The sequence below is a fragment of the Peromyscus leucopus genome, chromosome 12, assembly GCF_004664715.2.
Source record: "Peromyscus leucopus breed LL Stock chromosome 12, UCI_PerLeu_2.1, whole genome shotgun sequence".
NCBI lineage: Eukaryota > Metazoa > Chordata > Mammalia > Rodentia > Cricetidae > Peromyscus > Peromyscus leucopus.
Genome location: NC_051073.1, coordinates 75,531,263 through 75,675,441, shown reverse-complemented (window position 1 = coordinate 75,675,441; position 144,179 = coordinate 75,531,263). Strand labels below are relative to the sequence as shown.

Sequence of the window (144,179 nt, the reverse complement as noted above, 5' to 3'; positions counted from 1 at the left end):
GGAAACGTTCTGGGTTAGTTAACCCAGACTCCCAGAAACAACTCTTATATGTTTTCTCTTATATGTGGTTGTTAGCTTTTAAGCTTTCAGTGTGTATGCTACAATCTGAAGACCCACAGAGGATAGGTATTACCGTAGTTAGGTTACCACTGCTGTGGTGAAACACCATGACCAGAACCAACCTGGGGAGGAAAGGGTTTGCATGTCCTGAATCACATACACTGAGGAAAGCCAAGGCAGAACCTCAAACCAGTCAGGAACCTAGAAGCTGATGCAGAAGCCATGGAGGGGTAGGGCTTACTGGCTTGCTCCTCATGGCTTGCTCGGCCTGCTTTCTGATAGAACCCAGGACCACCAGCCCAGGGCCTCTCTCATCAATCAGTAATTAAGAAAATGCCCTACAAGCCTGCCTGCCTACGGCCCAATCTCAAGCATTTGTTTTCCAGTTGAGGTTCCCTCCTCTTAGATGATGTTAGCTTGAGTCAAGTTGACATAAAACTTGCTTGGACAGGCACTAGTAAAGGACAGGGTTAAAGAAGAGGACCTCCTGAGGAAGGGGAAATAGAGTGCAGTGATGGTGGAAACTGGAATAGGAGGATTAAATATGCAAGGTAATGGAAGAGCAGGGTACAGGAAGAAACATGGGGAGGGACAACTAACTAAAGTCCTTTTGAAAAACCACGTGGAAACCTACTACTGTACAACCTTCTTAAGGCATATACAGACATAACAGACATTTAAATGGAGTCGCCTTAGAGTCTTCATTTTCAAGTTCAGATGAAGAAATGGTTCAGGGTAGAGTGCACACTGATCTGGGATACGAGCTGGAGCTACAGGCAGTGGCTTACAACAAACTGCCTATAACTCATGTGCCAGGGAACCCCAACACCCCTGGCTTCTGTGGACATCCACACTCTCTCTCAAATAAAGTAAGTCTTTAAAAAAATTAAAAAGTTCTAGTGATTTCAGAAGCTGTTGGGGAGAATTTGTAAACATGCAGGTGGAGCACCCCAAAAGTTACTACTAAAAGAGAAAAACCTTTCTGGAAAAATTGCATGTTTTATGGATTTTCTTAATATTCTCTAAGTCTTTGATGTTTTTCATTTGTAATTACCCTGGTGATGGCTCCCTGCCCCCAATATAGGAGTTATAGAAGGCTAAAGCAAGGGTCAGAATGCCAGTTCCGGTTTCAGTTGCTGAGCGATCTCTGCAGAGTGTGTTAGTCGGCTCCGTGACAAACAGTGTGCCAGAGACAGGCCATTTATAGGGAGCACACCGTTTTTATAGGGAGCACATGGTTTTATAGGGAGCACACAGTGGAGTAAGTTTTTCACCTTGTCGCCAGATGCAACAAGATAGAAAAGCCAGAGTTCTGAGGAATCTGTCTGTCTACACTCAAGTTCTAGGGTTGTAGACAGGTATGCCTTCATTATGGGCTGTTTTGTGGCTGCTAGGACCCAAACTCAGGGCTTCACGCTTGGGCAGGAAGCACTCTACCCACTGAGTTATCTCTGTGGCCCCTCAAGCCACATTTTTTTTTCAAACCACCTTTTAACAGGGTCTCCTTTAAGAGTTGAGAAGCCTGGTGCAAAAGTACCGACGAAGGTCCCCATGCCCTGTTAAATAACATACTCAGTGTATTTTGTTTTATATTTTCATAGTTATTTGCATATTTGAGCATCTTCCAGTTTTCCTACTTTGACTACTATAACCTATAACAGAATTGAACACGTATAAAGTCATGGTTTGGGGCCAGAAAGATGGTTCAGTGAGCAGGGCTCTTGCAGCCAAGGGTAACAATGTGGTGGAGTGAGAGAACTGACTCCTGCAAGATGTCCTCTGACCTCCACACTTGCGTGTGGCATGTGTGCCACACCTCAAATAAATGAATGTTATATTAGTTAAAAAAGATCATTTTTATAGAACTGGGAATCATAAACTATTGACAATAACTAAATTGAACATCCACATTGTAGTTCTGTTGCTGGGTCAGTTATACTTGAGTGGATAATACGTATAGACGTACGCCAAGAAATACTTTTTCTTCCCTTCATGTTAGCAGAAAATCACTATATAGTTATAATTGAAAGTTCAACATAATGTGATCTCTGGTGATAGCAGTGATCTAAAGTAGCTATGATTTAAGTGGAATGGAGTGTGTTTAAATGAGGTCAAAATCTGAGTATATTTGCATTATGAATCTGAAGATAAATAAAAGGAAGATGATTGATACCTGGTATTACTGGACATAATACTTAATTATGTAGGAACATATAGGGTTTATACTGTATAAGAAGCATTTGACAAACTGATTAATTTGTCTTTTCTCTTGTCTAAGTGCTTCCAGTGATCAATTCCTTCCTGCTCTCCGAAGCTGGACGAGCTCCTGATGTCAATCATGGTGCAGACTGTAAACCATCATAGAATCCCGACAACTGCCTCGTCCTTCTATGCCATCTTAAAAGATCCACGGGGAGTCTTCTCCTAGGCCTGATGAACATAAAGAGTAAATGTGAAGGGCTACCACATGCTGCACTGCCAGGGCTGTGCTCTGGACCCAGGCGCTGGGGCTCCTGGGGATTTCATGTATATGATAAGGAAATCTGTGAAAGGCTCGAAAGTACAGAGCTTAAGACAGAGTATCACAAGGAACCTCTGTGGGAGGGTGGAAGTGTTTCAGTCTTGATGCGTATCATATCATGATCATGTCAGTTTATATGTTTGTTCAGATTTAATAACTGTACACTTGATATTTGTGTGTTCTGCTTATATTCAGCAAAATTTTGTTAGTATAAAAATAAAGTCTACAGAGAACACTTTTAATTATGTAAACTAAGGGTGTTTTGTATTTCTATTAGTGTGTGTGTGTGTATGTGTGTATGTGTGTGTGTGTGTGTGTGTGTGTGTGTGTGTGTGTGTATAATGTATACAGATGCACTCATCCATGTGGGCATATATGGAGGGTAGAGGTTGATATCAAGATGTCTTTTTTCTTAATCACTATTTGTTCTATAATACCACATATCACTCTCACCTCAGCCCCACAATTCAGCTCAGTAGTTGAGGAGGGCTGGAGAGGTGGCTACAGGTCCTTTTCCCTGATCACAGAAAAACAGAAATGGTCAAGGACAACCCAGGTCTGAGTCACCAAAGCAATTCTGTGTCTAGTCACAGTGATTAATCTGGGGATGACCACTTGGGGCAATGAAAGTTAGGAACAGGGTTTTATTGAGACTGTTAGAAAACTAGACTTGCTATTTTTTCTGCTGGGAATTCTAGCTGCAAAGGTGATGCCCAAGTCCAAGCTGCCATGGGCCACAGTGCACATGAAGCCATCACAGATACAGAGTCACAACAAAGACAGATTGACTCCTAAGGACACTAGTCCAGAGACCTTTAAGGCTGTTCTGTATAGTCTTCCATTTCTGTACCAATATTATCCCAGTTGTACTTAAGCCAAGTTGATTAAGGTTGAATCAGACTATAAATTCTCAGTGGAGGGACTCCAGGCTGATCAAATTGTCTAGGCAGCTCTCACTTTAAATTCAGTAAAAATACAGTCACTCTATTTCATTTACCAGCTGGGTTATTATGTTGTAAACCTAAAACTAGAATGCCTTATGTGAAATTTTTGCGTGAAAACTTATCATTGCAACTGAGGGAACACAAGCTTACCCCCTTCTAAACTGAGACAACAGAGGCAAACCAGGAAGATGAGCAGACCACAAAGGCTACCGCAGAGACAATCTGAGCTCCAATCAACTCCTCTCAAACACTGTGAAGCTGGATTTACGCTTTAGCACTGAACTTGCCAGAGTCTAAACTGCTGATGCAAGCAAAACTGTACACTGAGAACGTGATGTTGAGAGGTAACAGTGAGCCTGCCTGCTCAGACATTTCTACAAACAGCAGGGATCTCTGTCTCAGACTGCAACTGACTCTTAAGTATCATTCTCCATTCCACTGCAACTTGGGTTGCAAGTATCATGGGAGCAATGATGCCACCAATGCCACAAACACAGCATGGATAAAGAGCAGAGGATGAAAATGAATAAGCCAGTGTTGGGAACACACATTTTCAAGACCCACCCCTGAGCTTCAATGTTTTCAATATTCAGTATCTTTTTATTTGATATTTATATTTGATGTATAGTACAAGTTGGGATACTTTATTATTATAAAATTTCTGTCTCCCCAGCTACAGTGTGAATTCCTTCAGGCACAGGACCTTATCTTCCTATACATACAATAGATCTGACATAAAATAGATGAAAATATCTGGTAGAAGAGAGAGAGACAGAGACAGAGACTGTGGTGGTATGGTGTTCCCCAAAATATTGTGCAAGCTAATAAACTTATCTGGGGTCAGAGAAGAGAACAGCCACAATATTAAACATAGAGGATAGGCAGTGGTAGCACACGCCTTTAATCCTAGCATTCCAGAGGCAGAAATCCCTCTGGATCTCTGTGAGTTCAAGGCCACATTGGATACAGCCAAGCATGGTGACTCATGCCTTTAATCTCAGAAAGTGAGCCTTTAATCCCAGGGAGTGATGGCAGGAAGCAGAAAGGTATATAAGGCGTGAGGACTAGAAACTAGAAGCTTTTGGCATGGTTAACCTTTTAGGCTTTTGAGCAACAGTTCAGCTGAGAGCCATTTGGATGAGGACACAGGATCACCTGAGGAACTGTCATCGTGAGGAAGCTGTGGCTTGTTCTGTTTCTCAGATCATTCAGTGTTCACCCCAATACCTGGCTCAGGTTTGATTTTATTAATAAAACTCTTTAAGATTCATGTTACAAGAGACAGAGACAGAGACAGACAAAGAGGGAGGAAGGGAGGGAGAGGGAGGGAGAGGGAGAGGGAGAGGGAGGGAGGGATGGAGGGAGGGAAGGAGGGAGGGAGAGAGAAAGAGAGAAGATTTTTAGAAGGAAAATTCTGATGACATTACCTAAATACTCAAAGACATCAATTCTTGTAAACTAGCCAAGCTGGACAACGCTTAGCATCCAAGATCAGATGATATAGGACACATCTAGGTAAGTATTTTAATGTGAGAAATGATGCCTTACCTATGGTGATATTTTATTTTATTTGTACTGAAATGTGATTTTATTTGTATGTTAATAAATAAAGTTGCCTGGGGGTCAGAGCTAATAACAAGCCATAGCAGAAACTGGGCGGTGGTGGTGCATGCCTTTAATCCCAGCTCTTGGGAGGCAGAGCTAGGCAGATCTCTGTGTGTTCAAGGATACAGCCAGCATTGGAGACACATGCCTTTAATCTCAATACCAACCATAGAAGACCTGGAGGTCTGTACAGACAGGCAGTGACGAGGCGGTCATGTGGTTGGGTTTATAACCAATGAGAAGGCAGGATAGAAAGTCTATAAAAAAGACAAACAGACAGGAAGTAGCTCTCTTGCTGAGGAGGACAGAAGTGGCAGTGAAGGTTTTTAGCTCTTAGCTATTGCTCTGACCTCGTGGGCTTTCATCTTTGCATTGGCTCTGTGTTTCTTATTTAGTAAGATGGTTACACCTACACTTACCTGTGGATAAGGCTTCCTCCCAAACATCTCCCTCACCAGGCTGATGAATATTCCGGGATGTTTGGGGAAGTAAAGAGATCTCTTCAGGTGATGCTAATCTCATGCCCATGTCCATGTGATTGCTCTGGAATTGGTACCGAGGGATGAAGCAGATTTTGCCTTGTCTGAAAATGTCCTTGATGATCTCTTCCATGTCAATTTCATCTTGCATGCTCAAAAAGATGGAAATTCTTTTGGAATTCTGATACTGACTGTGGGCAATCACCTAAGTGGAAAATGATGGCAATTATAATTTTTAAGACTATAGTTTTTATAAACTAGTAACTTCTCTTACTAATTTCTCTCTTTTGTCGCAGCCTTTTCTAAGTAAAAGTGGTACAGTGAGTTAATGCTATGTCTTGATACCTGACTTTTATTTCCATACTCAAGATTTGCATATTCAATTATCCCTTTATCTCTCTGGTAGGCCTGTTGTGTGTGTGGAAACTCATTAAGAAGACATGAAGTGGAAAAGCTGTCTATCTTCAGAGTTCTAGATGTGATCCCAGTTTCCAGTACATGTCAGAGACTTATTAGAGGATTTTGGTTTATTTTCTCTTTGAAAGTTGGATCTCACCAATTTTCCAGTCCTTGGATTGTTTGGTATTTCTCCCAGCAATTTTAGCTCTTTAGGCCCAACCAAGACCTAACCTTCCTGACTTCTGCATAACCTTTACTACATTTAGAATGATACACAACTCAGCGCTTCAGTCTGTAGGAGGTAAGTCATTAGTCAATCACTGCTTATGTGTCCTAAACCATTCCACAAGCTCCCACAGAGAACATGCCCTATAACAGTCTCTACCAATGCTATTCCATTCAACTGGGTGCTCAGAAAGTTCATTAAAATGGGGCCAAGGGGCTCCTCATTTAAGAATCCTTATTTAGTAGAATCACTCATCAGGCAAAGAGAGCTAAGTTTTGCTCAAAACCCTAGGAACTTACCAGACTCAGAAGTTGGCCCTTAACTCCCTTTTTTCTCTATTCCTTTTCTGTTCTTTCCTGTCCTCCAAGCTAAGAGAAGGATAATGCAAACACAGCTTACAAATATGACTGGCAGAAAGATCAGTAAAGAAAGCCAAGTTACATGTAATACTGTAAGAACAAAATGAGAACAAAATGCCTCCATCTTAGAAATAAGGCCTAAGCTTTTTCCATTTTAGGTATAGGCCTTGAGTTACTGGAACCAGTCAACCCAGATACCAGAAATTAGAAAGTGCAAAAGTACAGAGTCACAAGGTATTCATTCGGTGATGACTGTTGAACCAAGGAATGTTCCAACCCTGGTTTCCAGGGTAACTGACCACAGAAATGCCCCCACCTGAGGGCAGCCAATGAGAAATGGTGATGGGCAAAAACCCCCTTAGAAGTAAGAGTAAACCATGATTTCTAGAAAGTCCCTAGAAGCGAGCCAATCAGAATTGTGCCCTTACTAGCACCCCTAAACGATGTAACCTTGTGGTTTTTGCCTTTAAAAACTGAGCTTGCAGAAAGGTGGGCACTTCCTTCAGCCTCCACTGCATTGGATGTATTGGACAAGGTCCCTGCCTAGGCTTGTATTGCTTTTGGATATCCCGAATTAAACTTTGCTTTTGCATTCCGGCATACTGGTTTTTGGTGGTCTCTCTGGGGGTCGCGATCTGGTCACAATAATACAAAGGGAAGAGAGAAGTGAAGCAAAGCATACCAAACCAGGGCTGAGGAAGAAAGTCAACCCCCGGTTTCTGAAAAGCTGTAAAGCTGCTGAAAGGCTCGGCATAAGTGAAGAAAATGGAAAGGGGGAACCCAGATTTGGAGGAGGCCCAAGGCTTTGACACCACTTACTATATGAGAAAGTACTTTTCTCAATCTCTTTAAAGTAGAGGATAGAAACCCAAGAGCAGAATAGGCAGTAAGGCACACAGCTACAGTTCTGTGTGAGACTATGCACATGCATTTGCCTTCCTGCTTCAAGCCCACTTACATGCTATTTGTTAAGAAGGGAGGAAATAAGGAAATCCGTCATAACAATAAAGACAACAAAGCAGAAATTTGACTGATTCCTGTAAGACAGAGGGAGAACGAGACAGCATTTACAGACAAAGCAGCACTAAAACATGGACACAGGAGGTAGGCAGAATCCATTCTTCCTTGACAATTCCGACCAGTGTCTACAAAAATGGGGCTTCCTGTAGCTAACACACTTTCATTCATAAGTATACACAGACAAAAAGGGTCAGGAGTTTCATTCAGTGGTAGAAGGGCTTTGCTACCATGCACAAGGTTCCCAGTTGATGCCCAGTACCCCCAAAGGACATAAATGTGCATAGCCAATAAATGATTTTCAAAAATTTTGAAAAGTCAAAGTACAAAATAGAAAGATTTCTAAAATGAAAAATGGAAGGAAAAAAATGATTCAGTGTTAAACAGATAATTTAAAAAAAATGAAGATTATTTTTAATTTCTAGTTTTCTCAGACAAGCTGAAAACAATAACTGAATCTATAAAACATCAATAGGTTGCTATGGAAAGGAAGCAGTAAGAAATAATTATTGGAAATTAAAACCACGATTAACAAAATGAAAACAATCTAGGAAGAAATCCTGCGTGGGGAGACAAATTAGGAAAAAAATAAGAAAAAAAAAATGTTAAGAGACACAGAAGATCAATCTAAACTTTTTACTATCTAATTAACAAGAATTCCTAAAAGATCCAGAGGAAAACTAGCTATCAAGATGTGGTGGTTTGAATGAGAATGGACACCATAGGCTCACCATTTGAATGTGTTCTCAGTTCATGAACTATTTAGAAGGATTAGTACCTCTTGTGGAAGGTGTGTCACTCAGGGAGGGCTGTAGAGGGCACAAAATCCTTGTGCTCACAGATAAGCACTAGGGAAACCAGGAACGTTAAACACTAAGGCTTTTCTTTTCAAAGGAAGAGATGTATCATCTCTTTTCTGTCCATAAGATTGGGAATGAATTTGGTCAATAGCCTGGTGACCTCTGAACTATCTCTATGGCCAGACCACACATGGTTCTCCCATATTCTTATGTTTTTCTCAGTCATCCTTCCCAGACCCTTATCTTGAGCATTGTTTCTCAGCCAGTAGAGCCCATCTTTATGGGAGATGTCACACGTACTTTACAAATGAGAGCAGAGGTGGTTAATAACCTTTGCACTGTCTGTATGACCAACACCACACCAGCTCTTCCCCCAGACCTTTAACATGCCACATGTAGTCAATCTATACAATCCATCTTAATGAGAGAGGACACATGTACCTTGGAAAGAGTTTCAATGTAACTGTGATACCTCAGTAAAACCCCCCACTCTATCCCTTACAAACAAAGAGAAGCTTAAACCAGGATTCCTAAGTGTAGATAAGAACTTAGACCCCTTTTCCCCAGGTGGCTGTATCTGCTACAGGGACTTTGGAAAACAGTCAGGATATTCGACCAAAAGACTAAAAAGGGAGGTGGGTTAAAATAAATTATATGGTCTGTGCCTTTAAGAACTAGCCTCACAAAGAAAGGGGAGCACTCCCTCCTTCCAACCTCCCTGTTGTGAGTGAGAGATTTGGAAGAGCCTCCCTGGAGACTTGTAAACTTAGAAAACACCTTTCTTTTGCATTCTGTACCTAAAGACTTCAGTGGCGGCTTTGGGGACTGTGATCTGGGCCAGGCCAGTTTCAAGTCCCCAGAAATGATGGTGCCAGCTCCAGGAACAAAAGAACAGAGTCAGGATGTCTGATGGTAACCAATTAACCACGAGATGCCCCTCTCCAGAGATAACAAGACCAGACCCCAGAGATGAGTTGTAAAACTCCTGACAGGGCAAACAGATAAGATAAAATAAGATAAAGTCCAGGCCTGGGAAAAACTTGACCAATCAAGGATGGACCCATACTAACCCCCTCCCCTCTAAGAAATTTTATGGGTTTTGCCTATAAAAACTAACTTCCCCCAAGAGAGAAGCACTCCTCCCTGCCTCACTGTATTGGGTGTAGGAATGAGTCCCTGTCTAGACTTGTATCTGCAGAATAAACCTTGCTGTTGCATTCTGGACATCCAAGGTCTTCGGTGGTCTCTTTGGGGGGTCACAATCTGGGCATAACAGTAACCATGTCTTAAACTTTGTTGTACACACAGGACTGAATTAATTATCACCAGAAAACTTTTTCTCAAAATGTGCTGTGCTTAAATATGCCTAACATAAACTGTCCTTTGTTAGCCTCTAGAAGTTTGAACCAACAACAGCCACTGAGTTGTGTTGAGGAAGGCTTACTTCTTGCTTCACACTGATGATACCCTTCTGGCCTCTGTGATCACAGAGATCACTGGAGTGGGTTTTGAGGTTTCAAAATCCCACAGCCCATGACATCCAGCCTCTCTCATTCTCTCTCTCTCTCTCTCTCTCTCTCTCTCTCTCTCTCTCTCTCTCTCTCTGTCTCTCTCCCTCCCTTCCTCTCTCCCTCCCTCCCCTACTCCATTTTGTGGATAAGATGTAAGCTCTCAGTTATTTCTCCAGTACCATGCCTGCCAGCCTGCTTGCCTCCATGCTTCCCACCATGATTACAGGATAGTCCTCTGAAACTATGAGCAAGCCCCAAATTAAATGCTTCTTTTTATAAGTCGCCTTGGTTATGGTGTCTCTTCACAGCAACAGAACAGTAACTAAGCCACGAGATATAATACATAAATCAAAAACATCAGTCTCTAGATTGGAAGTCATAGATCTTGAACAGAATGAGGAAAAAAAATAATCAAAAACTTGAAATCAATTTAGCAGTCAAATGGGAGTTGCTGGGTCTAGAGAGATGGTTCAGCAGTTTAAGAGCACTTAATGCTCTTGCAGACAACCTGGATTCAAATTATAGCAGCTACACTGGGTGGTGGTGGCGCATGCCTTTAATCATAGTACTCTGGAGGCAGAGGGTGGCTGATCTCTGTGAGTTCGAGGCCAGCCTGGTCTACAAAGGGATTTCAGGACAGCCAGGACTACACAGAGAAACCCTGTCTTGAAAAACCAAAACCAAAACCAAACAACAACAACAACAAAACAAAACAAAAAACAAACACCAAAAAAAAACCCCAAAACAAACCAAAAACAAATTACAGCACCTACATGGGGGCATAAAGACATCCTTAACTATTTTTCCAGGGGATCTGGCACCCACTTCTGATCTCCAAAGGCACCAGGTACACTTGCGAGTGTACACACACACACACACAATGCACTTACACACATGCAGGCAAAACATTCATACATATGAACTAAAAATAAATAAAGGTTGTCAATCACATTGGTATTTTCTTTAAAAATAATTTAAGGATGTAATCTAAAAAAGTTGAGAAGAAAAAATACATAAGAAAGAAGGCAACGAGTTCCAGATACAACCCTAACTCAGAAGCAGAAACCGGACTGTGCGGATGCAGTTGCCTCACAACGTGAAAATTAATCTGCCCTTAGATGAACACAGATTATTACAACGACACAATTTAAAACTAGAAAAACAGACCCAAATTCAGTGTTCTAAGTATGGAGAAATAAAATGTAGCACATTTTTGAACAGCTGTACCACTGAGCCTTATCTGCAGCCCTCCAATTTTTCATTCACCTGCTTCCTCGGCTAGATCTTCTGATCCATCAGGGGCAAGATGATCTTTTTCATCTCTGTAACCCAATACACAGCAAAACGGTTTGCTACTAGGTGATAAACACATGTGAATGAATTAAATTTAAACCGGGAGGTGAGGGCGTGGATCGACACTCTCTGCATCTTCTTAAGCTCACAGCAAGGCCTTTCCTCACAATAACAAAATAACTCCAAACATGCCCTGGTCCAACCTCCCTTAGAAGCTCCGGGGCTATCCACAGGCTCCGCCCCCTGCCCTAGGAGGCCAGACAGGCGCCAGGAGCATAAGTGCGCCTGCGCAGACGCGCGAGACGAGCTCAAGCTTCCAGGCGTTTAAGTCCGTTCTTGCACCTTCTGAGTGAGGAGTGGGACTAACGCAGCCAGCCGCTCCTCTGCACTTCCGCCTGCAAAAGCTGCTTCTGCTCCGCCCGCAGGCTCCGGACTCTGGGAGCTGCTTACAGCGGTCACGTGGCGATCACCGCCCAGGCCACGCCCATCACCTTCTGCCGAGGGGGAAGGGGAAGGGGCATGGCCTCTGTAGACTGGCCGAGGTGCTTTGGCCTCTTAGGCTTCTGAGCCTGCCCCGTGTCTGGTGGCAGCGAAGGGCAACTTGCTGGGGCGTCTATGGCCTTTCCTGCATGGTAGCTGGGGGGACTGTGCACCAAGCCCAGGACATTTACCCTCCCTCACAGCCTACAGAGGTAGCCATGCTTCTGCAGAAGGTCCAGCAAAGGACTATACTTGCGGACTCGGTACTCATCTAATTACCTTAATGTTGTGCAGTGCGGGGCTGAAGAGGCATCAGAAGAAGGGCAGAGCGAGCCAGATGCGCGTTCCTCATCGCCAGTGGACACTTGGCTCCTCCTGGCCAAAGGACAGAACATTCTGCTTTACCACCAAGTGCCTGTTTCAGCCAGTTGGCTCATTACTGATAGACTTGGGGGCTGCTGTTACAGCAAGTGGCAGGCCCTTTCTGGAGATGGATGTCCCGTCTCTGGGAAACTCAGGACTCAGACACGCTGTTCATTATAGTCTAAGAGTTTTGCTGCTGTCGGAACCTGCTGTTCAGAGACAGATAATGCCTTTCTCTAGCAGATGTTTGACTGAGTGGAGAGAGGAGATAATAGTAAGTGGATGTGAGGAGGAGGGCTGACTCGGATTTATACCACCATCACTTTTAAAGAGTTAATTTTTCAGAGCTGGGAAAATGGTTTAGTTGGTAAAATGCTTGCCACACAGGCATGAGGAGCCGAGTTCAGATCTCCAGCACCCATATAAAAAGGTATATAGTTCATTTCTGTCAGATCTAAGTGCCTGAAGACAAAGCAAGGTGGAAGAGGGAGAACAGAGAAGAAGAGAATTCTTACCATGGACCGTAAAACAAGCAGTGAATTCACTAACATCTGTGGTCTCATCTTTACGCTTAGAGACCTAACAATTCAGGTCAGTGGTGCTGCATAATATCCATTTACCAATACTTGAACATGAGTGTGGTCTATGTATCAGCGTCCCCTGAAAGCATGCCAAGTATGGAGAATCCTGTGCCATTCCCAGGCCTAGCCAGTTCAAATGGTCCTCAGGTGGTCTCTGTCTATATTAATGTTTGAGAATCACTACCATAAATCAATGTATGCAGCAATTATTAATCTGCAGAGGAAATTTAAAACTTATCGTGCACGTGGTCCTAGGTTTTATCACTAACACCACACACACACGAAAATAAGTTGTACGTGAATTGCTGCTGTTGAATTTTGGAGGCAGGCTTTTTCTAGATATCCATGGCTATTTTATGTGGCTTCATATTATGGGCACATTCCTTCAGCAATAAACACGTAGTCTGTCAGTATAACCGAGGAGTAAGCCTAGCATACACAAGGCTCTTGGTTTGATTGCCAGTGCAGCAAAAATAATGATAACTTTATCCAATTTGGCATGGGAGAAAACATTTTTTTTTAACTTAATCCCAATCTTTGACAAAAATACTTTAGTTCTACATGTACATTTTCATCAAGGATATACGTGCACCAGTAAATACATGCAACCTTAGGTGTAAAGCTCTTTGGGGTTATGAATCTTCAGAGGGTTCTATGTTCTCTCACAGGTAAGGCTTCATGACAGAATCACTGATATCTCCATTTCCCCAATGTTTTCAACCATCTGGAGCTATTATTTTCAGCAGAAATCAAAATCATAGGAAGACTCAATAACAAAATGGTGTCAGACACTAAGGAAAGATGTTGTAGTTGACACTGTGGAGTAGCTGAAACAAAAGAAGAGATCAAGTGTTCATATAGAAAACAGGTTGTTAAAGGTCTTACAGGCTAGTGTCTGAACCTTGAAGGTTCTAGGCTATTCTGAGCTACATAGGTTCATAGGAAGACCCTGACACAAAAGGAAACCAAACCAAAGAACTCTCACACAGGATATCTTGAATTGGTGGCACACACCTCTAATCTCAGCATTCAGAAGACTGAGGCAGGAGGATTTCGGTACCAGGATCATCCTAAGCTACACAACAGAGACTGTGTCTTAAAACAAACACAGTTTCATGGTTTGAATGTGAAATTCCTCCACCCACAGCCTCATGTGTCTGAACACTTAGTCCCTATCTGGTGGCACTATTTTGGAGTGCTTTGGAACATTTCTAATAAGTGGATCACTGTGGGCAGCAAAGGTCACAGGTTATATCTTGTTCTGATTCGATGATTCGCCTCAATAGGATTTTAAGTAATTTCCCACCTGGTCTTCTTGTTTATTCCTTTTCCCTTCTCCAGTTTAAAGGTGGTAAAAAAAAAAAAAAAAGAAAGTCCATGCTGTTTAGGAAGCACCATTGTTAGAGTGCTTGCCTTGTATGCACAGAGCCTGGTGGTGATAATGTAGCTGTAATCCTAACCCTCAGCTGTGGAAACAGAAGGATCAGGTGTTAAGGTCCATACTGACTTGGCCCAATATCTCCTTTCCCTCAGTTAGGAATCACACTGCAGAGGTAGTGCTGATAACTGAGATCTGTGGTGATATTTTATTTGTGCTGAAATGTGATTTTATTTGTATGTTAATAAATAAAGTTGCCTGGAGATCAGAGGTAAAAGCAAGCCATTAAGCATAAGTCCAGTGGTGGTAGCACACATCCTTAATCTGATCACATGGCAGGCAGAGTCTCTGTGTGGTCAAGGACACAGCCAATCGTGATGACATGAGCCTTTAATTCCAGTACCAACCATAGAGACCTAGAGGTCTGTGTAGACAGGCAGTGACGAGGAAGTCATGTGGTTGCGTTTAGAGCCAATGAGAAGGCAGAACAGAAAGGTAATAAAAAGACAAGTCAGAAAGGAAGAAACTCTCTTCTCTGGGAAGCAACGAGGTGAGAGGTAAGATAAGGTCGCCATGACTCTCTGATCTCTTTAGCTATTTACCTCTGTATTTGGTTCTATGTTTCTTATTTACTAAGACTGTTTAGAATTTTGTCTACAGAGATCCCTTGTAAAGATGTGCCTGGCCTTGGAAAAAGGGGCTCTGTCTTTATTGACTCTATTAATAGTCTGAATGGAAATGTAATGCAAGTGATCTAGATCAAAATAGAGGATTTCTATTTAAAAATGACTTGATATTCATTCACTTAACTGTTTTTCTTCAAACCACTCCAGTTTCCTGCTGTAGGAGCAGAAAGAGAAGTGATCCCTTCCTGACTGCTAGAAAGGCAGACTGATCATATATAGTCTGACTATTGATAATGACTTGATGTGGGGGAAGTGAATTCTACCTTTTGTATCTTGCCTAGGGAGAAAATGGGGGCGGGGAAGGGGGGCGGTGGCAGGGGAAGAAGTCAAGAGAAGGTCGGGGAGAAAAGTGATTTGAGTCCTTCCTTTTAGGGTATCATTTCTGACCCCAGCACTGCACATCTGACTGTCCTACCCATGAAGCCCAAATGTACAGGTTGAGGGGAGAGCATCAGTGAGAAACTGTAAGCAGCCGGGGACTCTGAGAAGTAGAAAGTGTGGACTCAGGAAAGAGTCAGGGGGCAGATTTTAGCCCCCATATGGTTTAGCCTAGTAACACAGAATGCCGTTGAATAATAGGCACACCCTTATGGAAGAGTCTCTACCTCCAGGTCATCATCAGCCTTTACTTCAGTACCTGTCCCTGTGTAAAGTATTGTTGGAGTTCCAGGCAGACTTGAAAACTTAAAACATGAAACACATCCAGGAACAAATATCAGTCATTTATTCCTTCAAGAGGGAACAAAACATCCGCAACTCCGGGAAGTCAAGTCCTGCTGTCTGAGTTGTTTGCAAATGGACATACTAAGTGCTGGTCACCATTGTCACAGGAGCCCTTAGGGGTCTCTCCCGTCAGTAGTGCTGCTTGAGGAGAAAAGAGCATTTCCCAGATCTGCCCTGTCATTTCCAGGAAAGTCAGCCAGCTAGGTTTGGGTTCAAACTTCTTCATGAAGCCATCTTCCTGTGAGAAGAAAGTGCAGACTGAAGACTCAGTGAGATAATCCTCTCTATTCTCTCACCACGAGTAGTCATTTCATTCTCCCCATTGTTCTCTACTCCAAAGCCAAATCCCTTTAGAATATAGCCACCCAATAGAAATACAGCTGAGCTACATATGTTAGCTTCAAGGGATTTTGTAGCCATATATATATTTAAATGTATCACATTACTTTATTCATTAGTAGAACAAAATCATAAAGATATGATCCATTCTGTATTTCATTAATTCATTGCCAGTATTCTGATCTGCATGGAGAATTTAATTTTTGAAGATTAGTAATTGAAGAAATAGACTAAAGAGTAGGTGAAATTAAGACTTTTAAAATGTCTTGCTAAGTAACAGATACTTATTTTAAGAGCCAGTGAGTTCTTTTGAGAATGCTATCTTCCCTGTTTGGAGGTGTTGTCTAGTTCCTGTATCTGCACATGGCCAAGAGAACTCTGTCTTCTCTTCCTCCCATTTCAAATGCCCTGATTCTATCCTAAGGTTAACCTACGACCTCATTCCAACATAATTATTGCCAAGCAGCCACTTTTCCTATTGCTAGCACATTGAGGGTTAGTGTTACACCTGATCATTAGTGAAGGATATAAACTCTCAGTATATAAAAGAAAATGTTTTAGGCAGTGACAAAACACCATTCAGTTCAACATAATAGCCACAGATTCCCCTGTTCTCCCCCTCTCGCCCCCCTCTCCCCCCAGTCCACCCCCCATTCCCACCTCCTCCAGATCAAGGTCTCCCCCGAGGACCGGGATCGACCTGGTAGACTCAGTCCAGGCAGGTCCATTCCCCCCCTCCCAGACCGAGCTGAGTGTCCCTGCATAAGTCCCAGGATTCAAACAGTCAACTCATGCAACGAGCCCAGGACCCAGCACCAATGCACAGCTGCCTCCCAAACAGATCAAGCCAAATGACTGTCTCACCCATTCAGGGGGCCTGATCCAGTTGGGGGCCCCTCAGCCTTTGGTTCATAGATCCTGTGCTTCCATTCATTTGGTTATTTGTCCCTGTGCTTTATCCAACCTTGGCTTCAACAATTATCTCTCATATAAACCCTCTTCTTTCTCACTAATTAGACTCCCAGTGCTCCACCAGGGGCCCAGCCGTGGATGTCTGCATCCAGATTCCTCAGTCCTTGGATGGGGTTTATGGCACAACTATCAGGGTGTCTGGCCATCCCATCATCAGAGTAGGTCAGTTCCTGCCGTCTCTCGACCATTGCCAGCAGTCTTTTGCGGGGGTATCTTTGTGGATCTCCGTGGGCCTCCCTTGCTCTCTGCTTCCTCCCCTTCTCATGTGGTCTTCATTTACCATGGTCTCCTATTCCTTGTTCTCCTTCTCTTTTCTTGATCCAGCTAGGATCTCCCGCTCTCTTTCCCTCGACCATCACCCTTCATTGTTCCCACTCATGACCAGGCTGTTCATGTAGATTTCATCCATTTCTCCGTGTCTTTTTTTGGGGTCCCGTTTTCCAGGTAGCCTCACTGGTGATGTGAGTAGCAGTCCAGCCATCCTTGTTCCACATCTAGCATCTTCCTATGAGTGAGTACATACCATATTTGTCTTTCTGAGTCTGGGTTACCTCACTCAGGATGATTTTTTCTAGATCTATCCATTTGCCTGCAAACCGTATGATGTCATTGTTTTTCTCTGCTGAGTAGTATTCCATTGTGTATATGTGCCACAATTTATTTATCCATTCTTCAGTTGAAAGGCATCTAGGTTGTTTCCAGGTTTTCGCTATTACAAACAATGCTGATATGAACATAGCTGAGCAAGTGCTCTTGTGGTATGATTGAGCATTTCTTGGGTATATGCCCAGGAGTGGTATAGCTGGATCTTGAGGGAGATTGATTCCCAATTTTCTAAGAAAGCGCCATATTGATTTCCAAAGTGGTTGTACAAGCTTGCATTCCCACCAGCAGTGGAGGAGAGTTCCCCTAGTTCCACATCCTCTCCAGCATAAAGTGTCTTCAGTGTTTTTGATCTTAGCCACTCTGACAGGCGTAAGGTGGCATCTCAGAGTTGTTTTGATTTGCATTTCCCTGATGATTTGGGATGTTGAGCAATTCCTTAAATGTCTTTCAGCCATTTGGGTTTCCTCTGTTGAGAATTCTCTGTTTAATTCTAAAGCCCATTTCTCAATTGGACTGTTGGTCGATTTGATGTCTAATTTATTGAGTTCCTTATATATTCTGGATATCAGTCCTCTGTCACATGTGGGGTTGGTGAAGATCTTTTCCCATTCTGTAGGCTGTCGCTTTGCCTTGTTGACCGTATCCTTTGCTCTACAAAAGCTTCTCAGTTTCAAGGGGTCCCATTGATTGATTGTTTGTCTCAGTGTCTGCACTACTGGTGTTATATTTAGGAAGTGATCTCCTATGCCAATGCGTTCAAGACTATTTCCTACTTTCTCTTCTAGCAGGTTCAGAGTAGCTGGATTTATGTTGAGGTCTTTGATCCACTTGGACTTAAGTTTTGTGCACGGTGACAGATATGGATCTATTTGCAGCCTTCTACATGTTGATATCCAGTTATGCCAGCACCATTTGTTGAAGATGCTTTCTTTTTTCCATTGTACACTTTTGGCTTCTTTGTCAAAAATTATATGTTCATAGGTGTGTGAGTTAATGTCAGGGTCTTCAATTCGATTCCATTGGTCCACATGTCAGTTTTTATGCCAATACCAAGCTGTTTTTATTACTGTAGCTCTATAGTAGAGCTTGAAGTCAGGGATTGTGATGCCTCCAGAAGTTGTTTTATTGTACAGGTTTCTTTTAGCTATCCTGGGTTTTTTGTTTTTCCATATGAAGTTGAGTATTATTCTTTCCAGGTCTGTGAAGAATTGTGTTGGTATTTTGATGGGGATTGCATTGAATCTGTAAATTGCTTTTGGTAAGATTGCCATTTTTACTATGTTAACCCTGCCTATCCATGAGCATGGGAGATCTTTCCATTTTCTGACATCTTCTTCAATTTCTTTTTTCAGGAACTTAAAGTTCTTGTCATATAGGTCCTTCACTTGCTTGGTTAGTGTTACCCCAAGGTATTTTATGTCATTTTTGGCTATTGTAAAGGGTGTTGTATCTCTAATTGCCTTCTCAGCTTCTTTGTCCATTGTATATAGGAGGGCTACTGATTTTTTTGAGTTGATCTTGTATCCTGCTATGTTGCTGAAGGTGTTTATAAGCTTTATCAATTCCTGGGTAGAATCTTTGGGGTCACTCAAGTATACTATCATGTCATCTGCAAATAGGGAAAGCTTGACTTCTTCCTTTCCAATTTGAATCCCCTTAATCTCCTTATGTTGTCTTATTGCTCTGGCTAGAACTTCAAGTACTATATTGAATAAGTATGGGGAGAGTGGACAACCTTGCTTCGTTCCTGATTTTAGTGGAATTGCTTTGAGTTTCTCTCCATTTAATTTGATGTTGGCTGTTGGTTTGCTATATATTGCCTTTATTATGTTTAGGTATGTTCCCTGTATTCCTGATCGCTCCAAGACTTTTATCATGAAGGGGTGTTGGATTTTGTCAAATGCCTTTTCTGCATCTAGTGAGATGATCATGTGGTTTTTTTCTTTCAGTTTGTTTATATGGTGTATTACATTGATGGACTTTTGTATGTTGAACCACCCTTGCATCCCTGGGATGAAGCCTACTTGATCATGGTGGATAATTGTTCTGATGTGTTCTTGGAGTCTGTTTGCCAGTATTTTATTGAGTATTTTTGCATCAATGTTCATGAGGGAGATCGGTCTGTAGTTCTCTTTCTTTGTTGCATCCTTGTTTGGTTTAGGAATCAGGGTAATTGTAGCCTCATAGAAGGAGTTTGGTAATGTTCCTTCTGTTTCTATTATGTGGAACAATTTAGAGAGTATTGGTATTAACTCTTCTTTGAAGATCTAGATCTCTAGAATACTGGTGAGGAGCCTTCAACTTCTGGGCCTCAGATTGCTCCAGACATAGACTAGACTTGACCACTCTCTAGAATGGTGGTGAGGAGCCTTCAACTTCTGGGCCTCAGATTGCTCCCATCAATCGACAAGGACCTCATGGAACAACCTCAAAGAAACAGAATTGAGACCAAACTTTGACCAGAAACTTGCTGAATTACACACAATTCTCACCCCTCCCACAACCTTTTCCTCTACTTAAAACCAAAACTCAGCATCTGAGGCAAGAGGCTGGGACCTAGCCAACTCTGGCATCCCACCTCCCACCACATCGAATTGTGTGGAGAGCCTGCTTGCTTCTGAGGTGAGGAGCTGGCACTAGCTGACCCCGGCACCCTACTCCTCTCTTCATGGCAGAACAGTATGCACATGCTTGTGTGTTTGGAGGAGACACTTCTACAGAACCTGACACCACCCCTAAAACCTATGAAGAATGTCTCATTATGAGGTCGGAGACTATGTGCCCCCTAAATGACATGGAATTACCTCAGCTACTCTACCACAAATCAGCCACCTTCCCCAATCCCTAAGCATCACCTGTCCAATCCAAAACCAGATAAAACAGATTACAAGCAAGTATAGATTCAAACACCCACTCAGAAACAAGTAGGACAGAAACTTATACCAAAGGACTCAACCAATGAACTAACTCCAAGTGAGTAGGTCCTTCTCCAAAAACAAAAGCAATGTATCTTCTCTAAAAATCACCAGTCCTGAGGACTGGAGAAGTTTCTCAATGGGTAGAGCATTTGCTGCTCTCACAGAGGACCTGGTACATAGCAGCTCACAAACACCTGTAACTCTAGTTCCAGAGGATCTGATGACCCCGTCTGTGTGCCACAGGTACCACACATTTATACTGTAAATGTTCATGCATTGAAGCACTCACACATAACATAAAACATATAAATCTTTAAGAAAAAATTATCAGTCTCCTAGTAATGGTAATAATGGTTATATATTAATTGGGGTTCTCTAGAGGAACAGAACTGATAGAATGAATCTGTATTATTGAAAAGGGGTTATTAGAGTGGTGCATTAGCTGTGGTCTGGCTAGTCCAACGATGCTTACCTCATGATGGAAAGGCCAAGAATCTGACAGTTGTTCAGTCCACCAGGCTGGATGTCCCAGCTGGTCTTCAGTTTACATTGGAATCCTGAAGAAGTAGGTTTTAACACCAATGAAGGGATGCCTCAGCATCAGGACAGATGAACTTGTCAGCAAGATTCAGGGCAAACAGGCAACAAGAAAAAGCTTCCTTCTCTCATGTTCTTTTATATAGGCTACCACTAGAAGATGTGGCCCACATCTAGGGTGGGGTCTTCCAACTTCAAATAATTCAACCAAGAAAAGCCCCTCATGAGCATGCCCAGATACTTGGGTTTTTAGTTGATGTTTTAGTTTTTAGATGTGGTCAAGCTGACAACCAGGATTATCCAGCACAATTTACATGACATTCCAGAGGAGTAATCCCAAAGAACAATTATAAATGTGTTCAAAGAATTGGAAGAGAGCATGAATAAACTACTGAGCAAATTTTAACAGGACAGAAAAAAAAAAAAAAAAACTCTGGAATGACTTTTAAGAGATCATCAACAAATAAATGACCAAAATAAGGAAGTCAATTTAGGATACAAAAAAGAAAAAGAATTCAATAAAAATACAGAAATACTGAAAAAAAAAAACAAAAAACAAAAACTGAAATGATACTGGAAAGGGTTGGCTCCCAACTCCCATGACCAAGTTCTCAGCACAAAGGAGATTTATTTGCCCCAGAGGGGCAAATGGTGGGGAATAGGAGATAAAGACAGGGACAGAGGAGAAGGGAGAAGGGGAAGGGAGCAAGGGGGCAGGGGAGAGATGTTTGCCCCAGGGACAAAGGACTGCCTCTGGATAGAGAGGAGACGGATGTGGCCTGTAGGAAAATGGCAGTTTATAAAGATACAATGGGAAACCCGTGTTAGAATAAGGTGTTTAATTTTGACTGGGCATGTTAATTAGGTGAGTCAAAGGGCTGAACTTCAATACTTTGATAACTGGACCTTAATAGTCTCTGGAGGAGGAAGTGGCCAAATAAGGGAGTAGACCTTGGTGGCTAGCTTTAGGAATGCAATCTAATGGTTTAGCAAGGCAGAGGGAATGGGAGAAGGGTAAGGCCTGCCAGAGCCATGTTTGCCACGCTCAGGTAGGCTAGAGTCCCTTCAATACTGGAAGTAAAAATTTCAATAAATCAAATAAAAGACAGTACGAAGCCTCACCAAGAGAATGGATCATATGGAGGACAGAATATCATAGCTTGAAGACAAGCTAGAAGAATTCAGTCATTCGGTAAAAACCATGCTTGAAATTTTTTATTCAAGTATGAACAGGACATGTGAGCTCTTGGGAATGTCATAAAGAGACAAAAATCTAGGAATTATAGTCATAGAAGAAGATTCTCATACTAAAGGTATAGGAAACATTTTTCAATAAAAATCATGGAAGGAAATTCCCTAAATCTAGGGGAAGAGGTGCTTATCAAAGTCAAAGCGGAAGACAGAACGCCAAATAGACAAGCCCAGGAAAGAACTCTCTGAGTTTTCTAATAGTTAAAAATCTAAACCTATAGAGCAAAGAAAGCACATTAAAAGACAGAGAATAGGACCGATTTACCTTTCAATAATAACTCTGAATGTTAATAGCCTCAGTTCTCCAATAAAAACCATAAACTAGAGCTAGAGACATGGCTCAGTGGTTAAGAGTATGTACTGCTCTTACAGAGGACTCAAGTTCAGTTCCCAGCACCCAAGTCAACTGGCTCACAATTGCCTGTAACTCTAGCACCAGAGGGATCCAACACCCTCTTCTGGCCTATATGGGCACCTGCACTTATGCGCACATACTACCATACATATATGCACATATACAAACAATTAAAATAAAGAAATAAAAACCTGTAGGCTCTCAGAATGGTTTAGAAAACATGCTCTTTCTTTTTGCCATCTCCAAGAAGTACATTCCACCCAAAAGAAAGGCACCACCTTGCATGAAAGGATGGAAACAGGTCCAAGCAAATGGAACCATGGATGCCATAATATCTGACAAGATAGATTCCAATCAAAACTAGGCAGAAGAGATAAAGAAGACCACTTTATACTGATTGTGGAAACAGTCCATTAAGAAGACAACACAATTCTAAACATATATACCCAGAACACAGATGCATTCAGTTTCATAAAGCAAGTACTATAAGATATGAAGTCACATATTAATTCCAAAACAATGATAGTTTGTGAGTTCAGCTTCTCATTCCCATGAATAGATAGGTCATTAACCAACAAAAAAACAAAACAAAAACCAAGTGAGATATAAAGACTTACGACTGGGTGTCATGGTTCATGGTGCATGCCTTTAATCCCTGCACTTGGGAGGTAAAGGCAATGGAATCTCTGTGCATCTAAAGGCCAGCCTGTTCTATGTGGTGAGTTCCAGGACAGCCAGGACTGTACATCAAAAAAAAAAAAAAAAGACTTAGATAATAAAATTGGAGCAGTAATAAAAACTCTCCCAACTAAAATAAGCCCAGGTCCAGATGGACTCACTGCATAATCCTACCAGATCTTAAAAGAGGGACTAAAACCAACGTTTCTAAAATTCTTCTATAAAACAGGAAAGGAAGGCTGCTTCCAAGCTCTTTGTATGGAGCCAGTATTACACTGATCACAAACACAGATATAAAAGTTCAGGTTTTTATTGCTGCGAAGAGACATCATGACCATGGCAACTCTTATAAAGAACACATTTAATTGGGGTGGTGGGTGGCTCATTTACAGTTTCAGAGTTTCAGTCCATTATTATCATGATGGGGAGCATGGTGGCATGCAGGCGGACATGGTGCTAGAGCTGAGAGTTCTACATCTTTCAGGCAACAGGAAGTTGACTGACTGTCGCACTGAGGGAAGCTTGAGCAAAAGAGACCTCAAAGCCCGCCCCCACAGGACACACTTCCTCTTACAAGGCTATACCCACTCCAACAAAGTACTCCTAATGGTACTACTCCCTATGGGATTATGGGGGCCAGTTACGTTCAAGCTACACAAGAAAAGATATCCACAGACCAAGCTCCACAATGAACACAGATGCAAACTGAATTCAAGAACACATGAAAAAGAGCATCCACCATGATCAAATTAGCGTCATTCAGAGACGCCTAATGGTTCAACCTATGAAAATCAGTAAAGGCAATGGATGACATAGTCTCAAGGACAGAATTCACATGATCATCTGAATAGATGCGCAAAAGTCCTTTGACAAAAACCCATCATCCTTTCATGGCAAAACACCTGAATAGAGCAGAAATGGAGGAAACATACTAAAGCTTTTATATGACAAACCTATAGCCAAAATCATGCCATGGGAAAACACATAGCATTCCCACTACGATCAGAGGCAAGACAAGGGTGCCCTGTCTTTCCACTCCTATTTAATGCAGTGTTTGAAGTCTTAGCTAGCACAATAAGACAAGAAAAGGAATTGAAAGATTATGAATAGGAAAATAAAAAGTAAAAGTATCATTATTTGCACATGAGAAACCAGAAAGACTTCACCACTACAAAGCTCTTAGTGTTAAAAAACACTTTCAGCAAAGTGACATGATAACAAATTTAGCATGCCCATGAGAGACTGAGAAAAAAATCAGGGAAATAATCCCATTGAAAATGACCTTTGAAAAAATGACATATTCTGGAAAAAATCTAGCCAAGGACGAATCTGAAGTGAGTATAAGATCCACACATGTTTAGGGGCTCTGCTCAATAAAAGGAGCAGAGGAGAACCAGCCACAAAACTTGTGCTTTCCCACAGGTTTTGCTTGTTTCTGTTAAGAGACAAGGTCTTGTTATCTGGAGCACTCAGGTTGATCTTGCATAGTTTACTCTCATGCCTTAGTATCCCAGGTGCTGAGATTACAGGCATAGGCCACTGCACTCCGTCTTCCCCAGATGTCAGAAATGGCCTGTTCAGTGTCACACCCTAAATTTTAAGATTTGCTAGCTTCATAGAAACGATTCAGAAAATGACCATCCTTTATTAATGAGTTAGGATGCACCAGAGCCATTTTACATACATCTCCCTGCAAATGAGCATGGTATGCTGCCCTCTTTTCACAAACCCTCTGGCATCAAGCATCCATTGCTGAGCTCACATCACACATGCAGAACGGGGATTTAAGCCCTTTTGACCAACCAGAAAAACTACTGCAAACCTAGGAACAGGTTACTATAGCAACTAGGTAAGTCCTTGTGGGTACTAAATACTTATCTAGTCCCCCAATTAACATGACTTGCATATTCCAATTACATAGTATCAATGCTATAGGATGAATAGTCATTGAATATTTAACAGCTTTAATCATCATGTGCTTTTTCAGTCATTGCATACTAAAGGCATGACCCCCTGCAGACCTATTCTGTGTTTAAAAGGGCACATAGAAATGCAAAGTGTTGGACACCACCTGAATTAATGGTGAGCTGGGATAGCTCCCATGTTGGCCTGTCCTGGTTGACCTCTTTTCCTAGGGCTCCAAATTCTCAAATAGTGGTCTTTAAAATGGAAAAAAAATAGGATAATCCATTGGAGATAAAGGAAAAATACTGAAACTCTATTTATATTCTTTTTATCTTTACCTTCGTAACAACCAAGAATGTGAACATCATCCCAGATAGGGCACCAAGGACAGACCAAATAAATGATCCTAGGAGCTGGAGCAATAGCTCTGTGGTAAAGAGCACTTGTTGCTTTTGCAGAAGACCTGGGTTCAATTCCCAGCACCCACATGGCAGCTCACAACCATCTGTAACTCCAGTTTCAGGAGATCTAACACTCCTTTCTGACCTCCATGGACACTAAGCATGCACATAGTGAACCTATATGTAGAAAAAAATATTCATACACATAAAAAGAAAAGAATTGATTTCACCAAAATCCAACTTAGAGAACCAATGAACGTATTGGGATTACATACAGGAGTATGAGTGAAGGATTACTTACAGAAACACAGATGACTCAAAGGTAGCTGAATCACTAAAGAGCCCACCCCAGCCTGGGTGATGACAAATGAAAACTGTATCCCTGGAGCTCCCAGATCACCTCCAATGAATTTCAGGAAGCTCCACAGGTCAGAGTCTCTTCTCCCCAGCAGGTGTTTTTGCTTCTATAACCTTGAGGGTTGAAACTTTGTGACTCTTCTAAGTTTCAGGAACTCCATGAAACTTGTGAGTTGTATATTTCCTTTGTCTTGCCACTTTTGTTTACTTAATGAGTCTTGATGATCCTCCCTCTAGGATGGAATGTTTCAATGATTCTTTGGATGGGGTTGTTTGGTTTTGAGTCACTATGTTGTCCAAACTAGCTGGGAACTCACAGAGATCCACCTGCCTCTGCCTCCTGAGTTTTTGGTTTAAAGGCTTATGCCACCACAGTGGGCTCTGGAACTTCCTGATTTTTAAGGAGCCTTCCTCTATGACAGAATGTTTTAATTTGTTGAAATGGCTACCACAGCACACATGCATGATTTACAAATAAGTACACATTCATAGCATGGCAGTTAAAGCAATACTCTGTATCGGATTGCCTGGGTGAGAATCTTGAGTTTGCCTGTGGAAAAGTGTCATCCTTGTGCTTCAGTTTCATCATCAAAATGGAGACAATAGCACTTGGACCCAGGGTTATTATGAGAAGTGAGTTAGTACACACAGATTATTTAGAATAATGCAGTAATGAGGATAATGTGAACTTGTCCTATGACAAAATCAATCATTATAGATGTGGTGAATTATGTCAAGAGTGCTCTTCTCCCCATTTCTCTTACAAAAGTATGCAATTTTTTGTTGTTGTTTTTCAAGACAGAGTTTCTCTGTGTGGCCCTGGCTGTCCTGGAACTCACTCTGTAGACCAGGCTGGCCTTGAACTCACAGAAATCCGCTTGCCTTTGCCTCCCAAGTGCTGGAATTAAAGGCGTGCAACCACCACCACCCAACCGGAAGTGTGCAATGTTTAAAGTTTGGCCGTTACTCTCATAACTATTCCTCTACTTCTCCAATACTGTTCCTCTAAGACCCTTCCTCAAGCTCCCTCCTTGCCCAAGCCAGTGCCAGTCTTGGAACTGAGCGGACATAGCCAGGTGGTGTCACTTCGCAGGACGTGAAAGGCACACTAACACTTGAGGTTCTTATTCTTGGCGCGGCCCTCTTTTCTCTGATGTGCTACACAGAGGTTCCACACAACTGGGCTAAGACGGCCCAAACAAGGCTCCTCTCAGACCCACTGCCTGCTCCCTCCGCCGATAAAGAAAGGGTTCTCTGTGTTGTGGCAACCTCGCCTGTCAGCTGCTCGACAAACAGCTGTTAATGTTTTGCTCAAAGCTCCAGCCACCCCATGTCCAGGCAAGGCACGGAGTAGTGGGAACGTTAGATGTAGATGAAGGGAGAAAGGGTGGATTGGGCTTCACAAGCTGCCCGCTTTCCCTCCCTCTGACGCTGTTAGTCTTAAGGTCTCCCGGCGGCCCCTCTGGTGCTGTTTGGGTGGGTCTCACAGTGACGCTGCCAGCAGCCCCACTGCGGTCAACTCGGATGTCCGCTCTTCCGCTTCTGTATCATTTTACCATCCTCATCCCTCATAGATCGTTGGGAAGACCCGTCCACCACCCCAGTTCTGCTCTCTCGCCTCTTTGGGGTGCCTCCTCGTTCTCTCAGATGCTTTCTGACACATGCAAATAGATGCAGGCAATAAAGAGGGCGATTACATAATGGTGTCTCCCCTATTTTCTCATCCCAACTCTGGGAGAAAGTAGCCATGATTAAAAGGTGGAATGAAAAATCAGCATGCAGAAGGGAAGGAAACTGGAGCTTAATCTAGAAAATAAATTGCAATGGCCGTTTCTCAGCAGGATCCCACCAGTACTCCAATAAAGCAGGAGTTCACTGAAACCTCAAATTTCAGTGAAAGCCTCAATTGTGTAGCAAGCTACAAAATCCAATCACCTATATCACCACATTTTTCCCTTTGAAATTAACGGCTCTTAAGATTAAGTGAATTAATTTTTATCAAGGCTGAAATTGTTACATTGCTCTAATGTGGGCATTATATACGAAAACAATCCTGAGTTGATTGTCTATTAGAAAAATCATCACTATAGAAAGAACCAGAAATGCCACTGTTAGTCATTTGTAAATTCTTGACCAGATTTTAAAACCATTTTTTTCACAGCTCATATAAGAATAATTAATGGAGTTTCACACAAATCAAAATGGTATTATTATGCTCTCTCTCTTGCTCATTCTCTTTCCAGTGTGTGTGTGTGTGTGTGTGTGTGTGTGTGTGTGTGTGTGTGCGCGTGTGTGTGCGCGCACGCATTGGAATTAAATCAAGGGCCTGGCAGATACTCAGCACGTGTCTGGGCTATCATCCTAGGCCTGCTCTGTTCTTTCATGGTTGAACAAGAGCCCCAGGAAAATTACAGAGATTTCACATATTTCCCCTTGTGTTTAAATATTCTTTGTTTTTGTTTTTCTCCACATTTCTTTTATTGGCTTTGTTGAGAATTTCATACATAAGTACTATATTCACATTGTGTCTACCCTTGGGTTGAACACTCTTTTGTATGTTTTATGTTAGATACTTAACATTTTACAATATAATTGCTCGGTCCCCCTTCCATAGCCTCTCTCCAATCCTCTATTCCTTCCTCTCACTTTCAAATTCATGGCCTCTGTGATGGGAAACATTATGCTTAGAGGAAAATTTATTGTGCTATACTTGTAAAAACAAAACTGTTTTTATCTCGTAGAAGCCTCGAGGAAGTTATCCTTACTTTGAAAGTACCCTGTCAGCTGACCGGAGATGGACCACTTCCCGGTGCAGGTGGGCTATTCTTTTTAAAAAAAAAAAAAAAAAATTGCTGATAGCTGCAAAATATTTCACTGCCTCAGCTATTCCTACAAGATAATGGGTCACAAGATTAGACAAGCTGACTGTGAGTCCTACTTTTGCTTGGGTGCCTGAGGTACCTGCTGGATGTCTTTCAAAGTCAAGACTTGCTGGAACCTAGACAGGGTGTGAGATAATTTGGCTCCCCCAAATTATACGTTTATGGATTTTGCCTTTAGAATCCTTTAGCTCACAATAGCCAGGGTCTTATCTAGAGAACTCTCTCTGGCTTGGTCCTGGACAGTCTCTTTTTAATAATAAGCCTCTAATTGACTAAAACTAAGACTTGAGTCAGACTGGTGAATCTCTAATCAACCTCAGCCCACAACACCCTCTTATTCTTACTTTATTATTATCACAAGAATATGTGTGAATAAATGTATAGATCAAACCTACTGAGTCCATTTAGTGTTGCGTATGTTGTGGGATATTTGTACACTGTATCAAGAATATATTGCTGTGGTTGGTTTAATAAAGAGCTAAATGGCCAATAGCTAGGCAGGAGGTATAGGCAGGATTTCTGGGGATAGCAGGAAGAATAGAGGGGCAGGAGAAGCCAGGAGACATGGAGAGGAAACAGGAGATGCTAGATGGAAGAGAGGTAATGCCACGTGATAGAATATAGATTAATATAAATGGGTTAATTTAAGTTATTAAGAGCTAGTTAGGAACAAGCCTAAGTTATCGGCTGAGTTTTCATAATTAATAAGTCTCTGTCTCATTATTTGGGAGCTGGCCGCTACACTTGTATGTATGTACATTTTTAGGGCTGACCACTTGAGACTGAATAACAACTTAGGGTGCTCATGCCTGGGGAAGTCTAACTCCCCTTTTCTTGGCAGTCTCTGACTTCCTGTAGCTTTTCACTGAGGGGTGGAGCCCCATGGTAGGGCCCCACCCACCCCGGCAAGTCAGTTGGTGTTGTCATTGCTCAGGTTTTGCTTATGCAGCCATACTGTTTAGATTTCATGGGTAGAGATTCCCTGTCATAGTTAGATGACTCAGTCTTGCAGCAGACCTCTGGGTCCTCTGGCTGTTACAGTCTTTCCAACTCCCCTTCCACCATGCTCCCCAAGTCTTAGGTGCAAGGGTTCTGTTATAAATATGCAGCAATGCACCTCAGCTGCGGTAATGAACCTCAGCTGCAATAATGCACCTCAGCTGCAATAATGCACCTCACAGTCAGTTGTTCTCTGCAGTTTGACTAGTTGGGGCATTCTATAGGGCAGCGGTTCTCAATCTTCCTAATGCGGCGACCCTTTAATTACAAAATTGTTTCTGTTACTTCTTCATAACTGTAATCAGAATGTAAATATCTGTGCTTTCTGCTGGTCTTAGATGACCTCTGTTAAAAGGTTGTTTGACCCCCAAAGGGGTCCTGACCCACAGGTTGAGAACCACTGCTGTAGTGTTTTCCATCAGCTACAAAAAAGAAGCTTCCTTGATAAAGGATGCCATCTACACTTATCTGCCACACAGGTCTTTTTTCAGTCTGAGAAGGGGTATCAGAAGCTGGCTGGGTATATCCCTATAATCTCATAAATTGGAAGGCTGAGGCAGGGGGATCATGAATTTGAGTCTAGTTTGTGCTTCATAAGAAGACCACCTCTCAGGCTAGAGAGATGGCTCAGTGGTTAAGAGCAAGTAAATAAGACTGCTCTTCCAGAGGTCCTGAGTTCAATTCCCAGCAACCACATGGTGGCTCACAACCACCTGTAATGAGATCTGGTGCCCTCTTCTGGCCTGCAGAGACACATGCAGACAGAACACTGTATACATAATAAATAAATAAATCTTTAAAAAAAAAAAAAAAAGAAGAAGAAGACCACCTCTCAATTTTTAAAATCTCTATGGGGAACAAGGGATGGGGAGATGGCCAGTTAGCTTTCCTGAATTGATGAGCTCCAGTTTCAGTGAGAAACAATCTCAAAAACAAACAAACAAACAAACAAACAAATAAGATGTTGAGTGTTAACCCCTGGCCTGTGTGTGCATGCACACAGACATACATGCACACACTTTAAGAGGTATCAGATATATAATGATAGTTGAAATTCTATTACTAATATCCACCTAGTCATTCTGCCTATTACTTAAGAAAGTAACCCAACTTTTGCCCCCTCCCAAGTCTCAAGAGCTCTATAAAAGTCTGACTAAATTTATAAAACATATTCGTTTAGAAAAACACTACTGAACAGGTGAGTTATACTCTATTGATTAAAAATGAAATCTCAACTTGCACTGTTTATGGAAACTGCTCAACAGCGCTATCTAGTGGACAGCAAAAACTCTCGCTCTTGTAGGAAGCAGTTTCTGTCTACCACCACACTTACTAAGTTCAATTTCCCAGCTATTCATCATGAGATGCTGCAGATGCTCAGGCAGCAGTGTGAATGAAGAATCCTGAAAAGAAGCTGTGTCTTTCTCTGAACATAAACTCCTGAGAGGAATTTCTGTGTCTGCAGAGACCAATGGACCGATTGGGATCTCAGCACTGTGGAGAGACTGGCATTTTGTAGGTTCAGAGGCGAATTACTTTATCTTGGGCTGCTTTCAGCTTCTGGAACAGCCATGCCTTGCCCCACTCTATATGAACTAACACTTCATGATAATAAATAAACAGCTCGTCAAAGTTATTAACTGAGCAGAACACTAGCTTCTGCCAATCCAAGAGCTAAGATTGATGTTATCAGGTAGAATCTTGGGCTATAGAATAGCTCCTGCATCTTGCTGTACCCACCTCTGCGTACCCACCAATGTATTTTTTTTTTTTTGGAAGAGAAGGGTTTATTTCAGCATCACTGATGGAGGTCAGGGCAGGAACCTGGAGGGAGGAACTCACGCAGAGGCCTTGCTCTCCACCAATGTATTTTAAAGTTGCCTTGGTGTATGATTTTCTTTGTTTTATAAAACTGTTAAAAAACAAAACAGTGAAACAGCTTCCACATTGGAACATGGAATTTGGATAACCTAAATCTGTTTTTCTGGGCCATGGTCACTCATAATGGCTCCAGCATAAACTATCTCTTATTCCCGTTAAAGTGGGGGCTATGGCTTTTGTGTGGACACTAGAAATTTAGTAAAGGCCTGGACTAGTCTCCAATATGACAAACATAAGGTGTTTTGGAATAATGAACCTAAAATGAGACATTAAACCAGAATTATCATTTCCTCAACCAAAATATTGAACATCTCCTATATCCAGACATTGCTCTGTGTTCTAGACACAACAGCAGGAGAGACAACCCAAGTGCCTACTTTCAAAGAACTTGGGGCTGGGCAGATGGCACTGGCTGCTCTTCCAGAGTACCAGGGTTCGATTCCCAGCATTCACACGGTGGCTTACATCTCTCTACAACTCCAGTCCCCGGGGGTCCCCTACCCTTTTCTGGCCTCCAGAAATTTGTATAGATGTATATTGTAGGAAAAACACCCATACACATTAAAACATAAAAATAAAGGATAAAAATCTTAATTTATAATCCGAAAGAAAACACAGAGGATAAGCAAATAACAAATGTGTCCAGAGTCAGACAGCAGCCATGCTGTGAAAACTGCAGTGTGGGGGTGCAGTGTGGGGGTGCAGGGGTGGGGTGCAGGGATGGGTGTGCAGAGGTGGGGTGCAGGGATGGGGGTGCAGGGGTGGGGGTGGATGGGGGGCTGGGGGAGATGTAGCCAAGGCAATCACTGATGTTCTATGCGGGTGAGTTAGAGAAGGCTGTTCCAACAGGAGAGATTGAAGTAGAAGGAACAAGAGGAGGAATTTGTGCAGTAGCTGAGGGGATGGGTACACAGAATAGGACCTGCAAAGGTCCTGAGGTGAAAGCTTCTTTGGCATGAACTGAGAACATCAAAAAAGTTAGTTTGCTGTGGCAGAATGAGCCAGGCCGAGAAGCTGGAGATGAGGTCAGAGGAGCCATGGGCTGAATCGTGTGGGGCCTCTCGGCATTATAAACACACCGGTGCCTTGCTGCTGTTGTTTGTTTCGATCTGGGGGATGGGTTTGAATAGGAGCCCTCTGGCCGCTGTGCGGCACAGCTCTTGCATTGTGCGGCTGCAGCTCCTGGACATTGATGTCTGATGGTGGATGTCTCTGGTAAGGGCATCAAGGACACCAGCTGAGATGGAGGAGATGAGGTGACAAACTTTGGGAGAACAGCAGGCACAGGACAGTCATCTGGAAGGAAGGGAAAGTGTAAAGGATGGCTTCCAGGAGGTGGGTGGGCAGTCCATCCTTCGTGGCCATCTCCCTCTCTGAGTTCCAGGACAAACACCACTCATTGCACACGGCACATGCTACGTTCTCTGCCTTCTTGTCTGTTTTTGGGTGTCTAACGCCCGCTTTCCCCTTTCGGATTATATGGATAGAGTACCTGTGTCTAAAGAGGTCTAGAGACAACTTCCATGCAATAAAGAATAACTTCTTTAAACAGCTTTCTGTTACACTAGCAAGTGCCTGAGTCAACCAACTGAATAAGAGAGAAGGTTCACTTTGTCTCAGTTTTGGGGGTAGATTTCAGCCTATAGCAAGTAGCCCCACTGCTTTTGCGTCCATGGGAAGGTAACACACCATGATATGTGATGAAGCAACGCTGTTCAACTCATGGACAGGTTGGAGGGGACAGAGGGAGTACAGCAGATTTGAGGACTGTCCCAACATTCCTTTCAAGGGGACAGCCTCAGGGACTTAAGATATTCTATGTCTTACCTTTTAGACTGCAAAGTGTCACCAGGTACCAAGCTTTTAGCACATGGGTCTTCAGGGACATTCCAGATCTAAATTATAGAAAAGATGACATTGTAAACGTGGTCCAGTGCCACTGTGACCATGTGGGGGCCAGATTATCCAGTGCAATAGTCCCAGATTGACAGGCTCCCTACACCAAGAACCCCTGGTGACATTTAACTTTCACAGTTGATCTGTCATATGTCTCAGTTTTTCAGAAGCTGGCATACCAGCTATTCTTTGGAGCCCTGATCAGATTCTCTAAAGATTTTTGCCAAGGTGAATGAACATACAGGGAACATTTGAGGTGTCGTGGCTATAAATTGTGAGTTCTAGAAGGCCAACAAGAAGGACCTGGAGAGTTGAGAGACAAAGGATACCACACATGGACGAGAGCCCGGGTGAGCAAAAGCAGGGAGATTTGAGTTTCTCATGAACAGAAAAACTGGAGATAAAATCCAGTTAAAGCAATACTGGCCTCCGAGACAGAACTACCTGGACTCTATTTTCAATATCCCCGCTGCTGAGCATACTTGGGAGGAGAAAAGAATCTGAGTTCCTCCAAGGATATCACCTCGGCTGAAGGCGTGTCCAGTGTCACCTTCCTTTCCTAGGGACAACACATATAAACAAAAGCCCAAAATGGGGTGCAAACATTCATCTCCCTTGACTTAATTCAGGACACCTCTGAAGGTCATCCCGAGCCTGACAGGTCCCCAAGGGGACCGCTGCAGCTTCTTTAGCATTTGCATCACAGTCCAGCATCTTTCTGCCCATCTCACTTTCTTGGATCCCTCACAAGTGTAGTTCCCAAGAGCATTTACCAGAAGGACATTCACCAGAAGGACATTCACCAGCGGAATTTGCAAGGACTTCAGGCCTCAGAGGCTTTTCTGAGAGATCCTGGTCCAAGAAAGCTGCTAACAAGTGATTCAAGGGAACAAACTTTAAGATGGGCTTTAAAAAATATTTATTTAATTTTTTGAGATTACAAAAAATTGTGGTTGATATATTGATTTATTGTGCACCCCAATAAACTTATTTGGGGGTCAGAGAACAGAACAGGGTTGACCCCAATACCCAGCTCCATGTTTGTTTTTATTAATAAGACCATAATATTAATCATAGAGGTTAGGCAGTGGTAGCACATGCATTTAATCCTAGCATTCCAGAGGCAGAGATCTGCCTGGATCTCTGTGAGTTCAAAGCTACACTGGAAACAGCCAAGTATGGTGACTCACGCCTTTAATCCCAGGAACTGATGGCAAGAAGCAGAAAGGTATATAAGGCATGAGGATCAGGAACTAGTATGGTTAAGCTTTTAGGCTTTTGAGAAGGAGTTCAGCTGAGACCCATTTGGATGAGGACTCAAAGGCTTCCAGACTGAGGAAACAGGATCAACTAGAAACTGGCAAGGTGAAGTGGCTGTGGCTTGTTCTGCTTCTCTGATCTTCCAGTGTTGACCCCAATACCCAGCTCCAGGTTTGTTTTTTATTAATAAGACCTTTTAAGATTCATGCGACAACAATATAGTTGCATTATTTCCTTCTTCCCTTTCCTCCTTCCAGACCCTCACATATAACTCCTTCTTGCTCTCTTTCAAATTTATGGCCTCTATTTTCCCATTTATTGTTATTACATATATATTCTTAAGCATGTAAACACACCCTCTTCAGTCTGTATGTTATTTGTGTGTGTGTGTGTGTGTGTGTGTGTATAGTTGTCACAGCAGGTAACAACTAGTATTGAACAGATCAACCCGCCAGACAAATAATCCCCTAATGGGGAGCCTCACCTGGCAAGGTCGTGGGGTCACTGACTATAAGTGACTGGTTGCTCCAGTCTGTAATTTCATGATTTTCATTCTTCCTTACTTTCCTTTTTCCTGAATAGTGTTCCACAGTGTTTATGTGCCACATTTTTAATATCCATTTGTCGGTTGAAGGACATCTAGGTTGTTTCCCTCTTCTAGCTCCTGTGAAAAGGGCAGCAGTGAACATGGCTGAGAAAGTATCTGTGGAGTAGGATGTCGGGCCTTTGGGCATACGGCGAGGAGTGGTGTAGTTGCGTCCTATGATAGATTAATTTTAGCTTTTTGAGAAGTCTCCACCCTCATTTCCAGAGGGGCTGGGTCAGTTTGCAATCCCGCCAACGGCCAATGAGGTTACTTTCCCCCCAGACTCTCTCCAGCATTTGTTGTTGGTCGTTCCCTAAAGCTGGGGACAATGAACATTTTAAAAAGATACTTCTCAGCCATTTTTCCTTTTTCTTTTGAGAACTGTCTGCTCAGGTCCCAGACCCGCTTTTTGAATGGGTCATTTTCTGTTTTCTGTTTGTTTGACTGTATTTTGAGTTCTGGATGTCCACCCTCTGGAGTCTGGAGTCTGGATGTCCACCCTCTGTCAGATGAATAGCTGGCAAAGATTCTCCCCCATTCTTTGGGCTCCCTTCACCTGGCTGATTGTTTCTTTAGCTGTGTAGAGGCTTTTTAGGTCTATGAAGTCCCAGTTGTCAATTGTTGGCCTTGATTCTTGGACAAATGGAGTCCTGTTCAAAAGTCCTTTCCTGAAACTGTATCATGCAGGGCTCTGCCTATGTTTTCTTCTAGCAGTTTTAGTGCTTCCGGTTTAGGTAGTTTTCTTGTAAAGTGATATATAAATAGATAGATAGATAGATAGATAGATAGATAGATAGATAGATAGATAGAGATAGATAGATAGATAGATAGATAGATAGATAGATAGATAGATAGATAGATACAGGCCTGCTTTCTTTCTTCAGCATGTGGACAGCCAGTTTGTTGAAGATGCTGTCTTTCTCTGGCTTACATTTTTGGCGTCTTTGTCAAATACTAAAAGTCTGAGGATACATGATGCTTGTGTTTGGGTCTTTGGTTTTGTTCCTTTGGTCTACATGCCTGTCTTTGTGCCAATACCATATTGCTTTTTTTTTTTTTTTTTTTTTGTTTTTTGTTTTTTCGAGACAGGGTTTCTCTGTGTAGCTTTGCGCCTTTCCTGGAACTCACTTGGTAGCCCAGGCTGGCCTCGAACTCACAGAGATCCACCTGGCTCTGCCTCCCGAGTACTGGGTTTAAAGGCGTGCGCCACCACTGCCTGGTCCATATTGCTTTTATTACTATGGCTCTGAAATGTATCTTGAGATCTGGAATAGTGAGCCTTCCAACACTGGATTTTTTTCCCCCCTCAGGATTGTTTTGGTTATCTGGGATCTTTTGTGGTTCCATAAGAATTTTAGATACTTTTCCTGTTTATGTGAAGAAAAAGATGGGAATTTTGATTGGGATTGCATTGAATTTGCAAATAGTTTCTGATGAAATGGTGACTTTCATAATATTAGTTCTTCTAATACATGAGCATAGGATGTTTCTTTATTTTCTAGTATCTTTCCCCATCTCTTTCTTCAGAGGTTTAAAGTTTTTATTGTGGAGGTCCTTCACCTGCCTTGTTAGGTTACTTCCCAGATGGTTTGTTTTCTTTGAGGCTATTGGGAGCTTCTGTGTGTGTGCCGGGAGTTGAACCACTGTCCTCCAGAAGAGCTGCCAACCACTGAGTGCAGGGGTAGGTTTGGCTGGCTGGAGATGTTGGATCTGGTGTCTGTGGGGCCTGTGTGTCAGAGGCAGGCAGGGTGAGTCCTAGAGGGAGACTGGAAGTTGATTGTGTTGCAGGCAGGAGTGTAGACCAGGCTGGGGGCACTGTCTGCGGGACCTGGGCCAGACCTGGGGGCTCCGGAAGTGTGGAGAGGAGGGTCAGGCAGACTGACTGGGCTAGACCCTGGAGAACCAAGTGCAGGATCTGGCTGGGTAGACGGGTTCTAAGATGGGCATTTGAAACCAGATCACAAACTGCAGGAGTATTCTTAGTCCCTGGAGTGTGGAGGCTGCAAAAGTGGAAACTTTTGCCAGTGGAGAAGTTAGGATGAGATACAGTTAGAGAATAATGAGGCATTTGAGGTCACAGGAAGCTGTAGTTAAATGCAGGCGGCTGGCTATTGCTGGGGGCAACTACTGTACTAGAGAGCTACAGCAAAGGGTGTGTAGGTGATTAACAACTAAGGTCATCTGTGCTCTGAATACTGGAGGACTTACTGAGCCTTATGTAAGAACCTCCGGTAGTCACAGGGCAGAAAAAGCAGAGGAATCCAATCTAGGGTTTAATTGTAAGAGTCACAGAGTTCTGTAAAATATGAATTCCCATGACAGGTCCATTATATCTGTAGAGCTCTGACTGGGAAGATTTAGGATGGGGAAGTGCGATGCTGGTCTTGGTTGTCGACTTAACTACATCTGGAATAAACTAAAACGCAAGCTTCAGGGCACATCTTTAAGGGGTTTTCTTGATTATTTGACATGTGATGACCCACCCTAAATCTGGATCACACCTTCTGGGCCACATAAAAGACATGGAAGAAGGAAGCTTTTGCCTGCCTGCTCTTACTCTTGCTGGTAAGTCCATCCATGCTGCTGCTGAGGTATCCCTTTACTGATATTAGAACATACTTCTTCAGGATCCCAAACATAGACTGAAGACCAGCAGTTCTCTAGAACTTCCCTGGGACTGCAGCAGCACCAGACTGGGACTGTGGAGACATCCAGTTTCATGGATGCTTGGCCTTGCCATCAGGAGACAGCCGTTGTTGGACTACCCAGACCACATTCCTGTAGTAGGATAGGCTCATAGGTTTGAGGAGATTGGCTCAAACCAGTTGCCAAGGCATGCACATAGTGTGCTTCCTTATGAGCCAACCTGAAGTCTGCCTGAGGGCCTAACAACAGGCGCTGTCAGAGGTGCTGATCTTGCCCAGCCAATGAGGGATGGCCACACAATGCCACCAGACTGGGACACAGCATGGGTGCTGGGAGGAGGGTATATAAGGCCTTCCCCGTTATTGAATAAACAAGTCTGCTGTTTGCCTTCAACTGACTCCCAGTGTCTGTGCCTTTGATGATGTGCCTTCCCACCCCCTCCTCCCGAGGGAGCCCTTAGGATCCAGCAACAGTAATCCACTCTGATAAAACCTCATACACACACACACACACACACACACACACACACACACACACACAATATACACGTGTAGTACATATGTCTATATGTACTTATATGAATACATATGTAACAGAATGAATACATATTCATTCTATCTGTTCTGTTCCTCTAGGGCAATGGTTCTCAACCTTCTTAATGCTTTGACCCTTTAATACCTCAGTATTAAAGTATGTAGTGATCCCAAATCATAAAATTATCTCACTGCTACTTTATAAGTCTAATTTTGATACTGTTATGAATGTAATATGATGTATGTAATGTAAATACCAGATAGGCAAGATACCTGATATGTGACCCCCAATGGGGCCATGACCCAAAGGTTGAGAACCACTGCTCTGGAGGCCCCCCCCCATTACTATAGAATGTTTAGGCCCCTGCATTACTGAAGTCAGAGAGTGGGGTAGAAAGGTCCCTGAGCCCTGTGTGCAGACTCTGATCTTCTGGGTTCTGAGACCTAACTGATGAGGCTGACTGTCTACTGGCTCACAGAATGTTAAACAGGATTATCTTCTTCTTCTTTTTTTTTTTTAAAGATTTATTTATTTATTATGTATACAGTGTTCTGTCTGCACGTATCCCTGCAAGCCAGAAGAGGGCACCAGATCATCTCATTACAGATGGTTGTGAGCCACCATGTGGTTGCTGGGAATTGAACTCAGGACCTTTGGAAGAACAAGCAGTGCTCTTAACCTCTGAGCCATCTCTCCAGTCCAGGATTATCTTCTTAGCTTGAGATGAAAACAGGAGGCAACAGTGTGGTGGAATATTTGTTTAGCTAGGCAATAATGTGTTACATTTGTTTATGCTGCAGTTGTTTAGTGATGTAAAGGTGTCTTGCTTTGCCTGCTTAAGGCACCTGATTGGTCTAATAAAAAGCCAAACAGCCAATAGCTAGTCAGTAGAAGGATCGGTGGGCTGGTAGGCAGAGAGAATAAGTAGGAGGAGGAATCTAGGCTCAAGAAGAGAGAGACTGAGAAGAAGAGAATAAAGGACAAAGACAGGGAGACCCCTGGGCCAGCCAGCTAGGCGGCAGTCAGACAGACAGACATGGAGTAGGACATACAGAAGGAAAGAAAGGTAAAAAGCCCCAAGACAAAATATAGATCAAGAAAAACAGATTAAATTAAGTTATAAGAGCTACTGGGACAAGTATAAACGAAGGCCGAGCATTCATAACTAACAAGTCTCTGTGTCATGATTTAGGAGCTGGTTGGTGGCCCAAAAGAAAGCCTGCTACACAACAGTAGTTCTAATATATACTTCCTGAACTGCTGGGGGTCATTATTAAGATTCCTCTGGACTGAGCACCCCATTGTACAGATCTCTGGTCTCGCAGGAAGGTTTGTGAACCCCACGTTTGGCTCTTTGGTGCCTCCTGAGAGATACTGCTTCTCAAGTTCTCCCTCAGACACTGCTAGCCACCTCCCCGGGGGTGTGTATGTCCTTGTGTTTTTACCTTTAATTCCAGAGCAGGAAACTGGAGACTCAAGCTGGCCTTTGAGACTACATCCTGGTCAGTACTGACATCGAGGCTTACTCTGGTGTTCACAACGGGCCTCTCTGTGAACTTCCCACAGCAGTTGTATGTACAGTGTGGTGCAGAGATTTCTGAGCAATTCAACATTAAGTTGAAAAACACATCAGATCAGGCTAAGAAATAATTTAAGCAAAGGAGCAAGGCATTATATATAAATGTGTATATATATTCATGAATATATATATATAAAATATTACTAGATTCTTGAAGCTCCTTGTGCACCAAGAATAGAACAAATGACCCTCCCCCAATTCCTGGAGCCTACATGTATTTGTCCAGATTCAGGTCAGCTGTGACTAAAGACCTGCAGTAACACTAGCTTGCCCATGACAGCTCACACATGAATGACTGTGGGAAGGTCATTTGAAGTGACAACTATGCTCTCTGAGGTCGCAGGGAACCCAGCCTTCTTGCTCGACTTCATTTTTAAGAGATGGCTCTATCTTCATGGTTCAGTGGGTAGAACTCTAGCCATTACATCTGTGTCCCCTGCAGCAAGATAAGGAAGTAGAGAAAGAAACAGGCAAAGGATGCACACTGTTGGACTGAGCAGGTAGGATGCACACTGTTGGACTGAGAAGGTAGGATGCACACTGTTGGACTGAGAAGGTAGGATGCACACTGTTGGACTGAGAAGGTAGGATGCACACTGTTGGACTGAGAAGGTAGGGTGCACACTGTTGGACTGAGAAGATAGGGTGCACACTGTTGGACTGAGAAGGTAGGTAGGATGCACACTGTTGGACTGAGAAGGTAGGTAGGATGCACACTGTTGGACTGAGAAGGTAGGGTGCACACTGTTGGACTGAGAAGGTAGGTAGGATGCACACTGTTGGACTGAGAAGGTAGGTAGGATGCACACTGTTGGACTGAGAAGGTAGGTAGGATGCACACTGTTGGACTGAGAAGCTAGGATGCACACTGTTGGACTGAGAAGGTAGGATGCACACTGTTGGACTGAGAAGGTAGGATGCACACTGTTGGACTGAGAAGGTAGGATGCACACTGTTGGACTGAGAAGGTAGGGTGCACACTGTTGGACTGAGAAGGTAGGGTGCACACTGTTGGACTGAGAAGGTAGGTAGGAATCACACTGTTGGACTGAGAAGGTAGGATGCACACTGTTGGACTGAGAAGGTAGGATGCACACTATTGGACTGAGAAGGTAGGGTGCACACTGTTGGACTGAGAAGGTAGGATGCACACTGTTGGACTGAGAAGGTAGGTAGGAATCACACTGTTGGACTGAGAAGGTAGGATGCACACTGTTGGACTGAGAAGGTAGGGTGCACACTGTTGGATTGAGAAGGTAGGGTGCACACTGTTGGACTGAGAAGGTAGGATGCACACTGTTGGACTGAGAAGGTAGGTAGGATGCACACTGTTGGACTGAGAAGGTAGGTAGGGTGCACACTGTTTGACTGTGAAGGTAGGTAGGATGCACACTGTTGGACTGAGAAGGTAGGTAGGATGCACACTGTTGGACTGAGAAGGTAGGTAGGGTGCACACTGTTGGACTGTGAAGGTAGGTAGGGTGCACACTGTTGGACTGAGAAGGTAGGATGCACACTGTTGGACTGAGAAGGTAGGTAGGATGCACACTCTTGGACTGAGAAGGTAGGTAGGATGCACACTGTTGGACTGAGAAGGTAGGATGCACACTGTTGGACTGAGAAGGTAGGTAGGATGCACACTGTTGGACTGAGAAGGTAGGATGCACACTGTTGGACTGAGAAGGTAGGATGCACACTGTTGGACTGAGAAGGTAGGGTGCACACTGTTGGACTGAGAAGGTAGGGTGCACACTGTTGGACTGAGAAGGTAGGTAGGAAGCACACTGTTGGACTGAGAAGGTAGGATGCACACTGTTGGACTGAGAAGGTAGGGTGCACACTGTTGGATTGAGAAGGTAGGATGCACACTGTTGGACTGAGAAGGTAGGATGCACACTGTTGGACTGAGAAGGTAGGATGCACACTGTTGGACTGTGAAGGTAGGTAGGATGCACACTGTTGGACTGAGAAGGTAGGTAGGATGCACACTGTTGGACTGAGAAGGTAGGTAGGATGCACACTGTTGGGCTGAGAAGGTAGGATGCACACTGTTGGGCTGAGAAGGTAGGGTGCACACTGTTGGACTGAGGAGGTAGGGTGCACACTGTTGGACTGAGGAGGTAGGGTGCACACTGTTGGACTGAGAAGGTACCTTCCGGGAGCTGCCACCACACACCTTCATTTACAGTCCACTTTCTAGAACATCAGCATGCTCACAGTTCACTATATTAGAAACTAATTAAGATTTTTATAGTATGGCAATTACGTGTACAACTAAAAGCAGAGCCAGTTACTGTCAGAGAAATACCAGGTATCAGCTATCATTCTCTTCCAAGTTCTAAAAACGACCCCCAAGACCTCTGCATGCTCTGAAGTCCAAGTGTGACTTTAATTGGAAGGCAGTTTTGCTCTGACCTCACCCTAAGGACATCACATTGTGCCTAGAAATAGCAATGGTTTTTGTGTCCTCTGGGAGAGGGTGGAATAGCCCCTAGGTACAATGAAAATGTGCACATAACCCAGCTCATTAGCTCTGCCCAGAAGAGCTCAGCCTCCTGGAGGCGGCTCTCTCCAGGCACTCCTTCTGCCAGCTTCCTCTAAGTCCGGTAGAAGAGAACAAGTAAGCCCGGCAGCTGAAATGCCTGAAATCCATAGGATAAGAATACAGAGCTCTTTTCGACCCTCTCCCTGATTTCCTCTCTCCACAGACAAATATTAAAGAGAACAAGCAAAATATAATCCCTTCCTAAATACTTGATTCCACTAAGAACCAATCAAGGTGGACACCCCCACCCCACACTGTCCACCAACTGATACACAGAAAACTTTGGATAACAACAGAAGAAAGAATTTAGGGTGTGAAATTGCCAGAGAGCCCTGTCGGGAAGCACAACTCTACGTCGTCATTATTTCTATCTGGCTGAAACCTCTTGGTGTACAGCGTGGGGATGTCGCAAAGCTGCTGTTCTGCCCGGAAGCGGTGTCACGTGGCTGTTGAACTCAGATATGCAAAGGCTTCAGGATAAGCAGGTGAGGACGGTACCAAGGATGGTTGGGAACCATTCCGGTTTTGCGGCGAAGTGTTCTTAAACATAATCTAGAATGATTGACTTGAATTAATCTCGCCAACGGCTACCAACAGGCTCACGTCATCTAGACAGCCACAGCATTCTGGTAGGTTTTAAAGTTGGGTCTATTTTAAAGACAAGTATAAGACCCTACAAACTTTAGAGATTACTCGAAATCACAGACTGCAGGCACTCCCCCCACCCTGCTGGACAGGAAGCATCCAGAGCGCACATGCACTGTGACCTTTTTGATTGGGCGGCTTCATTAGTCTCATCTTTAAAGTTGTAGTTGCCAGCTAGGTTTCCAGGGGTTTCTAATATACAGTTCTTATCAGTGTGAATTACCAGTTTTTTAAATGTCATTCATGATTTTTCTTTTTGCAGACAAATAGTTTTAAAATTAACAATAAAATCCACCCTTTAAGAATATGATTTTTGGTTGTGAGCCTAGCCTTTAACGGCTGAGCCATCTCTCCGGGCGGTGGTGGCTCACGCCTTTAATCCCAGCACTCGGGAGGCAGAGCCAGGCGGATCTCTGTGAGTTCGAGGCCAGCCTGGACTACCAAGTGAGTTCCAGGGAAGGCGCAAAGCTACACAGAGAAACCCTGTCTCGAAAAACCAAAAAAAAAAAAAAAAAAAAAAAAAAAAAGAATATGATTTTTGCCAGGCAGTGGGTGGCACACGTCTTTAATCCCAGCACTTGGGAGGTAGGTGCAGACGGATCTCTCTGAGTTCGAGGTCAGTCTGGTCTACAGAGTGAATCCAGAATAGCCAGGGCTACACAAAGTAACACTCATCTCCAAAAACCAAAAATAAATAAATAAATAAATAAATAAATAAATAAATAAATGAATGAATGAATAAATAAATAAATAAATAAATAAATAATTTTTTAAAGGACAGGATAGAATAGCCTAAAGAACTTTACATTGCATTCAGTCGTTAGCAGGTCACAGAAATTATGATTGCTTCCATTTTACTTGATGTAAAATAAGAATATTCAAGATCTTGTCTCCATTTTACACATACAGTATTGGTGCTTTATTCTTAGTGGGTCATAGACACTTTTGAGAATATGGTATTACATATGGCACCTCTTTTGAGAAATACACCCAAATGCTCATGCATAAACTAGAGGTTAGGTAGAATAAAATGAATAAAACAAGGCATTCTAATTTTTCTTTATTTTTGAGAATTGTATTCTTGTATACAATGAAACATGATCATATCTACCTCTTATTTCCCTACTCCTATTCCCCCAATGCCTCCAATACAGGCCTTCCCAACTCTCTGTCTCTGTCTGTCTGTCTGTCTGTCTGCCTCTCTCTCTGATAGCTCACTGAGTCCAGGCTCCAAGGGAAACTGACCACACTTCAAAGTAGAATAATTCTTCTTCTCCAACAACCATGCACTGCCAGTAGCTCCTCAGTAATGGGTGGGGCCTGGAGTGCACCTATGCTGAGATTTTGCTGGCCTGATCTTGTATAGGCAACCACAGCTTCTGTGAGTTCGTGACTGCAATAGCATGTCATGACCAGAAAGAACATGCACCCAGGAGCACGGCTTCCCATCCTCCAGCTCTTACATTCCTTCTCCCTTCTCCTCTGCTGTGTTCCCGGAGCCTTGGTGGTAGTAACTTGGGGAGACACCAGGACTTCAACTTGGGGTTAATGTAGATGTCCTATTAAGGGCTGAGCACTCAGGACTTCAACTTGGGGTTAATGTAGATGTCCTATTAAGGGCTGAGCACTCAGTCTCTTATTCTCAGCACTTTGACTAGTTATGTGTTTCTGCACTGGCTGCTCCCCACTTTAAAAAGAAGCCTCTCTGACCAAAGCTAAGAGAAGCCAAGTCTGTGGTTGCAAGCATAAATATTTAGAAGGCAGTTTGAGAGTAAGACCACTTAGCAAAATAACAAAAGTTGATTTTAGGGCCTATGACCTCCCCATCCATGGGCTTTTGACCAGGATGGCAGTACCAGGCATGAAATTCCTTCTGTGAAGCAGGTCTCAAATCCAATTAGAAATCTGTTACCCCCATAACAGTCATGCCACTATAGCATCAGCAGGGACATATTGCCTGGCAGGTTGTATTTCGGCTTGTAGAGTCCAGTACTGACTGGGTAAGACCACTGGTGTCTTTTCTCCCCTGGCAACCTGGATAGCACCTTCCAGAATTAGGAAAGCTGACCACTCAGGAGCAAGTTTTCTAGTTTGAGATTGATTTTTCTATGTCCTACAGGTAAGGTGTGTAACAGATAATGTTTTTTCTGCTGCCCAGAAGCATTTGCCCTAAAGGAGACACAACCTAAAGCAAATGCCAAATAAGAGAGAGACAGATGTTCTAACATCAAGGCGAGGTTATGTCTGTGTATTTTCAGAAAATGAATGAAGTCCCAGATGGTTGCTGATCTGATGCATCTGCCCAGGGCATCCAGAGACCACCAGATGAATGAAACATCTAAAGGCAGATGACAAACCAACCTATCAAGAGGAGGTTCCCAGGAGGAAGAGTAAGCTGGTAACTTGGGGAGACACCAGGACTTCAACTCACCAGTCTGAGACTTTGGGGAAACAGCAAAGACAATATTATATGATTGACTCCCCAAATGATGCTGCTCTATTTAATGACTGCATTACATGTTAATTATCAGCTTGTCTATGCAGAATCCAGATGTTTTTTGTCAGGGGGTGATAAAGACACACCTGTGACAGGAGACACATGATTGTTTTGCCGTGCTAAGGACTGTTTGTAAAGGGTCATGTGGAATAGGCCATATTACACCCATTTTTTCTCAATAAATCTTTGCAACCAATCAATAGAATTAAGAGAGCTCTCCCAAGAACTTGTGATGATTAGTAAAACTGCTAATATTACAGAAGAAAATATTAGCAGAAATTAATCTAGAGATGGGTGAATTGAGGACCATAGTTTTAGACTAGCCATGGAGGCAATGCATTCTTCCATGGCCTCTATTATGACCACTATTTTTTCTTTTAAAAATTAGAAGGGAGGAGATGTTGGGAGCACAAAAGTCTTTTTGCCCAAAGATCACTAGGCAAATGAAGAATGTTAAACATGGAGGGACTTCTCTTCAATGGAGGAGATAAAATACTTGTTTTCTCCATCAGAAAGCTGGGAGTGGATATTATTAGTGACATGGTGATCTTTTTGCTCCCTGTGGAGGCAGACCTCACCCACCTTGTCAGGGATAGAAGAAAGGGGTTGTGGGATCTCCCTCTGTGATAGACTGTGTAGACTTTTGAAGTTGGATTAAATGAACTTTGCATTATGTTATGGCTACAAGCCAATGGGGGCCAGGGAGTGTGGTGGTTTGAATAGGTGTGGCCCTCACAGGCTCACATGTTTGAATGCTTGGCCCACAGGGAGTGGCACTATTAGGAGGTGTGGCCTTGTTGGAGGAAGTGTGTCACTGTGGTGACAAGCATTGAGGTCTCATGATCTCAAGCTACACCTAGTGTAGTTCGTGGCCTCCTTCTGCTGCCTGCGGCTCAAGATACAGAACTCTCCGCTCCTTCTCCAGCACCACTTCTGCCTGCAGGCCACCATGTTTCCCACCGAGATGATAATGGACTGAACCTCCGAACTGTAAGCCAGCCCCAATTTAATGTTTTCCTTTATAAGAGTCACCGTGGTCATGGTGTCTCTTCACAGCAATAAAACCCTAACTACGAAACAAGCCTTAGGGGAGATGTCGCATATATTTTATAGCCTACTGACCTCTATGCTATCTCAGTTAGAGACCACACTGGATTCTAGGTCTTATAGATACCGTCTCCATGGTCACATGTGCTTTGCAAAGGAGTTTCTATATAGTCACATCCTAAACTTTATTGTGCACCTGGACTTGGAATGACTGTTGCCTGGAAACCTTTTCCTAAATTGGACTGTGTTTAAATGTGCTGGCAATGAACCACTTGGCATCAGACTCCCTGAGGTTTGAGCCAGGTTTACAAAGTCAACCTGAACTGAATTTTCATTCTCACCTTTTTAAGGTCCATTTTCTACCTGACACCTGCAGGGTCCCCCCGAGTCAGTATCCTTTTTCCTCTTCCATGTTACCTGTGTTCTGCTATCCCTCTGTTTATTGATCCATGGACTGAGACAAGGTCTGTCTGTGTAGACCAGCTGGCCTTGAACTCACAGAGATCAGCCTGTCTCTGCCTCCCAAGTGCTGGGATTAAGGGTGCTCACCACTGTACCTGGCTGTAATTTCTTTTTAAGGTGGCCTGTGAGATAGTAGGCTTCCATGTGGCTTTTCTACCCCTTTCTTTGAGATCAGTCCTTCTGTTCACCCCCTGAATTCCTAGATTCCCATTCTCTTCCCTGCTTAAGCCTTTCTGTCCCCAGTATTCCACCTCAAGACTTTCATTTCACCTATACTCTCCTGTCATCCTCCTTTATGTGCCCCAAGGGCTCCTTTTGAGTTGCTTTGCTTACACTTGTGCTCCAAGTTAAACACACAAAACAAAATATTTGAAGCTGGGATCTCATATGAGAGGAAGCACCGTGTTCATATTTTAGTGAGGGACTTCACTCAGTGTGATTTTTTTTCATTCCATCCATTTACCTGAAAATTTCATTTTTTATAGCTGAGTAATATTCCATTGTGGTTCATGACTTTAATCCCAGCACTTGGGAGGCAGAGCCAGGTGGATTTCTGTGAGTTCGAGGCCAGCCTGGTCTACAGAGCGAGATCCAGGACAGGAACCAAAACTACATGGAGAAACCCTGTCTCGAAAAAAAAAAAAATTCCATTGTGTATATGTACCACACATTTCTTATACAGCCTTCTATTGGTTCCATCTAGGTTGATTCCACTTCACAGGTGTTATGAGCAAAGCAGTAATGCACGCAGATGTCCAAGTGATTCTGTAGAAGCATTTAAGTCCATTGAGTGTGTACCCAGGAGTGGTGTAGCAGGATCATAGATGGCAGCTCTATTTCTTGTTTTTAAAGAAATTTCCAGACTGATTTCTGAACTGCACCAGTCCACACCCCCCCCCCATCAATGTAGCAGGGTCCCCCTTTCTCCATATCTACATCAGCATTTGTTATCATCTGTATTACTGATGATGGTCATGCTGACTGGGTGAGATGGAGTCTTAACATAGTTTTGATCTGCATTTCCCCCAATGGCTTCCTAGCTGTTCATTTCTATTTCTTCTTTTGAGAACTTCCTGTCCAGTTCTACAGCCAATATTTAAATTGGGTTGTTTATTTTCTTAACGTTTACTCCTGAGTTCTTTATATGTTCTAGATACTCATCCTCTTCAGTGTATAGCTGGCAAAGACTTTCTCACACTGTGTGTGCTGCCCATTTGCTGGTTTCACAGTTTCCTTTACTGTATAGATGCCATGAGGTCCCAGTTGGCATCTGACTGTTGGTCTGATTTCCTGAATCTTAATCAGAAAGTCCTTACCTGTGCCTGTCACTGAAAGTATGTGTCCTACTTTTTCAGAGTATTAGGTCTTACATGGAGGTCCTCAGTCTATTTAGAGTTGAGATTAAAAAACAACAACAACAACAAAAAAAAAAAACAGTTAGCTTTTGATTTATTCTTTGAGAATTCTACACAATGTAATTTGACCATATTACCCTCTTTCCCTCAATTCCTCTCCTCTCACCTTCTTATCCACCCAACTTCCAGTCTTTTTTTCTTTTTGTAAAAAACCCAAATCCAATTTGTGTTACTCAACTACTCTTGGAAGTGGAGCTTGCCCAGGAATGTGGTCAACCTACTCAGTGTCACACCATTGATGAAAACCAACTCTGCTTTGCTCTTCTGTACACTATGTGAATATAAGTTGCTATGATTGGTTTACTAAAGAAGCTGACTGGCCAATAGCTAAACAGGATAAAAGTTAGGTGGGAAAGCCAAACTGAGAATGATGGGATGAGGAAGGGTGGAGTCTGGGGTCACCAGCCAGATGCAGAGGGAGCAGGAGATGAACGTGCTAATAAAGGCACTGCCACGTGGCAGATCATAAATAAAGAATATGAATTAGCTTAAAATGTATGAGCTGATTAGTAATAAGCCTGTTAGTAACAAGCCTGAGCTATTGGCCGAGCAATTGTAATTAATATTAAGCCTCTGAGTGATTATTTGAGAGCAGCTTCAAGACAGGAAAACTCCACCTACACAACTCTCCCTCTTCCAGAAGCTTGGCTACTGGTGGGATTTTGTGTCCACGTAGGGTCTCCATGCTTGTCTGTCTGACCCACAGGTAGGACGGAGGCAGGACTGGTCCAGCCAATTTCTCCCTGGGACTGAGCAGGATGGTGAGTATCAGATGGCCCAGACCTCCCCCTGTCCACTGGAGAGCAGCACACTGGGCCGGGAGTCTTGATGAAGCAGGAACTCCCTTTATTGCATCAGGAATGAACTTATATAGGTTGGGGTGATGGGGGTGGATGGGGTGAGGATAGTGGGACAATGAGATGATGCCATCTCAGCAGTTACTAGGCAGAGGTGATTCTAGGTCGGGTAGTGCTGAGTCACTTGTATGAGGAAGTCATGTCCCAGGACAGGTCGCCAAACTCAAGCTGGGCTCAGGAAGTTACCCTGGGCCTCCCGCCCAGGCCTTATGGGGCCCAACACAGGCTGTGACTTGGCTTGAGCTTTGTGAAGTATTGTGCATACTGTCACAAACATTGTGAGCGTATACGTGCAACTGCTCTGTTGTGTCCAGAAAATACCGTTTCCTTGGAGTTATCACCACCACCCCTGCCTCTTACACTCTTTCTGCCCCCTTCTTCCATGAAAATCCCTGAGCTTTGGTAGGGAGGGGTGTGGCATGTATGTCCATTTAGGGTTGAACACTCCATAGTCTTTTAATTCTCTGCATATTGATCAGTAGCGGGGAGGGGTCTCTGTGCTAATTGCCAAGTAGTGCAAGAAACTTCTCTGAAGAAGATTGTGAGATACACTGACCTATGGGTATAGCAATAAAGTCATCAGGAGTCATTTAAATACTATCTTCATTTAGCAGAATGGTATAGGTTTCCCCCTAGGGCCTATGACCTATTTAGCTACTGGTTCTTGGCTCCATTCCCAGTGACAGGTGTGGGTTCCATTGCACGGAGCAGGTCTTAGATTCATGCAAAAAGTGGTTGGTTACCCCAACATTCATGCCACTGTTGCATCAGGCCAGTCATTGTTATTGTTACTGGATCCACAGCTATGTGAGGCTGATGATCATTTGTATCTTCTAGTAAAAGGCACAGCACCTTCCAGCACCATGAAAACTAGCCAGCAGGTCAGCTTCCAGGTCAGCACCAGCTTGATTTCACTGTGTTCTGATTCAAGTACATAGTGTCTTCAGCAATAGGATCTTACTGTCAAGTTGGAGGGTAACCAAGAGCAGTGGCACTAGCTTGTCATGTCTGGGTGTCCATGGAACCCCACTTACCAGCATGGAGTTGAAGGGTTTTGTGTGTGTGTGTGCAAGGTAAGAGATTAAAAAAAATCTGTTTTCATTCCTCTGCATATGGATGACCAGGTTTCCCAGCATCATTTGTTGAAGATGTCCTTTCTGCAGTGTATCTTTTTTTTTTTTTAAATTTATTTATTTATTATGTATACAGCATGTATAACCGCACACCAGAAGAGGGCGCCAGATCTCATTACAGATGGTTGTGAGCCACCATGTGGGTGCTGGGAATTGAACTCAGGACCTCTGGAAGAACAGTCAGTGCTCTTAACCTCTGAGCCATCTCTCCAGCTCCCTGCAGTGTATCTTTTTGTCATCTTTGTCAAAGGTCAGTAGCTGCAGCTGCATGGACTTTCAGGTCCCCGATTCTATTCCACTGAGCTCTGTACTCATTTGTGCCAGCACGGTGACATTTTTATTACTTTGGTTCTGTAGCAGAATTGGGCAGGTGAGTCTCCCCCTAGCATTCTGTTTGTTCAAAGTGTTTTGGCTAGCCTTGTCTTTCTGTGCTGCCATGTAAATTGTGAGGTTGTTTTTTTCCGGTGTCTATGAAGAATGGCTAGTGTAGGATGAAAGTAAGGTCTAATATTTTTATCAACATGGAGGGGGCATGTGCACAGCATCGCACATGTGTCCAGGTCAGAGGACAACTCTGTGGAGTTGGTTCTGTCTTTCCACCTTTACATGGGTTTTAGAAACTGAACTCGTGGTATCAGACTCACGTGGCTGCTGAGCTGCCCACTGAATTCTTTTAGAATGCCCTGAATTCCAATCAAATTACCCAAATGCTAATAATCCTTATTAAAAATTCTAAACTGACTTACAATGCAAGTCACACTCTTCGTTTCTTGCTTATGTGAGCTTTGAGATGGGTTCCCTGTTGCCCACCCCAGCCCTTGAACCTCTGAGGCTCCTGTGTTGACATCACCACCCCTCACCACGCTGTTTTCCAATGGGATATTTATACTCCATTCACTTGAGAGGTCTCCATCAGAAATTACAATGACTTTGCTTAAAATAGGTGAAAATACTATGAAAACATTTTTACATAATGAGAAGCCTTATTTCCATTAATTTTATTAACTTTATTGAGATATATAATATATAGACAACATAGTTCATTTGAACCATTCAACTTAGTGTGTTTTGGTATATTTGTAGCACTACAGAACCACCACTAGAGTAATTTTAGAAAAATTTATCAACCTCCCCCAAAGATATTCTGTATCCATCAGCAGTAATTTTAACTTCTAACAATTACAGTCTTGGACCACTCATCTACTGTCTGTCCACAGATCTGTATATTCTGGAATTTCATATCTATATCCAAATTGTGTGTGGCCTTTTCTGCCTGCCTCTTCTTACTCAGAGCAGTGCCCTAACCCAGCATCATGTTACAACGGGTTACATTGTAACCCATTGTACATCATGTTACAATTATTTCACATGGCTGAAAATGGTCAATTTCACGTATATGCCACTTCTTGTTGATTTGCTAAGGCACATCTGGTAGAAAGATATAGAGAGGAGCTTTTGCTGACCCGTCATCATCATCATCATCATCATTATCATCATCATCATCATCATCTGTACCTCAGAACAATCTGAAATTAGATGCCAACATGTGTGGCAAAATACAGAAGGCTAAATTACAGTTTACTGGTGTGAGGCCCTGCCAAACTTTGCCATTCTTTCAGGGGAGGGTTTCCCTGGGCAACCAGCTTTCGCAGGTAGTCACTGGGTTCCAGTTGGGGGATATCAGGGTTCTGTTTGTAATATTTCTGCAATTTCTCTAGAACTGTGGGCAGCCCAACTGAGGCAGCATAGAACATGGGCCCACCCATGTGCCTTGGCCACCCATACCCATGCAAGTAGATGACGTCAATGTGCTCTGGGCTAGCAGCCATCCCCTCCCCCAAGATGCGGAATGCCTCATTGATGAGGGAATACAGGCAGCGCTCCAGGATCTCATCCTTGCTGATGGAGCGCCGTTCAATGTGATGGGTTGCTCTATACTGTGACAGGAGCTTGGAAAGCCAGGGATCAGGTTTGTGAATCCGACCCAGTGGTTTGTCATACTGATACCAACCCTTACCTGTCTTCTGACTGAATCGCCCGGATTCGCAGAGCATATCAGCAAGTGGGGAGTATCTGCTATTGCCCCGCTTACGGGCAGGAGTTCCTGGTGGCAAGGAAGGTCCAGTAAGGCCTTGCCCCTTGCGAACTTTCCAACCCACATCTAGTCCTGCCAGGTCAGACACTCTAAAGGGTCCCATTTTAAAACCAAACTCTTCTAAGACCCCATCTACATCCTCTGGTTTACAACCTTCCTCCAACAAGAAATACGTCTGGTTGTAATAGGGGCTCAGCATTCGATTCCCAACAAATCCATAGCAGTTGCCTACAACGACTCCAATCTTTCCAATCTTTTTTGATAAGGTCATAACAGTGGCAATGGTAGAGGGGGAAGTGTATCGGCTTGGAATAACCTCTAATAACTTCATGATATGAGCTGGGGAGAAGAAGTGGGTGCCAGTCACCAGCTGAGGGCAATTTGTGGAAGACGCAATCTCATCCACGTCCAGGGCTGAAGTATTGGTGCACAGAAAGGTTCCTGGCTTGCACAGGGCTGACAGTTCAGCAAAGACCTGCTTCTTCAGGTTCATATCTTCAAACACTGCTTCAACCACTAAATCCACACTTGAAAGCTCCTTTGTGGATGAGGAAAACCTAAGTTTGGGTCTTGCTGGAGCGCGGCCATTCTGCTGCATTTTGGATGCTTCTTTTTCCAAGGTGGCAGTTATCATCCCTTTTGCAAGATCTAGCTGCTTCAGGTCCAACTCTACAGCGACCACGGGAATCCCAGCCCTTAGAAAAGAAATGGCAATGCCTCGACCCATTGTTCCCAAGCCTACAGATTAAGAGCAAAGGAAAGAAACATCATTTGCTGAACAGGTGGACACTGGTAGAAGGCATCGGGGCAAAGTGGCATTTTAAAAGACTGACCCGGGCAAAGTGCTGCTGCTCACTGCCACAGTGTGCGCTGATCATGCACGGGCCCCCGGCTTCTATCCCTAGCTCCAAAGATGATTAAGAATATTAGGATTGGAGGCCACCGGGCAGTGGTGGCACACACCTTTAATCCAAGCACTTGGGAGGCAGAGGCAGGCGGATCTCTGTGAGTTGGAGGCCAGCCTGGTCTACAGAGTGAGTTCCAGAACAGGAACCAAAACTACACAGAGAAACCCTGTCTCAAATAAATAAATAAATAAATAAATAAATAAATAAATAAATAAGGATTGGTCAGTGAACATAAATGTATTGAGTAAGAGTTCATGCATGGCTAAGTGCTCCAGAAGAAATAAAAATCAGTAGGATTCATATTCATATATATACAAAAGCTATTAAAACTAATGAACAAGCCCAGTGAAGTTCCAGGATATAAAAACCTGCATATAAAAGCCATTGTGTTCTCTTTAACATTTCTTTCTCTGTGTGTACATGTCGCGGGTGTCAGAAGGAAGCAGGTGTCCTCTTCTGTCACTGCCTATTCCTCTGGAAACAGGGTCTCCTCTCTTAAGAGGGTGGGGACTTGTGTCTTGTCACCTCGTCTGGAAGCCAGCAAGCTCTGTGACCCTCCTGTCCTTGTCCCCCTTGAAGCTGGGGTTACGTGGGTGCTGGGGTCTAAACTCTGATGTTCATGCTTTCAAACCAGGTACTCCCAACTACTGAGCCATCTCTCCAGCCCCAAATATATTCCACACATTAGCAATGAACAATCTGTATGAAAAGAGGAAAAATAATTCTACCTGTGATAACATCAAAAATAATATGCTTAAAGGAATACATTTAACAAAGGAAGGCTTCTGCACTAAAATTAATGAAACACTATTGAAAAAATCATGTTGCTCGGTGTTAAAGTACTTGCCTAGTATGCACAAGGCCCGGAGTTTGAGACTTAACATTGAAAACAAGAAAAGAAAAAATAAAGAAGGAAGGAAGGAAAAGGGAAAGGGAGAGAAAAGGGAAAAAAGCATCACAGAAGACCTAAATAAATTGAAGGACATCCATGGCTCACAGACCAGGAAAAAATTAATATTGCTAAGTAGAAATATCAAATTGGTCTGTAGAACCAAGGCAAGCTCTGGGCCATCCCAACTTTTTTTGTGTAAATTAGCAGTAGATTCTAAAATTCATACAGAAATTCAAGAAGAGTCAAAACAGTATTTTAAAAAATTGGAGAAGTCACTCTTCTCATTTCAACAGCTTTGCCAAAGTATTCAAGGCAGATGGAGCAGACAGAGTCAGACGTAAACTCCACTCTTACGGCCTATGTGTGGACGGGACTGCTACTGTTGAAAGGTCCCTGGGGCTGACCCACAGGATGGAGAGGGTTCATGTACAAAAGCTAATGTGAGCACTAAGTTCAACCAAGAATTTAGCATCCAACAGCCCCAAGCGAACAACATTTGAAATGTGCTGTGTGTGTGTTTTTTACACACCAGTGCATTTGTGCATCTGAACTGAAAACACCTCTGACAGACTCACAAGAGCTTCAACAGAGCAAGTAGACAGAAATCCAGCATACAGGGGAGGGGCGCAGGAAGTCCCACCCCGGCTGAGGGCTATTGGCCATTGCTGGCTGTTGGCAGAGGGAGAGTCAGTTTTCTTTTAGGTTGAGCCCACCCTCCCAAGAGGTGACCCGTGCCTCACACCCATGCAGCACTAAGACACCCGTGTGGTTTTAAATAGGAGAGAGAGCACATGGAATTGAGAGAAAATAGTGGTCGGGGAGGCTAAGGGAGGAATTGAAGGGAAGGGGATGGAGGAAGGGACTTGATCCGAACATAATTTACGCATGCATGAAATTCTCAATGGATTAAAAGAAATGTGCAGGTATAAAGAATGTACTTACCAAGAACGCCAACCGAGGAGACTGGTTGCCCAGACGCTGTTTTCCAAGAGGCTCCTGAGGGAGTTGACCACTTACTTGCAGACTTTTCAGCGAAAAAGGCATACTGCAAGGCTTGGGCCTGTCCTGATGCCCGAAGGTACATAAACAGCTTTTCTTCTTCCTTAATGCCCACTTCATAGGGGTGCTTCACGGAGGCCTGGACTGAACGGACACAGGTCTCTGGAGCCAGGTGGCCAGGGAACTGCTTTCGTACCTTGGCAATGGCTTCCACGAAAATACCGTCCATGTTGGGCAAGCTTGGGACTGGCTTGTTTATGAGTCTGCGGGGTTCTAGAGGTTTATCTGAAAGACATTGCAAAGGTTAGAGCACCGCAAGTGTAGCAGAGAGGGAACGGGACCCACAGCAGCTGCACAATGGTGCATGGTTCCAATGACCCAGTGAGACACCATGCAGTATTGTTTAATGAAACACTAATCCCAAAATCTGCTATCTTAGTAATGTCAGACCACAAAGCAACATTTCCAAGTTCTAAAGTATTAAGCTACTAATTCAGGCTTGAAAGGTTCATTCTCTCTTTATTCTGAGGTCAAGACAACTTTATAATAGATTAAATATTAATTTGTCAGTGAGTCCAAATAGGACAGTTCGTAGTTAATATCATATATTCAAAATTATTCACATCCCTTTCCTAATAATGACAGCACCCTCAAAATGCCGTGAACAGACAGGAATGTAATAAGATGCAATGACTGGTGACAGATCGAATTGAAAGTTCATTGATAAGCTCTTCTAATACAGTGCATTGATTTTCAGTACAGGGGGGAAGATAATCGATAGGGGGAAGAAAAGTCTTTTTTCCCTCCAAAAAGGAGATTGGATAACTGATATGCAGGTGGAATAACTAGATACGCAGGTGGAATACCTGGATACACAGTGGGATAACTAACTGGATACATAAGTACTAAGAACTCTGTTCCTTGTGAAGCATGCACCTCAAAATGAATTATAATTCTACTGAACTCCTAATACTATACAATTTTCTAGGAAAACAACAACAACAAAGGAACGTCTCTGTGACCTTGAGTTAGGTACCAGAATCTTATGGTTCTGTAATTTTATTAAATGATTCAATGAAATGGTTTTAAAAATCAGATAAAAATACATCAAATTAATTAGCCATACCACATAATGTGTTCTAAAAAGGGCTGCCATCTCAAGAATGAACCGTTATAGCACAAATGTCCACCTAAGGGAGTTAGAAGAGAACCAACCAGAGCTTATGACATATGTCCACTACAGAAGGACACAGAGCATGACAGTCGTGTACTAACAAGTGTCCAAGGGACCAGGAGGATGGCCTGGATAGCATCATGTGTCCTTGGGTTTCCGCAGTCTCATCCTGGTTCTTAAAGCTGAATGCAAGACCATGACTCAAACATGCAAATCTTAATTACTCGTAGCTGTGAGAGGGTTTTAAGTGAATGCTAACCTATCGGCTGTAAAGGGCATTTTTTAGCACAGGAGTGTAGACAGGGGGAGGGATAGCAGTGTATGGCTCCTCCTCCCCTCGCTCCTTTGGAGAACCAGGAGCTGTAGCCATCACTTAGTTATCACTTATCCTCAGTGCTGGGGGCTGAGGAAGATGAGCCTGTGCAGTCAACAGCTGGCGTTATCCATGGGTGGCCAGTAAGACAGGATGGACAGAAGAGGGGACAGGAAGAGAACACATGTGGCCAGAGGAAGTGGAAAAGAAAGGAGGGTGGGTGTCAGGGCTGCGCCTCACCCACACAGGACACTGCAGACCTGGACGGCTATCCTTGAAGCTGCTGTTGCTCCTTCCATGACTAGAACTGCCTTCAAACACCAGCGCACACCAGATGTCTTTGAAAAGTTTAACAAGTTCAAATGGCTATTTCCTGGTTTAAGGACAGAGACGGGACAGGACAATCTGAAAACCATTAGCACTTGACTTTGAAGTGTGCTTTCACGGAGGTTTTGAGCAGATCTGGGCCCTGGGAGTTACTTCTGGAGGACAGCTGCGGTTTCTGGCAGGTCCCTCAGGACACGGAGGAGAAACACAGCACCTACACAGTGAGCAGGCACTGATGGGGGGTGGGGCAACGCTGGCCAGCTCGTCATCAGCGGCTGGGGAGAATAGGAAGGCAGGAATGAAATCACCCACTTCTACCCTAGGCTCTGCTCACTAGGTTTGACAAGACGAGTGGGTCATCCTTCAGAAGGACACAATGTAGTCATCTCACCTACACCCTTCTGCCAGCCTGGCAGGAAGAGACTGTCAGTCTGGCTACAGAGAGCCATGCTTACATAAATTGTTTCCTCAGACACAAATGACTACTTTCTTCTTACCCTGACCCAATGTGCTGCACCCACGTTAGAGGCTCCGCAAATGACTGACAGAACATCTGTCCATCATCAACTTCAGGAAGGCCACTCAAAGGCGAGTGGCACGTCAAGAGGAGGCCTCCTGTGTAGGATAGGGTCACTCCATTCTTTAGAAACATGGCCATACATATATTCACTCGAAGTAAAAATAATTTACAAAGAGCAAATGGTAAAATGAAGAGAAAGACCAAGGAAAGCATTAAGAATTCTTAAGAGCCACAATATCCAGAAAGAGAAACAAAAGTCTTTGGACAGAAACAGCATTGTTAAAAATGGAGCAAACATCCAGGGCAAAGGGCCTGAGCTCATTACATAGACAAGAACAGAGCGTTAGAGGGATGGTGGTGTATGCCTAACATCCCAGAACTTGAGACAATGAGGCAGGAAGATCGAGCATTGGCCTAGAGACTCTACCTCCAAAACAAAACCAGAGGCTGCAGAAACGGCTCCGTAGTTTAATGGTTCAGCGGTTAAGAGTGCTTGCTGCTCTCTCTTCCGGAGGACCTGAGTTTCGTTCCCAGCACCTGTGCAGGGTGACTCACAACCACTGTAACTCCAGTGACGGGGATCTGATGCCCTCTTTGGCCTCTGAAGGCACTGCTCTCATGTGCAGGAACCCACACAGATATACACATAATATGAAATATAAGATAAAATCTTAAAAGGAAAAAAACCCCAAGCCCACAATGAACCAACTCCCTAGAGCATCGTTCCTGAGCTGGGACTCCCAGATGGATGCTCCCTGTACCCAGCTTCACACCAGCAACATGTGGTGGGGACGGGGAGTCCTCACCTGTAGGAGGGCCAGGCTGCTGCTAGTCACAGGCAAGTGGCAATACAAGGCATTTTACAAGCCCTCCCTTCCTCAGGAGAGGCGAGGAGTTCTATGGGGCTCTGCCCTGTCTCTGTGTCTCTGAGGTCTGGAAGGTTTTGTATGAAGCTGTTTAATGAACTTCCGTAGTCAACTCTCCAGGACTGGGTGTTAGGTTTGTAGAGAAAATGCACACACGGTAGGCACAGCTCCTCAACTCCCTCCAGATCATCACTTGCTCCAAAATACTGACTATAATGTGAATTCATGGGAGGGGAAAAATGAAAGCTTCACATCTTTTCTTTTTTGGCTTTTCAATTCAACATTTGAGTAGTGGATGTGGCAATAGGCTGCAGGCTATGTGATAGAAAATCCCGACATAATAAAGATGGAGAACTGTTTCTGCGCATCAAAATGAGCTTCAGAGAAGTGAACTCCCCCACACGTATAAACACACATTTAATGAGGTGTTGGTTGTTTATGAACCTGACCATCAAGTCAAGCCACCAATTCTGTTTTGTCAAATGACTACATACTAATAGCTACATTTAAAAGCAAATGAGAGAGGAAGCAGGGACGCATAAAAAGAAGTATAAGTGTGGTGATATATTGTGTACCCCAATAAAACTTACCTGGGGATCAGAGGACAGAGCCAGCCACAAAATTAGACATAGAGGTCAGCAGTGGTGGCACATACTTTTACTCTTATCACTCGGGAGGCAGAGATCCGTCTGGATCTCTGTGAGTTCAAGGCCACACTGGGCTACATGAGAAACAGAACCAGGCAGTAGTGACATACGCCTTTAATCCCAGGAAGTAATGTGACAGGACACAGAAAGGTATATAAGGTGTGAGGAAACACAAACTCGCTCTCTTGAGGCTGAGAATTTTGTAGAGGTAAGCTAGTGGCTGGCTGTTCTGCTTCTCTGATCTTTCAGCTTTCACCCCAATATCTGGCTCTGGGTTTTTTATTATAAGACCTTTTAAGATTCATGTTACAGTAAGACCTCAAGTAAAATGGGAAGTAGGCATCGCTAACTGGTGTGTTTTGTGAGATTATAAATCACAATTAGCAAGATGCTCTTAGGCGTTTATTGCTGCCCAGCTTTTCTACTGTTCCCCGAGTAGATCTATCTTCAACAAGGAGACTGGATCTCATGTGGCCAAGAACAGCGTGCTACCCTCCTGCCTCCACCCAGAGAGCTAGGATTACAGGAGTGTGCTAATACCCACAGCTTTATGGCTGCTGGGACTGAACCTGGGGACCCCTACATGTTAGGTAAGCATGTTAGGTAAGTATCATCCCCAGCCTGAAATAGTAAGATTTCAAACAGTTGTGTTCGGGTTAAGCAAACAAACAAACAAGAAACAAAAAACCAAAACCTCCACAGCAATGTAAAAGTTCTAGCATTTTCCATGGGATTTTATTCACTGAAGCCCAAAACAGACATAGTAGATGTGCTTGGCTGGAGCAAGGACCAAACACTGAGATTCCAACCAGCATGGCCTTTGCTTTCTCAGAATATGGCCAGAAGTCAACTAACTTTGTGGAGCCCTTCCTTTTTAGAGACGTGAAAATCAAAAGAAGAGCTGTCATGGTCCACATGGCCATCATTATCCCCTGACATCTGGCCAGAGGCCATTTTACAGTAATCACACAACTATTACCAACACTCACCAAACTCTAGGCTTAAATGAGTGAATTTCACTGTGCATAAACGAACATCAGAGAAGCTCGGGGAACATTCTAAGTGTTCTTCATCTGGATTACTACTTAAATGGAGAATTGTAAACAGAGTCAATTATGATCCATACAACGAAGAAATACATAAAGCTGAACAAAATGCAAACACATCCCAAAATTAGAAATATCTGGGAAAATTAGCATATCCTAAGCTAGAAAAAAAAAAATAAAACAATGGCAGGTGACATATCTCTGTCACATATGTACAAAGCCCAGAGTTCCATTCCCTATGAGCCTCTCCACAAAACAACTCCAAACCAACAAGCAAACAGAAAACCACACCACAGTAAAAACAAAAACCAGATAGTAACTTTTGTGAAAAGCTTTTTTTTTTCATTTGTCATTATTATCTCCTTACAATTTTTGTATCTACTCGTATGAATTCTAACTAGCTATAGATTTAAAACAGTTGTAAATTTTTATGGACTTTTTTTCCTTCTTAGAATTGGAATCAATCGGTTTCACAGATCCTCACCACTGAAATATTAGTTCATAACAAGCTAGTTTACTCATCTCCACCCTCTCTTCATGACGAAAATGTAAAACAGTCACATTTAACTAATCGAAGCCAGAGCCACAGGCGACTTAAATATTAAAGCAAACAATGCCTCAACTTTGGGGTGCCACCAAGTGGACAAACTATGTAAGGTTGCTGAGACCAGCCATCATTTTGTTTTGTAAACTTTTGAATTTAATGTTTAGAAATAACTTTAAAAGCTGAAAGGAATAAACACTACCAGACCATAGTGTAAGTGTAGTAGACCTTAGTCCTTATCCTCTGTTTGAAGTAACTCAATTCTCAGAGCAGAATCCAGGGAAACCAGGTAAGGACAGACTTCCCATAGAAACTGAGGCTGGTACAAACTGAAATTCATAGCATGAACTCTCTACAAGCAGATTGTGTGAGTAAGTACTCACAAGCCAAGCAGCCCTCCCGGGAGCACAGGGCTGTGGCAGCAGCCTGGGAGGCAGAGCATAGGAAGGAAGTGCTCCCACACGGAGAGAACACCCTCTAGGAGTCAGGAGCATTTTCCCATCAGTACCTCACTTTTGTAGTGTGAGTGCCGCCTCTACACCGAAACCCCAACAAGCTGGACCATAGAAAAGACTTTGGGGTGAAAAATGGTCACTGGAGGGGCAGTCAACGAGCTTTCACAGGAATGTCTTGGAATGACCCCGAGCTTTCTCTGTCGCCAAGCAGAGACTGGCACACACTCCATTCTGCCTGGAGCCCAGCAATCCTTGTAAGTATTTTCTTAACAATTTCTAGCTTCTTTCTGCTCAGTGAGAGCATGCGGCCTCCATAACTTCCCACAGCAGTTCTTCAGTGGATTTTGTTTCTATTGTGACTTCTGGCAGGAAGGCTATTGGGAATTGGGCTCTGGCTTTGCACTCATGTCCCAGAGTTGCCACAAGTCCCAGTTTTATTTTTTCCTAGCTTAAAGGCACAGTTTTAAATTAAAAACACACACACACACACCAAAAATAAAACAAACAAACAATAAAACCAAAACCAACCTACCAACCAACCAACCAACCAACCAAAAATAACATTTAAAAAGCCAAAACAATTCTGTAAGCGAGTACTAAAGGGACATTTGAAGGAACACCACTGGTCCACAAGTCCAGCAGGGACAGAACTCACATGTCCAAACTCTGGAGAAACTTCGGAGGCCATGAGCTCTCTGAAGGCCTTGTAGGCTCTTCCTCTAGTGGACCAGCTACATGTTTGTTCCTTGTTCCAACTTAATTCTATTTTTCAACCAGAAGAACACTCATAGAGTATGACATCTCCAGGTACAGCCGAACAAACTATAAACCATGTCCTTAAAACTTCAGCAATGTCTGGTTCCACTCCCAGGAGCGGTCACTTCATTTCCTGTGACTGCTTCTGGAAGACTTTAGGCACAGACAGCAGCATGCTAGCCCACTCTCAACATATACACCTTCTCTCCACTCACACCCTTCTTTTCTGTTACACGTTGGCAAAACACCACTTAAAACAATGTTCTTTTCATTACCTAATACAATAGACTATGGAGTTTATGCCAGATCAATGTAGCATTAAAGCTTGGCTACATTCTACTCTATGGATGCCCCATTAGATATTTAGGGAGTTCCCCATTAGAAAGCACATTTAACTTATTCCCAATCTTGTGCTATTTTTTAAAATTATTGTTTACCTATAATCTTCTGAGCAAATTTGATTGCTTCTTCAACTAGGTCTGACTTCACAACTGCATCCAGAATGCCAAGCTTGAGCGCTTCACCTGCTGGAATATGTCTTCCTGAAACAAAAGGAAATAAAATAAGCTAAAGACCAACATGAGGACGAACCGGGCATTGTTCTCTCTAGTGGTGAAGGTGGCCACTCCTGATTATACCAATTAGTAAGAAAAATGTATAAGACCAGCCTGACCACTGTAGTTGATATTCTGTTTTTTCCATCCCTGATAAATGGGTAATTATGCTTACCATAGTAATTCTGAATATTAGATAAATGAAAAGTTTACCTCTAGATGCTTACAGAGGTAGAGATCCCTGTAAATCTCTATGGAGGTATTCGAACTGGCTGAGTTTTGGCTTGTGATAGAAGCGGTAGCACCAGACAGACAGGGCTATCTACTTTGTACCTACCACATAGCAGGAAAGTACTGATCAACAGTCCCTGAATACAGAGCTAGTTGGCCGAACAGAGAGACCGTGTTGATTAAGCTGGCATTCCACAAAGTGCAGTGAAAATCACATAGGAGAAATCAGACAGAGTTTTGTCTCTTTTGACCCTGCCTTATGTTGTGGACTCTCTGCAGGGCAAGCTTCGCAGTCCTGCTTCCTGTGGAGGCTGAGAAGGCAGGAGACACACTTAGAGGTCTGCTCCTTCAATGCCCTGGCAGTGAAGTGTGGCCCCTAACCTCAAGCTTGGTGGCATCAGTGCTCTGCTGAGGGAGGATTCCTCGGCGACTGCTTCATCAAAAGCCTTCCAGACCCCCTCATCCGGTGAGGAGTGTGGGGCAGGCGAATGGTGTCAAGTGTCCTCTGTATAAGGACACTTGGGTGAATGTACGTGAACCTGCTTAGGCAGAGCAGAAAGACCAGGGCATAGAAAATGAAATCTGGGCACTACAGAAATCTCTGGGGCAACAAGGTAGGGAGTGTGAGCTGCCCGTGGGAGGGGCTGACTGTTGCCATGTTCTTGAGTCTCAGAACATCCTGGGGCATTCATTTTCAGTTACCAGCGCCTTCACAAAGGCCCAGTTCTGCTCCAAACGACTAATGAGTAAAACACAAGGCCCTGCGAGCTGAACCCAAAGCCTCCCCTGTGGCTTTGTCCTCTCCTGGGTGGTGTAGATGCTGTCTAGCAGGCTGTCACCCAAAGGTGCTGGATGATGAGCTGCAGGGGACCCCAAAGCGACTGGAGCACACAGCGCCTCTCACACGGTCAACTCTGGCATGTGTCCTCCCAAATTTCTCCAAGAATTTTTCTCAAACTTAACATTTTGATGTCTTCATGGAACCTTCCTGAGATGTCATTTTAAAGCTAACCCGGGGCCACCAAGTCACACTGTCCACTCAAGAGGACAGGTGTGTGATTCCTGTGCCAGCTTGCCTGCTGATTTATAGGGGCCTTTGCTACGTGAATCAAAACTTGTCAATCTCAGAGTTTAAAAGAGCGGCGTCTTGTGGATTGGTGCTGTGGGCGAAGACCAGCCCAAGATCCACTCACTTCCCTTTTCCTTCCTGTTTTTTTTCTCAAGGTGCTCTTGCTTTCCTGACGAATTTCCTCACAGGCTAACTTCTGCACACCTCAGGGCTTGCAAACTCAGTTCCCAACGTGGTTATTTATTTTGAGCTTCTCCTTCTGTTTTGTCTTTTGCTGAAGAACTAACCTGTCTCACGTGCTTTGAATTTCTGCAGAATGCGGAATTACAAGCATTCTCCAAAGAAATCAAAATCACTCCAAATACTTTATGTTCTTTTGAATATACTTGTCATTAAACATTGTGTAACCTGATTGAGTGAATTTCAATTCCATACATCTAGTATTTCTAAATTTCTAATTTTATCATCTAATTTTCCTTCCACATATCTCATTTAAAAGAGCAAAGCTATTTTTAGTTCATATAGACTATTGGTTCTCTGTTTTTCTGTCAGGTTTTTTTTGGGAGGGGGGGGTTTGAGACAGGGTTTCTCTGTAGCTTTGGAGCCTGTCCTGGACTAGCTCTGCAGACCAGGCTGGCTTTGAACTCAGAGATCCACCTGCCTCTGCCTCCTGAGTGCTGGGATTACAGGCGTGTGCTGCCGCCGCCGCCACTACCACCACCACCACCGCCCAGCTTTCTGTCAGTTTTTAATCAGAGCATATGGATCTCTATTATTGGCTCTAAGCATTTTTCATCCCTTTACATTCTTAGAAATTGTAAAGGGCTCCAAAAGGCTACTATCTATGTAGGTGGTATCTGTCAATGTTTGCTGTAATGGAAATTAAAGCCAGGAACCTTAGGAAGGTTTCTGAATAAAATGATTTTAAAACGATGACCAATTCATGACAAACTAACACAACTTTTCATTACAATAAATGAATTTTAGACTTCACTATGTTCATTGCTCATCTTAGTTTTACTTAGAAAAAGACAGAAACAGCAATATCAGGCTAGAGCTAAGGGATAGGAAGTTCATGCCACGTCTAAGCTCACTGTGGTACCCTACACAATCTTTACGTCACCCTCTGGTGGGTACTGCTGCTGTCCTACTGGAAGACTGCCCACAGGCTTACGATTAACCACACTTGTTTCGAGTAAATCTTGTACATGTCCTGTCTTCCAGCCTCACCTCAACTGAAAGTCAAGTGTTTGGCTTATATTCCCTACTCAAAAAGAAACACTTTCATTTAAACTATCATCTTAAGACCTTGAAAATGAATAATTCAATCATTGGTACCTAAACTTGAAAATTCTAGTTTTAATTCTTTTGGATATTCTGCCTCAGATGATATGATATTATATATAAGTGAACCTAAAAATTCCACCAGGGATCTCATAAACCTGATAAACCTTTCAGCAAAGTAATTGGATACAAAATAAACTCACAAAAAAGTCAGTAGCCCTCCCATATACAAATGACAAGTGGGCTGAGAAAACACTCAGAGAAACAACACCTATCCCCATAGCCATTAATAATATAAAATATCTTGGGGTAACTCTACTCAAGAAAGTAAAAGATTTATATGATGAAAACTTAAAGTCTTTGAAAAAAGAAACTGAAGAAAATATTAGAAGATGGAAAGATCTCCCATGCTCATGGATCTGTAGGATTAACATACTAAAAATGGCCATCCTACCAAAAGCAATCTACAGATTCAGTGTAATGCCCATCAAAATTCCCAACACAATTCTTCACAGAACTTGAAAGGACAATTTTCAACTTCATATCGAAAAACAAAAATCTAGGATTGCTAAAACAATTTGAACAATGAAAGAACTGCTGGAGATCTCATTATTCCTGATTTTAAGTTGTACTACAAAGCTATATTAACAAAAACCAAATTTGTTTTTATTGGCATAAAAAACAAAGACATGTTGATGCATGGAATAGAATTGAAGAACCAGACATAAATCCACACTCCTTTGGCACCTGATTTTTATAAAGAAGCCAGAAATACACTTTGGAAAAAAGAACAACTTCAACAAATGGTTCTGGTAAAATAGGATGACCGCATGTAGAAGAATGAAAATAGAGCTATACTTAAAATCCTTCACAGAACAACTCCCAATAGATCAAAGACCTCAACATAAGACCAGATACACTGCACCTTACTGAAGAGAAAGTAGGAAATAGTCTTGACTTGTAGACACAGGAGATGACTTTCTGAACAGAACACTGTTAGTGTGGACATAAAATTAAAAAATTGATAAATGGGGCCTCATGACACTGAAAAGCTTCTGTAAGACAAAGGACACCATCATTCTTACAAATAATAGTGACAGCCTACAGAATGGGAAAAGTTTATAACAACTCCACACCTAGTAGAAGATTAATAACCAAATTATATAAAAATCTCAAGACTAACCAAACAACCCAATTAAAAATGGGTTACAGATCTAAACAGAATTCTCCATAGAGAAAACACAAAAGGCTTTACCACTCTTGGGCAAATAACTCAAATGACACTTCATCCTACCACAAGGAAACATGTTCAGTTATGTTCATTGCTGTCCTTCATGGTAGCCAGAAATTGGAAACAACCTAGATGTCCCTTAACAGAAGAATAGAAATAGAATAGAAAGTAAATGTGCTACATTTACATAATGGGTTATTACTCAGCTGTTAAAAAAATAACATCTTAAAAATAACATTAGCTGGATAGCCCTGCTCCCTAGGACCTAGCCTCCAGGGGCACATCTCCTGTCTTTACCCTATATACTGACACCTAAGCCCCAGAGACACTACAGCGGCATCTACCCACCTCCAGCCATCCCAGCCTCAGTGACCACTAGGGCCCCACCTGCACCTGGAGGAGGATGTGAGTGTCTGGGCACCCTGGTGAATAGCCCTGTTCCCTAGACTCTAGCCCCCAGGGGTACTTCTCTTGCCTCTCCCTCACCCTCAGACATCAAAGCCCCAGTGACCTGGCAGCTGCCTCCAAATACCCACAAACATCACCTGAGGCATCAGAGATCATCAGAGCCACAGGCCCCAACTGCACCAGAAGAAGAGCAACCACCTAAGCCACAGGTCCCACCTGCACCAATTGGAGGAAGAGATGGGTAGACAACAGTGTAAAAATACATTCAACAACATAAAGAACAATATGACACCACCGGAAACTGGTGGTTCTACAACAGCAAGACCTGAACACCCCAATGTAGAAGAAGCAGAAAAAACAACCTAAAAAATAACTTTATAAAGATGATAAAGGCCCTTAAAGAGGAAATGAAAAAATTCCTTAAGAAATGGAGGAAAAGACAAACAAAACAGTTGGAAGAAATCAATAAACCCCTTCATGAAAGCTAAGAAAAAAACAGGTGAAGGAAACAGTTCAAGATTTGAAAATGGAAATAGAGGCAATAAAGAAAACACAAACTGAAGGAAATTAGAAATGGAAAACCTGGGTAAATGATCAGGAACTACAGATGCAAGCATAACCAACAGAATGCAAGAGATGGGAGAGAGAATCTCAGGTGTAAAGATACGATAAAGAAAATAGATACATTGTTCAAAGAAAATGCTAAATTCAACAAATTCTTAACCCAAAACATCCAGGAAATCTGGTACACCATGAAAAGACCAAACCTAATAAAAATAGGAATAGAAGAAGGAGAATCCCACCTTAAAGGCACAGAAAATATATTCAACAAAGTCATAGAAGAAAACTTTCCCAACCTAAAGAAGGACAAGCCTATGAAAGTACAAGAAGCTTACAGAACACCAAATAGACTGGACCAAAAAAAAAAAAAAAGTCCCCTTGCCTTATAATAGTCAAACCGCTAAACATAGAGAAAAAAAGAAAGATTATTAAGAGTTGCAAAGGAAAAGGCCAAGTATAAAGGCAGACCTATCAGAATTATAACAGAATTCCTAGTGGGACTTTGAAAGCTAGAAGGTCCTGGACAGATGTTCTGCAGACACTAAGAGACCATGGGTGCCAGCCCAGACTACTATACCCAACAAAACTTTCCATCACCATAGATGGAGAAAACATGATATTCCATGACAAAGCCAGATTTAAACAATACCTATCCACAAAACCAGCCCTACAGAAAGTACTAGAAGGCAAAATTCTAACCCAAGGAAGTTAGCTGCACCCACAAAAACACAGGCAATAGATAACCAACAAACTCCAAAGAAGGGAAACACACAAATGCTACCACCACCACTACCAAAACCAAAAATAACAGGAATTAATAACAATCACTGGCCATTAATACCTCTTAATATCAATTATCTCAATTCATCTATAAAAAGACATAGGCTAACAGAATGGGTACAAAAACAGGACCTGTTTGCATACAAGAAACACACTTCAACCTCAAAGACAGGTATCACCTCAGAGAAAAAGGTTGGGAAAAGATTTTCCAATCAAATGGACCTAAGAAATAAGCTGGTATAGCTATCCTAATATCTAACAAAATAGACTTCAAACTAAAATCAATCAAAAGAGATGGAGAAGGACATTTCATATTCATCATAGGAAAAATCCATCAAGATGTCTCAATTCTGAACATCTATGCCCCAAATACAAGAGCACCCAGATTTGTAAAAGAAACATTACTAAAGCTTAAATCAAATATCAAATCACACACACTAATAGTGGGGGACTTCAACACCCCATTCTCACCACTGGATAGGTCTGCCAGACAGAAATGTAACAGAGAAATAAGGGAACTAATGGATGTTATGACTCAAATGGACATCTATAGAACATTTCACCCAAACACACACACACACACACAAAGTACCTCCTTTTCATCACCTCATGAGACCTTCTCTAAAATTAACCACATCCTTGATAACAAAGCAAACCTCAACAGATACAAAAAATTTTTTTAATAACCTCCTGTATCTTATCGGATCACCGTGGCTTAAAGTTAGAATTCAAAAACAACACTCATAGCAGAAAGCCTACAGACTCACGGAAATAAACAATGTTCAACTGAATCACCACAGAGTCAAGGAATAAATAAAGAAAAAAATTAAAGACTTCCTAGAATTCAATGAAAATGAATGCACAGCATACTCAAACTTATGGGAAACTATGAAAGCAGTGCTAAGAGGAAAGTTCATAGCACTAAGTGCCTACATAAATAATGTGGAGAAATCTCACACTAGTGACTTAACAGCACATCTGAAAGCTCTGGAACAAAAAGAAGCAAACTCACCCTGTAGATGACAGGAAATAATCAAAATGAGGGCTAAAATCAATAAAATAGAAACAAGGAATCAATGAAACAAAGAGTTTTTCAAGAAAATCAACAAGGTAGACAAACCCTTATCCAAACTAACCAAAAGGCAGAGAGAGAATATCCAAATCAACAAAATCAGAAATGAAAACAGGGGGCATAACAGACACTGAAGAAATCCAGAGAATCATTTGATCATACTTCAAAAGCATGTACTCCACAAAATTGGAAAATGTAAAAGAAAGAAATGGACAATTTTCTAGATAGAAATTTACCACATACCAAATTTAAATCAAGACAAGATAAACAATTTAAATAGACCTATAACCTCTAAGGAAATAGAATCAGTCATCAAAAGTCTCCCCCCCAAAAAAAGCCCAGTACCAGATGGTTTCAGCTCAGAATTCTACCAGAATTTCAAAGAAAAGCTAATATCAGTACTCCTCAAGTTGTTCCACACTATAGAAACAGAAGGAACATTGCCAAACTCTTTCTATGAGGCTACAATTACCCTGATGCTCAAACCACACAAAGAAACAACTAAGAAAGAGAATTACAGACTAATCTCCCTCATGAATATTGACACAAAAATACTCAATAAAATACTGGCAAAATGAATCCAAGAACACATCAGAAAAATCATCCACCATGATCAAGTAGGCTTCATTCCAGAAATGCAGGGATGGTTCAACATACAAAAATCTGTAAATGCAATCCACCATATAGATAAACTGAAAGAAAAAAAAAACCACATGATCATCTCATTAGATGCTGAAAAAAGCCTTCAACAAAATCCAACCCCTTCATGATAAAAGTCTTGGAAAGATGAGGGATACAAGGAACACACCGAAACATAATAAAGTCAATATACAGCAAGCCAACAGCCAACATCAAACTTAATGGAAAGAAACTCAAAGTGATTCCACTAAAATCAGGAACAAGACAAGGCTGTTGACTCTCTCCATATCTATTCAATATAATATTCATAGTTCTAGGTAGAGCAATAGGACAACAAAAAAAAGATCAAGGGGATACAAATTGGAAAGGAAGAAGTCAAACTTTTGCTAATTGCAGATGATATGATAGTATATATAAATGACCTCAAAAATTCTAACAGGAAACTCCTACAGATGATAAACACCTTCAGTAATGTGGTGGTATACAAGACTAACTCAAAAAAATCAGTAGCCCTCCTATGTACAAATGATAAATGGACTGAGACAGAAATCAGAGAAACATCATACATTACAACAGCCATAAACAACATAAAATACCTTGGGGTAACTCTAAATAAGCAAGTAAAGGACCTATATGACAAGAACTTTAAGTCTTTAAAGAAAGAAATTGAAGAAGATATCATAAAATGGAAAGATCTCCCATGCTCTTGGATAGGTAGGATCAACATTGTAAAAATGGCAATCTTACCAAAAGCAATCTACAGATTCAATGCAATCCCCATTAAAATCCCAACATAATTCTTGAAAGAACAATACTCAAACTTCATATGGAAAAACAAAAAACCCAGGATAGCCAAAACAATCCTGTACCATAAAGAACTTTCGGAGGTATCACCATCCCTAACTTCAAGCTCTACTGTAGAGCTATAGTGTAGTCCGATGGTTTCTCCCATCCTGCCTGGCCCTGCGGTCCTGCAACCACTAATAAAATAATCATTTAGAGGCTTAATATTATTTACAAACTATATGGTCTATGGCAAACCCTGGGTTAGTTAGCTCTTATATCTTAAATTAACCTATTTCTATTAATCTATGTTTTGCTATGTGTTCTGTGGCTTTACTGGTCTGTTGGCATCTTGGTTTTCCTTCAGTGATGGCTGGTGTCTCCCTAGATTCTGCCTCCCCCACCCTCTTTTTTTTTCTCTCTTCGGATTTCCTAACTATCTCTAAGTTGCCTTGCCATGGCCAAAGCAGCTTATTTATTAACCAATGGGAACAACGTATATTTACAATGTACAGAAAAATATCCCCTAGCACTAAAGTATTAAAAAACAGCTTAGTATTGGCATTAAAACAGACATGTGGATCAATGGAAATGAATTGAAGACCCTGACATTAATCCAAACACCTATGAACAACTGATTTTTGAAAAAGAAGCTAAAATTATGCAATGAAAAACCAAAAGCATCTTCAACAAATGGTGCTGGCATAACTGGATGTCAACATGTAGAAGATTGCAAATAGATCCATATCTGTCACCATGGACAAAACTCAAGTCCAAGAGGATCAAAGACCTCAATATAAATCCAGATACACTGAACCTGATAGAAGAGAAAGTAGAAAGTAGCCCCGAATGCATTGGCACAGGAAACTACTTCCTAAATAAAACACCAGTAGCACAGTGAGAGCAACAATTAACACATGGAACCTCCTGAAAAGCTTCTGTAAGGCAAAGGACATGGTCCACAAGACAAAACAGCAGCCTACAGAATGGGAAAAGGTCTTCACCAACCCCACATCTGACAGAGGGCTGATTTCCAAAATATATAAAAGAACTCAAGAAACTAGACATGAAAATACCAAATAATCCAATTAAAAAATGGGGTACAGAGCTAAACAGAGAATTCTCAACAGAAGAATCTCAAATGGCTTAAGACATTTAAGGAACTGCTCAACATCCTTAGTCATCAGAAATGCAAATCAAAATGACTCTGAGATACCATCTTATACCTGTCAGAATGATTAAGATCAAAACACTGATGACAGCTTATGTTGAAGAGGATGTAGAGTAAGGGGAACACTCCTACACTGTTGGTGGGAGTGCAAACTTATACAGCAATGTTGGAAATCAGAAGGCAGTTTCTCAGAAAATTGAGAATCAATCTGCCTCAAGACCCAGCAATACCACTATTGAGTGTGAACTCAAACGATGCTCAGTCATACCACAAGGACACATGCTCAACCATGTACATAGCAGAATTATTTGTAATAGCCGGAACCTGGAAACAACCTAGATGCCCCTCACCTGAAGAATGGATAAGGAAAATGTGGTACATTTACACAATGGAGTATTACTCAGTGATTAAAAAAACAAAAAACAATGACATCATGAAATTTGAAGGCAAATGGATACAACTAGAAAGAATCATCCTGAGTGAGGTAACCCAGACCCAGAAAGACACACACAGTATGTACTCACTCTTAAATGGATATTAGATGCAAAACAAAGGATAACCAGTCTACAGTCCACAACCACAGAGAAGCTAGGTAAAAAGGACCCTAAGACGGACACACATGGAGGGCCCCATGAAGGGAAAATAGTTAAGATCTCCTGGGTAACTTGGAGGGAGGTTAGAAGGAAAGGGATAGCGGATGGGAACAGGAGAGTGACTGAGATGGCCAAGTGGAGGGAGGGACAGAGAGGGAGCACAATGAAAGCGATATCCTGGTAGAGGGAACCATTAGGGGGTTAGGGAGAAACCTAGTACTGGGGAAATCCCCAGAAATTCACAAGGATGACGCCAGCTAAAACTCCTAGCTATAATGGAGAGGGTACCTGAACTTATCTTCCCTTATAATCAGATTAGTGACTACCCTAATTGTCATCATAGAACCTACATCCAGTAACAGATGGAACTGTATTTACATCATTTGTCTCTTCAGTCTTCTCCCCAACTCTTCCCACGCCCCCTACTCCCTTTCAAATTCATGACCTCTTTTTTCCCTATGGATATGCCAGTTTTTATTTATTTATTTATTTTTTTATTAAGAGATTTTCTATTTATTTTACATGTCAACCACAGATTCCCCTGTCCTCCTTCCTCCCACCCCCCAGCTTTCCCCCCAAACCACCCCCCATTCCTACCTCCTCCAAGGCAAGGTCTCCCATCGGAGTCAGCAGACCCTGGTACATTCAGTTGAGGCAGGTCCAAGCCCCTCCTCCCTGCACCAAGGCTGTGCAAAGTGTATCACCAAAGGCACTAGGCTCCAAAAAGCCAGCTCATGCACTAGGGTCAGGTCCTGATCCCACTGCCTGGGGGCCTCCTAAACTGTTCAAGCTTATCTCCTAAACTGTTTCGCTTATCCAGAGGGCCTAGTTCAATACCATGGGGGGTTCTCAGCTATTGGTCCACAGTTCATGTGTTTCCACTAGTTTGGCTAGTTGTCTCTGTACTTTTTCCGATCATGGTCTCAATATCTCTTGCTCATAGAATCCCTCCTCTCTCTCATTGATTGGAGCTCTGCCTGGAACCTGGCCATGGATCTCTGTATCTGCTTCCATCAGTCACTGAATGAGGGTTCTATGATGACAGTTAGGGTATTCAGCAATCTGATCACCAGGGTAGGTCATCTCAGGCACCCTCTTGATCATTGCTAGTAGTCTATGGTGGAGTCATCTTTGTGGATTCTTGGGAACCTCCCTAGCACTCTGCTTCTCCCTATTTCCATGGTGCCTTCATTTATCATGGTATCTCTTTCCTTGCTCTCCCACTCTGTTCCTGTTCCTGTTCCAGCTTGAACCTCCTGCTCCCCTAAGTTCTCATCCCCATCCCTTGCCCTCCATTACCTCCCCTCATCGCCAGTTTGCTCATGTAGATCTCATCCATTTCTCCATCACTAGGCAATTCATGTATCGTTCCTAGGGTCCTCTTTACGAGCTAGCCTCCCTGGAGCTGTGGGTTGCAGTCTGGCTGTCCTTTGCTTTACATCTAGTATCCATTTATTAGTGAATATGTACCATGTTTGTCTTTCTGAGTCTGGGTTACCTCACTCAGGATGATATTTTCTAGTCCCATCCATTTGCCTGCAAACCTCATGATGTCATTGTTTTTCTCTGCTGAGTAGTACTCCATTGTGCATATGTATCACATTTTCTTTATTCACTCTTCAGTTGAGGGGCATCTAGGTTGTTTCCAGGTTCTGGCTATTACAAATATTGCTGCTATGAAAATAGTTGAGCATGTGTCCTTGTGGTATGATTGAGCATTCCTTGGGTATATGCCCCAAGAGTGGTGTAGCTGGGTCTTGAGGAAGATTGATTCTCAATTTTCTGAGAAACTGCCATACTAATTTCCAAAGTGGTTGTACAAGTTTACATTCCCACCAACGGTGGAGGAGTGTTCCCCTTGCTCTGCATCCTCTCCAGCATAAGCTGTCTTCAGTGTTTTTGACCTTAGCCATTCTGACAGGTATAAGATGGTATCTCAGAGTCATTTTTATTTGCATTTCCCTGATGACTAAGGATATTAAGCAATTCCTTAAATGTCTTAAGCCATTTGAGATTCTTCTGTTGAGATTTCTCTGTTTAGCTCTGTACCCCATTTTTTAATTGAATTGTTTGGTATTTTGATGTCTAGTTTCTTGAATTCTTTATATATTTTGCAGATCAGTCATATGTTGGATGTGGGGTTGGTGAAGATCTTTTCCCATTCTGTAGGCTGTCGTTTTGTCTTATTGACTGTGTCCTTTGCCCTACAAAAGCTTCTCAGTTTCAAGAGGCCCCATTTATTAATTGTTGCTCTCAGTGTCTGTGCTACTGGTGTTATATTTAGGAAGTGATCTCCAGTGCCAATGCATTCAAGACTACTTTCTACTTTCTCTTCTATCAGGTTCAGAGTAACTGGATTTATGTTGAGGTTTTGATCCACTTGGACTTAAGTTTGTGCATGGTGACAGATATGGATCTATTTGCAATCTTCTACATGTTGACATCCATTTTATGCCAGCACCGTTTGTTGAAGATACTTTCTTTTTTCCATTGTACAGTTTTGGCTTCTTTGTCAAAAATTAGGTGTTCATATGTGTGTGGATTAATGTCAAGGTTTTCAGCTCATTTCTATTGGTCCACGTGTTGGTTTTTATGCTAGTGCCAAGCTGTTTTTATTACTGTAGCTCTATTGGAAAGCTTGAAGTCAGGGATCATGATGCCTCCAGAAGTTGCTTTATTGTACAGTATTCTTTTAGCTATTCTGTGTTTTTTAATTTTTCCATTTGAAGTTGAGTATTGTTCTTTCCAGGTCTGTGAAGAATTGTGCTGGGATTTTGATGGGGATTGCATTGAATCTGTAGATTGCTTTTGGTAAGATTGCCATTTTTACTATGTTGATCCTTCCTATCCATGAGCATGGGAGATCTTTCCATTTTATGATATCTTCTTCAATTTCTTTCTTTAAAGACTTAAAGTTCTTGTCATACAGGTCCTTTACTTGCTTATTTAGAGTTACCCCAAGGTATTTTATGTTGTTTATGGCTGTTGTAATGTATGACGCTTCTCTGATTTCTGTCTCAGTCCATTTATCATTTGTACATAGGAGGGCTACTGATTTTTTTTGTTTGTTTTTTTGAATTTTTTTTTTATTTTCTGAAATGAAACCATTGTACATTGTACAAAAATACCTACTGATGGAATAAATAAGTGAAAAATTATACTGCTGTACAACACACCAAAAAAATTTTGTAAGAGGAAAAAAAAAGGTAACAGTGAAAAAAAACAAAACAAAACAAAACAAAAGCTCTTTATATCTCTAACCAGGTCCTCGGCAATAATTAACATTCCAAACCATGACACCGTCTGACGATGGGCAGTCACCACCCTCTAAGGATCGGTCAATAGCCTTCCGGGTTGGGGGTGTTAAGTGCCAGCACTTTGTGGAATGTGTAGCCGCCATTTCCCCACCTTTACGTTTTGGGGGAAGTTTGCCCTGGGAGCCCTTTAGGCCATGGGGCCTGATGTCCACGGAAGGCATTTGCTTGGGATCCCCAGTCCCTGGCTCGGCCAGATGAAAGGTCTTAGATTCTGCAGTGGGGATGAGGGCGAGGGGTTCAGGGACGGGGACCAGCGGCTCCGGGGAGAGGACCGCGGCGGGGAAGGAAGCACATTGGATTTTGCAGTCTGCCCGCTCCTCCGCGTGGAAGGCTTTCCTGGCCAGCGTGGAGTGCAGGGCCGCTGGCTCTTTGCCTGGCGTGGCCGTTGGGGGGGGGCATTCGGACGGTCCCCATCAACGGTCCATTCCTACCTTCAGGCACTTCAGAGAAAAACTAATGACAGCCTCGGTACCGTGGACCTCACGTTTGTCTTCATCCTCAACTGCAACGTCAACTCCTCTTGACTGTCCAGAGAGGCTGCGTGGACAGAAGAGATGCAGGTGGGCCTGGCCGCCCTGCTGGCTCCGTGGATGCATGTGTTGGGTTCTCCTTCAGCTGGTTATACTGGAACCTCTCGTTTCCCAGAAAAAGAAATAAATGTCCAAATTCATCTCTCACCAAAATGGAGTTTTGCTGCAAAGAAAAAATGTCGCCCTAACTCTAGAATCTGGAGGTAAAGCCGCCTTGACCTTGAGATATGTTGGAGGTTGTGTATCTGGTTGCTTTTCAGCAAAGACGCAGAACACAGTTCTTCATAGAACTGACCGCCTGAGGGGCAAAATTGCTAAGTACAAGAATTTTTTTTTTTAAGACAGAAACATTTTAGCGTCGCTAACTTCAACATTAAGATTCTCAAAGTTTTTTTTTTTTCCTTCCCTTATTTCAGGAGATATTTTTTTGCATGAGGTATTTAAACTCCAGGAACATTTTGATTCTTCGTGAAGTATATAGGAACTACGACAGCTCCCTTGAGAACAGAAAAAGAAAGGAGAGCTCTCCCCTCAGAAACAAACTCTCAGAAAATGGAGCCTGGCAGACACTTTTCCTGGTGGTCGGGAGAAAGATCCACACGTCGAAAGGTTGGTACCTGAATATGCACCAATGAGCAAACAAAACAAAAACAAAAAACAAAAAACACCCCGCGCCCCCCCCCCAAACACACAACTCGTAGGGAGTCAGAGCTCCAGTGCAGTAAGTAAGAAAGCATAGGGAAGCTTTAAGGTCTGAGGATTCCCTGGAGGAAATTAAGAGCAAACCAGGCCTCAGAACTGAACGGCCGCCGCCGCCGCCGCCGCCTGGCAGTTCGTCCAAGGGGTGTCTCCACTGAGTGAGAGAAAGCTGTCTCGGTGCAATCGAGGGCAGGGGGAGGGGGAGCCGCCGTGGCCCCTTTCTGGGCGTGTGTGCAAATCTCCCCAGTTCCTCGGCGGCGGCGCCTTGCTTCTGGCCTTTGAGGCCCAATCGTTAAGGTCCGCTCCCCAGTGGAGGCCGATAGACAGCGCGAGCTGGGAACGAGACTCCATCCACCTGTCGCCTCTGAGAGTCAGAACACCACACGCCAGGTGCATCTTGCCTGGGGCTTGGGGTGTCGGGGGGCGGGGGGGACGACACGGGGAACACAAAGGGCAGCAGGTTTCCGTGGATTTGAAATCCAAGCAATGTCCCGTGGGAGAGTTCAGCACCAGCTAGTCCTGCTGCTCCCAACCTTCCCAGCCCTGTACCATCCTAAGGAGACAAGCTCGCCGTCAGTCATGGTGTCCTCGGAGGGCCTGGAGAAGGCAGTGCCTGTGGTAGCTAGAGGGGGAGAGAGAGGGTGGAAGTGCCAGAAGAATCTAAAGGCTTTGCATGTCCATCCGGGCTACTGTGGCTTGCAAACTCCTATTCTCCACGGCTCCAGGAGGTGAGGGCATGTCCTGAACCAAGGAGGCCAGCCCTTGGGAAACGGGGCTGACACGTAGAGCCCCAGGGGCCCTGGAAGTTGGGGCTGACTCCACGTAGGGTACAGGGTGTGCCCAGACACTGCCCACCTGAACCTGGAGCCACTGAAAGGTGCCTGATCTCCCGCCCTCTACCCTGCCTGCTCTGAAGCAGTCTCGGGTGCAGGGAGAGGGAGAGAGAGACAGTCAGTTAAGGGGGCGGGCAGCAGCCTTCACTAAAGGAACGGGCACTTTTTGCCAGGAGAAATGCAGAAACCAGGAAGCATGCCAGAGATAACCTCTAGGGTACAAGGCACAAAAAAAGAAAGCAGAATGAATTGGTGGAAGAGTGAAAAAAGCCCCTATGAAAAGCAAATTCCTGATTGGTACCACCCTCAAATAGCTTATATCATTAAATAGAGAAGTGGGGGTGGGGGGTGGGGGGGGATACAGCAGCAACACAAATGTAATCTTGGCTTCCGAGACAGTGTGCAGACACACTCCTGAGCTGTCGACCCGCCTCCCCAGGGACAGTCGCTCGAGGGTTTCCGCTTCACAGCAGAGTTCGTCAGTGTCTGAGAAGTTCCGCCGTTCTAGGTTTTTCTTGGATTTGCACTTAGTAAACTTGAAACGTTAGTTCTGTTCGCCCCCGAGAGGAATCGCTTGGGCGACGTTCTAGGATTAAGCCTGCGGAGGTACCTGCCATGAAACATGGACCAATGGGTTCCACTGGGCGTCTACATCTCTTCAGAGTTCTGTTGAGAGCATTCCAGCTTCATCTTTTTAGAGGGCGGCACTCCTTCCAAATCCTGAGAGACTGCGGAAGCTTCTGCTGCCGCCAACCCCGACTCTGCAGATGGCTGCCGGTCCGCTTTTTCTGAGCTGTTCATTGAGTTTTCCATCGAGGACTGCGAATTCTGCTCGTCAGAGGCATCTTCAGTTCCAGGGTGCTCTTTTCGGTCGGCCTGCGCCTCGTCAGCCTTGGCTTCGGGGCCTCACTGGGCACAGGTGCGTTGGGCTCGGGGGCAGGGCTGGAGTTGCTGCTGTTCTCCTGTTTGATGGGAGAGGCGTCCGCTATGGAGCTCTGGTTGCTGTTATCGTCTGCACAGGAACAGAGCACAGGCTGACATGCTATGGCTGCCGAGGAGAGGGGAGCGGGAGCGTGCGCGCATGTGCCGGGCTACTGATTTTTTTGAGTTAGTCTTGTATACCACCACATTACTGAAGATGTTTATCATCTGTAGGAGTTCCCTGGTTGATTTATTGGGGTCACTTATGTATTCTATCATATCATCTGCAAATAGTGAAAGTTTGACTTCTTCCTTTCCAATTTGTATCCCCTTGATCTCCTTTTGTTGTCTTCTTGCTCTAGCTAGAACATCAAGTACTATATGGAATAAATATGGGGAGAGTGGACAGCCTTGTCTTGTACAAACTAACCAAAAGGTAGAGAGAGAACATCCAAATTAACAAAGTCAGAAATGAAAAGGGAGGCATAACAACTGACAATGAGGAAATTCAGAGAATCTTCAGGTCATACTTCAAAAACCTGTACTCCACAAAATTGGAAAATCTAAAAGAAATGGACAATTTTCTGGATAGGTACCACAAATCTAAGTTAAATCAAGACTAGATAAACTATTTAAATAGACCAATAACCCCTAAAGACATAGAAACAATAATTAAAAGTCTCCCAACCAAAAAAAGCCCAAGACCAGATGGTTTCAATGCAGAATTCTACCAGATTTTCAAAGAAGAGTTAATACCAATATTCTTCAATTTGTTCCACACAATAGAAACAGAAGAAACATTACCAACCTCCTTTTATAAGGATATACTTACTCTGATTCTCAAGCCAAACAAAGATGCAACAAAGAAAGAGAATTACAGACCAATTTCCCTCATGAACATTGATGCAAAAATACTCAATAAAATATTGGCAAACAGACTGCAAACACACATCAAAAAAATTATTCACCATGATCAAGTAGGCTTCAACCCAGAGATGCAAGGTTGGTTCAACATACGAAAGTCTGTCATTGTAATACACCATATACAAAAATTGAAAGAAAAAAACCCACATGATCATGTCATTAGATGCTGAGAAGGCCTGTGACATAATCCAACACCCCTTCATGATAAAGGTCTTGGAGAGATCAAGAATACAGGGAACATACCTAAAACTTAATAAAGACAATTTACAGCAGGCCAACAGACAACATCAAATTAAATGGAGAGAAACTCAAAGTGATTCCTCTAAAATCATGACCTCTTCTTTATTATTGTAGCATACAAAGGATTCATTATATATAAATATGAATATGTAAAACATACTGATATGTATATATTTGTATTGTATATGCACAATTCATTTGTATTGTATTAAAAAATAAAAACAGCATGTTATTGGCTCAAAAACATACATTTTGATCAATAGAATCATTGAAGATCCAGACACATATCTACACACCTGATTTTTAAGAAAGTCTGAAATACATACTGGAGAACTTGAGTAAATGGTGCTGGTCAAACTGGATGGCTGTATGTAGAACAATGAAAATAGATCCATACTTATGACCTTGCACAACACCAACTCCATGTGGAACAAACTCATCAACATAAAACCAGATATAATGAACCTAATAGAAGAGAAAGTGGGGAATAGTCTTGAACTCATAGGCAGGAGCAAGGACTTTCTGAACAAAACACCAATAGCATAGTCACTAAAAACAATAATTAATAAGTGGAACCTCGTGGGACTGAAAAGCTACTGTGTGGCAAAGGACACCATCACTGGGACAAAGTGACAACCTATAGAATGGGGAAAGATTTTTACCAACTCCACACATAATAGATGGGTAATATCTAAAATATGCAAAGAACTAAAAAAACTGGACATCAAGAAAACAATTAATCCAGTTAAAAAACATCCCATTTGGGCTATCATGAGGAAGATGAGGCTGCTCAAACACAGTGGGACCTAAGTTGCCTTGCAGGTCAATGGCACTAACAGATGACACAGGCCAGTTATATTTGACAGAGGTGTCCAACAAACAGTGTTTGTAGATAAATAAAAAAATAAGTCTATTGTTACCTTTTTTGAGATCGGTAGTATTTGGTTTTACCCTAGGTCTCTGGACTATCCAGTCTCTGGTTCTTGGCCATCCAACTAGTGTTGGGTACAGGTTCCATTTCTTAGAATGGGCCTTAAATCCAACAGATATGGTTGGTGACTCCCACAGCTTTGTGCCACCACTGCACTAGAATAATTTGCAGGCAGGACACCACTGTAGATCAAAGAGTTTGTAGTTGGGTTGATGTTTACATTTGTCTTTTGGTAGCATGCAGAGTAACTTCCTGTATCAAAGACTCTAGAATGTAGGGGTGAAGGCTCTATGTAGACACTAGCTTGACTTCTCAATGTTCTATGAGTTGCGTAAGTATTGTCTCCAGCAATGCAGCCTTGCCATCAGTTAGTGGAGAACAACCTATAGTCTTGGCTACAGCCTGGCTTGTTTGGAGATTTCCATAGAATCCCTTTGTCCACAACTCAATTAGATGTAACCCAATCCTCGGAAGAGAAGCTTCATTTGGCGACAAGAGATGTCTATTTGAGGCTCTGACTTCTCATTATTTGGCAATTTCAGTTAAGATTGCCTTCATATATGTCTATATTTTAGGAAGCTCCTACTGTATTAGGTTTCCACATTACCCCTCAAATGGCCCTTGATTTTAGCTGTCTCTCCCTGTATTCTGTCCCTTGTGCCTCTCTACACTCCTTCTCCTCACTTAATCCTTTCATTCCAGCTCCCATGGCCATCCATAATTATTTATTTCCCTTTCCTAAGGGGATCTATATGCACCCACTCCCCCCACCCCCCAGCCCCCACCCCCACATGGAGCCTTACTCTGTGCCCAATCTCTGTGGTTCTATGTATTGTACCTTGGTTATCATTGAGTTAAGAGCTAATATTACATATAAGTGAATACATAGCATATTTCTCTTTCTGGGTCTGGGAAACCTTACCAGGATTATTTTTTTCTAGTTCCATCCACTTACCTGAAAAAAAATTTTAGCTGCTGAGTAATACTCCAGTGTGTAAATGCACCTGATTTTGTTTATTCATTCTTCTGTTGAGAGACATCTAGGTTGTTTCCAATTTCTGCTATTATGAATAGAGCAGCATTGAACATGGTTGGACAGGTGTCTAGTGGTAGGATGAAGCATTCTTTTGGTTTATGCCAAAGAGTAGTATAGCTGGATCTTTTTTTTTTTTATTTTACAATACCATTCAGTTCTACATAACAGCCACAGATTCCCTTGTTCTCCCCCTCCCTGCCCCCTCCCTTCCCCCCAGCCCACCTCCCATTCCCACCTTTTCCAGGGCAAAGCCTCCCCTGAGGACTGAGTTCGACCTGATAGATTCAGTCCAGGCAGGTCCAGTCCCCTCCTCCCAGATTGAACCAAGCGTCCCTGCATAAGTCCCAGGTTTCAAACAGCTAACTCATGCAATGAGCCCAGGACCTGGTACCACTGCCTAGATGCCCCCCAAACAGATCAAGCCAATCAACTGTCTCACCTATTCAGAGGGCCTGATCCAGTTGGGGGCCCCTCAGCCTTTGGTTCATAGTTCATGTGTTTCCATTCGTTTGGCTATTTGTCCCTGTGCTTTATTCAACCTTGGTTTCAACAATTCTCGCTCATATAAACCCTCCTCTTTCTCACTAATTAGACTCCTGGCGCTCCACCCGGGCCCAGCCATGGATGTCTGCATCCAGATTCCTCAGTCCTTGGATGGGGTTTATGGCACAACTATTAGGGTGTTTGGCCATCCCATCACCAGAGTAGGTCAGTCCCGGATGCCAAAACCTGGAAACAACCTAGATGCCCTTCAACTGAAGAATGGATAAATAAATTGTAGCACATATACACAATGGAATACTACTCAGCAGAGAAAAACAATGACATCATGAGGTTTGCAGGCAAATGGATGGATCTAGAAAAAATCATCCTGAGTGAGGTAACCCAGACTCAGAAAGACAAATATGGTATGTACTCACTCATAGGAGGATACTAAATGTGGAACAAGGATGACTGGACTGCTACTTACATCACCAGTGAGGCTACCTGGAAAACAGGACCCCAAGAAAGACACGAGGATCGCCCAATGATGGAGAAATGGCTGAGATCTACATGAACAACCTGGACATGAGTGGGAGCAATGAAAGGCGAGGGTCGAGGGAAAGAGAGCGGAGATCCCAGCTGGATCAAGAACAGAGAGGAAGAACAAGGAATAGGAGACCATGGTAAATGAAGACCACATGAGAAAAGGAAGAAACAAAGTGCTAAAGAGGCCCACAGAAATCCACAAAGATACCCCCACAATAGCTGGATCTTGAGGCAGCTCAATTCCTATTTTTCCAAGGAACTACCACGTTGATTTCTATAGTGGCTGTACAAGTTTGCACTCCTACCAGTAATGGATGAGTATTGCCCATAATCTGTATTCTCCCAGCATGAGCTATCACTTACTTTATTGATCTTAGCCATTCATACAGGTATAAGATGAAATCTCAAGGTAATTTTGACTTGCCTTTCCCTGAGGGCTAAGGATGATGAACATTTTTTAAATGTTTTTCAGCCATTTGAGTTTCCTCTGTTGAGAATTCTCTGTTTAGATCTGTACTCCAGTTTTTAGTTGGGTTATTTGATTTTGATATCTAGATTTTTGTAGTTCTTTATGTTTTATTAGTCTTCTATCAAGCATGTACTTGGTAAAAATTGTTTCACATTCTGTAGGCTATTGCTTTGTCCAAAATTTTTGGACAAAAAAAATGACAATGTCCTCTGCAGTGGAGTTTTTCAGCCAAGTCCCTGCTTTGATCTCACAATCAACTACTCAGCCACACCCCAGAATTATTAAAATGAACCAATTAAATATGTGCTGAAACATGACCAAATAACCAATGACTGTGCTATTTAGGGAGATAAACATTTTCTAATCCTGGAGCTGAAAGGACAAAATGTTCTTCCAGGATTGACAAAACCACTAAAGATTTTAGTCAGAGAAAGAAGAATTCACATCATTCTGTATCAGTGGTTCTCAATCTGTGGGCTGTGACTCCTTTGGCAAACCCCTGTCTCCAAAAATATGTACATCACAATTCATAACAGCAGCAAAATTACAGTTATAAAGTAACATCAAAAATGATTTTATGATTGGGGGTCACCACAGCGTGAGGAACTGTATTAACGATCACAGCATTAGGAAGGTTGAGAACCACTGTTCCATATTATGTTGTTTCAAGTATAAGACATTTTCAAACTTAGTTTGATTCTAGTGTGGAAAAAATGATGAACTAATTAATTATTAATTAATCATAACTATTCTTTTGAGAGTTGCTTTTATTAAAAATGTAACTATAGCTGTCAGGCATGGTGCCTCACACTTTAATCCCAGTACTCAGGAGGCAGAGGCAGGTAGATCTCTATGAGTTCAAGGCCAGTCTGATCTAAATAGTGAGTTCCAGGACAGCCAGGGCTACATACAAAGATCTTGTCTCAAGAAACAAGCAAGAAAAGCAACCATATAATGCTAAAAAGTAAGAAGATGCAATATAAGATTTTTTTGCTTTTTATTAGAAGGAAGAATCTATGAGGAAAGTGCTCTTAATTTTTCCTTCACTCTTCTACATCCAAAGTTGAAGACAACTTATACTAAAGGGTTCACTATGCCTTAACTAGAAAACAACATATGTAGGATGAAGTGCTAAACAGTCTTATTAATAAAAAACCTGGAGCCAGATATTTAGGTTAAAACTGAGAGATCAGAAAAGCAGAAAGAAGCCAGCCACATTCTCACCACTTGGAGATCCCCAGTCAAAGAGACCTACTTCCTGTATACCCACGCCTATTTGCTTTTCTGTTCTGCATTTCACTTCCTCTCTCCACCCAGCTACATCACTTCCTCTTTCTGCCAAGCTCTGTCACTTCCTGTCTGTCTGTCTAGACATTTATGGTTAACTAGTGTTGGAATTCAAGGCATGTGTCACCATGCCTGGCTCTGTTCCCAGTGTAGCCTTGAACTCACAGAGATCCAGACAGATCCCTGCCTCCTGAGTGATAGGATTAAAGGCATGTGCCTGACTTCTATGTTTAACATAGTGGCTAGCCTTTTCCTCTGATCCTCAGATAAACTTTATTGGGGGGACACAGATAAAATATCACCACATTTCCCCTTTTTGTCTAATAAAAATAAAATTATAATTAATATAAGAAAAATTATATACAATAACTATATACAATATATACAAGCAATAAATACATTAATGATGTCTAGTCCATTTGCATTTGACAAATTCAGAGAAAATATTACATTATCTATCCTATTTTGGTAAATCCAAAATGTACCTAATTCACTTTCTATCTTAACTTGTATTACCCAACAAAAGCTATCTTCTATGTCTTTCAAACTTATACACTTTACACCTCTTAGTGAGTTTCTTTTCTGAAATTGTTAATGAGTAAAACTATAACTATAACTATCTAATCTTCAACTCCCTCAGAGATCTGAGAAGGAAATAATATTACCTAGTAAGTGCAAACAAGTGACTTCCAAAATATGTGAGTTATGACAGAAACAGCCAGCTACCTGGACAGTCACCCGAGGTTTCTCTGTAACATTGGGGCATCATCTTTGCCCAACAGGCTTAGCATATCTGACAGATTCATCTGTGTAGCAGGGTTTTCTAAAGAGCCTCCCTACCTTGTCTTGGCAAGGATTGGCAGTCCTTTGTTTTGTGTCCTGCTTGTCCATTTTGGATAGCATACTGTCAATACTTGATGCAAGGGGATTTTCTTGCCTAGTGGCTAACTTTTGCCACAGTTAAAATAGACTCCATATAGAGGTTATTCAATGCCCATCTTCTCTGAAGTAGATTAGTGGTGCCAGGAGCAGACATGTCTCATACTCATAAAAAAAGAAGAAAAAACTATGTTATTAAAACATCTTAAATGCCATATTCTGTAGACCTCTGAAGGATTTGAAGATGACCTGTCTATCTAAATATATCTCTGCTTGACCTTGAAAACATACCTAATATTACTACAAGTTTGATTGTAATGACTACTAACTTACATTCCTTTATATCCTAATTAGTTGGTAATAATAACTTTCAAGGATTAGCAGACTGCATTACACTGTTAAATAAAATGTATAGGTACAATAACTTGAACAGGATTAGAAATATATATATACAATATATTCTAACGACATCAATCTCAAATTGGTATCAATATACATAATTTGTATACAATATACAAACATTCAATCCAATGTAAAATATTTAAAACTAGTAGTTGCTTTCTAAAAGCACATTAAATACTCTCCCTTTTTTATCTTATCATATCTATATAAATCAGTCTCAAATTTGTAGCAATATATAATTTTTATATGATATATAAAAATCTAATCCAATGTAAAATATTTAAAACTAGTAGTTGCCTTTTAAAAGTAGATTCAATAATCTACGTTTTTATCTATATCATATCTATATCTGCTTTTTTTTCTTTTCAGAGTAGATTCAATAATCTGCCCTTTATTCTATCATCTCTATATCTTTTTTCAGAGTAGATTCAATAATCTACCTCTTATCTGTATCCTCCTTTTCCTTTTTTTCTTTCTTTTTTTCAAACAAGAACCTTAAATCTAATCTCCTTTGTTTAGCCTTTTCCTGACCACTAACAATAACAACTTGTAACCAACCATCCTAAACAATGACAATTATCCAAAACCCATTGAAAAACCAAAAACTACCCACCCTACCTCTTGGGAATGAGGGCATCATATTCTTAAATTTACTTCCTGCTGTTTGGGGTAAAGGCATCTTTAGGGGATCCTGAAAAGAAAAATCTTGTGTTAATTGTCAAGTTCAGGGAGAGGTAGCTGTATCATTTGTTGTCCAGTCTCTGCATAATGCAAAAGTTCAGGGCTTATCTCAAGTCCTTGTTCTAGTAGTCTGTGAGGCTGGATCATCTCAGCTAGCCATCTTGAAATTGTCCTGAGCTGATCTTTGGGTGACGTTTGTCAGCTTAGTGGTATTATTATTGTCCATGTGGAATCATCATTGTGGAGCCCCATCATCTTTCTGGAGACTTCAAATTTGCTGTTAGGCATGGGTGTTTCCCATACAATGTGAGGCAGAATCCAACCAGCTCTCTTTATAAGTTCAATTCTATCATTTTGGGGGATATTTGCTGTTAATCTCTACCAAAAAATTACTGTAAGCTCTTTGCCAAGGTTCACTTTCTACCCATAATTTGTCAATGTCATCCTTAGTTAAAGGTACTACAATTTCTGCTGGGTCTATTCCTGCTAATTGATGAAGTCTCAATTTTCCTTTTAAAGTCAACTCAGATCTTTTCCACAGAAGTTTTTAATTTTTTACTGTGTTTATTTGGTAGAAATATCCATTCCAATATAATATCTTCCCTATGCATTAAAATTCCTATAGGAGAATGCTTAGAAGGTAAAATAAGCAATATGTAATCAAGTTTTGGATCCACATGATCCACACATGCATCCTCTATTTTCTTTTCCATCAAGGCCAATTCTCTCTCAGATTCAGCTGATAATTTTCTTGAACTATATAAGTCCTGGTCACCTTCTCAGGTTTTAAACAAATTGCTCAGTTCATCATTTTTTACCTCAACAACAGACCATAGATAGGAAATGTCTCCAAATAATTTTTTTTTTTCAGATGCAAAAGCAAGAGGGTTTATTAGATACACGGGTAGCCGGGGCGAAGTCTCTCGGAGGACTTGCGCGCCTTCCTAGGGCAAAGGGGACTTTTTATGGGATTCCAGGGCAGAGGCGCGGTTACAGAAGCAAGAAGCATAGTTACAGGGTCCCTATTGGTTGTTTCAAAGAAGGCCAGGGTGAACTTGGGGTCGTATGTGTGTGGCTGATTTGGCCTTGCCCAGGCCAGCTGCTTATTCCTCAAGGCCAGGGGGCCAGCCATAAAATATCCTGATTTGACTCAACTGTCTTTCTCCCAAGGCCGCCGTCCACAGTTATCTCTCTCTCCCAAGGCCGGATGGCTGGCCATAGTTATCTCTCTCAAGGCCGGGTGGCTGGCTACGGCTGTGAACTCCTGTTTTTCTGATTCCTTCAGAATGGCGTTTCTTAGGCTAAGTTATTGGGGGGGGGACATTTCATCGGCCCAACGCCCCATGTCCTCATAATGGAGCGGGGGTCTTTCATTCCCCCATTTTCTTTTGTACCAAATGGAATCTTTCATTTTAGGATGGAGAATAAGGGGTCAGCTCCATCTCTGACTGTCTGAGCCTCTGATATTGCTGGGTTAGGATCAAGGCCTGGACAACAGAAACCCTATCCTTGATGAATTGCACCAATCTATTGAGGACACATGGCCCGAACAATAAAACGAGCAGGAGGATGATTAGGGAGCCCATAATGGTGGAGACAAGGGTCGTAAACCATGGTGACCTTTGGAACCATCCTTTAAACCATCTCTGTTGAGCATGGCTACTTGGAGCTGTCTGAATTGGCCGGTCTCCATAAGGGCTGCGGTCCCTGTATCTTCCCCGCAGCTATTCCGCCCATGGTAATTCCTCCCAGTAACAGGGCCAGCGTCAGGGAAACAGGCTCTCTGGTGATGCCCCTCCTAATGTCAGGAGGACTATGAGGGGGATTAAGGGGGCCCCCGGGTGAGTCTTATCTTTAGTGGGTTTGGAGAGCGTTGAACTAGATGTCTCGGTGCCCTCAGCTTCGTCGGGTTCCTTGGCAGCCTTTACATGCGACGCGTGGACCCAAGCCGCTATCCCGTCAACCTTGAGTGCAGTGGGAGCAGTTAACAGGATGGTGTATGGTCTTTTTTACCTCGGCTCTAGGTTCCTGAATTGATGGCATCGGACCCAGACAGAGTCCCCAATCTTGAATGGGTGAGGCACCACCGGGCGGTTCAGTTGCTCCCGGTAGGCAGGGGTTTCCACACCGTCTTTTGCACCAATTGGAGGGCTTGGAGGTGCGCCTCTAGGGTAGGGCTCCTGACGGTGGGTCGGTGGTCCCAGGGAGGGGTCTCAGTCCCCGTACGGGCCACCAAATGAAAGAACCCCCAGGGGAGATCTTCCTTCAGGAGAGACCCCAAATCCAAGGAACACACCGAAACCACCGATCAGATGCAAAAGCAAGAGGGTTTATTAGATACACGGGTACCCGGGGCGAAGTCTCTAGGAGGACTTGCGCCTCCAAATAATTTTTGAAAGTCACTAACAGTCTGTAGTCTATCTCTCCTAATTTGTACCTTTTGGGGTCTAATTTTTTGTAGACCTATTTTATAGCCTAAGTAATTAATAGAATCTCCTCTTTGCATCTTTTCAGGAGCAATTTGTAATCACCAAGAAGGCAAAATTTTCTTTACTTCCTCAAACATTCTTTCTAAGATATCTGCATTTGAATCAGCTAGTAAAATATCATCCGTGTGATGATAAATTATATATTTAGGAAATTGTTTACATATTACTTCCAATGGCTGTCATACAAAATATTGGCACAAAGTTGGGCTATTTAACATTCCCTGTGGGAGAACCTTCCATAGATATCTCTTAACTGGCTGAGAATTATTATAAGTAGGCACTATGAAGGCAAATCTTTCTCTGTCTTTTTCTTGTAAGGGTCTTGAGAAGAAACAGTCTTTTTAATCAATAACTATAGGAGGCCATCCTTTAGGTAACAAAATAGGCAAAGGAATTCCAGATTGTAGAAAGCCCATTGGCTGAATTACCATTAAATTCTTTTGTCTGGGTCTGAATTTCTCTATAATTCATTTTAACAGGTTTTTCTAAAGCTTTTATCTCAAATTGGTCAACCTTTTTAATGCTAAAATAAAAATGATCAAGCAAATAATATTCATAATTAATGTTATGTACATCCCATCAACATTAATTATCCTCTCATTTAATTGTTCCATTTTCAGACTTCCTAATGTGTTATCAAACAGAGACCAAATTCCTTCCATTGTAAAAATGTTTCCCACTTTTTAATGTGGGAAAAAATTCCCTTTTAACTAATTTCTCCTTTTAAGATATCTTAATTGACTTACCAAGTCTGTCGACTGTGTAGAAGAGTAGATGTCCGAGGGAATTTCAAAGCAGCTACCTAATGTGGTAGCAGTCTGAGATGAGAATCCAGAGAGAGCCCACCACCCACCAGGAGAGAAAAAGCCAAAGAGACTTTGGGCCCACGTGAGGTAGAGATCCAGCTTCGTGCAGTTCCAGCCTGAGCTGTAAGGCCACAATCAGCTTTTCAGGCAATTCTTGCCACAATCCTCGGAGCACCAATTGTAACATGAATCTTAAAAGGTCTTATAAAATAAAAAACATAGAGCCAGAAATTAGGGTTAAAGCTGAGAGATCAGAGGAATAGGACAAGCCACAAGCCAACCTCACCTCACTGACCTTCAGTCTCCAAAGAGACCTACTTCCTGTATACCCACACCTATATTCCTTTCTGTTCTGCTAACTCATTTCCTCTCACTGCCCAGCTATATCACTTCCTCTTCCTGTCCAGTTCTGTCACCTCCTGTCTGTCTATACAGACCTCCAGACCTTTATGGCTAACCAGTGTTGGAATTTAAGTCATGTGCCACCACACCTGGCTCTGTTCCTAGTGTGGCCTTGAACTCACAGAGATACAGACAGATCCCTGCCTCCTCAGTGATAGGATTAAAGGCATGTGCTACCATTGTCTGACTTCTACGTCAAATATAGTAGCTGGCTTTTTCCTCTGACCTCAGATAAACTCTATTGTGGGGGCACAGATGAATTATCACTACAATTGAATATGTTTTTACATCAGTGCCATGCCCTTCTTTTTAATATGGATCTGTAATATAACTTCAAATCAGATATGGTGATAACTTCGATGATTTGGTTTTTGCTTAGGATTGTTTTGCCTCTCCAGAGTCTCTTGTGTTTCCATATGGACTTTAAAATTGCTTTTTTGTGTGTGGAGGTGAGTGTGTCTGTTTTGGTTTTTTTCAAGACAGGATTTCTCTGTGTAATGGTCCTGGATGTTCTGGAACTCACTCTGTGGAGCAGACTGGCCTCTGCCCCCTAAGTGCTGGAATTAAAAATTGTGAACCACCATACCTCACTTAAGATTGCTTTTCTGTTTCTGTGAAGAATGTCACTGGATGTCTGGCTGAGATTGCTCAGTATTGACTCTATATTGGATTTTGTAAGATACTGTTTTCACTGTAGATGTAACCAACCGTCTTATTAAATAAGAAACACAGAACCAATGTAAAAGAAAAAGCCGAGAGCTCAGAGCTCAAAGCTAAAATCTTACCCTTCTTCCTGCGGTGCTCCTAGCTCCCTGAAAGAGACCTATTTCCTGGGTGTATGTCTTTAAATAGTCTTCCTGTTCTGCCTTCTCATTGGTTGTAAACCCAGACACATGACTGCCTCATCACTGCCTGTAAGTACAGCCCTCTAGGTCTTAAAGGTGTATGTCTCCAATGCTGGCTGTATCCCTGAACACACAGAGATCTATGGGATTAAAGGTGTGCGCCACCACTGCCATGCTTTTTCTATGGCTCTAATAGCTCTGACCCCCAGGCCACTTTATTTATTAACATACAATTAAAATCACATTTCAGTACAAATAGAATACCACCATATTTCACAATTATTGATCCTTCAAATCCATGAACATGTTTTACATCTTCTAGTGTCTTACTTGATTTTTTTTTCCTTGAGTATTTTGAATTTTTCATTTTAGAGATCTTTCATATCCTTGGTTAGTTTTTTCCAAGGTACTTTTTTCTTCTTTGAGGCTGTTAAAAATTGAATCACTGTCAGGCGGTGGTGGCACACACCTTTAATCCCAGCACTCAGGAGGCAGAGGCAGGCAGATCTCTGTGAGTTTGACTTCAGCCAGGTCTACAGAGTGAGTTCCAAGACAGCCAAGGCTGTTACACAGAGAAACCCTGTCTTGAAAAACCAAAAAAAAAAAAAAAAATTGGATTACTTCCAAGATTTCAGTTTCTTTGTCATTGATATATAGGAAGGATTTGTGTATTGCTTTTGTGTCCTGCCACTGAATGTGTGTATCAGTTCTAAAAGTTTTCTAGTTAGTCTTTATAAATAAATCATAGTTTTATGATTTATGTATAAAATCATAGCAGATGCAGATAGGGGCCTTTGGCATCTTTCCTTTGCTGTTTGTATCCTTTTATGTGCTCCCCTTGTCTTGCTCTAGCTAAGGCTTCCAGGACTATACTGAAGAAGAGTGGAAAAGTTGGACACCTTTGTCTCATTCCTTATTTTAGTGGAAGTGCTTTGAGGGTTTTCCCCATTTAATATCATGTTGGCTGTAGGCTGTCATATGTAGGCTTTATTATATTATGATTTTTTTTCCTAATCCAAGTTAGAACATTTACCATGAAGGAATGGTAGGTTTTGTCAGTGTTTTTTCTACATCTGTCCAGATGTCCATGGGGTTTCTGTCCTCGGCTCCATTTGTGTGACTTAGAACATTTATTGGCTCACATCTGTTGTGTTCCTGTATCTCTGATCAAGTTACACCACCAGCTTCATCATGGTGAATGATCTTTTTGATGTATTTGCAATTATTTAGTTTAAGGTCATCATGGGAATTAGTTTGTTGATTCTCTCACTCCATGTCTTTATCTGCCTTTGGTTTGGAAGTGTTTCTTCCATTTCTATGGAGTGGCTTGAGAAGCATGGGAGGGCTTCATAAACATCACCATGACTCCATCTGGGCCTGGACTGCTTTTTGTTGGGAAAGCTTTAATTACTGCTTAAATCCATTGCATGATATAGATCTTTTAAAACTATTCATTTCATCTTGGTTCAATTTTAGTAAGTCACATTGTCTAGAAATTCATCCATTTCTTTTTGATTTTCTGACTTAGTGGAATATGCATTTTCAACATGAGACGTGGTGTTTTGTGTAAGTTATGTTTTTGTTTATATGTTTTAGTTTGATGTGTATGGGTGTTTTGCCTGAATGTATGTCTGTGCATCATATTTTGCAGTGCCCAAGGAGGCCAGAAGAGGCCATCAGATCCCTGGGACTAAACTTATAGACTAGCTGTGAGCTACCATGTGGGTGCTGGGAATTGAACCCAGGTCCTCTGGAAAAGCAACCAGTGCTTTTACCCAGTGAGCTGTCTCTAACCTCCAGACCTGATGTTTTTCATTTCACTGGTATCTGGTGTGATGGTTCCCTTTTCACCTGTAATTGTATAAGTTGGTGTCTTCTTTCTTTTGGTTAGTTTGGTTTGTTGATCTTATTTATCTTTTCAAAGAACCCACTCTTAGTTTCAATGATTATGTTTTTCTTTTCATTTCTATTTCATTAATTTCTGGACTGATCATAAAGATTTCTTTTCATTTACTTACTTGAGGTTTGGCTTATTCTTTTTTTTTTTCCTTTTTACGAAAATCCTTTAAGGTGTATCATTCATAGTATTTGCAATGTCTCTGACTTCTTCATCAACATGTAGAGCTGTAAAGGTCCCTGTAGGACTGCTTTCATTGTGTCCCAGAGGTTCTGAGACATTGTTTTCACTGTCATTTAGTTCCAGGACCCATTGCTCAATAGTCTGTTGCTTCCGTTGTACCCATTTCACAAAACCCCCAGAGACCACCAAGAAGTCTTTTTCCAGTGCAAGCACATAAGGGTCCTTTCATTCAGGTGTAGAGCCCTGGCCGCCTCCCAATTTGGGTAGCTTTTGCCTGCTTGCCAACCTTGACCAGATGTCCTCCCTATGCTAATTCCCTGATGGTTTCCACCCTCCTGAATGCTTAAGGGAAGTTCCTTGTTGGTGTATCCTGCATATTGGGCATTAACAGCTTAGATGCAAGATTGTAAACATCAGTAGCAAACTTCTGCCCTCTGGGGTTCTCCCATTGTGCTGTAAGACTATATTTAGGGTTTCCTCCCTCTTTCAATAAACAGCATTCAGCATTCTGCTGAGGGGAATGACCCGCTGTCTTTTGTCTCTGTTTTTCGATCCACAGCCCCTCACTCAGACATGGTGAACAGGTGGTGGTAGCACAGGTGTTATTGCTACAAATGGAGGTCCCACCGAGATCCAAGAAAGAAGGGACATTGCTGATGGACACCCAGGTAAGCCTGGCCAGCAATTTAAAGAAACAAAAAGAAAAGATAAGGGTGAATTGAAATGGGTGCAGCTAGCTCAGAGTCAGTTAACCGGACTGTTGAAGCAGGAGGGCACTGAAGTTAAGATAGAGCAAGACAGCTAAAGATTTTAAATAAAAAAGGAAATCTTCCCAATAGAGAAGAGGGAGGGAAAGGAAATTTCCCATTAGAAAAGGTAGAAAAAATTTAATCAAGAAAAAAGAATTTTCCCGGTAAAAAGGGGAAAATTTTTGAAACTAGGTCTAAAGATTTTTAGGGCCCTGTAAAGGAAGGATGAAGAAAAGATAAAAGCCTCTTCCCAGTGGTAATGGAGGAAGAAAAGGCTCTTTCCAATTTTAGAATTTTCAGGATAAGCTGAAACTCTGAGCTCTTTTCTGCCACCAGCACAGAGAGGCAGCATCTGAATTACAAAGAGTTGTAGGAGTTTCGTTGTCTGTTTGCTTAATTTTGGTTTAAATGTTCATTTTTTCTCAGAGTGGGAATAATTCAATATTTAGGATCCCTTCATAGGAAATATTTTTCTGTTTTTCCTTTAATGGTGGGAATAACTCATTATTAGGTAGTCCCTTCATAGCAGTAAGAGAAAGATTAAATGTGAGTGCTCGTGTGTGGGGCACAAGTCCAGCACGGAGGCAAAGGCGTGTGTGAGATAGCCCGGAGCAGCAGGCAGGCAGGTACACACAGACAGGAGGCATAGCCACAAGGCCGATGAGGGGAACAGGCTCATGGGCAGGCAAGCGAGCAGAGGCCAGGAGAGGGACTAGCACTAAAAGTTTAAATGGGCCCAACTTCTGGTGAAAAATTGTTTCAGTCAGGACATGGAATGCTAAGTCAATGCTGTTTGAATTTCCAGGGATATTAATCATTCATTGTATAAAGGGTGTTCTGTTCTTTTGATTGTCTTAATAAATGCTTAGATGAATGATTGACTCTCATGGTAGATAAACTAAGGAACAGAATTCATAATTTTGAACTATATATTAGGTATGCTTTTGTCTGTTGATCATTACTGAAAATTTGGCTCTGCTCTTTAAGTTGCTTTCTAGAATTCTATAAAATATAACACCTGAGCCAGGTGGTGGTGGCACACACCTTTAATCTCAGCACTTGGGAGGCAGAGCCAGGCAGATCTCTGTGAGTTTGAGACCAGCCTGAGCTACCAAGTGAGTGGCAGGAAAGACGCAAACTACACAGAGAAACCCTGTCACTAAAAACCAAAAAAAAAAAAAAAAAAAAAAAAAAAAAAAAAAAAAAAAAAAAAAAGAAAAGAAATATAACACTTGAAATTCATTGGGTTGTTAGCTTATTAAATGTTGTTGCTAAGGTAAACCCATAAAAAATAATCTCTTACTGATAAAGAGGTTACAAAATTATTTTTCCAGTAAATAAAATACAGGTAAATTGTTTGATCCACATTGTTAATAATTGGCTATTTGTGCTAATGTGTTACTTGAAGATTTTATAAAAATACTCCAGAGTATTGCCAAAAGTTACCTCTTCAAATCCTATAGAGATTGTATTTAATGCTTTTATAATTGGCATATGTAAAAAGAACCATGGAAATAGAGGCTGGTGATAGAACTGCTCAATTATTATTGCTTTCATGTTTCAAATGCAAAATTGTGCCTATATATAGAACTGGAGGCTTTTGAAGTACAGGCGAAAAGGTGATTTGACAAACAGATATCAATGATAAACAGCCTAAATTAAAAATAAAATTATATGGGATTGAGATTGAAAGACTACCGGATTCTGGTGCGGGACATATCTATAATTTACAAGAATCCTGAGATCCAAAATGGCCTCTACAAGAAGTCAGGAAAATGACGGCTTTTGCTTACATGGGAGTGCCAAAATGCATAAAGACTGATAATGGTCCTGCCTACAGCACTATGGGATTTTCAAAATTCTGCCAAGATTTTTCTATCATTAATAAGACTGGTATTCCTTATAATCCTCAAGGACAGGCTATAGTAGAACACTGCCATTGTACCTTAAAAACATATATTGCTAAAGTAAAAAGGGGGAGCTAGGGGCTCATCTCTCCTCTCCACATTCTTTTCTTTCCCTTATTTTATATATTTTAAATTTTTTTATCGATGGATTCTGCTGGCTATCTGCTGCAGATAAGCACTGGAGGGCTCCTGTTGCAAATCATCCTCTGGTGCAATGGAAGGATCTTTCTACTGGCACTTGGAGGGGACCTGATCTGGTATTGGTGTGGGCCCGGGGATCTGTTTGTGTCTTTCCACAGGACAATGAGATTCCCTCTTTGGGTTCCTGAGCGCTGCGTGCGCCCTGTGGCTGCTGCTGAATCCCAACATGGCAGAGACCTATTGGGCCTTTGTGAAGAACTCTCCCCTTCTGATGCCAATGGGGATTAAGAGCCCAATATGGCCAGCCTTGGCAAGCATTAATATAAGACTAGAAACTGTAGCCATGCAGTTGGATTCTTCAGAAGGTAATGTATGGTAACTGCTCTTTCAAGTATGTTTGAGAATGTGTCACCCAGACACCTTGGAGATTAAGGATAACCCTGAAGGTCACTGACTTCCATTTGTTCACAGTACCATGCCAGCTAAGCCTTTTCATTTTCACAATCCTCTTCAAGCTGGTGTAGTACCTACTTTTCAGGAGTGGCTCTATGCAACTTTTATTGGCCTCCTGAAATTCATCTAGCCTCCTTTGAAGATACCTTTAAAATTTGTGAGCCTGAATGTAGCCATTATGAGACCATTAGTTCTGCTCCTTGTGTGCTGTCTGTTTTTTCTTTATGGTTCTTAGTTGTTCTTTTGAAGAGCTGCCAGCTTAAGTTGTGCTGGCATCAAGAAATATGGGCCTTGGTCGGTCGTGTTCCTGGAGTTGTGTCCATGCTAGCGGATGCCCACATGCTCTAGAAGAGAACTTGACATCGCTGCTGCCTTGTTGCTGCTATAGTGGTGGTGGCCACTGCTGCTACTGTTTCTGGGATTGCTATTTCATAATTGCTTACTACAGTTAGCAAAAGTAGCTACCACAGTTAATTACTTTTTCATTCTATTGGGCGTGATAAATTTTATTCAGTAGTTATATACATTTCAATTGGCTTTGAAATTTATAAAACTCAAGTTCCATTTGCTTTTGGGATACCATCTTGCAAGGATCCCAATTTGCAGTAAGGCTCCTTAAGGAAGGGAATGGCTCAATTGCCTCTAGCCTACTGGCTATGGGTGGGTTAGGACTTCTGTTGGTCTTTTCAGTTTCAAATGCACAGATTGCAAGCCCAGCGCCACTCTGAGATCTTTGGCAGCAGTTAACTCTACAGCTCACATGGTTGAGCCTATATGATAATGAGTATTCAGAGATGGGTAATGCCTGGGGGGGGCAGTTACCAACCTAAGACAGAGCACCTATGTGGTCTGGGCAGGCGTCTCCATGATGGGTAAGGTGACCTGCTGACGTCCCACACAACCTAAGTCAGAAGCTCATTTTTTAGTAAAAAGGGGGGACCTGTAGGGCCCTGGCCCTCTCATTTTGAGTAAGCTGTTGCCTGCTTGCTGACCTTGACCAGATGTCCTCCCTATGCTAATTCCCTGATGGTGGTTTCCACCCTCCTGAATGCTTAAGGGAAGTTCCTTATTTGTGTATCCTGCATATTGGGCATTAACAGCTTAGATACAAGATTGTAAATATCAGTAGTGAATTTCTGCCCTCTGGGATTCTCCCATTGTGCTGTAAGACTGTATTTAAGGTTTCTTCCCTCTTTCAATAAACAGCATTTGGCATTCTGCTGAGGTGAATGACCCACTGTCTTTTGTCTCTGTTTTTCGATCCACAGCCCTTGCTTGGACATGGTGAATGGGTGGTGGTAGTGTGGGCGTTATTGCTACAAGATTAGAAAACAGGGTCCATATTTTTGCTGCATCCAAGAAACCTCTCACCCCTAAGGAAAGACATCATGAGGGTAAAATGATGGGAAAGGGTATTTGAAACAAATGGATCTAAGAAGCAAGGGAGTGTAGTTATTTTAATATCTGACTAAATAGACTTCAAACCACAATGAATCTTATTAATTTTAAGATTAAATTTGGTTAATAGGGAAGGACACTGAATACTCATAAAGAAAAAAATGTCCATAAATGGATAATTCTAAACATTTATGTAACAAACACAAGGGCACTGAATTTCAAAAGAGAAACACTACAGCTAAAATCACATACTGACTCTCACAAAGTGTTAGTTGGTGACTTCAGTACCCCATTCTCACCAGCAGACAGATCATCCAAACAAAAACTAAACAGAGAAACAGCTACAGAACATTCCACCCAAATACTAAAGAAAACACATTATTCTCAAGTGGCCCATTAAACTCTCCAGTGGTACTTTGAAAGAAAATGGCCCCCATAGGGAGTGGCACTGTTAGGAGGTAGTGGAGTAGATGTGGCCTTGTTGGAGGAAGTGTATCACTGTGGGGGTGGGATTTGAAGTCTCCTATGCTCAAGCTATGCCCAGTGACACAGTTTACTTCCTGTTGCCCGTGGATCAAGATGTAGAACTCAGCTCCTTCTCCAGCACCATGTCTGCCTGCATGCTGCCATGTCCCACCATGATGATAAAACCTCTGAAACTGTAAGCCAGCCCCAATTAAATGTTTTCCTTTAGAAGACTTATATGGTCATGGTGTCTCTTCACAGCAATGGAAATCCTAAGTAAGACATCTGCAAAACTGACCACATATTGAGACACAAAGCAAGTCTTTGAAAAATGCCTTGCCTCCTATCTGACCACCATGTCTCAAGGTGGGCATCAAGAACAGTAATGATAGAAAGTACACAAACTCCATGAAGCAAAGCAACTCACCACTGAATGAAAACTGGGTCAAGACAGATATCAAAAAGGAAATTACAACCTTTTTAGAATTTAATGAAGATGAAATACAACTTGCCAAAACCTATGGGAAACACTAAGTGCCTACATAAAAAACCAGGGACATCTCATATTAATCGATTAGTGATATACTTCAAAGCTCTAGAAAGACAAGAAGCGGTAAGACCCAAAAAGAATACGCAGAAAGAAATAATCAAACTCAGGGCTGAAGTCAGCTAAATAGAACAACAACTGAAAAGGCAAAATACAGCCTCAAAGAAGTGAAGAGTTGGTTCTTTGAGAAAATCAACAAGATTCACAAACTTGAAGGCAAATTAACCTAGACCTGCATATCAGGCAATAGAGTGAGAAGAGCCTGAATACCAACCTTACCAAGAAACACAGCTCTATGGTCGAGGCCTTATATAAAATAAACAGGCTTCATAATGAAGAAGGAAAGAAAAATATATATTCTACATTTAGCATTTTTTTATTTTATAAACTTTATTATTAAAACTTGTAAAAAATAAAAACATCACAAACATGCATTATTTTAATATGAACAGATGTAGTCTAGCTGCTGCCTTGCACCGTTACAGTTTCATAATATCTGTGTGAGACAGACAGGATGGGTTAAAGTTTTACTGAGTTTTCCTCCTGCCTGTTTGAGCTGAATCCCCATCAGCTTGTCTTGAAAAAGCAAACATTTACAAAGCTATCCTAAGAAATAGTTGCCAAGTTATCCAGTTAAAGTATAAAACAACATGTTACTGAAGAAAAATGACCTAACAGCTACACATATCTGGGTCTGTAAATATGCTTAAGGTGCAATACAAACTTCCCTTCAGAGATCACAGAGCCTAGAGACCACCGTAGATGCTCACATAGACAGAGCCTAGAGACCACCACAGATGCTCACATAGACAGAGCCTGAGAGACCACCAGCAGATGCTCACATAGACAGAGCCTGAAGACCACCGCAGATGCTCACATAGACAGAGCCTTTAGACATTCATATACTTTTCACTTAACTTTTGGCTGTTTAATGGTGTATTCTTCTTTAAATTATAGAGCACAACACTATTAAGCAGCGACATTAATCACGTAAAAACAGAACAAAATGTGTTAGGAAAAGGCAGCCTCTCCCTGTGTCTTTGTATACAGCCTAGCTCTGCCATATGAAGTCATTTTTTTCTTGTGTTTCTAGGGGGGGCTCTTGGATATCATCAGGAAGGAGCATCCTTCACTTGGGAATTGTGATGTGCTGCAGCTGTTCTTCGAAAGCAGTTGGAGCTTGGGAAACTTTATCACTTTCTGTGTCAGCCTGGTGCTTCCTTAGACGGTGAAGCCCCTGGCAGCAATGCTAAGTGTTGGGCTTATGCTTCGGCAGCCTGGAGAGCTTGGAAAAGAAGGCGAGTGAAACTGACCTTGCAGAAATAATCTCCCAAAGATTATCTTTTCAAAAAATGTTTTAAAATTTAATAATTTTAATTGTTATTTCACCAATGGCCCGATATTTCACAATGTGGTGCTTTTAGGGAAACATTCTTATTATCAGCAGCTCAAGTGTTTTCCTTTGTTCCTAATGTCTTTATCCCTCAGCTCCCCTTCTGTTGTTTCTGGATCAGGAGTTCTGGTAGTCTGTTGAAGCAGTGACCCTGTCCGCACCTGCTAATCCTCAGGATCAACTCTCAGTGAAAAAAGACCTTGTGTGATCTTCAGAGAGATTAGGCAGAGGAGGTTTAACCATAGTGTGAATGCAGTGCCCAGAGCAGCATGGAGAGGAGGGGGGGTGGTCATGTGTCCTGGAACTCCACAGCTGTGCAGTGCAGGCAGTATGAAGAACCAGACCCCAGATACTCACCTTACACCGTGGTGTGGATAACAGAGGCGGAGATGAGGGCCTATCACCGCTTCTTAGCAAGCTGCATCAGCCTGGAATACAGGGCAAAAGAAGGTAATGGTGGCTGTGCATTTGCTGTTATTTATCCTCTTTGCGAGTAGAGTACGGCTTACCTAAGAAGTTTTACATTAAAAGTTATTTTATAATCATGTTTCTTGTTAAGGAGTTTCTTGGAAAGGAGTCTTAAAGGAGTACCAATTAGCTATTATAATGCTGTAAATAGTTATTTATTGAGATAGGGTCACAATAAAAATAGACGATCAGAACCGGGTTGCAAGGTTCAGGAGGGCTTACTTTCAAAGCCCAGACAAGTGTGTGTATCTATAAGTGTTTTATATCTATATGTGGTATAAATATCACCTACCAATGTGATAGATAATTGGTTCTTCATAGGTAAAGGGATGGTTATTTTAAAGTTTTTGTTCAGTTGTATTTTCTATTTAAAAAGGAACTGAATTGTATTGCTTTTATATAATGAAATTAAGAATTAAGGAGGGTCTTCTCTCAGTGTGTCTGCCATGGACTTGGAAGCCAGCAATGCAAATACTCTTACCTGAAACACTTGTTTCTTAGGCTGCTTCTACCATGGAGGGCCTTGCTGCTGGGCCTTTGCTGTTCTTGTGGAGGGCCTCTCTGTGGGCCACTACTGTTCTCAAGGAGATCCTTACTTACAGACACCTGCTGCTGTAATTGAGGGTCTCACTTATGAATCTCTGCTGGTCCCATGGAGGGACTCCATTATGGGCCTCTGCTGTTGCTATGGGGGCTCACCTATGAGCATCTGCTGTTCCCATGGAGGGCCTCAATTATGGTCCCCCACTGTTCACAAGAAGGGCCTCATTTATAGGCCCACGCTGTTTCTGTGGAGGCCTCATTAAGGACTCTGTTGTTGCTATGGAGGCCTCATGAATGGGCCTGTGCTGTGTCTATGGAGGCCTTACATATAGGACACTGCTCTTGCTATGGAGGCCTCATTTTGGGCCCCTGCTGTTCTTATGGAGGACTCACTTATGGTAATCTGCTGTTGAAGTAGAGGCCTCACTGATGGGCCTCTCTTGTTCCTATGGAGGCCTCAGTTATGGGACTGAGACGTTCCTGAGCAGGCTACATGTATTGGCCTCTGCTGTTCCTTATGAGATCTCACATAGGGGCCTGTGCTGTTCCCAAGGAAGGCCACACTTATGGGTCTCTCATACTTCTATGGAGGATCTCACTGATGGACCTTTGCTGCTCCTAAAGATGACCTCTCTTATGGGCTTCTACTCTTCCCATATAGAGCCTCATTGTGTTAACCCCATTGGTTGAGTGCTATTTCTTTGCGTGGTTTAGGGTTTTTTTTTTTTTTTTTGGGACAGGGTTTCTCTGTGTAGCTTTGTGCCTTTACTGGATCTTGCTCTGTAGACCAGGCTGGTCTCGAACTCACAAAGATCCACCTGGCTCTGCCTCCTGAGTGCTGGGATTAAAGGCGTGCGCCACCACCGCCTGGCGGTTTAGTTTTTTTTTTTTTTTTTTATCTGCTGTGTTCTTTTAGTTGAAGTATTTGCAATGTTCACATGAGACTTAGGTGTGGTAGAATTGAGTGTTCAGAAAATAGTTCCATAGTCTAGCATCTCAGAAGGCCTGGTGTCAACTATATATTACTGTTGGAATGGGCTATTAATTGTGAGAGCGACCACGTTGACATTTGGATGTTTGATATACTATGCAGGTGTCATACTATACACACACACACACACACACACACACACACACACACACACACACGCGCGCACACACACACACTGAAAAGTTCTTAAAATGAATAAATAATCTAAATAGATACTCCCCAAAAGAAGACCTATCAATGGCTTTTTTAAGGCAGACATTTCTTCTGGTAACTGTGGCCATGTCTCTTTGATGGTATTTTAGGAGTTCCTGTGTGGTCGTGTCTCTTTGGTGGTATTTTAGGAGTTCCTGTCAAAGAGTCAGGTGTTTACTGTAACTTTTTATTCACTCATCCCTCTAAACAGGAAACTGGCTACCTGTGGCCATTATTTGTCATCTCTCACTTCTGAAAACCAAGTTTCAGGAACAGCATGCTGGAAATTTATCCAAAGGCAAATAATATAAAACACAGTTTCTTGTTCTCATGACTGCCTTGCATGCCAGCAAATTCCTAGCTACTGGCTGGATCACTCTGAAGTGCTTGCTGACACATATTTGGGGAGAACTTAGGCAGTCAGAGAAATCTGCCTTCCCCTGTGGTTGTAAGGTCTCTTGAGATTCTCCTGGCTTTTTCTTAGCTCGGCAGTGCAAGCCTGCACTCTCATTAGCAAGCAGGTAGCTGAGGGAACATCTCGCCTCCCGCTATGTATCTTCAGGCAGTGTCTTTTACTCCAAATTATCTATTTCCTCCTCTCTACAGATGTGATCTGAATATCCTATTTACTAATTAAATAAAAAGCGATCTGCTAAAAATCGTTTGTTAAGTGCAATGACAGATGAAGAAGCGCACGGGTCTGAGTGCATTCCTGATGTCTAGTACATGTCTTCTTCCTCTATCTGGCCTTTCCAGCTTGCCTGCTGTCAGACTTTTATAGTAGATAATGCTGGAAATAAAAACAAAATCATGACCTAGAACCTTTGAACTGCTTGACCTGGCTGGGCCGAGCACCCAGCAGAGCCGTTACAGGCACCTCCACAGTGAGGCTGAGGAAGGGATGAGGATTGGTTCCACATCAGAGAATTAATAATAATTTTTCATGTCTCCAAATATCAGTGCTTGTAAACATTTCTCTGACTTAATTAGTTGCTTAGATCGGGCATCCCAATATGGTTCATACTTGGTAGGAAGTTGATATATCTCCTAAATCTCTCCTCTTTAACATTTGTATTCTGTGATAATTTATACATGCATATAATGTTTCTTGATCATATTTACACACTATTTCTCCTCTAACTCCTTCAGGACCCACCCTTACCCTTCATCCCTCCTCCCAACTTCATGATCCCCCCTTTTTAAAAACAAGCTACTGAACCTAGTTTGTGCTCCACATGGACTCATGGATGCAGGCAGAGCTCTTGATCTACACTGCCTCCTCCTTCTCTCCCTGTTTTGCACCTGTAGCATATTTACAGAAGAAATCAAACCAGTTGTTCCATGGAGTTTCCACCATCTAGATGTGGCAGAATGGATGTTCATGCTATCGTATGTCTACTTCTATATTTTTTCTGTAAATTGATGATTAGATCTAGAGGCTTAAATTTAGGGAAAATAGCTCGATGGCAGGGAGAGCACTTGCTTAGCACGTGCGATGCTGCGTGTTCCACCCCCAGCACTACAAAATACACAAAAGTAAATCCAGACGTTTGATCAGGTTTAGTGAACTGATTTGAAAACCCAACACATTACGTTCTCCACGTGACTTAATGTAATCTTATGTTTTTAAATTATTCGTGGAGCTGCTGGCTGTGTGACTGTGCTGTTGGACATTAGGCTGTTTCTAAGTTTTTGCTGGCACACACTGATCAATGTTCTTGTGGACTAATCACTTCCTGGCTCCCTCTCTTTTGTTAGTTTCTGCAGCTGGTGGACGCCTGTGCCAGCTTCCTCACAGAAGCCTTGAACCCAGAAAATTGCATTGGAATACTGAGGCTGGCGGATACACACTCGTTGGACAGTTTAAAGATGCAAGTTCAAAGTTACATCATTCAAAACTTCGTTCAGATTCTGAACTCTGAGGAGTTCCTGGAACTTCCGGTGGATACCTTGTATCACATCTTGAAGAGTGATGACCTTTGTGTGACCGAGGAGGCTCAGGTGTTTGAGACCGTGATGAGCTGGGTCCAGCACAAACAGTCAGAACGACTCTGCCTCCTCCCTTGTGTTCTCGAGAACGTGCGCTTACCGCTTCTGGACCCGTGGTACTTCGTGGAGATGGTTGAAGCAGATCCTCTCATTAGACAGTGTCCTGAGGTCTTCCCACTGCTGCAGGAAGCCAGGATGTACTACCTCTCTGGCAATGAGGTAGGTTGGATGTGAGAGGTTGCTGCATTTCATCACCAATGTAAGGAGTTAGCCAGGGCTCTCAGAAATGCAAGTGACCCTTGCTCACAAATTCCCAGGACAGCAAGCAGAAGTCAGTCGTCCCAGAAGCTGGGGATCCCTGATCTGTGCAGTGAGGATGATAGCACATCTTCACACAGCTGTGGGGAGGATTTAGTGAGAAATGGAAACCTCTCGGCATGGTGCCTGTGACCTTCCTCTGCCCAGTTGTGTGTGGTCCCATCCACTTCCTTAAATTCTCCCACTCTCGTGAGAATTTGTATCTGTTGTTCTAGTCTGACATTGCCTAGATCCAGAGTCTATCATTTCTTTCCTGAACTTATAGAAAGTTTCTAGACCTCATCAATGTGCTCCCTGTCTGGTCTCCCGCCAACTCATCCCCACTCCTGGGATGGTGGAAGATGCAGTGTGGACTTTGCTCCTGGCCTGACCTTTTCACTGGCTCTCCATCACTTCCAGGAAGCCACCCACTCTTTCTCCTAAAGCTCCCTGAGCTCTGATCCACTAAAATACCTCCTACCCAGGTCTCTGGCATCATTTACCACACACTTTTACTGTGTATGTTTGTATTTTGCTTTTAAAAATTAAAAACAAATTTAATTAAAATCCATTTTTCAATTAAAATACAATCACAACACTTCCCCCTTCCCATGTCCTCCCTCTAGCTCTTCTCCTGTATCTCCCTTATGCTCAAATTCATGGTCTCTGTTTTCTTTAGTTGTTGATGTATACATTCTGCTGCGGTTTTGATGTACTGTGTCCAGCTCCCTCAAAGGATATGTCTTTCCAGCCTTCAGGACAAGGCGAATACTGTCTAAATGCTTCCTTCTTCCTGTTCTTGACTTCTGCTTCTACTCCAAAATTCAATCCGAGGTCACCTTCTCCAGAGAACCCTTTGTGTTCTTATGGCCATTGGCTCAATCTTTGCTCATGACACCAAATGCCACATGGTAACCATTGAATTCATTATTTCGTAAATATTCTAAACTTGCAGCTTGTTATAGTAGGAACTGGGTGCTCCTGGGCTTTTCATCTCTAGATCTTAGGAGGAATCTCTGGTGTGTTATGAACGTCGATGTTTATGGACGACAAAATGGGCACCAAGAAAGCATTTGTTCTTACCTGTTCTCCTTTGCAAATTTTGAAGATGTTTTTCACTCAGAATCTTGTAAAGACAAGGCTGGCTTTAGTGGAGGAGCAAGCTCACCAGGAAGCTATAGTGTAGGGAGAGTTTGCTGTTGATTTACACTCACGAAGCCTCATATGTGCCTATCACCGTGTGAAAGTTCCAAACCTCATCTGCAGGGTACAGTAGAAACCTCAGCCCAAAGTTGTTCAGGAATCGTATCTGTCTGCTACTCCTCTGGAGGATGTCCTTTATCTGTGTGGATCTCCGTATTTCTTGGTTGTTCTTAGAACAGTTTGCTACTTGTCTGTCCTTCACAGGTATCCTGAGTGTTTGGTATTACAGGGTTTGGCCAACCTGGAGAGGAGATTTTCACTTCAAATCACATCATGCTAACAGGTACAGTGCTGCTCATGTTGTCTGTTTCTTCTCAAACTGAGTTGCAGAGAATTTTTCCATCCATACAAGTAGTGGATTTGTTGACATAAGGCTGTTCATAATTTCCCCTCATCATCAATACTATCTGTAGACTATGTAGTGATGTGAATCTGTACTGTCTATAGAATCTATAGTGATGCAGCATCTTAAATTCCAGATAGTGGCTCTCTGTGCCCCCCTCCACCATTGGTCTTGCTAGATATATCATACATTTTGTTGACTTTTCTCAATAAACTAATTTCTGATTTCATTTTATTTTCTCTGTTTTTTTTTCTATTTAATTTTCTTTCTATTTTGATCCTGATAGAATTTTTTTTTCTGTTTACTTTCTGGATTTGTTGTTTTTCCCTCTCTAGTTTCTTAAAGAAGAAGTTGAAGACATTGATTTGAGACCTTTCTTTCTCCTACCATTATTACCCCATATGGAATCACTACATAATGAATTACCCTACAATTTCACAGTTTAAAGCAGCAGGCAGGGATGTGGATCCATGGTAGAATTCTTGCCTCACATGCATGATGCCCTGTGTTCAATCCTACACTGCAAAAGGAAAAAGAAGAAAGTAAAACCCAGTTGGGTTGCTCTGATTAAAGTCTCTTACCAGGTGTTGGTTCATCTATTATCTATTGGCTTAGACTTCAGCAATCTCAAAGTTCAGATGAGATCAGAACTTTCACATGATACTCATTCACAGTATTGCGGGCAAGCATCAGTTCCTGACTGGCTATTGGCTTGAAGCTGTGGCTTCTTACCATGTGGTCATCTACATAGCAGATGGCATTCTTCCAGAGCAACTTACCTAAGAAAGACTGAGAAAGCAATCGATATGAAGGCTTTAGTGTCTTTAGTAGTCTGGTAGAACACCATTTCTGCTGTAATCTTTTGGTTAGAGAGACTGATTCTGGACCAGTATAGAAGGAATTATATGGGCTCTGAGTTCCTGGAGGAAGACATTACTTGAGGTCATTGTAGAGACTGGGTACCACAGTGATTTGTATTGTAAAAAATAGTAGTAGACAGGGACCTTGGTGACCTGTCTTGCCCATCCATCCATTCATCCGTCTATCCATTTGTCTGTCGGTCTGTCCATCCATCCATCCATCCACCCATCCATCCATCCATCCATCCATCCATCCATCCATCCATCCACTGACTCTTAGAAATCCACAAGACCCAGATACTGTTCTTGGTGCTAAGAATCCATTAGAGAAAAAGGGATGTCCTCATAGTAAATTATAAGACTGTCCTTGAAGCCTTGCCTACAGCACCAAAATTCTCACTGAACAAAGGTGACCAGCTTGTGTTGTAGCCTGTGCCTCAGCTGTGGGGATGGAAGGTTTGGGGACAGAAACCAGACTGATGTTGGGAAGAAAGCTGCAGAGAAGCAGAGTTTGTCTATGGCGCCAACTCATTGCTTAAGTCCTTGGTACCTTCAAGTGTCTCCAAGTTCTCTGGTCCACTGCTCCCCTCCTTACTCTGTGGACTTTCTACTGTCTATGCTCTCAGGCTCAACACAGTGGTGAGGATTTATCCTGTCTCCTTTCTCCCCGCTCTTCCTTTGAACTCACAGCTAACAAATGTTATGGCCACAGTCAGAAGTAAAAAACCGGGGATGCAAAATTGACTGGATCTGGCTCTTTAGCACAGAAAAACAAATAATAAACAAAATTTCTGAAGAGCAAATGTGGGGTGTTGGCTGATGCTTTGTGAGCTTTTCGTGGGGAGACACAAACTACCAGATTCACTCTAGAGAGGACACTAATGGCAGACGAAAATAACGTTTCCACTGAAGCTCAGCTTGGTGAGCTAATAGTTTATTGTACTTACTTACAGAGCATAGGTGAGGGGTGACCCCCGGGCAGCTGCATCCCTGAAAGGTCTCACCTCATTATGAATGGTGATGTTGTGCGAACTGCACCATAGAGTCCCATTTTCACTTATCCAATGACTTCCTGTTTGCTGTAGTGTTTCCCAAGATCACTTGCAGATGGAGGAGAGCAGGAGACAAATAACGGTTGGACTCCCAGATAAAGGCCCCTCTTCCTTCTACTAGGGAATGTTAGTAGCATCAGTGAGCATCTCCATAAACTCATCACTGTAATATTATATAGTGGGCTTGGCCTAGGGCTTGGTGTATAGTGACTATTAGAACACAGATCCTCTTACTGCTTCTTCCCCCCCCCCAAATGAGCCTCCCATGTCCCCAGCTATCTTTCTCGAACAAACAGTTGGTAAAGAAAAAAAAAAAGCATTCTGTGCTACAGACTGGTAGGCCCTCCCCTTGTACCAGCAGGACAAGCTTCTGGTCCTTCCTTCTGCCTGCTCCATGACCCTTGGCAGGTAGGATAGGACAGACTGTAGTGCCTGTGTGGAGCTTGCCTAGCTCCTGAACATCCATGAGTCAGAAACACCTTTTCTTCTTGGGATTTGAAGCAAAGACTCTCTGTCTTTGTCTCCCCAACCCCTCATAACACACTCACACACACACTCATTCTCTCTCTCCCAATAAAGACCTTCTGAAGGGTGATGTGTGACAGCTCCTCCCCATGGGCCTGCCACCCTAGTCTTCCTTTTTCACATTATGGCAATAGGTATTGAGTAAATGTTAACTTTGACTTTCATTCCATGAGTTCAGGTTTCAGAGCAGGCAGTAGAGAAGAGGCAGGAAGTGCATTTGATGGCAAATAGACCTTTGTCTTACAGCAGCAACAAAAATGACAGGTAACAGTTTATTCGGTACCTGTTACACAGCAGGCCCTGGGTCAACACATTCCGTGAATTATGCCATTTAATACGACAAACCCACTGGGTAGTTAGCATCAAAAGCCGTTGCACGGAGGATGAAACCATGGTCAAGGAGAAGTCACGAGGCCAACAATGGTAGAGGTGGGGATTGGGACCCGCCTTATGTGGTTCCACAGCCTAAGCTCAGCACTAACTATCGTGCTGTGTTCCCTCTGCCCACACATCCTCTCCTTGATTTCTAGATTATTTCAGAGCGTACCAAGCCCAGGATGCACGAGTTCCAGTCTGAGGTGTTCATGATTATTGGCGGCTGTACCAAAGAGGAACGATTTGTGGCAGAGGTAACCTGCCTGGATCCCCTGAGGCGCAGTCATCTGGAGGTGGCCAAGCTTCCACTGACAGAGCACAAGCTGGAGAGTGAGAATAAGAAGTGGGTGGAGTTTCTCCAGTTCTGTTCTTAATATTGATTAGGCTATAAGTTTCTTTTTACTACAGAAATACTATATGATTTGAACAATACAGAGAATAGAAAGTAAAATATGGCAGTTTTTCGGTTCCATGATAATTCCCCATGTTTTCATAAAATATTTTTATATTCTATTGGGATAAGTAATACTAGCTATTTTTAACAAGTCCTAAGTCCCATCTAATGAATGAACACAGGGGTATGTGGGAGTGGTGGGGTCAGGAGGCCTCGCTCAACTTAGGCATTCAGGGGCTCAGGTTCCTTCTGACTTGTGATTCTGCCATCTCCCACACATGGCCTGAAAGAGAAGACACATCTATTCCACAAAGCCATGGCCTGCAAAGGCCACAAATAGTCCGTTGGCGAGAGCCAACAGTGTGCCCTTCTTTCCCAGAATAGATGTGGGGTTGGCAATGTCATTTAGTTACTTGTCCAGGAAGGAAGATTTGGTAATCAGAATTGATCTCTGCCACTGCACATGTATTTGCTGTTTGTAATCTACTTGAAAAAAAAAATACTCTAGCAGACATTTGCACACACATAGTTTCTGCACTTGTGGAAAGACTCCTGGAAGTGGTCGTAAGGTAAGTGAATGCAAAATTTATCAGTTGCTATATTGTCCTCTACAAAGATTATACATTTTAGCCAGGCGGTGGTGGGTGGTGCACGCCTTAAATCCCAGCATTCGGGAGCAGAGCCAGGCGGATCTCTGTGAGATCGAGGCCAGCCTGCAGCCTGCTTTACAGAGCGAGATCTGGGACAGGCATCAAAAGTAAACAGAGAAACCCTGTCTCAAAAAACCAAAAAACAAAACAAAAAAAAAAAAAAAAACCCAAAAAACCAGATCACACATTTTGTAGCTCAACCAGTGCCCATTTTCTACATCCTTAACAACAATTGTTATCACCAATTATTTCTGATGTAATAAACTAAATATACTAAATATATACATTTACACTCTTATATCTTTAGTGGTGTTGAGTTGATTTTCATAGAATACTGGCTAACTGGATTTTTATTAAAATATGTCTGCTCATACTCTTTGGCTGTTTTTTAATTGCTTCATGTTTGTCTTTTATTTACTAACTTTTTGCATTCCTTGTTGAATATCCTTTGCTTTGTGGTGTAAATACTTCCCCTTCAGGTGGTGGCTGTCTTTTACCTTTGATTTGTATTTTCACAACAACTTTCTTTGCTGTGAGATTCTAATTTCCTATCATGTTCTCCAAATCACTGAGTTAGTCTCCTGCATCCTCTAGTTACTCCCCCAAGTCACGTTGGGAAGTTGTTTAAATTATAAAGTGACATTGCTATATCTAACTTGTCTCCAAATGGCCAACTGCTAAATAACATTTAATAATTTCTATATATTTGAGTTGGTTTCTGTATTCAATTTTAATTGGTCAGTTTATCTAATCCTGGACTCGCATTATTTTCATTTTTAATGCTTTCAGTATATTTTCATATTTGGTAACGGAAGCCTTTCTCCATTCTGCTTTTCCCAAAAGTCCTTCTGGCAGTGGCGGAACACTTGCCTGGCATGTGCTCGCTCACCTGCACCAGAGAGAACCTTTCCCCGTGAACCTTAGAATTGTAGCGTTCCCTAAACACTCTTGTAGCTTTGCGCTTTTAGCTCATTGTAGCCAGCTGGCTCGAACTCACAGAGATCCGCTCTGCTCCGAGTGCGGAAAAGGCGTGCGCACAACGGTTAAACACTCTGAGAGCGGACACACACCTGGACAGCGGTCACAGCATCTCTCCTCATCTCTGCCTGCAATATGCTTTCCAGACTAACCAGGTGTTAAGTCACTAAGGAAAACATAGCGCTTGTTCTCTTTTAATAAAGATCTCGTTGAAGGTTTTCATGGTGCTTTCTAATCTCCAGTGCCACCCAAATGGAATCACTATCACGATGTCTTGAGTAGAGACCTCTGAAAAGCACAAAGACAAATGCTCAAGGCGTGTGAGCACAGCACTAGGAAAGGAAGCACAGCCCCTCCACAGTCATGGGAGCAAACGGTGACACCCACCAAACTCGGGGACACAGTCTAGACGCCAAGGAGCCAGGCTTGGCCACATTTATACCCAGGAAGCCAATTAAACAGCAGTTAATAGTAAAAGCCAAGTAAAACACCCAAATTAATAGTAAAAAGCAGAAAGAGGCGATTTATTCAGTGAGGCCACATTGGAAAGAGGGACAAAGGTGATCCAGCGACCCTGCTCAAGTTCATATCTGCGGCCCCAAACTAAAGCTACAGGCTTTTGACTTGATTTGCTTTGTTGAGACAGTGTCTCACTAAGTAGCCCTGGCAGCCTTGGAACTCTCTGTGTAGACCAGGTTGGCCTCAAATTCATAGAGATTCCGAACCACCTCTGCCTGCGGAGTGCTGGGATTAAAGAGATGGTACCACCGTACTGGTGAGATGAACGTGAATAGAGGCCCAAGGACATGGTACTGAGCAGCCAGCACTAAGGACCACTAAGGTGTGGTCCTGCCCATCCATAACCCACCCCTTGGCGGGGCTTCAGTCTGACCTGACAAGGTTGTCTGAAAAGTTGCTAGAACTCTGTGGAATCTCTTTGTGGCAGACACGTTCTCCTCCCAGCCAGTGCTTCGCTCTCATCCTTTTTCATCTTCCAATGTGAGATTCCTGGAGAAATTCTCATTTCTGGGTTCCATGGTTTCATTTCAGTAGTAAGAGAGGTTGAGGGGCACAAATGTCTCTTCAGAGTAGCTTCATTCTTGCCATGCGGGTTACATCGTGCCATTGTTCTCTATTTCAGAGAGAGAGAGGGAGAGGGAGAGGGAGAGGGAGAGGGAGAAGGAGAGGGAGAGGGAGGAAGGAAGGGAAGGAGGGGGGAGGGAGGGAGGTTGGGTGGGCAATCTTGAAGGACTGTTGGAAGCATCTGTAAAAATTCACAAGCATGTGCCTTTGACCTAGACATCATAATTTTGTGTTCTAAGAGAGTTGTAAAGAAAACATTGGCCATTTTCCTCTCAAATGATCAATTGTAAGCATTTCATATTTCCATAATAAAAATTAATTAAAAAATAGGACAAGGCCCACTGCCATCTAGGGCTGCAGGAATGGGTTCCTTTGCTTTGCCAGCTGAAGAAGTAAAAGGCAGGAAGGACTGCTATGAGAAATCTTAGGGAGCCCCAGAAGAGCCACCTGATGGCACCCAGTAAGACTGTTCTCTCTTTGGGGGGTCCTTAAAAAGATTTTCAGAATGGACTCAAATGAAGCTCAAGGTCATTAAACAGTTAATTAGAGTTGAAAAGAAAAAGCCAGGAGAGGAAAGCTGTAACTCTTGCAGCTGCCTGGAACCCAGGAGAGAAAAACAAGTCACACTGCTTTGGATAAGACAGCATGGAGGTCAGCTAGCTGGGCACAAGCAGCTCTGAGGCTGGGGGCTGGGGGTTGGGGGTTGGGAGTTGGGGGTAGGGGTTGGGGGTTGGGGGTGGGGGTTGGGGGTTGGGGTTGGGGGTTGGGGGTTGGGGGTTGGGGGTGGGGGTTGGGGGGGTGGGGGTTGGGGGTTGGGGGTTGGGGGTTGGGGGGTGGGGGAATGCCTTTAGAAAGAGTGTGGATTCCCAAAGCATTGGTTAGGGAGTTTAAACCATGTTAAAGTTCTGGCCTGCATTTGCCAGAAAAAGACAGGAGAAAAGAACTAGCAATAGTCGGCCCTGAGAAAGGCACAGAAGCAGTCCCACCTAAGGGTGGTCCAGTGCAGGGGGCTGCCTGACTCAGGCAGGGCACTAGGGTGGGAATTCTGGGAAGGAAAAGGCACATTGTCTTAAGGTGGACCTGCCTTCCTGGGAGGATCGCCAGGCCTGATTCTGGCCTGTCCCACTGGATTAACCCTTAAGAGGAGGCAAAGGCTTGTCTCCACCTAGAGGTAGATTCCACTCTTTGTACTACTCACTCTTTTACATAGATTGAAGATGGAAGTGAAAATGATGTTGTAAGATCTCTTGGTAATTTCTTCCACAGTGTTGCTGCTTCTATTTTTTTTTTTTTTTGTTAGAACATAAACTACCTTCTAACTTCCTGACTGTCAAGGCCTATCTTGCTCAGCCTTGCTCTCTGTTTCTTGGGGTCACAAACACTGGATTAGACTCTCTTTGGCTCCAACCCATCCAGACTGATGTCACTGAAGCCTTCTCTGGGTCCTTTCACTTGGTTGTGCACCCTTCCTGAGCTTTAGAGGCACAGCTCACCCTCCCAGCCTTTGTGGTACTGCTCACCCTCCCAGCTTTTGTGGCACAGCCCACCATTCTGCTTTTGTGGCACAGCTCACCATCCAGCTTTTGTGGCACAGCCCACCATTCTGCTTTTGTGGCACAGCCCACCATCCTGCTTTTGTGGCACAGCCCACCATTCTGCTTTTGTGGCATAGCCCACCATCCTGCTTTTGTGGCATAGCTCACCATCCCAGTTTTTGTGGCACAGCCCACCATTCCAGCTTTTGTGGCACAGCCCACCATTCTGCTTTTGTGGCATAGCCCACACTCCTAGCTTTTGTGGCTTCTCATTCTTTTGAGTTTGTTTTGTCTTTCCTATCAGAACTTCAGGATTTTCCCTATCTCCCCTTAGCTGAGACTCAGCTGAAGACTTAGTACTTTTAGAGTTTGGAGAACGCTGGGGGAAAACATCTGCTTGATGTTTTTAAATGCTTTGTATCTCTTGTAGGTGGCAAAGAAACACAGCATGATGTTTGGAAATATAATTCTTCAATCAACAAATGGATTCAGATAGAATATTTAAACATAGGCCGCTGGAGGCATAAGATGGTCGTATTGGGTGGCAAAGTCTATGTAATTGGGGGCTTTGACGGCTTACAAAGGATCAACAATGTGGAGACTTATGACCCCTTCCACAACTGCTGGTCAGAGGTATGGGAGATTGTTTCTGTGAGTAATTTCAGAGCTTAAACAACAACAACAAAACAAAAACCCTGCCTATGGTGGTGGCTAGTGATTGGTCACTTTGCTCCTATAAATCATCTTCTTGGCTCTGAGCTTCTCCCTTCCTAGGAGCCATGAGTCAACATTACTGATCCAGTTCCAGTAATAGCGTTCTTCCAAGTGGCAGGGCTCTGTGTGGCCATTGTCCTGTGCTAGCGAGAGCCCCAGACAAGGAGGGAGGCTGAGCCTACTCTAAGATGGTTAACTCCCTTGGTCGCATGTCCTGGCCCAGAATCTGTCTCCTCAGACTCCTTCTGTCTACCCTCCCTTCATACCAGAAGCCTGAGGATCCATTTCCTCCACCTTTTGTGAACCCAGGGTCATTTGGTTATAATTAGAAGTCAGGGTGTGTTTATTTTCTCCTTAATGACGAGCCATTTACAGGCCTTTGTGCAAGTCTCTAGCAAAGCTACCTCTGGTTAAAAACTGCCCCAGGATCAGAAAACAACCTTATCACCAGCGTTTCCAGACCATTCTCAAGTGCAGATTTCCTTTCTTATGGTCAGAGCTTGTTCCAGCTTCAGAAAGTTTAAAACGTGGTCACTGTAAGCACAAGGGAAGGATATCATCATGTTGCCATGACATCCCCACAGATTCACCAGCATATGCGCATAACCTTAAACCGACATTGGCCCCTAGTAACTGACCACTGAATGACTATGAATATGCTGGCTTCATGTACATAGACATTTAGTCTGGCCTGTATCTCTCCTTCCCTGAGAGCTGGGCTCTGGCGTAAACAAGCAGGAGCAGCTCAGACACAGCTTGCTCCAGGCTTCCTAGAGCCTGTAGAGACAGTGGATTTTGTTTCTCTCTGCATTTTATTGGGAGCCATGGCTTGGTCATTTCTGTCGAAGCATGCCCAAGTATGTGTTCTGTGAGCTTCTCCCTCAATCTGAGCAGTGCACCGACTTCTTGTGCCCTCTGCCGCTGCAGGCCGCACCCCTCCTTGTCCATGTCAGTTCCTTTGTGGTGCTAGCCACAAGAAGAAGCTGTATGTCATTGGAGGAGGACCCAATGGGAAGCTGGCCACAGACAAGACTCAGTGTTATGATCCTTCGACCAATAAATGGGTTTTGAAGTCGGCCATGCCAGTAGAGGCTAAATGCATCAATGCAGTGAGTTTCCAGGATCACATCTATGTTGTTGGTGAGTCAGTGATGACTTCTTACATCTGTAGCCACTCGCCCCCATGGCCACCTGGGAGACAAGATACTATCGTTTTCAGAATGCCTAGGTGATGTGGATAAGGCTGGAAAGGAAGAGAAGGTGGGTTTGGACCAGACCTTGTTGGGATTTCCCTTGAAGTCCGGGAGGTAGAAACAGGCACACAAAGCATGGAAGCTGTAGTTCGCAGAGGAGGCCAGAGGTCAGGAGTGAAGTTGTTTTGCAAACACGGCAAATACACAGAAATTGAAGCATGCCCTGTAACAAGTGCTCAGCAAATAGGAAACATTCGTATGTTTTAGTTTACATCATGGGAATGAATGTTCCTCTCCTGCTTGGTTTTAGGGGCCTAGAAAATGTACTCGGTTGAGAGGAAGCCTTGGCCAGCAAGACCACAGCTGGCATGTGATTGTTAAAGACTGGTGATTCAGTCCCGCCCATTCCTTAGGATTACCAGGAAGCACTCTATAAAATTACAATAGCCAGGCCTATGGCAGGCATGTGAAATGAGAAGGGGAAGAGGGGTCTCTGGGAATAGTACAACTGTGTTCTTTAAAACTCCAGCTGATGTTAATGTGCAGCCACGATAGAGAACTACTGATTCAAGAGATGCCAGAATACAAATAGTTTTGGTCCGTGATTAATCAGGGCCAATCAGCGAAGGCATTGAGGGGTAAAACACTGGGATACACTGTAGAAAACGAAGCTCTGCCTTGCTTCAGGTCTCTTGAAGTTTTGCTTGTGGTCAGGCTCCCAAAGGTTTCAAAAGTCCAGTAACAGGATGGGCCTGCTAGGTCGATGTCTTCGATCTATGTAATCTCTAAAGAGATGCTGTTCCTAGTTAATGCCCGATTGATGACGTTTATGAACCGCCTCTGCGCATGATCCTTGTGTTACTTTATAAACACTGTGGTTTTAGTGCTTAGGGTCACCCGAGGCATCAGCTGGGCTTCCTCCAGGGAGGAGTCTTAAGTGTGCTTTGCAGCTGTGCTACGTCAGGCATCTTTTCGAACCAGATTCCCACCTGGTCAGAACTTAAAGGAGATGAGGTTTCTCCCACATTACTAACCTGGGGGTCCATTCTGGCTTTCTGGAAGAAAGCCGCCAGTCTACTGTTTTCTCTGGTGAGGTGGTAGAGCTGGCCTAGTCGGAAGTAGAACTCTGATGATTAGTGAGAAAAGACCCAGCTTGCCTGTTGGTTCCTTGCAGGCGGTGCCATGGAGCGCTCTATGCCTACAGCCCCTGGAAGACAGCTGGTGCCTGTGACGCAGCTCAGTCACGAGCGGCCAGCTGGGCATCGCGCCCTGCAACAACAAGCTCTATGTCACTGGCGGGAGGGACGAGAAGAACGAGGTCATCGCCACCATGCTCTGCTGGGACCCCGAGGCTCAGAAGCTGACGGAGGAATGTGTCCTGCCGCGTGGCGTGTCCCACCACGGCAGAGTCACCATCAGGAAGTCGTATACCCACATCCGGCGGGTTGTGCCGGGGGCCGTGTCTGTGTGACTGCCAGGGGACCCCCAAGGAGGTGACCCTCGGAGCCTCTGAGCTGCTGATTCTGCACCCTGGCTCGCTCAGGTCCCTTGTGAGCCTTAGGCTTGGCTTGGATTCTGCACCCTGGCTTGCTCAGGTCCCTTGCGAGCCTTAGGCTTGACTTGGATTCTGCACCCTGGCTCGCTCAGGTCCCTTGTGAGCCTTAGGCTTGGCTTGGGTTTAAGGCTTATCATGGGGGCACCTTATGAGACCAGCCGGGAATGCTTGTGTGACCTACCTACCTCAGGATGAAGGGTAATGTTTAACATTCCATACATGCCTACCCGCCCTGGCCTGTGCCAGCCACTCATCCATGGTAATTCGCTGAACTGTGGTAATGACCTGCTGCGGGATAGTATCACGCCTGCCTTAGAGGTGAAGAAAAGGAATTTCAGGCAGGCCAGCTTTCACCAGGTCACTCAGAGAGCAAGCAGCTAAGCCAGAATAAGCCCCAGGTCTTTCCATGTCAGTCGGCGTCTCTCACACCACACGGCTGAACTCGGGAAAACTGAAAGCCAACCCTAAACTTGGCTGGTGTCTCCTTCTGGCAGCGTGGCTGAAGACAAGGGAATAATGGAGTTTTCCTGTGCTGTCCTCCTTTTATTCCTTGTCCGTAGGAGACACTGGTCTTGGAGCCTTTTGGGGCCGCTGGTCAAGAGCATCTCCGACGATCTCCCACCGGACATGTCTGCTAGGACTAGTCTGGGAAGGCCCATTTGCTTTGAAAAAGGCGAAAGACATGTCCCGTTTCCCACACATCGTAACTGTTGTTTTTGATTACAGGATGTGTGTGCCATTTTGGACTAGAACTATCACGGCCAGTTAGTGGCTGGGGTGGCTGGCTCCGTGGATACAGCTCTTGCTGTACAAGCCTGAAGACCAGTGTTAGGAGCCTAGAGCCCACGTGGAAGCTGAGCAGGCATGGCTGCTTGCCGTCCCAGTGTTTGGAGCAGACCCAGGGCTTCCCTAGGGCAAGCTGGGCAGGTCAGTCAGTCAGGAGACCGTGTCTGTGAATGAAAACCGAGTGTGATTGCCTGGAAGAGGGCTCAGCCGTGGAAAGTGGGGAATGACTGAGGAAGTCATTTGATGTCAACTTGGGGTCTTCACACTTGTGAACACATACCCACACCACATACACATTAAAAAAATAAAATTGAATTAAAAATTTTAAAACGTTTTTGAAGTATTACCTTACCTTCTCAATGGTTTGGTGTCCTGGCCTCTCAGGGTGCAAATACTGTTTTGTGTTTTCTCTCCCCAGCTCTCGGGAACACCTTCAGACTACTGGCCACGCCTTCTAAACAGTGCTCCATTATCCAAGATGCCTTATTCTCATGGTAGAAGTTCTCTTTGTAGAGTTGCACTTCATGTTAGAGGTCATACTGTGCTCAAACCTCAGCAGTTTGAGAAGTTAGTGGAATTAGAGTTGATAGTGAATTTAATTTTTATTAAAAAGTTATGTCTAGAAGAAACTACTGTTTAAACTAGGTTTTGAAACCTTGGAAATTCCAGTTATTTCTACTTGTACCTAGATTTTTGAGGATAAACAAATCACATCAGTGTGTGCATTGCTCTATCTTCTCGTTAAGCATGACAGTTCTGCTCCTGGCTATGGGATGGAAGATGGGACAATACCTTTGTATGTTCTTTCTTCTCCATGTTCATACATTAGGAACACATTGTCACTCATGAGCACTAACCACATCCACAGTATTCTCAACTGAAACAGTTTGCTCTAGTTCAACTCAACAAGTATTCATGGAGTCTTCCATGCTTGTTGAGACTCAGGTCTGACTAGTGAACGACGAATCCCTTCCCTAGAGACACTCAAAAAATAAGTAAAAGGCTCACCAGACAATATTCTAATTCACCCTTTCCTTGAGTTAACTGAAAGTGAGAGGTGCATGAACTCATGAGGCTGCATCCATGTTTTGGCTGCCTTCTGTGGGTCCCTTCTGGAATCTAGGCATTAAGGTTGGCTAGTCGAGTTGCTTATGTGATTCTCTCTGAGCTTGACGGTGGAATCCATTTGTGAGCACAGGAAAAGTCAATCTGGTCCAAAGACCGGTCCAGGGAAGAGCTGCTGAAGAGCAAATGCCATGACAACATTATCAGCATGTACAGAGAGTTCTCCCTCAGACCTGTGGAGAGCTGGTGTCCACCTTTAGATGAGATTGATCAGTACACAGTTCTCAGTTTGTAGCACACTGAGGAGGTACGGACTTTGAATCCGACTTACAGATCTCACTCAAAGCAGAGGTCTTGAGTATCAGGACTAGTTCAGAATTCATAGGAGCTCCTAAGGAAGGACTGTATGATTTTTATACTACCAGAAAAGCATGTGAATTGTAGCAAAGTCACAGGTAGTTGTACTCAAGAAACAAGGATCCTCAGGAGTGCACGGGAGTGGGAACACACATTCTTGTGAAAAAGATTTAGCCTTCTACATTTGAAGCTGCCCAGCTCATGAAAAAAAATCATTGTCACTCTGAGTACAATTTGTAGAGCAATCAGGGTTTGGGTTTCCAGGTGTCAGAGGTGTGGGCGTGGCTCTCAAAGGCAGGCACTAAGGCGTTCAGGTTCTTGTGCCTCTTTCCGGTGAATCCTACAGAGACACGTGAATGGTTGCCGGAAAAGAGCTGGCTTGTTAAGGGGAGATACAGAAAGGCCTGGAGTGTGCCTGGAGGGTGACCTGCCTCCAAGAGTGCTGGAAGGGAGAGAAGGGCTGGAGTGAGGGCTCCAGGGAGCTAGTACCATAGTGGGTGTCACCCAAGTTCACACAACACAGGTTTTCCCCAGCATGCTTGCTTGGCTGAATGAAGTTAGACCAAAGGCTTTTCCCTGATGTCAGCCTTTGTTAATCTTTGGAATTTCCTCTTATACTGTTTTCCTGCCACATCCGTACTAACCGGGTTTCTTTTCTAAGCGGTCTCATTGCTCTTTTGTTTTGATAAAATAGCACATTGTGATAAATACACCATGACCCAAATGAACTTCTTTTAGCTTACAGTTCCAAAGGAAGTCTTTTATGGTGAGGAGGCATGGCACAGGTAACCAGAACCAGAAGCTGAGAGTCCCATCTTTAACCACAAACACAGAAAAGAGAGTGGGAAAGGCTATGAACTCACAAAGCCTACCCATTGATGTACTTTTCCAGCTAGGCTGCACCACCTCTCCAAATAGTGCCGCCAGCTTGGAGACCAAGTGTTCAAATACCTGGCAGAGCCTATGGGGGGGGGTATTTCTTACTTAAACTGCCACAGAAGGCAAAACCCAAACCAAAATAAAACAAAACCCCAAACATTAATAACGAAACTCTACCAAAATCATCAGCAGGTTAACTATTCTAACCTACATTACCACTATGGGGAGAGCCGTAGTACCCCAGGTCTCAATGAGGATGCCACAGGACATTCAGTATTGCAGTCTCCATGCTGAAGCAGATCCCGAGTAGCCGAGCATCCCTGATAGAGAGGAGGTGGAGGTCAGCAGCTAAGGATGAGGGTATGGAAAAACAAAGATTCTGGAGTTTGTGAGCATGCTTGCAAGAGGAAAAGGGAATGAGGACTAGGCTTTCCAAGCAAGGAAGCAAAGAAGGGATCCAATGTTGAGACTTGAGGCATGAGTCCGAGCAAGATCAGCAAGCAGGCAATTTGCTGTGGGGCCTTTGAGTTCCCTGGTTGTCTCTTCATCCCAGTGGATCCAGAGAGTAGGGCCAATTCTTTGATGGAGCAGAGTGTTGTGGAATATTAGTTTAAGATGTGTTATGTTTGTTTATGCAGTGGGGTGTTTGTTTAATGGTGCAAAAATGTATTGCATTCTTCTATGTTACATTTGTTTAATTCTGTAAAGCTGTGTTTGCCTGTCTAAAACAGCTGATTGGTCTAATAAAGAGCCAAATAGCCAATGGCTAGGCAGGAGAAAGGATAGGTGGGGCTGCCATGCAGAGAGAATAAATAGGAGGAGAAATCTAGGAGAAGAGGAAGGAGTGAGAAAAGGAAGAGAGGAGGACACCAGGGGCCAGCCAGTCAGCCATACAGCCAGCCATGGAGTAAGAAATAAAGAAAGATATATAGAATGAAGAATGGTAAAAGCCCAGAGGCAAAACATAGTTAAAGAGAAATGGAATAATTTAAGTTAGAAAAGCTGGCTAGAAACAAGCCAAGCTAAGACCAGGCATTCATAAATAAGAATAAGTCTCCATGGGAGCTGGGTGGTGGACCCCCAAAGAGAAAAAAAACAGAAACAAACAAACAAACAAAACAAAACTACAGTAGAGTCTATAGATGAAGTTAAGGGGTCATAGTGACCAAGTCATGAGCTAAATTCACCAAAATCCCACCACGTTCTCTTCTTAGTGTTCATTTACTCTGTTCTCAGTGGCTTCAGGAAACAAGCACATATAATCTGCCTGTGGACTCAAAGCAAACTCTGCTATCAGGGAAATAAAACTGTCTGGGTAAACACAGCTTTGCTATTTCTACCTGTCCTGATGAGAAAGGAAAACAGCAAAGGAAGAATTTCCACCAGCCTGGCAGCCCTTAGTTCATTCCTTCATTCAGTCAAGCATGCTCTGAAAAACCCACATCATATGACCTTAGAGTTGGATGACTCATAAAAAGTCGTTGGAGACCTCACCCCAGCCCTTCTCTCCCTTCTAGCCCAGGATACCCCAAATTCTATGTTCCAATGAGAAAGAAGTTTCCTAATTTTTACAGAACAAAGAAATTCATAAATCAAGGCAAGGTTAACATACATGGGTGGGTACGTCAGAGAGACAGTCACAGCAAGACGGGAGATTTTTCTATAGACCTCAGATGCTCTGCAGATGTTCTTAGATTCTGAGTTGGTGGAAGCTAGTGGTCTGCTAAGTTAATAGATTTCACAAGGTTTAAAATCTATTTGTCACAGGACATTAGTTAGGGCACAGAGTGGGACAAAGGATGGCTGCTCTAGGCAGTGAAGCTAGCCCAAGATCAGGTAGTCAGCTCTGGACTGGCATCATTCCAACCCCTTCATATTGCTGTGATTTTAATCAGTTTCTTTTCAGGAATTCTTGTTCATAGTGACGAGTACATGGTCAAGACAGCAGCGGCCGAAGCACTAATGTCTTAAAAGGCTCAAGGACACTGGGAACACTCTGGAAAGACGACACACTGAGAACATCTCCAGGCAGTTAGAACCCCCCCCCCCCAAGCTCCCGATAAGAGGGTCAACCAACCGATCTCTGTTGATACTATACAACGTGAGACTGCAGGACCAGATCTGCAGATGGAATCTTCCCCCCAAAAGTCCCCTCTTTGCCCTGTAAAAGCTCAAGCCCCTGCACAGTCTCCACACCCGCAGAGACCACTGCCCTTCATGTTCTAATTAAGGACGATCCACTTCTGAAGAGGTTGCTCTCCTTTTTTTTTGTTTTTTGAAACAGGGTTTCTCTGTGTAGCTTTGCGCCTTTCCTGAAACTCACACTGCAGCCCAGGCTGGCCTCAAACTCACAGAGATCTGCCTGCCTCTGCCTCCTGAGTGCTGGGTTTAAAGGCGTGTGCCACCACCGCCCGACCCCGCAACAGTCAAACCTTGTTTTTCCTGTTTGTCCTTTTTTTTTCCTTTTTTTCTTGTTGTCCAGCTTTGAACACAACCCCAGTCTCTCATTCTGGGGTTTTGTTTTGTTGGTGTGCCGCATAAACTCGGTTTGTGTTCTTCTCCTAATCTGCCTCCTCCCTTCCCCTCTCCCATTTCCCCCCTTTCCCTCTCTTTCAGTATCTACCAATCTCCAGAACAGAGACCTCTGCTCTTTGTCTCTCAGACTGCGTCCACCACAAACTCACTGGGAAAACAAGGCTCAGCCAATGTCTAGAGGTGTCCAGACCAAGGCTTTCTCTGGAACCCCAGGAGTTCCTCAGCTTTTGCCACCTGGTGTCAGCAAGCGGGGGATGCCCTCTTGTGCAAACCAGGCTCATTCTTCCAGCTGCTGTCTGAACCTAGGTGGTGACTGTGAAACGTCTGTAGCCTCTCTTGCCTTCTGAGATGGGGTCCAAATCGTCAGTGCCGAGGGACACCTTTTTGACAGGCCTCAAATCAAACCCTGAAGCTTTAGATCTCATTGGCCTCAGACTCATGACTTAGGCTGCTCTCCTTCCATATCTGGCTCGAATATCAATGAGATAATGGCCATACCTGACCTGAATTAGGAATTTTTGATTTCTAAATCCTCACAGACTTCATCAGGCAAAATGGCAAATGGTCTGAAGTCCCCTCTGCCCAAACTTCCTTTGCCCAAGATTTCAGTCCTGCCTGTAGCCTACCTCTCTGTCATTCTTGGTCCATCCCACTCATGTGAATATAGGAAATCCTTAACTACCCCATGCCACACACCAAGAGGGAATTTATGGTCTTTCTGGGCCTCTTCAAATTTTCTAAATCTGGATTCCTAAGTTAGGGATCTTTAATTGCCCATCCCCACCAAAGGGTCAATCAGGGAACTTCTCTCCTCTTCCTCCTCTGTCCTTAATACTACTGACAATTGAAAACAGTCTCTGTCTAGAGTCTTTACCCTCCCACTCCCAGACCCTTCCTGGCTATTCTTTCTCTTTTTACATTACCCAGGGCCATGCCCTTGCTGTCCTCTGTCACTTAAACCCCAACTGAATCCAAACAACTAGACTTGTTAACGGGTGGCTTCCTTGTCCCTCCTATAGACCATGGCTAATGCCACCATTCTCATCCCCGAGGCCAACAAAACATCCCTCCACAGTCCCTTCACTATTTTTTCACACAGTCGATTAAAGATCCCATTAACCACGATAATCTCCTAACCCTAGCACTTCCACAGGTTCAGGCTCTCCATGCCTATCTCCTGGACCCCAACCTAACCCCCTAACCCTCCCCAAATCCTCAACCCCACCATCTTACTACCCACCACCTCCTCCAAGGCCCTCTCTCTGCTCCCTCTTCATTGCCACATCAAATGTCACCCTCAACTCATTCATAGATGGGAGCTTACTCATGACACCTCATTTTGTGGCTGGCTCTCCCATCATCTAGGGCCAATCTTACACTCTTGCTGAGGCTAGACCCTTCCTCCATCACACCACCTTGTAGAAGGCAGAACTCACACTCCTCACTGCAGACCTGACCTTGGCTGCAGTAAAAAAGTCAACATCCATGTAGATTGAAAACACACCTATAATGTTATCCACTCCAACATCCTAGTATGGAGACAGAGGGGATTTCTCAACCAAGGGGGCATTCCCATCTTTAATTTGGCCCAGACCCGTAATCTCTTAAATGCTGCTTTACTGAGACAGCCTCGGTTGTTCATTGGCACAGGACAATTATGCTGATAGTCTCTCCAAGGAAATGGCCTTCACTCATCTCTACCTTACTGATTCCACCTCTATCCACAAAATCTCATCACTCACACCTGTCAGGCTCCCATCCCCAAGCCACCCCATTCCCTGATGTTCCTCTGACCAAAGACATCCTCACCTACCTACACTCTCTGTTCCAGCCCTCTAACCAAGTTCTACCCCAATTTCTCCAACAACACTCTCCCTCCAACTTTCAGAAAAACAGCCCCAAAGGGACTTATCTAACTCCTGTGATACCTGCAGGAGAACCCACCCCAATTCAAACCTTAGACACTACCATTTCCTACACACCAAATGCCTGCCATGGTCTGGCAACTGGACTTTACCCATATGCCTCCTGTAAAAAAAAAAAAAAAAAAGGTTTAAATATCTTTTATTAATGGTAGCTACATTTTCCGGATAGGTAAAGGCTTTTACAATTACTAACAAAAAGGTCTCTACTGTGGCCCATAGCTTAGACTCTGAACTTATCCCCTCCCTCTTGCCACCTGATCCTCCCATTCTTGTCCTGCCTACCCAGCTCCAGTAAAATTGATTCTATTTTCCCTTCCTAGGGAGATACATTGTTCTCCTCACCTCCCCAGTTCCTTCCTCTATACCTAACCTCTCTAGGTCTGTGGATTGTAGCTCGGTTATCATTTATTTAATGGCTAATATACAGATATGACCTCATGAAACTTGGAAGCTTCTGTAAGGCAAAGCACCCCATCAATCAGACAAAGAGGCATCCTATAGAATGGGAAAAGGGTTTGGTTTTGGTTTTGGTTTTTTTTTTTTCGAAGCAGGGTTTCTCTGTGTAGCTTAGGGGCCTTTCCTGAAACTCACTCTGTAGCCCAGGCTGACTTCAAACTCACAGAGATCCGCCTACCTCTGCCTTTCAAGTCCTGGGATTAAAGGTTTGCTCCACCACCACCCAGAGGGAAAAGATTTTTTATCAACTCCACAAGAAAACTGATTTCCAAAATATATAAGAATTCAAGAAATTTGATATAAAAAAACCCAAATAACCTAATTTAAAAATGGGGTACAGATGTAAACAAAACTTTCAACAGAAGAAACTCAAATGGCCAAGAAACACTTAACGAATTGTTCAACATCCTTAGCCATTGGGGACATGAAAATCAAAACTACTTTGAGATTCTATCTTATACCTGTCAGAATGGCTAAATTCAAAAACGTAAGTGATAGCTCATGGTGGTGAGGATATGAAGCAAGGGGAACACTCCTCCATTGCTGGTGGGAGTGCAAACTTGTACAGCCACTATGGAAATCAGTATGATGGTTCCTCAGAAAGATGATAATTCATCCACCTCAAGATCTAGCTATACCACCCTTGGACATATACCCAAAGGATGCTGCATCCTACCACAGGAACATTTGCTGAACTATGTTCATTGCTGCTCTGTTCATAATAGCCAGAAATTGGAAACAATCTAAATGTCACTCAACAGAACAATGTATAAAGAAAGTGTGGTACATTGGCACAATGGAATATTACTTGGCTTTAAAAAAATAACATCATGAAGTTTGCAGGGAAATAGATGGACTAGAAAAAAAAATGATCCTGGTTGAGGTAACCCAGACCCAGAAGGGTAAATATTGTTTCATGAGGTTCCATTTATTGATTATTGATCTTAGAGCCTGTGCTATCGGTGTTCTGAAAGTCTTCTGTGCCAATGTGTTCAAGGTACTTTCTCTTCTACCAGGTTCAGTGTACCAGATTTTATGTTGAGATCTTTGATCAACTTGGACTTTAATTTTGTGCAGTGTGATAAGTATGGATCTATTTGCATTCTTCTACACACAGACATCCAGTTATACCAGCACCATTTGTTGAAGATATTGTATTTTTTTCCAGCGTGTATTTCTGACTTCTTTATCAAAAATCAGGTGTCCATAGGTGTGTGGCTTTATGTCTTGATCTTCAATTCCATTCAATGATCAGCCTGTCTATTTTTATGCAAATACCATGCTGTTTTTATTACTAATGCTTTATAGTATAATTTGAGATCAGATATGGTGAGACCTCCAGCAGTTCTTTTATTGTTCAGGATTGTTTCAGCTATCCTTTGTGTGTGTGTGTGTGTGTGTGTGTGTGTGTGTGTGTGTGTGTGTGTCTGTGTCTGTGTGTGTGTGTCTGTGTGTTTCCATATGAAGTTGAGAATTGTCCTTTCAAGATCTGTTAAGAATTGTGTTAGGATTTTGATGGGGATTGCATTGAATCTGTAGATTGCTTTTGGCAAGATTGCCTTTTTTAGTATGTTAATCCTACTGATCCATGAGCATGGGAGATCTTTCCATCTTCTGATATCTTCTTTAATTTCTTTTGTCAAAGGCTTGAAGTTTTTATCATATAGGTCTTTTACTTGCTTGGTTAGAGTTACCCCAAGATATTTTATATTATTTGTGGCTATTATAAAAGGGTTGAATGGGTTTGTAGTAGAAAGGAGGGTTTGGAAGGTCTTGGTTGTGGGTGGACTTTAGCTGTAAATGAATAGGGTAGAGAGTTAAATTCTGGAGTGCACTGGTAAAGGAGTCAGAAATGGATAGGGCCCAACAATTTGATGTCTGTTCCATATCAAGACAGTGTATCCAGGGTGCAGTTGTGGAGGTCTGATAATGGGTCAAGGTTGTCATGCAAGGACAAGTGGCAGTCATGGGGGAGACATCATGGGACATGCAAAGAATCTAAGCGGGGAGGTTTCCATATATCATCTTGGTGTTTCAGGGGGCCAGAAAATTTGGTGTCTCTGGAGAGGTCTGTATTTAAATAATCGTTAGAGGGCTGAAAATGGATGATTTGGTTACTGTCTTAATTACTTTCTTTTACTGTGAAAAGACACCATGACCAAGGCAACTTTTATATAAGAAGGCATTTAATTTGGACCTCACAGTTCCAGAGAGTTGGAGTCCATGGTCATCATGCTGGGAAGCAAGGGCAGCAGGCAGGCATGGTACTGAATCAGTATCTGAGAGCTTACATCTAATCCACAAGCTTGAGGGAGAGAGAGAGAGAGAGAGAGAGAGAGAGAGAGAGAGAGAGAGAGAGACTGGGAAGGATGTGGACCTTTGAAACCTCTAAGCCCTCCCCCAATGACATATTTCCTCCAACATGGCCACACCTCCTTATCCTGCTCAAACATTTAAATATATAAGCCTATTGGGTTCATTCTCATTCAAACCACCACAGTGACAGAGCAAAACGGAGAGACTGCCCAGGAAGGTGGAGGTAGAGCAGGAAGAGTAGAAGGAGAGATACAGAAAGGAGCCATTGAAAGAGGTGAGTATCTGTAAATATGGGATCACATATTATGGAATGCCCAGAGGTCCCAGGGTTTTAGCTATGTCTGGCGTGGGATATCTGAGGGAAAAAAAAATCTATATACACTATGTTCTTATGTCTGTTAACTTTATTCCTCTAAGATAAAATTCTATCAATAGAGCTATAGCTGCATCAAGCATTCAGGGCAGGAATAACACTAGATACACCAAGCTCTATATCCATCTACTATATTTCTCTGGGATGAAATCCTGTTTCTGTAGCTTCAGTTCCGTCCAGCTCCCTAGCTCAAAGTCCTGATAACAACTAAACTCCTGTGCTTCCAGCCTCATCTTCGTCCTCTGTATCCTCTTTCTCCATCTCTGCTACTCTCTACTCCTGGCACTCAGAAAACTCTACCCGAGATCTGCTTACCCTCTACAGAACCTCTGTCATCCTCTCTTCTCTCTGGCCTTGCCATTCTGTCTCTTTCTACAGAAAATGTCTGCTCTTTCTTCCCTTGGGTTCTCTGCCTCCTCAGGAATGTTATTCTACCCCTCACCTTGATATGTAAAAAACTGTCTTGTTCTCAGTCAGTTGCTCTGGAGAGCCACTAGGTCTCAGGTCAGGGGGTTGGTCTGAGCTTCCTTTGCACAAGAAGCAAAGCTATGCGTCTCCAGCCAGCTTGTCTCCTAGGCTCAGCAGGGGATTTAGTTACCTAGAAGTTCAGCAGGCCTGGAAATACTTGAGCACGCAGGAATTTCATAGCAGAAGACAGCTGAAATATTAAAGGCTGGATAGCACCACGTATTCATAATAAATGGCTTGCCTCTTGACAGACCCTTGGCTGGTCAAGGTATAGCTTTAATACACAGCTGAATCTCTATGATATATTCTTGCAGCCAGTAAGAACATATAGTGTCAGGGAAAGATCTGCATTGTGTCTCAGGGAATAGGGGGTGTTTGACAGAGGTGAGTCAGTGGTCTGAATGGGAAGGATACTGGTAGAGTTAATAAGTAGGAAGAGAGTAATAGCTCAGAGTTAGGGATGGAGAGGGGCCAGAAAAAGCAGAGTGATTTTGGAGGTCTGTTATGGGTAGAGAGCCTTGGGAAGAATTGGTCATTATGTAAAGATTAGCTTGAGAGGGGTGTAGATCTACAGTGATAAGGAGACAGGGGCAGCCCAAGAACACTGGACTTTAGTGGGCAGACAGACCCAGCAGTTGGATGAGTAAGCCTTTAAAAGCTGGTGATTTTGGTTTAAGAGGGGTATCCAGCTCTCTCTTGCAAGAGATTAAGGGGAGAGGTAAGAGTAGAGTCCATAGGAGGATCATAACTGTGGCCAGAAGAGGGAAAAAGAGGGGGGTTGTGGCCAGTGAAAAAGATATTTTCAATTGGGTAATTAGAGAACATAGTTGGACCTTGAGAGCAGGCAGGCAGTACACCAACTGCCTGGGGAGCCAACACCCGCCCCACCCTTCTAGGTGCCCCCTCTATGCTCTTAGCTGAGCGTCCCAAAGCACTTACTGAGAAAAAATTAGAACCAGAGGGGCACCCAGCAGGGGTGAGGTAAGGGCAGCAGTGGACGAAGCCAGGAACTGTAACACAAGAGAGGTAAAAGAATGTTAGAAGTTTTTTCCTCCAGGTCCAGTCATTCAGGTGACAGTGGCTAGCCTCAGTGCCAGGAGTGCTGTACCAAAGTGAGCTAGCAGAATTAACAGGGGCTACAAAGCATTGTAGGAAGAGAACAGGAGGAAATGGAGAACCAATGCAAAGAATTGTACTCTCATAGCCAACATCATAGCCAACATCAATAGGCCTTCTTAGGGTGCCATCTTGTGTTGTCAGGGCAGCATTCATGGAAAGTGGTCCGGTGGGGCTGAAGCAAAGAAAAGAGTTAATTTATCAGTCTTTCATTTCTGCTCTCCACTACTCATTGTGTCTTTAATTGGTTAGCGAGTGTCTTAGTTACGTTTATATTTCTGCGATAAAACATCATGGCCAAGGCAAATTATAAAAGAAAATATTTAATTTGGGGCTTAAAGTTTCAGAAGGTTAGAGTCCATGACCATCATGGCAGGAAGCATGGTATCTGGGAGGCAGAAATGGCACTGGAACAGTAGCTGAGAACTCGCATTTTGATCCACAAGTAGGAAGAAAACACACACACACACACACACACACACACACACACACACACACACACAATGGCAAAAAGTCTTTTGAAACCTCAAAATTTGCTCCCAGTAATAGCACCTCCTCCAATAAGGCCACACCTCTTAATCCTTCCCAAACAGTTCCAACAACTGTAGACCAAGTGTTCTAATATATGAGCCTATGGAAGCCATTTTCATTTGAACCACCATAGTGGGATTCAGAGTCACGCTTTGGACCCTAACATAGGTACCACTTACACATCAAGTATAGGAACTGTGCAGCTGAGGATGCCTAAAGAGATCTTCCTTTAACATATTCTACCCCTCTGTTACAACCTGGGTGGGTTAGCAATTCTAAAGAGCTATGCTGATCACCCCAAGCTTATAAAAAAGCCTCTTGAGGCAATACCAGGCTTGTTCTCTTAAGAACAAGAGGGGCTGAGCTCCAATAGACACATGACAATCTAATCAAGAGGATAGCCCTTGTAACCATATGACCACATTTTAGAATATCTGTACTCTTTCCAGGACGGTTGCACTTAAAGCCATCATGCAGTCAAACAAACCTATGGAGTCGGGGAGGACAAAAAGACCCACAACTGGACAATGTGCAGAGAGTGGAATTTTGGAACACTCAGTCCTAAGTGATATGCTTCATCAAGTGCCCCTCATGGTTCAGGGACCTATGCAAAAGAGGAGGTGGAAAGATTTCAAGAGCCAAAGGTGACGAACCACTCTAAGGAAACACTGTCCTCCAGATGTAACAGGATTGACACACATATGAACTCATAGAGCCCATGGCAGTGCAGGTGGCACCTTCACAGGGGCGAGCCAGACAGGGTCCCCACTCTGAGAGAGGGAAGTGGACAGAGTTCCTACTCCTAACCAAGAAGCTATTTGCAACCAATACCTATGGGCAGAGGAAAAATAAGTTTTCTACAATGTCAAATAGATGGCATTTGCAGAGTTCTTGGCCTAAGCCCTCATGTTGATGATAGACTTCACTGACCACACTGCTTACTGTTCCGTGCATTAATAGCTTCTGCACACAGCTTGTTGCTCATTCTGGTGTGACCTCCTGGTGTACAGACTTGCCTTTCTGTATCACTCAGCTCCACAGCCATCACCTAGCAGCAGTGCAGTAAATAAACTTCCAATTAGATGATGATGAATGAGTACAGCGTATATTGGCACCTTCCCCACACTCTAACTTCCAAGGCCTTTGTGAAGTGGTAGAGAAAGCTGAGTTACTCGGGCCTAAGTGTTACATAGCTACTACAATATTAGTAGGCTTGAAGGACATCATAATTAATAGTTTAAAACCCAGGACTACAACTACAGTCAACTAATCAGTGGTCAAGAAGAATGGGACCTGAGTCATATCTCTGACCCTGGAAGGGAACATGACATCTTGAACTGCTAAGAAAACTTTAGTTGATAACTGTCAAAACCTGGTTCTGGAGAAACCTGGTAACTGCCAATACCTGATTATTGAGAAAATGACCTTAATTAAAAAAAAAAAAAGATCTGATCCCCATTAGGGAATCTTCAAAAGCATGGTCCTGAAATCTCAAACTGCTAGCCACAGATTGCTGCAACTTGGCATCACCAAACTGCAGCCTATTGCCATGTGATCCACACTTTAACCTGAACCAAACTTTAATCAACCAGAACTGCTCTTATTTGTATGACTCTGACTTGCACAGGCTCTATTCACATGGCCAGGAATGTATAATTGAGGATTGTGTGCACTACAGTTTATGCTGACCTCCCAGACTAGGTAATCTGAACTGCATTTCTTTGCAGGGGATGAACTACATGACAGGAAAGTACACAAGGAAAGTCCCCCTTACTATGAAGTAGTTTGCTCAAATGGAGACACCCCCACACCTGTCTCCCGCCCACTGCCCTGTGCTCTAGGGGATACTGTAGTTACTTCCCAGCCTGCCTCCCTTTTGTAGTCTACTCTATAAACTATTATTCCTGTTCTGGGCTAAAGAGTGAATTTGTTAACTCTACACTCATGCCTGCCCTACTACTGTAGTGGCTGAACACTAAGCCTGTTACAAAAATCTTATAAAATTACTATCTAGCAAGAGGCCTCTGATAATGAGCAAGGGATACCATATTCACTCCCCATAAGAGTCAATCCAAATGGTCTTGTCAATCACCCACACAGGAAAACACCCATCAGGGGGCTTTGGAATAAAGCTTGCTTAAAACATAAATTGACATAATAGTATCTTTGGTCCTGTTAACTTACCCCTGTTGAGAGTGCCAGACTTTACTCTGTAGTAAGGACTGTCTACCTCCTGTACTATCCTCTTAAAATGTCTCATCAGAATTCTCTCCATAGAGATAACAAGGACCAGGGAGAAGAGGCAGAGCCAGGGTGAAGTTTTTTATGTATTTTTTTTCTCTTAGAACACAAAAGGGGAGAAAAATGGGCAAAATTTGGACTTGTCTTTGTAGCTTGAGTTTTTCTGCCTTGCCCAGACAAATCTTTGTCACCCACCAGTCCCACAGCCGCTCAGACCCAACCAAGTAAACACAGAGACTTATATTGCATACAAACTGTATGGCCGTGGCAGGCTTCTTGCTAACTGTTCTTATAGCTTAAATTAATCCATTTCCATAAATCTATACCTTGCCACGTGGCTGGTGGCTTATCGGCATCTTCACATGCTGCTGGTCATGGCGGAGGTGCCTGCAGTGTCTTTCTGCCTCAGCCTTCCACTTCCCAGAATTCTCCTCTCTCCTTGTCCCACCTACTTCCTGCCTGGCCACTGGCCAACCAGTGTTTTATTTATTGACCAATCAGAGCAATTTGACATACAGACCATCCCACAGCATGTCTTTTTGTGGCAAGGATGTGGGGAAAGGAGAAAACATTTTCTTTGGTGGTGGGAGTGCAAATTTGTACGGTCACTATGGCAATCAGTGTGGTGGTTCCTCAGGAATCTGGGGATAGATCTACCTGAAGATCTAAATATACCACTCTTGGGCATGTACCCAAAGGATTCTACCTCCTCCTACAGAGACACTTTTTCATCCACATTCATTACTGTTCTAGTCTAGATGTCCATTGACTGATTGAGAAGATATTGAAAATGTGATACATTTACACAAAGGAATTTTGTGTGTTTTTTTTTTTAATCTGAATGAAATTCCATTGTGTAATTAGACTAGAACATCCTTGCCAGCATGAGCTGCCATTTGTCTTATTGATGATTTTGGTTGACTAGTATAAAATGAAAGTAGTTTTAATTTGCATTTCCCTGATGGCTAATGATGTTAGCCATCAAGATTTCTTTAAATGCTTCTCAGCCATTTGTGTTTCATCTCTTGAGAATTCTCTGCTTAGTTCTATTCCATTTTGAACTGGGTTATTTTCTTGATGTTCAGTGGTTTTAGTTTTTTATGTATTTTAGATACTAAGCCACTATTCAATACATAATTGGTAAAGATCTTTTCCCATTCTATAGCCTGATACTTTGTCTGAATGATGGCATCCTTTGCCATACAGAAGATTTTCAACTTCATGAGGTCCCAATTAGTAATGCTGGGTCCTAGTGCCTGTGCTACCGGTGTTCTGCTCAGGGAGCATTTTCATGTGCCAATGAGTTCAAGACTATTCCCCACTTTCACGTCTATCAGATTTGGTGTATCTGGCCTTATGTTGAGCTCTTCAGCCCATTTGGAATTAAGTTTTGTGCAGGATCATATATATGGATCTATTTGAATTCTTCTCCACGTAGCTGTCCAGTTTGACCAGCCGCATTTGTTGGAGATGCTTTTTGTTTTACTGCTCTGGAGGGAAAGGTATTCTGACTGTTCGGGAAGTCAAGCTATACCTGGAGCTGCAATAGAACAGACAGCCCAGCTCTGGAGGGAAAGGTATCTTGAATGCAAAGTCAGGCTATACCTGAAGCTGGGATGCAGTAGGGGATGGTCACCCTGCAGTATATAGCAATCCTGCTCCTCTCCTGGAGAAAGCCATCACAGTTGAGCTTTGTTCTGCCTACCCCCCACCCCCCATTTAGGGGGACTTCCCAGAAGAGCACTGCTTCTTCTCCTCTCTGGCCCAAAATGTTGCTTCTTCAGCTTCACTCTGCTAAATGGGAAACCCCTGCAGAAATGTAGCAGTCTCCTCAGGCTCTGGTGAAAAGCTGTTACATTTTTCTGCTCTACCTTACTCAGTCCCCTAAGGGATGTCTCAGCAAGGTTCTTCTGTTCTGCACCTGCAAATGAAGATCTTAATCTAACACTCTTTTAAGAAAGAGATTTATCACTCTGGAAGTTGCAAACAGCCCAGCACCAAAGTTCACACCGAAACCCTGCCAGTGGCCCTTTCTGATTTCATCTCTGTAACTCCACTGCTCAGAGGCACACAGGTAAGTTTGGTTTCTAACATTTTTTTTGTCAATTATAAGTTTTGTTTTTAATGTTTTGAGGTAGGCAATTGGTTCCTTTATTGAAGTACAAATTGAGACAAAGAAAATGCTATTCCTTTTAAAGTCCAGCATGCAACTCTACCAGCTGCACTAGTGGACAGCTGACAGAAGTGGAGTTAGAAGAGAGTATTGAATCTTGGGAGAACAAGGAAAGAGAGACCATGATAAATGAAGGCACAAGAGAATAGGGAGAAGCAGAGTGCTAGGGAGGTTCCCAGGAATCCACAAAGATGACTCCACCATAGACTACTGGCAATGGTTGAGAGGGTGCCTGAGCTGACCTACTCTGGTAATCAGATGGCTGAATACCCTAACTGCCATCATAGAGCCTTCATGCAGTGACTGATGGAAGCAGATGCAGAGATCCACAGCCGGGTCCCAGGTGGAGCTCCAGGAGTCCAATCAATGAGAGAGAGGAGGGATTCTATGAGCAAGAGATATCAAGACCATGACTGGAAAAAGTACAGAGACAACTAGCCAAACTAGTGGAAACACATGAACTGTGGACCAATAGCTGAGGAGCCCCCATGGTACTGGACTAGGCCCTCTGGATAAGCAAGACAGTTGTTTAGCTTGAACTGTTTAGGGGGCCCCCAGGCAGTGGGATGGGACCTGTCCCTAGTGCATGAGCTGGCTTTCTGGAGCCTAGTACCTATGGTGAGACACTATGTGCAGCCTTGGTGCAGGGAGGAGGGGCTTGGACCTGCCTTAACTGAATGTACCAGGCTCTGCTGACTCCCCATGGGAGACCTTGCCTTGGAGTAGGTGGGCATGGGGGTTGGGAGGAGGGAGGACAGGGGAATCTGTGGTTGGTATGTAAAATGAATAGAAAATCTGTTAATTAAAGAAAAAGAAGAAAAAAGAAAGAGACTTATTAGGAAGGAGGAATCCAGGAGAGTGGCTGCCTCTGCCAGGGTGGGAAGGAACAGCCCACAACTGAACAGGCAGAGATGTTTATATAGGACTTCTTAGGGGTGGGGTTTCTTGATGGAGAAGACTTTCTACTCAGAGATTGGTTAGTTTTCCTGCTCAGGGATTGGTTGGTTTCCTTGATTGGAGGCAGAGATGGCTTTGGTTTCAGGGTCAAACTCTGTTTCTTTTACTGACCCTTTTCAGCTTTTTGGCTCTAATTCTAAGGCCAGGGCATATTTATTTCACTGGCTCTGATTCGAGGGACAAAGTATGTTTCTTTGGCACTGGTTTCAGAGTCAGGGCATGTTTCTTAGGTTCTGGGTTCAGGGATAAAGTGTTTCTTTCACTGGGTCAGGTCTCAGATTCAGGGTGTGTTTCTTTCACTGACTCTGGGTTCAGGGCCAGGGTAGGTTTCTTTGGCTGGTCCCTTTTCCCTACAATAAGTATGGACCTATTTGAATTCTTTTACATGTAGCTATCCAGTTTGACCAGCAGTATTTGTTGGAGATGATTTCTTTTTTCAATTGTGTATTTCTGGCTTTTTTTTTTTTTTAAATCAAAACCAGGTGCCCATAGGTATGTGTACTTATTTCTGGATCTTCAATACAATTCCATCGATCAATGTGTCAGTTTTTATGCCAATACTGTACATGCTCGGTAGTACAATTTGAGGTTGGGGATGGTGATATCTCCAGCAGTTCTTTTACTATTCAGGAAAGTGTTAGCTATCCTGAGATTTCTCTCTCTCTCCCTCCCTCCCCCTCCCTTTCTCTCTCTGTTTCCACATGAAGCTGAAAATTATCTTTTCAATTTCTGTGAAGAATCACGTTGAAATTTTTATAAGACTTGCACTGAATCTGTAGATTGCTTTTGGTAGAATGGCCATTTTTTACAACATTAATCCTACCTATCCATGAGCATGGAGATCTTTCCATTGTCCAATGTCTTCTTCAATTTGTCTATTCAGTGTCTTAATGTTTTTATTATATGCCTTTCACTTGGTTAGGGTTATCCCAAGGTTTTTTTTTTCATTTATTATTATTATTGTTGTTATTATTATTAAATAGATTTTTCTATTCATTTTATATATCAACCACAGATTCTTTACCCGTGTTGAACCATCCCCATGTCTCTAGAATAATGCTAACTTGATCATGATGGATAATCTTTTTTATGCGTTTGAATTTGGTTTTTTAAGTATTTGTTGAGAATTATTCCAGCTATCTTCATAAGGCATACTGGTCTTTAATTTCCTTTATTGTTGAGTCTTTGTGTGGTTTAGTTTTCAGGATAATATTGGCTTAATAAAAAGAATTATACAATGTTCCTTCAGTTTCTATTTTTTGTAATAATTTGAGGAGTAATGGAGTTAATTCTTCTTTAAGGCCTGATAGAATTCTGTGCTAAATTCATCAGTCCATAAACTCTTTTTGGAGTAGGAGACTTTTAATGCTTTTATTTCAGTAGGTGTTATTTCACTAGGAGGTCTATTGAAATTGCTTATTTGATCTTGATTTTACTTTAGTAGGTTATATATATCAAGAAATTAATCTGTTTCTTAGGTTTTCCAGTTTGGTAGAGTACAGAATTTTTAAGGTATGTCCTTATGATTCTCTATATTTCCTTGGTGTCTGTTGTAATGTTCCCCCCTTTTTCTCTAATTTTATAAATTTTGATCCCCTTCTCCATATTTTAGTTCATTCTGCTAAGGGTTTGTTAATTTCATGTTCTCAAAGAACAACTTCATTTCATTGATTTTTTTTTGTGTGTGTGTGTGTGTGTGTGTGCGCGTGCGCGCGCGCATGCATGCGTGCATGCACATGCGCGTGTGCATGTGGCATGTGCTTCTATCTCTTCATTTTTGCCATGAGTTGACTATTTTTTTTGCTGTCTATTCCTTTTGGGTGTTATCTTCTCTTTTTCCTCCTCCTCTTCCTCCTCCCTCCTTCTCTTTCTCTTTCTCTTTTTCCTTCTCCTTCTTCTGTTGGTCTTTTTCATCAGGACTGTTAGCTCCCCAATAATGACACAGAAACTTATTTAATTATGAAATCTCAGCTTATAGCTTAGGCTTGTTTCAAACTAGCTCTTATAATTTAAATTAACCAGTTTCTATTAGTCTACATCCTGCCATGTGGCTCATATCTCTTACTTCTCCATCTGCATGTCTTCTTTGTTTCCTGTCTCTCAGCACCTCTGCTCTTCCTCCCATTGTCCTCTGTGCTCCCCAAGTTCTGCCTAGCTATTGGCCATTTTAACTTATTATTAAACCATTCACAGTGACATATCTTCACACAGTGTAACCAAATATCTTGCAACATTTCCCTCTTCTTGGGAAATTAAAAAAAGGCGTTTTTAACTCTAACATAGTAAAACTATATACAATAAGAACAATTATCAAGTAAGGATTACATTTACAATACCCAGTCCATTTGTATTTGGAAGATTCAAAGAAAATACTCCATTATTTGTCCTATCTTGGTGACTCCAATGTTTTTGTACCTAACTTATTTTCTTTCATAGCTAAGGAAAAATATAACTAAAACTATGTAGTCTTCAACTTCATCAAAGACCTCAGAAGGATATAATATTACCTGAGTAAACAGGAAATGCAGTATAATCCACTTCCAAACCTGTAGAAATAACAGACATCTGGCTGCCTGGACAGTCACCCAACATGCCTCTACAATACTGCTTACAGTCTATCTGTCAGACTTTTGTATGAATCAGGAATTTTTGAAGGACTGTCCTATCCTGTCTTGGCAAAGGTCAGTAGTTGCATTTTTGTATGTCCTGCTTGTCCAGTTTGGACAGTGTAGTGACAACAGTAGAGGCAGAGGCAGTTTCTTGCCCAAATAGCCAGTTTTTGCCACATAGAAAGCAAACTCAATATGGAGTTTCTTCAATAGCCATCATCTTCTCTGAAGTAAATTGGTGCTGCCAGGAGCAGACATGTCTCACTGTCATGAGAAGCCCTATGTTATTAAAACATTAAAATGCCATATTCTGTAGGTCTCTGAAGTGTTGGAAGACCACTATCTATTTAAAATATGTCTCTGATTGACCCTGAAAATATATCTAACTTGACTGTAATTTTGATTGTAATAGAAGACTAACTACTAATCTGTATTTCTTTATTATCCTAAATAGCTTTCAAGGACAATAACTTTACATTACATTTTAAATGAGCTGCATAGGTACAATATCTTAAGAGAGTAGAAACATACCTTCAGTGTAACAAAAATAACTTTAAATTTATATCTATATACAAAAATCTATACCAATGTAAAACATTTGAGGTTAATAGTTATCTTTTCCCCTATATTACTATATCCCCACTAAATTATAACAAACATCCATAACCCACTGGATTACCATAAACTACTCACTCTACCTCTTGGGAATGTGGATGTTATGCTCTCTTAACTTTTTCCTGTTGTCTGGGGGCACTGACATCTTTGGGGGACCTTAAGAAAATTAGAATAATGGTCAAGTTCTGGCTAGAATAGCCTGCAAGGTAAGACCATCTCAGCCAGCAGCCTTGAAGCTGTTCTGGATGCAGAATTCTGAGGAAACTGCAACAGGGGCATTCTGAGAGGCTGGATCACCTGGACCATCTGTTTTCCTTGGTGTCTGGTCCCCTTGCTCTGAAAACACATAAACTTTCAAAGGTAACATACATATCTAAATTATCACAAATATGGCCTCTGTGGTGTGCACAAGTCAGTTAAAGTTGATTTTTTTGTTTTATGTTGTAGAATATTATTTTAAGATGTATTACATTTGTTTGTTCTGTGGAACGTTGGCTTAATGATGAAAGGATGTGTTGCATTCTTTTATGTTGTGTTTGTTTGGCTTTGATATTCTGATGAAGGGCTGATGGCCAGTGGCAGGCCAGGAGAAAGGAAGGAAAGGGCTGGCAGAATAAACAGAAGGAGAAATCTGGGAGGAAAAGAAAGAAGGAGCCAGAGAAGGCTAAGAGGACTTCAGGGGCCAGCCACCAGCCACACAGCCAGCCGTGGAGGAAGAGTAAAAGTAAGATATACAAAAGTAAGAGAAATGTAAAAGCCCAGAGGCAAAAGGTAGACAGGATAATTTCAGTTAAGGAAAGCTGACTCAAAGAAGCCAAGCTAAGGCCAGGAATTTATAATTAAGACTAACTCTCTGTGTGTATTTATTTGAGAGCTGCATAGCGGGACCCCCAAAAGAACAAAAACAACCAACAACAGTTTTCTGATTGAGCAGGTAAAATATACATCACTTGTCTTGTAGTTTTTATAGGATTCTTTATGTCTGTAGCCAGGATTTTTATGGGGTTTCCCCTGATCAAATATGATCCCAATTACCTTTAATGAATCCACAGCCTTTTATTTCCTTTGGAAACAAAAGCATAACTTCTTCCCCAAAGTAACATATTTTGTAATTCAATTTAAGACATTTAAAAAAATATAGACTAGTTTAATTTGGTAGTTTTTATAATCCAATGTCTCTCAGCAGCTATTGTTTGCTCATCAGCAATCAAAACATTTAAGGTCAATACAACACTGTACAGGATTCAGGCTTTCTGTATATTTCCCATCTCTACATGGCTTATTCTTTTTTTTTATTTTTTAACTTTACTTCTCTCTTTAAAGACTTTATTTTTAAATTATTGCTTTTTACAACTGTCTATATCCTTTTTTCCCCCTTAAGCCTTCACACATTGTTAAACGCACTGTAACCTGTCTAGAGGCTATAACAAATAGCTTGTGTTTGGACCTGTCTTTACTAAGCATCCGTGTCATTCTCTGATCACATATACAGCTCAGCTTAGCCCATGGCACTGGCACATGGTACTAGTGGCTGGCAACTGGTTCCATCCCACAGGCAGCAGCCTGAAGCCATGTCTTTGTACACTGCCAAGAACTAGCCTGCCGGAGAGACTACAGTACTAGTTCTTTGCCCATAATTTTATGTTTTGTTTTCCCAGGCCCTATGTTTGGATATTCATACCCCCCACATTAGATGCCATTTATAGACAGATTTTTTTGTTGGGACCAACAGCTCCCCAATAATGACACAGGGATTTCTTATTAATTATTAAAGCTTGGCCTGTAGCTTAGGCTTGTTTCTAACTAGTTCTTATAACTTAAATGAACCTATTTGTATTAATCTATGTCATGCTATGGGTCATGTCTGTTACTTCTCCTACTGCATGTTTTGTTTATTCCCATCTCTCACATATTTGTCCTTCTTTCCAACATTCTCTGTGCCCCCAAAATCCTGCATAGCTATTGGCCATTTAGCTTTTTATTAAACTAATCACAGTGACATATTTTCATACAGTATAATCAAGTATCTCACAATATTATCTTTTTCCTTCTTTTTTAGAGCTTCCAGGTTTACTATTGAGTTGCCAACATTAGATCTTTTTGGGTTTTTTTTGTTTGTTTGATTTATATGTGGACACTTAGTGTTATGAACTTGCATCTTAGAATGCCTTCTTTGTGTCTCATAGCTTTGAGCATGCTGTGTTTTCATTTTCATTCAATTTGAAAAATTTCTTTCTTGATTTCTGTTTTGACTCAATTTTCATCAGTAGTTAGTTGTTTAGTTTCCATGTCTCCGTTCACTTACTGGCATTTCTGCTGTTGTTTATATCTAGATTTAATCCATGGTGTTCAGATAAGATACAGAATGTTATTTCCATTTTTTTAAATATCTATTGAGACTTACTTCATGTCCAGTTGTATGGCCAATTTTGGAGAAAGTTCCATGAGCTGCTGAGAAGAAAGTATATTCTTTTGTGTTTGGATGAAATATTTCCTAGATATCTACTAGGTACATATGGTTTATGGCATTATTTAACACTAGCATGTCTCTGTTTAGTTTTTATCTAGATGACCTGTATATTGAAGAAAGTGTATTGAAGTCACCCACTATTGCTGTATGAGGGTCACTATGTAATTCTAGCTGGGATTAAAGGTGTGTAACACCACCACCTGGCTTAATCTGTATTTTTAATTACACATTACATTTTAAAATGAGACGCATAAGCATAATAACCAAAACAAGAGTAGAAACATACATGCAGTATTACAAAATTAACTTCAAATTTGTATCAATATATAAAATCTCATACCAATATAAAATATTTAAGACTGGTAGTTGTATTTGGTTTAAAAATAGATTCAATAATCTATCCTTTTATTCTATTATTTTTATATTCTCCCTTTTTCTTTTCAGAATGGAATCTTGAATCTAATCTCTGTTGGTCAGCTTTTTTTTCTGACCATTACCAATAACAACTTGTAATCAACCCCCCTAAAATTATAACAAACATCCATAGCCAATATTTTGTGAATGTGGAGGTTGTTTTCTGTAGACTGCTTCCTGTTTTCTTGGGGCACTATTAATCTTTGAGGGAACTTTGAGAAAATCAGGATAATTGTTAAGTCTTGGCTGGAGTAGTCTGTGAGGCTGGATCATCTTAGTCAGCAGCTTTGAAGCTGTATTGCATGCTAGACCACTTTGGTCCATCTATTTTTATTGGTGTCTGTTCCCCTTGTTTTGAAAATATATAGACTTTTAATGGTAACATCCATATCTGTATCAATATAAATATGGATTGTCCATTGTACACAAGTCAACCAAAGATGATTTTTTGTTTTGCATTTGAGCAGGTAAAATATACATCATGTGCCTTGTTCTTTTAGGTTTATTTCTTCATGCCTGCAGTCAGGATTTCAGGGGATCTTCCTCGATCAAACCTGATTGTTTTTAACCTGGAATGAATCCACAGCCTCTCATTTCCTGTGGAAATAAAAGCATAATTTCCCCTCCAAAGTAACATATCTTTTGACTTAAAATTTGAAGTCAAGATATTTTTAAGATATATAAGTTAGTTGAATCTAGCACTTTCCATAATCCAATGTCTCTTAGCAGTCAAAAAAATTAAAACACAACACAATAGCATATAGGATCCATACTCTCTGTGTATTTCCTATCTTTTTTTTTAAGATTTATTTATTTATTATGTATACAGTGTTCTGTCTGCACGTATCTCTGCAGGCCAGAAGAGGACACCAGATCTCATTACAGATGGTTGTGAGCCACCATGTGGTTGCTGGGAATTGAACTCAGGACCTTTGGAAGAGCAAGCAGTGCTCTTAACCTCTGAGCCACCTCTCCAGCCCGATATTTCCTATTTTTATGTGACTTGTTATATTTTTTTAATTACTGTATTCCTTTTTAAAGGACTTTCTCTACACTTTATCTTTTCTATCCCAAGGGTATGCATATTTTAAAACATGCTGTTATCCATTTAGAAGTCTTCTTCATCTGAATCTGTCTTTACTGTGTATCTGTAACCTTTTCTGTCTGCAAAAACCCTAAACCTGCCATGCAGTATGCTGCTGGGAGATACCTCTCTGTACCGTGCCCCGTGTGATGGGAACCCACCATGTGGCTTAGCTCATGGTGTGCTGGCCATTGCCAGGAGCTTTGTCACTGTACTGCAGCAGGTATGAGAGACACAAGACTAGGAAGTCATGACTGGCTCCATTTCTGTGTGTTTAGAACCTTTTTTAAAGCTCGCTCAGGCTTTATGTGGAGGAACATGGCCCTGGAAGTTGGGTGCCATTTATAGGCAGAGTTTTCCTCTCCCGACCCCCTGATCCCAGATAATCAACATGGAGACTTAAGATTACTTATAAATGTCAGCCAATAGCTCAGGCTTATTACTAACTAGCTTACATTTTAAGTTAACCCATGTACCTTAATTATGCTCGCAATGTGGCGGTACTTTTATTAGCATGTCGCCTACATCTCCTGCTCCCTCTGCATCGGGCTGGCAACTCCTCTGACTCCACCCTTTCTCTTCCCAGCATTCTCAGTTTGGCTCTCCTACATAAGCTTATCCTGTTCAGCTATTGGCCAGTCATCTTTTTTTTTTTTTTTTTTTTGGTTTTTCGAGACAGGGTTTCTCTGTGTAGCTTTGTGCCTTTCCTGGAACTCACTTGGTAGCCCAGGCTGGCCTCGAACTCACAGAGATCCACCTGGCTCTGCCTCCCGAGTGCTGGGATTAAAGGCGTGCGCCACCACCGCCCGGCCAGTCATCTTCTTTATTAAACCAATCACAGTGACAAATCTTCATAGTGTACAGAATGGTTACTCGACAGCAAGACTATCTCTGCAGACTGAAGGAAATACCAAAGACCTGCTGTGTTGTGGATTATTAGCTTGGGATGTGTTACATTTGTTTATGCTGTGCAATATTTATTTAATGATGCAAAGATGTGTTGCATTTTTTTATGCTGTATTTGTTTAACTCTGTGAAGCTATGTTACTTTGTCTCCATAAAACACCTTATTGGTATAATAAAGAGCTGAATGTCCAACAGCTAGGCAGGAGAAAGGATAGGCAGGGCTGGAAGACAGAGAGAATGAATTGGAGGAGAAATCTGAGAAGAAGTCAAGGAGCAAGAAAAGGAGAGGAGAACTCCAGGGGCCAGCCACTCAGCTACACAGTAAGATGTGGAGTAAGAAGTAAAGAAAGGTATATAGAAACAGAGAAAGATAAAAGCTCAGAGGCAAAGGTAGATGGCATAATTTAAGTTAAAAAAGCTGGTTAGAAACAAGCCAAGCTAAGGCCAGGCATTCCTAAGAAAGAATATGCCTCTATGTCATTTATTTAGGAGCTGGATGGTGGGCCCCCAAAAAGCAAGAGTAAAAAACAAAAGAAACTACAGAGATCTTTTCTGGAAAAAAAAAAAGAAAGCATAGCAATGTA

General features: G+C 42.7%; 2 protein-coding genes and 2 pseudogenes across 2 annotated transcripts; 2 read left to right on the top strand and 2 right to left on the bottom strand.

The window, feature by feature from the left end:
* Positions 1-51,594: 51,594 nt before the first annotated feature.
* Positions 51,595-62,710, bottom strand: LOC114687893 (peroxisomal bifunctional enzyme). Its single transcript, XM_028862518.2, has 3 exons — positions 62,588-62,710; positions 55,446-55,787; positions 51,595-53,441 (listed from the first exon to the last, which is right to left on the bottom strand). The coding sequence occupies exons 2-3, from the start codon at positions 55,729-55,731 to the stop codon at positions 52,180-52,182; spliced, it is 1,548 nt and encodes a 515-aa protein (XP_028718351.2). The 5' UTR covers positions 55,732-55,787; positions 62,588-62,710; the 3' UTR covers positions 51,595-52,179.
* A 14,192-nt stretch (positions 62,711-76,902) lies between these two features.
* LOC114687895 (kelch-like protein 6) lies at positions 76,903-110,268 on the top strand. The gene is made up of 4 exons (XM_037209867.1): positions 76,903-76,982; positions 93,886-93,994; positions 104,332-104,781; positions 109,373-110,268. The coding sequence occupies exons 2-4, from the start codon at positions 93,941-93,943 to the stop codon at positions 109,589-109,591; spliced, it is 723 nt and encodes a 240-aa protein (XP_037065762.1). The 5' UTR covers positions 76,903-76,982; positions 93,886-93,940; the 3' UTR covers positions 109,592-110,268.
* On the bottom strand, positions 78,267-88,747 carry LOC114687894 (annotated as a pseudogene).
* Positions 110,269-142,851: 32,583 nt separating the features above from the next.
* The window catches only part of LOC114687897, a 2,340-nt pseudogene continuing 1,012 nt past the window's right edge, over positions 142,852-144,179 (top strand).

Bases quoted from the DNA above. Each gene is read 5' to 3' on its own strand.
- LOC114687895 (XM_037209867.1), top strand. From the start codon at position 93,941: ATGGAGGTCCCACCGAGATCCAAGAAAGAAGGGACATTGCTGATGGAC. The intron at 93,995-104,331 runs GTAAGCCTGGCC...CTCTTTTGTTAG, and splicing joins CATTGCTGATGGACACCCAG to TTTCTGCAGCTGGTGGACGC. The intron at 104,782-109,372 runs GTAGGTTGGATG...CTTGATTTCTAG, and splicing joins ACTACCTCTCTGGCAATGAG to ATTATTTCAGAGCGTACCAA.
- LOC114687893 (XM_028862518.2), bottom strand. From the start codon at position 55,731: ATGGACGGTATTTTCGTGGAAGCCATTGCCAAGGTACGAAAGCAGTTC. The intron at 53,442-55,445 runs GTAAGTACATTC...CTTAATCTGTAG, and splicing joins CTCCTCGGTTGGCGTTCTTG to GCTTGGGAACAATGGGTCGA.